The sequence below is a fragment of the Leptodactylus fuscus genome, chromosome 10, assembly GCF_031893055.1.
Source record: "Leptodactylus fuscus isolate aLepFus1 chromosome 10, aLepFus1.hap2, whole genome shotgun sequence".
NCBI classification, from domain to species: Eukaryota; Metazoa; Chordata; class Amphibia; order Anura; family Leptodactylidae; genus Leptodactylus; species Leptodactylus fuscus.
In genome coordinates this window covers 32,619,935-32,746,405 of record NC_134274.1, presented here as the reverse complement: position 1 = coordinate 32,746,405, position 126,471 = coordinate 32,619,935, and the positions used below count along the sequence as shown (strand labels likewise).

Below are 126,471 nucleotides of genomic sequence, written 5' to 3'. Positions count from 1 at the left end.
GAAGGGGAATGTGACTGCAGGGTCAGACTACACGGGATTTCTTTGTACTATGTCAGGGTAGAGACATACTATAGGTACAGTGGAATATTATTAATAAAGACTATATACAAAGTTGCTTTATGTTATATTTTAGATATTTTAACTATTAACGTTGGTGTACATACTTTTGTAACTACGACGGAAATCTATTGTAACCATTGTCACTGTGTCACCATTGCCACCTTGCTATTAAAGGGGCTTGTAAATACGTAAATGAAGGTTGTGAAATATTTCATGTTACTACCACTGTTCATCTAAAGTGCCTTAATTTTACAAGCTGTTGGCTCTCATCTCACCACTACCCATTTAACAACACAACAGAAATAAGCCATGATTTTTCCATTTTTTTTCATTAAAAATTACATTTAAATGATCAAGATGTTTCTTTGTCTTTCTTCCTCTTATAGCCTTATACATACTATATATACTGTAGATGCATGTGTATTCTCAGGAGCAGAATAGTGATTGTGTATGCTTAAGATAGGCCGCCAATATCAGATCAGTGGGGATCGGGCGCTCAGTACCCTACAATTTGCTTGCAATGGTACGCCAACATCATCTACCTCATAGAACAGCGTATTATACCTTCATCCCATTCAGGCTAGGTTCACACCTGCGCCCTGTCTCCATCTGGGGATTCTGTTCCTCATTCTGCTTTAAAAACGTAGAGAGAAAAGTGCCCCAAGCATTGCTTTTCTCTCCACATTTTTCACCCTTTTTGGGCGGAAACCCAGCGGACCTCATCATAGTCTATGGGGTCCATGGGTTTCCGCAGGTAACCGCTTTTTGAGACTTTACACGTGGCAGGACCATATGCATGGAGAAACACATCTTCCAAGGAAGTGCATGAATATTTTTGGGTGGCTAACAAGCAGAGGTCACCAATGACCATGTGTTGTGGTTCATAAAGCACCTGTTACGTGACATTACATTGTGTTGCTGTCTCGCCAGTGTTACATTCCAATATCTTATGCAATATTGGCCACCTGTTTCCCATTGTTCTTCTAGAACAACGCCCTGTTCACATAACACTTGGCAGAACAATCACTTGTCTATTTACCAAGAGCAGACTCATTTGCCTATATTGCTGTAATATGAACAAAAGCTAATACCAGGGTAGAGCAGCCATAAGGGACTTATTTCAGCACCAACAGCATATACATATGTTCACAGGTGCCTACAGGGGTGGGGAAAATTTCAATCCACACCCTTTATCACAAAGCCAACCTCTTTTGGACTCCTTCCCCTTCCCGCATTGCCTTTTGTCACCCAGAGTAGGCCCTAAAGTAAATTATGCTGAATTACTTGTCTTACAATTGTATGTAATAAATTCAAGCTGATGTATAATCATTGCTTTATTATTATTTATTAAATAGTGTATTTCTATTGATATTATATGTTCTCAATACATGTAATGCTCAGGGAGTCAGACTAGAAACAAGGTGCATGGTGTGCTTGCTATGAACAGGTGACTACTTGTAGACTTGACACTACTAAACGCTATTAGGCTGCGTTCACACTGAGTTTTTTGGTCAGGTAAAATCCGCTTCAGCAAAATTCATGAGGCGTTTTTTGAGGAGTTTTTTTAAGCGTTTTTCAGGCATTTCCGCCAAAAAAAAAAAAATCAATGCAAGTCAATGGGAATTGAAAAAAAAATGTAGCCTAGTATATACACTGCCACCCCTCGGCCCACAGCCTAGTATATACACTGCCACCCCTCGGCCCACAGCCTAGTATATACACTGCCACCCCTCGGCCCACAGCCTAGTATATACACTGCCACCCCTCGGCCCACAGCCTAGTATATACACTGCCACCCCTCGGCCCACAGCCTAGTATATACACTGCCACCCCTCGGCCCACAGTCTAGTATATACACTGCCACCCCTCGGCCCACAGTCTAGTATATACACTGCCACCCCTCGGCCCACAGTCTAGTATATACACTGCCACCCCTCGGCCCACAGTCTAGTATATACACTGCCACCCCTCGGCCCACAGTCTAGTATATACACTGCCACCCCTCGGCCCACAGTCTAGTATATACACTGCCACCCCTCGGCCCACAGTCTAGTATATACACTGCCACCCCTCGGCCCACAGTCTAGTATATACACTGCCACCCCTCGGCCCACAGTCTAGTATATACACTGCCACCCCTCGGCCCACAGTCTAGTATATACACTGCCACCCCTCGGCCCACAGTCTAGTATATACACTGCCACCCCTCGGCCCACAGTCTAGTATATACACTGCCACCCCTCGGCCCACAGTCTAGTATATACACTGCCACCCCTCGGCCCACAGTCTAGTATATACACTGCCACCCCTCGGCCCACAGTCTAGTATATACACTGCCACCCCTCGGCCCACAGTCTAGTATATACACTGCCACCCCTCGGCCCACAGTCTAGTATATACACTGCCACCCCTCGGCCCACAGTCTAGTATATACACTGCCACCCCTCGGCCCACAGTCTAGTATATACACTGCCACCCCTCGGCCCACAGTCTAGTATATACACTGCCACCCCTCGGCCCACAGTCTAGTATATACACTGCCACCCCTCGGCCCACAGTCTAGTATATACACTGCCACCCCTCGGCCCACAGTCTAGTATATACACTGCCACCCCTCGGCCCACAGTCTAGTATATACACTGCCACCCCTCGGCCCACAGTCTAGTATATACACTGCCACCCCTCGGCCCACAGTCTAGTATATACACTGCCACCCCTCGGCCCACAGTCTAGTATATACACTGCCACCCCTCGGCCACAGTCTAGTATATACACTGCCACCCCTCGGCCCACAGCCTAGTATAAACACTGCCACCCATCGTCACACATCGCAGTATAAACACTGCCACCCATCGTCACACATCGCAGTATAAACACTGCCACCCATCGGCCCACAGCCTAGTATAAACACTGCCACCCATCGTCACACATAGTAGTATATACACTGCCACCCATCGCAGTATAAACTCTGCCACCCATCAGCCCACAGCCTAGTATAAACTCTGCCACCCATCGGCCCAGAGCCTAGTATAAACACTGTCACCCATCATCCCACATCCCAGTATAAACACTGCCACCCATCGCAGTATAAACACTGTCACCCCTCGGCCCACAGTCTAGTATATACACTGCCACCCCTCGGCCCACAGCCTAGTATATACACTGCCACCCCTCGGCCCACAGTCTAGTATAAACACTGCCACCCATCATCACACATCCCAGTATAAACACTGCCACCCATCGTCACACATCGCAGTATAAACACTGCCACCCATCGTCACACATCGCAGTATAAACACTGCCACCCATCGGCCCACAGCCTAGTATAAACACTGCCACCCATCGTCACACATAGTAGTATATACACTGCCACCCATCGCAGTATAAACTCTGCCACCCATCAGCCCACAGCCTAGTATAAACTCTGCCACCCATCGGCCCAGAGCCTAGTATAAACACTGTCACCCATCATCCCACATCCCAGTATAAACACTGCCACCCATCGCAGTATAAACACTGTCACCCCTCGGCCCACAGTCTAGTATGTACACTGCCACCCCTCGGCCCACAGTCTAGTATATACACTGCCACCCCTCGGCCCACAGTCTAGTATATACACTGCCACCCCTCGGCCCACAGTCTAGTGTGAACCGAGAGCAAGGCAGGTGGTTTGGATTCCAAAACCAGAAATGAACGCAGATGCGGGTATCAAGTTCAAGGAAAAAAACGTATTTACAACAGGTTAATAAATGCAAGTTAAAGGTAAAATGACAAATAGAAGGACAAGCAAAACACACAGTATAGTACAAACAATCCAAGGTAGATTTTGCAATGGTTTCCACTTTTGCTATGTCCGTTTCTGCAGTACGGATAGTGAATGTGAAATATACCCAAACTCTCCCTAACTGGCCCTGACTTCACATTTGGGTGCGCACCCCCCTTTTCCCGGTGGTCCAGGTGGACCGCTTACAGTCTGTAGAGGCGCGGTGGGGCCCAAAGTCGTTCCTTTCTAGTGAAGCATCTTCTCATCACGGTTATCACGATTTGTGAAGTGATGAAATTCTCCTCAGTAGGCCGAGAAACCAAATAGATGCAATGGAGTCCAACAGCAGATATCACTCAGCTCTCTGACAGTCCTGCAGACACATACACTGAGCTGGGGTATAAGACGGGATTTGAAGCTGCTGTCCGGTACTTCAACAGTACTGCGAGCGTCTTTATATGTGGTGGCAATATACTCAGCCACAATGGCAGCTTCACACACTAGCCACTGAGCACAGTTCTGGTAATGTGGCCACTAGATGTAATGTGTCTTTACACTCTCTTCACCTCTGGGCTGATATATCTACAGCTTAGCTGCACAGAGAAATCCTCAGAAATCTCCACACACACTCAATATATCACAGACAGTCTTTCCTCTGCCAATATGGCTGCCGCTCCCTGTCCCGTCACTTCCTGCTTCTCTCCCCACACTGTGTCTGCAGGAACAGGCGGCTGACATCATAGGGGCGTGTCGCTCCAGCATCAGGTCACAACTACAATGGCGGCTGTTTTAAAGGACCAGTATCACAGAAACACATTTAACGTTAACAGCTTAAACACACAAATGAAGCTTCAGATATAATTGGGCTCTCTCTTACACTACTATAAACACTGCCACCCATCGGCCCACATCGTAGTATATACACTGCCACCCATCGGCCCACAGTCTAGTATAAACACTGCCACCCCTCAGCCCACAGCCTAGTATAAACACTGCCACCCATCGGCCCACAGCCTAGTATAAACATTGTCACCCCTCGGCCCACAGTCTAGTATAAACACTGCCACCCATCATCCCACATCGCAGTATAAACACTGCCACCCATCGGCCCACAACCTAGTATAAACATTGCCACCCCTCGGCACACAGCCTAGTATAAACATTGTCACCCCTTGGCCCACAGTCTAGTGTAAACACTGCCACCCCTCGGCCCACAACCTAGTATAAACATTGCCACCCCTCGGCACACAGTCTAGTATAAACACTGCCACCCCTCGGCCCACAACCTAGTATGTACACTGCCACCACTCGGCACACAGTCTAGTATAAACACTGTCACCCCTTGGCCCACAGCCTAGTATAAACATTGTCACCCCTTGGCCCACAGTCTAGTATAAACACTGCCACCCCTCGGCCCACAACCTAGTATAAACATTGCCACCCCTCGGCACACAGTCTAGTATAAACACTGCCACCCATCGGCCCACAACCTAGTATAAACATTGCCACCCCTCGGCACACAGTCTAGTATAAACACTGTCACCCCTTGGCCCACAGCCTAGTATAAACATTGTCACCCCTTGGCCCACAGTCTAGTATAAACACTGCCACCCCTCGGCCCACAACCTAGTATAAACACTGTCACCCCTCGGCCCACAGTGTAGTATAAACACTGCCCCCCCTCGGCCCACAGCCTAGTGTAAACATTGCCACCCCTCGGCCCACAGTGTAGTATAAACACTGCCACCCCTCGGCCCACAGCCTAGTATAAACATTGCCACCCCTCGGCCCACAGTCTAGTATAAACACTGCCACCCAACGGCCCACACTCTAGTATAAACACTGCCACCCCTCGGCCCATAGTCTAAGTACTGCTGCTTGTCTAAACATTTAGACAACACCCACAGGATTAGTCCAAAGCTATACTGAATAGATGGGTCCACATATAGGGCCCCCCTACATAGGAGGGACTTTACCTGCCTGTGTAGCTATTTAGCTGATGTGAAAGGTAATCTGACATGAAATGCAGTGAAGTTTCACTTTATTATTCTCAGTAGAGATGAGCGAACACTGTTCGGATCAGCCGATCCGAACAGCACGCACCCATAGAAATGAATGGAAGCACCTGTGACGCTGACTTTGCCGGCGTCCGGCGTCACAGGTGCTTCCATTAATTTCTATGGGTGCGTGATGTTCGGACCGGCTGATCCGAACAGTGTTCGCTCATCTTTAATTCTCAGTAAACACATACTGCATTATATATTACTAGAATTTTATTTGCAGAAAATATAACTTTATAAAGTCCCATAGGGCAAATGATACAACGGAGACACAATAAAAGACAAAACGGGAATGTGATAACATAATATATTGCATAATATGTGGAGAACTACAAACAATAAGATTATAGAGGTGTATATAATTATAGAGGTGCTATAATGCTTGTAGGCATACAGTAGTACCAGTAGGTGACTTGGTATCTATGGTCGAAGTTGTCGGAGGTCATTTGGCTGCTTAATAATCATACTTATCTATCAGATCTTATCTATTGTCTACATCTTGACTGGTTTAGAACATTAAAGAGAACATCAGTTATACTTCACCCTGATATTCGTCATGGTCAGTTCTATCTTGGGTTGTCCTAGTCATTAATGTTCTCCTGATCATCTTGATGGACAAAGTCCAGCAATTCTAAACCAGCTTTGTCTAATGCGTTCCTAGAAATAATTTCTTTGGCAAGACTCTTGCAGTGCTGCAAGGCGTATCTCCTGAAGACAGTGAGGCATCTTATCTTGATGACTTCCTTGAAGTGTCTGACTGCCTCTGTTTCGCTATTTCTTCTACAGAGTTCATGTTGACCCCAAACCAAATGAAGCTCCTGTTTCTCTTCTTCTGTGACATTGTCCATGTTCAGGACTTTCTGAAATATTTCCTCTGCCTTTAGGTATTGTTTGGCTCTCCCGTACATGCACGCTAGAGCTATGTAAGCAATCACAAAGGTTTTCTTATACTCCACGGCCTTTTCCAGGTGAAATATTGCTCTGGACACTGCATCTGCAATTTCTTCAGTATAATTCTTGGTGGACTCTAAATGTAACTTTGATCTTTTTGCACATTCCTTTAGTGCCATAATTTTTTTCTTGTAACACATGGCAAGTTGGTGATGAAGATGGCTAGAGGTAGGGTTTGTACGAGTGGCTTCACTGAGGACTATAATGGCTTCATTGGTCATACCTTCTCTCCTGTAAAATTTTGCAACATAGCGAAGAAGATATGGAAAATCTGGGGTTTCTCGTAGAGCCTCCTCTATGAGCGCAAGTCCTTTTTTGGATTCGTTCAGATCTTGATATTTTAGACCGAGAAGGACTTTCACCACGGTGTCTTTTGGGTTTAATTTTAAAGCATGTTGCAAGAGAAGAAAAGATTCATCCAATGGTTTTTTAAGACAGTTATAGCCTTCAAGTTTATACACAGAGATGGCATAGCTTGAGTTCAGCTCTACGTTTTCTGGATCTAGCTCTAAAGCTCTTTGAAAACATTCCTTCGCTCTGTCACTATGTCTTCCATGGAAAGTTAAGAGAGAAAATCCTTGCTCACTGTACGTTTCGAAAAGCAGAACATTCAGTTTATCATGGCATTCTAGTGCCTTATATATTTCCCGCACCTTCTTAGCATACCTTAAACCATTGATAATTTGGTTTTTGTGGTAGAAAATCCAAGAATAATTGGCATATATTATGGCGTTTTTAGCTTCTGTGTTATCGGACTCCATTTCGTTGATTTGCTCTTCTGCTTTCCGCAGATACTGAATAGCTTCCTCATAGTTTCCTTTGAGGTGATTTGTGAAGGCCAGGAGGTTGTACATCCGGTATTTGTGTACAGCTGCTAAAAACTGAATCTGGTCATAAAGTCTGTCTTCAACTTTTTCAATGTCCATTTCCGTATCAAACAGATTCCAGGTAAAATGACATTTCATTTTCATCAAACGACTCTTCAGTGAATTCTTTAATACTTCACTAAAAAAATACAGACAAAAAGACTGGATATTACTGAAAATGTGCTGCCAGTGACAATAGATCTATGCTCATAATTTATTGACTTCTACAGGGGGTTCCCCAACTTTTAAAGGGGGATTTTCGCTTCCTCTGGCACAGTACTCCTCAATACCTTTGTACTGTCTCGTGGCGAGGGGGGACCAGTGGAGTAATGATCATGGTCACAGGGAATGCGACCACGATTGGACTTGGCGGGGTGCGGGGCCCAGAGCCCCGGACCACTATGATAGCAGTCGGGGAAAGCCTGTGCCAGAGGACATCAAAGGTCCTCTTTAAAGTAATGTAATTTTGCCAGGATATGCCCTTACTCCATTGGACCCCCACTAATCCTGAGAAGGTTAGTACTGATGTGTCTCCTTCACTACCCCATACACCTGCTGTGTCGGAAACTTCAACACAACACCCTTCAAGTAAATAAGACCCCTGTGACCCCTCTGATCAGGAGAATGGGAGAGTTTAGCTACCCAAAGAACAGTGCTTGTCTATTTCCATCACTACCACTCCATTGAGCAACGTGTGCCAACTCGACCTCCGCATCATTCAGAATGGGGGACTAAACTACCTTGTTCATCTGCTAGTTGAGAAATTGGACCCCCCCCCCCTAATCTGCTGGTTACTAAAGCATGAGGACAGCAAAAAAAAACAAAAAAACTGTCAAAAGACTTCCAAGTAAAAGCGATTTATAATCAGTTAGGTTAAAACTCCAATAGAAAAATGTTAATGTAAAAATGTAAAATTATGGAATCTAGTAATACTAAGCCAAGGTCAGGCAGGCAAAGATGATTTTACATATATATAAAACGAAAAGCGTCTTAAGCTCTCACATAATCTATTGACAGTAGTGGATACAAGGGAGTTGTTATCTTCTATTGTAATCCTGTGTATATTGTTTGTTATGTCAATGTATGCAAAGAAAGCTGCTACAGAATTGTCCGCCCTCTGCATATATACCCTATACAAACACAGAGAGGTAGCAGAGATGAATTTGTTATTTGGGACATAGTAATGCAATGATTTATGATTATAAGACTATAGTTACAATACCGCAACTCAGAAAGCTATCACAATGCACAAAATAAAGAGTTATATAACAGGTTTCATTCTGTACATCTACTATATGAGTCTATTGTATGAAGGCAATAATACATCTGGTGTCTAGAAGAGGATGTTACTGATATACACAATATGTCCTGAGATAAGATAAGTAAAGCAGGGTATACAGTATCTACCTCATCTTGCTTGCTCAGTATCTCGCTGACCAGGCTGCAGGAATCGTCTGGGTTTCAGCAGAGGTTTTATTTATATGGATGTGATGTGACAATGATGATTGCAATGAAACACATAAGACAGATATAGAAACCAAATCTTAGCAAAGAATGAAACCTAGCTCAGTACAGCATCCAAATTACATAAGACTGCTTTCGCTTTCCCCGTTGTGATGTAAGACATTGGGCAGCAGCTGAGGCTTTTACTGCCAGACCAATTTGTTGATCTCTGTTCCTCTGTATCCCCTCTACTGCCACAGCCATAGTGAAATGTACACCATTATTTCCCATGTCATAGCATGTATGGCCATAGCTATATATCTGATAGGCTTACCCTTTATTTTACAGAAATGTTTAACCCATTAGAGAACGACAAAACTCTATGTCAGTCTCTAACGGGCTTTATTCCAATGCATATTACTATCTATATTATGTGCATAAGAACCCTGCAAGATCTACTCCACCATGCTTGGGGCAGCTGGATATGGAAAATCACTAATTCAGGACATTTAACTCTTTAGATGCCATGATTAGTGACCAGGGCACATAAGTGGCTCCAGAGGGAGGATGCTCCTTGGATGAAGCATTGGCACATCTGTGAATATGAGCGCAGGATGCCAGAGATTACTTGGCATCTGGGGTCTAGGGAAGGACCCCAGGACTACCTATAGTATAAGCTGCTTTTCCATAATATAGAGAGTTAGCTAACTCTTAAAGTTATATAGAGCTCTGCAAAGAGTCGCAAACAGATGTACAACAATCATCTTCTACCATAGGAGAAGCTACCAGTACAATGGTTACAGGGGTTGTTACTCAAAGGGTACCGATTATAAACATTGTGGCTGTAGAATCTTCAAGGAGGGCACATTAAAATATATTGCAATTCTTTTCTCTCCTACACATCCATAACGTTTCTCTACAGATTCTCAACCACGATGGAAGGGCAACTGTTAGGTCTATTCTGCCTGGCCTACAGGGTTCACTGTCCAGCCTTTACTTTTCTTCATCTGCTTCACCAGTTCTGCCACATCTACAGGAACTCTACTCTTTTCCCACTTGCTAACCACATCGGGGTTAGGGGAGTAGATAGGAGACAGATCAATCATTCATGAACATGAGTTATTGAGAACAATTTATTCCTAAACCTAAGCTGTTAGTCCAAAAGAAGGCAAAAGACCTGGACACTTTGGGCCAATTTCATGTCACAGGGAAAAAAATTCCTTCTTGACCCCAAGAAAAGGTGATCAGTTAGAGAACCCTGGACCAAAGCTATTACAAGTATAACTAACTAATGTATATTCAATACAAGGAATATGAATGGCAGTTGTTTTCTTCATTTCATCCTGAGAAGAGCACCTCGTCTTCACAGACTGGACTCTGGAGCTTGATTCATGATTGCATTGACCTTCTCTGTTGTGTTCTTCTTCTCCACCATTGACTATGTTTCATCTCCTCGTTGAGTGCCTTCAACGTTCATCTCAACTATTGATAGAGAAAACAAACACTACCCATGGCACAGGTACCTGACAGTTGTATTATGGCCGGTTCCTTAAGTATATATAAGCCAGATGTTTTCTTTTCTTCGCTCTGTCTTGGCAGCACACACCACACCTTTCCTTTACAGTCTGAACTTGGAGCTTGTTTCGTGATTGTATTAATTTCTACCATTAACTTCTTTCCCCATGGTTGATGAATTCCTCTCCACCATTGACCATGTTAATCTACACCATCGACTACATTCATCTCACCGTTACTTATGTTCATTTCCACTGTTGATAGAGAAAACAAACACTATCCCCTATAGCCCCGGCCTAGGCCCATTGTATTATGCTAGGTCACTTATGTAGCATAGAACAACTGGCCAACAGAAGAACTGGGATTTGGCCTATAGCTCTGCAGATCTTGGAGCTAGGTGACATGGATTGAAGATATAGCTCCTCAAGCTTATGTAAAGAGACATCAAGAAATGGCCACCAGTTCTCTGTGGACATTTGTAAAACTTTTGGCTTGTAAATAGACTCTGGAAGATATACATTGGCCAAAAGTTTTTGAGCCACAAATATGGAGTTTCCTTTTGACAAACATTTATTTGCTGAGGCCTAATCACAGGTCTAAGTATTGACTTCATGGCCCAGGACATCACAGATGACGATCAAAGGTTGTGGGGACCATGCAGTGGGATGCTCAGGTGATGTGAGGAAGATGAGAAAGACTGTTCAGTACTCCCCCCTTCCCCTGTTAGGCCTTTTCTTATTAAATACTGGGGTCTAAAGAGAGTATAATAATGATACATATGTGGAGAACCCTAAAATTTCAGTCTCAGCTGATCACAAATTTTTTGGACAATTTGTAAACAAACCCATGTTATCACCCTGCTGTGTCACCCTGCAAGTAAATTTGCAATGAGGCCCTGACATAAAGCCATAACCTTCCCCATTTATCTGTGTCCTTGATCCTGGATCTCCATAGACTTGTACTGTCAGTAATGACGATGTACTGTAAGGCCTGCCATTCTGACAGTGGAGGGATATTGTTGCGAATACTAAACCCACCAATATCTCTGACACCTGGGCGCATACAGGCAAAGCTGACATTGAGCTTTCAGATTTCTAGCGATATATCATACCGCCAATCTGCGAGAACATGAAAGGTCTCCTTTAAACATAGTGTAAAAACAATATAAATAACCTACATGAAATACTAAAAATGGAGAAAAACTGTATCATTAATAATGTTTGCAATAAATGAACCAAGATAGAAATAAGGATAGCAATACTTCCTACAGTTTAAGATCAGCCTAAGGGGGCGGTGCCAAAATCAGATCGCCTCAGGATTATAGTATGACAAGCCTGGGACGTTTGATCTATTGACCAAGCAAACCACACTTTATTGAAACGTGTCCAGGTATCAGATATGATAGTATCTAATGACTGTAGATATTATGAAGCTTGGTGTCCTCATTTTGGATACTGAATTCTGGCAGACATCAGGATATATTGGAGAAATTTATATGGGGCAAATCAGAGGCCGCTTGTTTAAGACCTGGCAGAAAGACGGGCGCCATTAGAGGAACTGATTGGAATAAAAGCTGCTGAGTTATCCTGTGAATGGACAACCAGAAGCAGCTACAAGAGTTGACCAAATATGGAGAATATTTCCGCTATCTTGACAGCTTAGCTGGGACCATATAGTTCCTCTGTAGGACCCTCAAGGATGAATCTAAAAGGGTGACCTGTCAGCTACGTTTGCTAATAAATTTGCAGTCTTGCAATTGAGCCAAGGTCATTGTGGTCTCCAAATCTCTTTCCATGGCTGTCATAAAGTCCAATTTAACAGTGTTTGGTGGCATATTCAACTCACTATATATAGGGGAGGGAGAACCTCGATCTGCAGCCCTGTAGATACACAGTCTTTCAAAGAATAGCTGTCATGTCCAGAAGAACTTGGACAATGGGAGCATTTAGGAGAGTGAAATGGCAGTAGCTCACTTGTCAATGAATCTAGTATGCCTCCACCATACAAAGTTCTCCAGAGAAAGACCAGAAGGGGAAAGGGGATTGTGCAAGAGAGGGAGAAGGGGTGATACATTGTTCTGCAGTTTATATTGGAATCATGTCTTCCGCCATAGCTGTAGTATGTACTGTAGCTAGCGACCTTGGTGGCTGAAGGTACTGGATGGGTAGATAATTGTGGGGACCAACATAGGGCAACACTGACAAAATTGGAGCTTTCCCCCACCTCATTCCAAGCCAGGAGATCTTGCCGCATTACTCAGCCACCCCAGAACACTCCCCTGTGCATAGATTCACTATGTGGTGCTGGAGGGTGTAGGTGTGAGTGGTCTGGGTATATCAGTGGGGAGTGGTGGCAACTGCTTGTGTGGATGTTGGGTTTGCTTCATCTCTTTGTGGCCTAGTGTGATGGATGAGTGTGGAAGCAGAGTCCCCCTTTTAAGCTCACATCCAGGAACACATATGCTTGTGTGGTTGGGGGTTGTTTGGATCCCTGACAGTGACCATGTGCTGACAGCCATAATTTATCTTTTGGTTCATAGAGTTGTGTGAGAGTGCTTTATATGTGGGTTGAGCTGTATTGTACAAAACCTCTGTATCGCATATATATTGTCCTTTAGAAATAGTTTGACATCAGTCTATTTCTCTTCCTACAGTATGAATTCTTCCCTTTCTCCTCCTTCTCCTGAAGAGGGTGTGCGACTTTCTTGGATTGTCTGACTATAAAAGTATGAAGACAAGGTAACAGTACTTCTTGGAAATCTTCCATTCGACGGGACAGAGAAACAGGCAGAATGAGGTAACAGCTACACATTTTATGTCAAAGTCTTTGAGAAACTATTTGACCTTAGAAAGACTTTATGTTCTATTTTACTAGACTGAATATAATGTCATGTTTTAGTTATATTGTATTTATCTGTCTTGTGGTATATACTGCAGATTCAGGTTGGTTGAGAAGAGATTCTTACTGAATAAAGTCAAGATTTCATCGGTCACTTAGAATGGATGGAGTGTCATTGGTTATGATGTGCTTGAGCTTAATATTAAGGCAATGTGGAAAGGAGAGGTTGGGTGAAAATCTGATGACATTTCAGCCATATGCACACAAGGCAGTTCAGTGCTCAGCACCACGTCTAGTTCTGTACATTACACAACACCACTTGCCTTGTTCTGTATACCAAGCAGTACAACTTCCATAGGTGCTGAGTGCTCTGCACAGGAGGGACAAACACATCCAAGTGGGTCCCCAACCCATATATAGCACTATTACCACCATACAGTGACATATATGGGGCTCTGCAGACAGCATACAGTGACCATATACTGATAGATACCAGCTCTGCACAAGGCTCTGCAGACGGTATACAGTGACCATATACTGATAGATACCAGCTCTGCACAAGGCTCTGCAGACGGTATACAGTGACCATATACTGATAGATACCAGCTCTGCAGACGGTATACAGTGACCATTTACTGATAGATATTGGCTGTACACAAGGTTTTTCAGGTGGTATACAGTGACCATATACTGATAGATACTGACTGTGCACAAAGCTCTGCAGATGGTATACAGTGACCATATACTGATAGATATAGGCTCTGCACAAGGCTCTGCAGACATTATACAGTGACCATATACTGATAGATATCGGCTGTACACGAGGTTTTTCGGGTGGTGTATATAGTGACCATATACTGATAGATACTGACTCTGCACAAGGCTCTGCAGAAGGTATACAGTGACCATATACCAACAGATACTGACTGTGCACAAGGCTCTGCAGAAGGTATACAATGACTCTATACTGAAAGATATGGGCTCTGCACAAGACTCTGCAGATGGTATACAGTGACCATATTCTGATAGATATGGGCACTGCACAAGGCTCTGCAGATGGTATACAGTGACCACATACCAACAGATACTGACTCTGCACAAGGCTCTGCAGATGGTATACATACCTCCCAACCATCCCAATTTCCGCGGGACAGTCACGATTCCGGTGACATGTCCCGCGGTCCCAGAGGATGCAGATCTGAGTTGAACACATACGCGGCTGAAGCAAGGAGCTGACATGTCAGCTCCTTGCTTCGCCGCTGAACGCCGCCTACTGGCTTGTAGACGCGATGTGATGACGTCACATCGCATCTACAACTGTGCGCCAGTGAGAGGCAGCGCAGAGTGCAGCGGGGGAACGAGGAGAAGGTAAGTGTAATGTGGACGTGGAACGTGAAACTGGGGGCAGATGAAGGAGAGGACGGCATGACACTGGGGGCAGAGATGGAGGGACATGAATCTGGGGGCAGAGATGGAGGGGACATGAATCTGGGGCAGAGATGGAGGGACATGAATCTGGGGGCAGAGATTGGGACATGAATTTGGGGGCAGAGATGTGAGGACATTGATCTGGGGCAGAGATGTGGAGACATGAATCTGGAGGCAGACATGGGGGACATGAATCTGGGGGCAGAGATGGAGGGACATGAATCTGGCGGCAGAGATGGGGGATATGAATCTGGGGGCAGAGATGGAGGGACATGAATCTGGGGGCAGACATGGGGGACATGAATCTGGGGCAGAGATGGAGGGACATGAATCTGGGGGCAGAGATGGGGGATATGAATCTGGGGCAGAGATGGAGGGACATGAATCTGGGGGCAGGGATGGAGGGACATGAAACTGGGGGCAGAGATGGGGGACATGAATCTGGGGGCAGAGATGTGAGGACATTAATCTGGGGGCAGAGATGTGGAGACATGAATCTGGAGGCAGACATGGGGGGACATGAATCTGGGGGCAGAGATGGAGGGACATGAATCTGGGGGCAGAGATGGGGGGATATGAATCTGGGGGCAGAGATGGAGGGACATGAATCTGGGGGCAGACATGGGGGACATGAATCTGGGGCAAAGATGGAGGGACATGAATCTGGGGGCAGAGATGGGGGGATATGAATCTGGGGGCAGAGATGGAGGGACATGAATCTGGGGGCAGGGATGGAGGGACATGAATCTGGGGGCAGGGATGGAGGGACATGAAACTGGGGGCAGAGATGGGGGACATGAATCTGGGGGCAGAGATGTGAGGACATTAATCTGGGGGCAGAGATGTGGAGACATGAATCTGGAGGCAGACATGGGGGGACATGAATCTGGGGGCAGAGATGGAGGGACATGAATCTGGGGGCAGACATGGGGGACATGAATCTGGGGCAGAGATGGAGGGACATGAATCTGGGGCAGAGATGGGGGGATATGAATCTGGGGCAGAGATGGAGGGACATGAATCTGGGGGAAGAGATGGAGGGACATGAATCTGGGGGCAGGGATGGAGGGACATGAAACTGGGGGCAGAGATGGGGGACATGAATCTGGGGGCAGAGATGTGAGGACATGAATCTGGGGGCAGAGATGGGGGGACATGAATCTGGGGGCAGAGATGGAGGGACATGAATCTGGGGGCAGAGATGGAGGGAACATGAATCTGGGGGCAGAGATGTGGGGACAAGAATCTGGGGGCAGAGATGTGGGGACAAGAATCTGGGGGCAGAGATGTGGGGACATGAATCTGAGGGCAGAGATGGAGGGGACATGAATCTGAGGGCAGAGATGGAGGGGACATGAATCTGGGGGCAGACATGGGGGGACATGAATCTGGGGGCAGACATGGGGGGACATGAATCTGGGGGCAGAGATGGAGGGGACATGAATCTGGGGGCAGACATGGGGGACATGAATCTGGGGGCAAAGATGGAGAGGACATGAATTTGGGGGCAGAGATGGGGGACATGAATCTGGGGCAGAGATGGGGGGACATGAATCTGGGGGCAGAGATGGAGGGGACATGAATCTGGGGGCAGAGATGGAGGGGACATGAATCTGGGGGCAGAGCTGGGGGACATGAATCTGGGGGCAGTGATGGAGGGGACATGAATCTGGGGGCAGAGATGGGGGACATGAATCTGGGGACAGAGATGGAGGGGACATGAAACTGGGGGCAGAGATGGAGGGGGACATGAAACTGGGGGCAGATGAAGGGTGTATATGAAACTGGGGGAGAGATAGAGGGGGGACCTATAATTTACTGGTGACTGTAGGAGGATTATACTGTGTGCGGGCACATGAAAAATTAATGAGAATGGACGTAGTCAACACAAAAGTGGGTGTGGCTAAATTTGCCTGCAGCTTTGCCTGCAGTCTCTTCTTCTCACTTCCTATATTTCTTCCCCCTCCCCCCCATCTGGCTGAACAGGACACAGAACACTTCTGCAGGTCAGATAATATGCAGATGCTTATACAAAAATGAACTCCATTTTATCTTTGTGTTACATAGAGAGATAACAGTCCTGGCTTTATCAACCAACTGCAGTTAGCTGAATTTTCCTGTTGGCAAGAGCACTGAGTAAGTGACATCACTTGTCCTATAGGTCCTTGTCCTATAGGTCCGTGGTTATGGAATAAATTCACATAGCAGGCAAACAAAGCAGCATTTCTAAAGCAATATATTCAGGAAAAGGCTTCAATGGTTTCTAAATGCTGGTGTTTGCGGCGGTTAGTCACTTCCCTTGCACTGTAGGTTTGGACACACATCTCCACCAGAAAACTATTTTTACATATAAATGTATGGACAATACAATACATCTACTGCCATGCCCATTCCATATGTGTGTATCATTTACTTATAATAACTGGAGTTGTTGTGGGAGAGAGTCAATTCACACAGTTGCTGTGGAGCCCCATCATTTCCATTTATGTCACTGACCATGATATGTAGAAACACGTGAACAAGTCAGGGATCCTTTTTTTTTTTTTTTAAAATAGAGGTTAAAAGTATAATAGGCACAAGTTAGCACAACAGTAATCTAGGAATAAAGTAGCAGGTATTTAAAGGAATTTCCAACACTACACATTGGCCTGTTCTTAGTATAGATCATAAATATCGAATTGGAACGATACTCAGCACCAGCACTGAGCAGCTTTTTCCAGTATAGTATATGGAGTCAGAAGCAGATGGCTCCGTACACTGCAGGTCAGCTTCTCCTCACTGTCCAGCTGTTAAATAAATAATAATAACATGAAAAATTAAAAACATCATCAAAAATTCTATAACCCCTTTCCCAACAGTCGCCGTAATAGAATGGCAGATATTAAAATATGGCAGCCACTCAGGAGCTGTGCGCCCGCCATAGCCGCTGGGTCTCTGCTGTTTTATACAGCAGACAACCGGCGCTATTGCACATAATCAGTGCCCACACTGATCGTGGGCATTAAACACCCCCTGGTTGCGGGTTCCAAAGCTGACCAAGGTGCCATTTTGCCTATTGAAGTCTCCCAGGCTTGTCTACCATTATCTTCTATTGCAGGCTGCTCTATTCCTCTGGTAGAAAGGGGTCCAAAATGTTTATAACATAAAAATTGGAATTATTAGGTAATTTCCCAGCGACACTCTCCCTTTAACCATAAAGTTACAGATGCATCAAAAAGTTGTTTCACTATATACTGACTAAGCAGCATACAATACACATTGTAGATATAACTGTATGTAGCAGTACATTCATGTGACTATATATACTAGGTACATTTTGTATATATGTTATTCATTTTTGGATCAATTACTGTTACTGATCACTTCTCCTTTTATTACAGTAAGTTACCAAAGGGGGCGCTGAAGATGCGTTTACTACAACTGAAATGTCACTTCACTTGGAAACTTCTTTTGAAGAACAAAGAACTCGATGAATTAGAAGACAAATTTTCTAACCAGTTGACATTTCTTGTCACCAAGAACAAATACATGGTGTACAATCTATTGGCCTATGTCATGTACCTGAGAAGGAACTACACCCAAGCTAAGGACAATTTAGAGAAAGCAGAAGAAATGATTAAAGAGAACAATCCGGACGGGACTGATCAAAAATATTTGGTGACATATGGGGATTATGCATGGGTGTTCTACAACTTAAACCGGTATGAAGATTGTCAACAATACATAGAAAAAGTAGAGGAGATTTATAAGGAACTAAAAGGTGCACCAGACATAGCTGACATCTATGGAGAGAAGGCCTGGTCGCTGTTACAGTTTTCTGGCCAGTATTATGAAGATGCAAAACAATGCTTTGAGAAGGCTTTGGAGCTAGAGCCAGAAGAACCTGAGTGGATCACTGGATATGCAACAGTGGTCTATAGACTGGAAGGTTTCTGGGGTGGAAATTTCCCTGCTTCAGAATGTAAATCACTGGATCTACTGAAACGTGCCGTAGAGAAGAATCCAAATGATGCCGTGGTGAAGGCTCTTCTGGCGTTAAAGCTGCAAGACCTGGATAGAACTGATGAGGGAAGACCATATATTGAAGAAGCCATAAAACAAGCCCCAAACCTTCCATATTTACTCCGTTACGTTGCGAAGTTTTACAGGAGAGCTGCAATGGTGGATGAGGCCTTGCATGTCCTAAAAACTGCAGTAGATCTCATCCCAAATTCTGGATTTCTACATCACCAAATAGGACTTTGTTACAGACAAAAGTATCTCATGTGCAAAAAGCAGTTTGGAAACTGGAACTTTTATAACAAATACAAGGATTCTGAAGAAGTGAAGGATCTCATCCAAAATACCCTCTTCCATTTTGAAAAGACGATGGAGGTCAAGAAAACATTTGTATATGGTTTCATAGACTTAGCCAATATGTACTCTGAAACCAACGAATATCAAAAGGCCGATGACACATTTAGAACTGTTATGGCATTTACTGATCTCGAGGATGATGAGAAGCAGCAAGTTTTTTACAATTATGGACGTTTCAAGGAATATCACATGAAGTCTGAATCTCAAGCCATCGACTACTATAAAAAATGTATGCAGATTACATTGCCCATTAGAGACAGAGAGCGCTGTGAAGAGTCTCTAAAAAGAATTTCTTCAAAGAAGATTAGGAACAATATTCACGATGCTGAGGGTTTTGCTTTGCTTGGCTTTGTCCATAAGACTAATGGGGAAAGGAATGAAGCAATTGATTGCTATGAAGAAGCCTTGAAATATGACCCTTACAATGAAGAATATGTGAGCGAACTATCTGAGCTGAAACTGATGATATAACATGTGATGTGTAATGTGTCTTCAACATACTGATCTAATGTGAACAATGAAATACTAAATATGAAGTGGGGAGAGGGGGGATATGCAGCTGCAGCTATATCTGTATAAATTATTACAATAATGAGGTGTTAGAGTATACCTAATATATAATAAAGATGTTAGTTCTCCTGCCAGACCTCCAGCTACTGATTTCTCACAAATGGCTTCCACTGCGGCTAGCAAGCCTGCAATAAGTGTGTAGTTGTGTATAAATGTGTATATGTAATGTGTAAATTTGTGTATTCTGTGTGTGTGTGTGTGTGTGATGCATACAATGTATAGTACATGTTTATATACAGGTATACTATATGTACTGTGTATAGATAGATAACTAGATTTAAGTATACAGTATATATTATACCTGTGTAGAAACGTGTACTATGTACAACAGGGAAACTCAACTGATGGACCTCCGCTTTCATCTCCCACCCGCTGTCCTCCAAGCCCTGACCCCTTGCACTAGCCGCAGCAGGGATTGGTAATCATCCTGGCTACCTTCACACTTGATGGCTCTTGCACAGGCGGCAGTGATGACTCCAGACCATAAGATGTAAGCATGTGCCTGTGGCTTGTGTGGTGCTCCTCTCATTCGAATCCAGGACTTTGTTTTATAACTGTGTTAAAACTTTATCTTTATGGAGAAGCAGAGAAGGATAAGTGATATATTATGTAGGCAGTCATAGTATAGCTAGAAATAGGTGGAAGAGGTGTTTGGTTCTTTTATCAGTCTATGACTGTTCAGAATTTACCAGCACTACATTATTACTTGTATTGGGTGATTGATGCTAGTTTTACATAGTTACACAACTAGAAGAGGTCACACTCAAAGTTGCATTGCAATGGATCTCCATAGTATACCTTTCTCCTCCTCGTGTGAATTTTGTAAGCTCTAATTGCTAAACTATATTTATAAATGTGAGGTTCTTGGCGCACAGTTTGGTCAATTGTGCGAGCCCATCTGCCACGTCACGGCGACCTCATTCAGATGGGTCCCTACACTAAACCTTTACTTGAGGAAGAAAAGCTGACCTTCCCCCTATAGAAAGCCCTCTGAAATAAAGTTCTTAGAAACTGTACTGTAACAGTGAGTCTTTAAGAACTTTTCTCCTACCCTATATGTAAAGTGTTAGTGCAGGAACCCATCTTAATAAGGCCACAAAAGCAGCTGATGGGGTCAAACATGTCATGCAAAATTTTTTGCAAAAACATGACTTTGGGTAAAACATAGTAATATACTATAGTGTAATAGTAATGTAATAGTAATAAATCTATCTATTTATTGAATTTATGTTAAATATGTTTAAATATACACCTAACACTTCACTTACCTTACACTTACTTCATACTTATTAAATAAATGGCACAACGTAATGACTGTTCTAAAGATATATGTATATATATACACCTTACATATACGTATTTGAACAAATGTGGTTCATTAAACCATTGTGTATTGCTAATTTAATAATAGTTAGCAACTAGTGTCCACATAAGTTTAACTAAAGATAGACATGTCTTAAATAATTAGCACCCATTACCTATATTGCTTACACATGTTCTTATAGGTATTATAGTATTAAATGGGTTATGCTATAGTAATTATCTTCTATTCATAGACTAGACCACTACCGATCGTAGAGAAGGGAACATTTCACCATTCCTCTACTTCTATCCTTCCTCGCCTCTCCTCCTAACACAACACTCCTTTTACCCTCTCTGCTTCACCTTCTCTAGTTCTTCCTCCTCTTCTCCTCTTTACCCTCCCACTACACAACCCCAGCGCTGCACCCCCCATGAGGTGACCTGAAGTAGCCCTGGGGGGGGGAGACGGAAAGCTGTCAGATCGGGTCCGGCCGTGAGCGCCGGTGAGCATTTTATGCTCTCCGCCGCAAAACCGCTTTTTTAAAACCGGACACAGAGTACTGCATGTCTGCGCCGCTCTCTCCGCAGTCTCAGTCATACACATAGTTGTGGGCGCGATGTGACGTCATCACATCGTGCCTACAAATGCCGGAGCGCAGCGTTAGCAGGACCATTGTGTTAGGTCCGGGCCCCCGAGTGGTTGCCCGGCTCTGGATCCGCCCCTGTTCTGACACATTTCTTGCTCTTTGTCCTGTGTATCACCAAAGATAAGACCATGTAAGTTACAAACAAGTTATAAATCACATACAGGGAGAAAAGCTACAAATGTGCACCATGCGACTAGTGGTAAGGCTCTGTTCACATTACATTTGTGGCATTTGTATGACACACGTCTGGAAATACTTCTAATATAAACATCTAGTGGCTGTCTCTTGCAACTGGGTGTTCCACAAGTGCATATATCACCCCTCAGCCACTCATTGTAAATATCCATATTGCACCGTGTACATACATAGTATCTGCTGCCTGCACTTTACTACACAGTGGAAATAATCCTACTGTCTATAAACTGACTACAAGTATACGGCAGCCATGCTTTCTCTGCCCCCCCTAAACGTATTTAGTGTATGTGCTGAGAGCATTTCATACCACATGGACTAAATGAAGACTATGACTTGTGTTCCTAATGGATGGAAATAGTAAGTAGGACAGATGTCATTGGTTATAATGGTAGAAATATAAGATCAGGACGTCAGGTTCTCACTGTTCTACCTATGTAGTATAGCAGAGCTGACTGCGCTCCTCTGCCTGCCCCATAACATCCCAAACCTGACTGAGCAAAATGGAAATGTTTCTTATCTGTTATATAAATGATAGCGAGAAGCTCATGTGAACAGAGACTAATACTGGTCAGTTACTCACAGTCGCCCCCTAGTGTTATCTGTAATCCAGTCTGTGTAATGATTGGTCATCTTCAGTATTAGGATTAGACCAAACTCCTCCAGAGTCAACGTCCGTCTTCTCATGGTGATATATGCAGCTGAAGATTTAACCCCTTAAATACCAACACCGTTTTAGCACTAAGGCCTATTTCTATTTCTATAGACATTGCTGTATGAGGTCTTGTTTATTGCAGTATAATATACATATTACTAACTCCAATGTGAAATGTGAAACACCAATTTGTCTATTGGTTTTACATTGTAACATTTGCTCTGTTCTCCATGCTTTATAAATAATAGAGATGAGCGAGTAGTATTCGATCGAGTAGGTATTCGATCGAATACTACGGTATTCAAAATACTTGTACTCGATCGAGTACCACTCGCTATTCGAATGGAAAAGTTCGATGCAGAACCAGCATTGATTGGCCGAATGCTATACAGTCGGCCAATCAACGCTGGTTCTTCTCCTACCTTTAGAAGTCTTCTCCTTGCAGCTTCCCCGCGGCGTCTTCCGGCTCTTCATTCACTCTGCCAGGCATCAGGCCTGGGCAGAGCCGACTGCACATGTCTGCTTGTAGTGCGGGCATGCGCAGTCGGCACTGCCCAGGCCCGATGCCTGGCAGAGTGAATTCAGAGCCGGAAGACGCCGCAAGGAGAAGACTGCTCGGAGGATCCAGCCCGACCCTCACTCGTGGACTTGGTAAGTATAATTTGATCAAATGTTGCCTACCCCTGAAACGAGCATTTTCCCCCCATAGACTATAATAGGGTTCAATATTCAATTCGAGTAGTCGAATATTAGGGGCTACTCGAAACGAATATCGAACCTCGAACATTTTACTGTTCGCTCATCTCTAATAATTAAGGCTAAGTTCACACCAGCACTAGAATTCTGTTCGGGGTTTCTGTCCCCGAACCGGCTTAAAAATGCGGAGTAAAAAACGTTTTATCGCTCCCACACATGACCATTGAGGCCCAATCACAGCCTATAGTGGTGACCAGGGGGCCATATATGATGGCGGATGCCCTGAGAAGAAGACCAGAACACCAATGGATACCATGGCAGAGTCCAGAAGAGGAGTTAGGGTATGTTTACACAGAGTTTTTTGCACCTCCCAGCAGCAATTTTTTTCCTGATTTCTTTCAGCTAGAGGAAGAATAACACCGAAATGACCAATCTTTAGGTGGATTCTGCCTTGAAAAACCCAATTAAAACAATGGGAGGAGGAAAAAACGCAATGAGTTTTTTGATGCGATTTTTGCTAAAACCACATAATGAAAAACTGTATCATGTACAAAAAAGCCATGATAATAAAACCAAAAAAGGCCCTCATTTACCTGTATCCTTGATCCTAGATCCTGCTTCTCCTCTTCATCTCTTGAAATGAGCATTTTTCCATGAACACCAGTTTACATAGAGCCACAATCATTCTGACATCATGCTATGAGAAAGCAATGGCCTCCTGCATCATATGATGTCACTGTTGTCATAGAAACAGTGCTCTGGCGGTACTTGACGTTCATTTATTTTTTTACATTGTAAAGATTTTTAAAAGTGTTCCAAATTTTAGTGTACCCCAGGATTCACCTCTGTTATAAGTGATGTACCCCAGGGCTCAGTGCTAGGTCCTTTAATATAAGTGGTGTACCACAGGGCTCAGTGCTGGGTCCGCTGTTACAATGGTGTACCTCAGGGTTCAGCACTTAGTCCTCTGTTATAGTGGTGTACCCCAGGGTTCAGTGCTGGTTCCTCCGTTATAAGTGGTGTACCCCAGGGCTCAGTGCTAGGTCCTTTAATATAAGTGGTGTACCACAGGGCTCAGTGCTAGGTCCTCTAATATAAGTGGTGTACCCCAGGGTTCAATGCTGGTTCCTCGGTTATAAGTGGTGTACCCCAGGGTTCAGTGCTAGGTCCTCTGTTATGAATCATGTACCCCAGGGCTCAGTGCTGGGTCCTCTGTTATAAGTGGTGTACACTAGGGTTCAGTGCTGGGTCCTCTGGTATAAGTGATGTACCCCAGGGTTCAGTGCTGGGTCCTCTGTTATAAGTGGTGTACCCCAGGGTTCAGTGCTGGGTCCTCTGGTATAAGTGATGTACCCCAGGGCTCAGTGTTGGGTTCTCTGTTATAAGTGGTGTACCCCAGGGTTCAGTGCTGGGTCCTCTGGTATAAGTGATGTACCCCAGGGTTCAGTGCTGGATCCTCTGTTATAAGTGGTGTACACTAGGGTTCAGTGCTGGGTCCTCTGGTATAAGTGATGTACCCCAGGGCTCAGTGCTGGTTCCTCCGTTATAAGTGGTGTACCCCAGGGTTCAGTGCTAGGTCCTCTGTTATAGTGGTGTACCCCAGGGTTCAGTGCTGGGACCTCTGTTATAAGTGGCGTACCCCAGGGTTCAGTGCTGGTTCCTCCGTTATAAGTGGTGTACCCCAAGGTTCAGTGCTAGGTCCTCTGTTATGAATTGTGTACCCCAGGGCTCATTGCTGGGTCCTCTGTTATAAGTGGTGTATCCTAGGGTTCAGTGCTAGGTCCTCTATTATGAGTAGTGTACCCCGGGGTTCAGTGTTGGGTCCTTTGTTATAAGTGGTGTACCCCAGGTTTCAGTTCTGGGTCCTTTGTTATTTAACTTATTTATTAATGATGTAGAATATGGGATTATTAGCAATGTCTCTACTTTTGCAGATGACACCAAGCTATGCAGTCCAATAAATTCCATCTAGGTTATAAGCAGCATTCTTCTCCTGCATGTGTGGAAACTGAGCGGAAACTACATGGACCCCATTATAGTGGGGTTTGTGGGTTTTCTAAGGTAACTGATTTGTAATGCACATAGGTTTCCGTTCAGGGGGTCCCCAAGTGGAACGCAGATGTGAACCGGGCCAGAGGGGAAATATGACCAAATACATGTCATTATGATTCTACTTCTGACCTTGTCTTATAAAGAAATTCATTCTTGAATTTTTTTGCCCAATTATCTAATAATATTTTTCTGTCACAAAAAATGTAACTAGTTATTTTTTAAGGGTTGTTCACTTCATTACGTGTATGATCCTTTCTGTACCTCGTAGACAGTTTTATGGTCTCACTTGTCTATATCTTTCCCCCAGGCAGACTGTGCATGGCAGGAGTGATTTGGAAACCTTTTCTTTCAGCCACAAACTGTTGCTCAGACTTTATCTCGAGTGGCTGACTGGTGTAGAAGGTGAAGAAATAAGATGCTTCAAGGCATGGAGATGGGTCAGTCTGAAGAACTGTGGGCAGAGAGGAAACATCTTGCTGCAGTCTCACCATCAAAAACACTGACACCATGGCTAGTAATGGCCATTCTTCATTTGCAGTGGCAGTTCAAAATGGCAACCTGGCAGTAACCCAATACTTAGCCTTGGATTTCTGCTAGAGACTCCACAACAAAAACACATGTCAGATTTTCCTAAATTGTATTAATGTCTGTATAAAATAGCAGCAAAATAGACGCACATTGGGTTTTAGCATCATAGGACCCCCTTAGAAAATACGAACAAATACAGATTCTAGACCAGCTCAGACCCCTAAACAAATAAAGACCCTAGACACTTTATCCCATGAACAATTACAGACTACAGCCCAATGCCATCCAATGCATTGTAATGAGAAAGAATTGTAATCCAAACTACTGGCAGTCTTATAATGTAAAATAGAGATGTCTGCATTCTTGTTTTCCAGCACAGGCAAGGCTTCTTGCCAAGATCCTCTTGGCTTCCAGAACAGAACAATGTTTACATGGTGGTGAAGACTGTGCAGCCGTTACAGGGAAATCGAAACTTAAAGTGTCTGAAACCCAGGAAAACAAAACTGTGGACATGGTGATAGTTATGCTGTGCGTGGTAATGATAAACTGAACATGACCTGTATGACATGGCAAGGGAGGGACACTAGAGAAGAAACACTATCAATTAGAGATGAGCGAACAGTGTTCTATCGAACTCATGTTCGATCGGATATTAGGCTGTTCGGCATGTTCGAATCGAATCGAACACCGCGTGGTAAAGTGCGCCATTACTCGATTCCCCTCCCACCTTCCCTGGCGCCTTTTTTGCTCCAATAACAGCGCAGGGTAGGTGGGACAGGAACTACGACACCGGTGACGTTGAAAAAAGTAGGCAAAACCCATTGGCTGCCGAAAACATGTGACCTCTAATTTAAAAGAACAGCGCCGCCCAGGTTCGCGTCATTCTGAGCTTGCAATTCACCGAGGACGGAGGTTTCCGTCCAGCTAGCTAGGGCTTAGATTCTGGGTAGGCAGGGACAGGCTAGGATAGGAAGGAGAAGACAACCAACAGCTCTTGTAAGAGCTAAATTCCAGGGAGAAGCTTGTCAGTGTAACGTGGCACTGACGGGCTCAATCGCCGCAACCCAGCTTTCCCAGGATCCTGAATGGAATACACTGTCAGTGTATTCCCGTATACCCGATATATACCCCGATACCCGTTCCAACGGTGTGCCCCCCCACCTTCACCCCAGAAATACCCTGCAAGTCCCCTAGCAATAGAATTGGGGCTATATACACCCACAATTTTTACTACTGGTATACAGTGCCATTGTCTGACTGGGAATTCAAAGAATATATTGGGAATACAAATACCCTCATTTCTTGCTACTGCCATATAGTGCCAGTGTCTGACTGGGAATTCAAAGAATATATTGGGGTTACGTGCACCCACAATTTTTACTACTGGTATACAGTGCCATTGTCTGACTGGGAATTCAAAGAATATATTGGGAATACAAATACCCTCATTTCTTGCTACTGCCATATAGTGCCAGTTTCTGACTGGTAATTCAAAGAATATATTGGGGTTACGTGCACCCACAATTTTTACTACTGGTATACAGTGCCATTGTCTGACTGGGAATTCAAAGAATATATTGGGAATACAAATACCCTCATTTCTTGCTACTGCCATATAGTGCCAGTTTCTGACTGGTAATTCAAAGAATATATTGGGGTTACGTGCACCCACAATTTTTACTACTGGTATACAGTGCCATTGTCTGACTGGGAATTCAAAGAATATATTGGGAATACAAATACCCTCATTTCTTGCTAATGCCATATAGTGCCAGTGTCTGACTGGGAATTCAAAGAATATATTGGGGTTACGTGCACCCACAATTTTTACTACTGGTATACAGTGCCATTGTCTGACTGGGAATTCAAAGAATATATTGGGAATACAAATACCCTCATTTCTTGCTACTGCCATATAGTGCCAGTGTCTGACTGGTAATTCAAAGAATATATTGGGGTTACGTGCACCCACAATTTTTACTACTGGTATACAGTGCCATTGTCTGACTGGGAATTCAAAGAATATATTGGGAATACAAATACCCTCATTTCTTGCTACTGCCATATAGTGCCAGTTTCTGACTGGTAATTGAAAGAATATATTGGGGTTACGTGCACCCACAATTTTTACTACTGGTATACAGTGCCATTGTCTGACTGGGAATTCAAAGAATATATTGGGGTTATAAATACCCTCATTTCTTGCTACTGCCATATAGTGCCAGTTTCTGACTGGTAATTCAAAGAATATATTGGGGTTACGTGCACCCACAATTTTTACTACTGGTATACAGTGCCATTGTCTGACTGGGAATTCAAAGAATATATTGGGGTTATAAATACCCTCATTTCTTGCTACTGCCATATAGTGCCAGTTTCTGACTGGTAATTCAAAGAATATATTGGGGTTACGTGCACCCACAATTTTTACTACTGGTATACAGTGCCATTGTTTGACTGGGAATTCAAAGAGTATATTGGGAATACAAATACCCTCATTTCTTGCTACTGCCATATAGTGCCAGTTTCTGACTGGTAATTCAAAGAATATATTGGGGTTACGTGCACCCACAATTTTTACTACTGGTATACAGTGCCATTGTCTGACTGGGAATTCAAAGAATATATTGGGGTTATAAATACCCTCATTTCTTGCTACTGCCATATAGTGCCAGTTTCTGACTGGTAATTCAAAGAATATATTGGGGTTACGTGCACCCACAATTTTTACTACTGGTATACAGTGCCATTGTCTGACTGGGAATTCAAAGAGTATATTGGGAATACAAATACCCTCATTTCTTGCTACTGCCATATAGTGCCAGTTTCTGACTGGGAATTCAAAGAATATATTGGGGTTACGTGCACCCACAATTTTTACTACTGGTATACAGTGCCATTGTCTGACTGGGAATTCAAAGAATATATTGGGGTTATAAATACCCTCATTTCTTGCTACTGCCATATAGTGCCAGTTTCTGACTGGTAATTCAAAGAATATATTGGGGTTACGTGCACCCACAATTTTTACTACTGGTATACAGTGCCATTGTCTGACTGGGAATTCAAAGAGTATATTGGGAATACAAATACCCTCATTTCTTGCTACTGCCATATAGTGCCAGTTTCTGACTGGGAATTCAAAGAATATATTGGGGTTACGTGCACCCACAATTTTTACTACTGGTATACAGTGCCATTGTCTGACTGGGAATTCAAAGAATATATTGGGGTTATAAATACCCTCATTTCTTGCTACTGCCATATAGTGCCAGTTTCTGACTGGTAATTCAAAGAATATATTGGGGTTACGTGCACCCACAATTTTTACTACTGGTATACAGTGCCATTGTCTGACTGGGAATTTAAAGAGTATATTGGGAATACAAATACCCTCATTTCTTGCTACTGCCATATAGTGCCAGTTTCTGACTGGTAATTCAAAGAATATATTGGGGTTACGTGCACCCACAATTTTTACTACTGGTATACAGTGCCATTGTCTGACTGGGAATTCAAAGAATATATTGGGGTTATAAATACCCTCATTTCTTGCTACTGCCATATAGTGCCAGTTTCTGACTGGTAATTCAAAGAATATATTGGGGTTACGTGCACCCACAATTTTTACTACTGGTATACAGTGCCATTGTCTGACTGGGAATTCAAAGAGTATATTGGGAATACAAATACCCTCATTTCTTGCTACTGCCATATAGTGCCAGTTTCTGACTGGGAATTCAAAGAATATATTGGGGTTACGTGCACCCACAATTTTTACTACTGGTATACAGTGCCATTGTCTGACTGGGAATTCAAAGAATATATTGGGGTTATAAATACCCTCATTTCTTGCTACTGCCATATAGTGCCAGTTTCTGACTGGTAATTCAAAGAATATATTGGGGTTACGTGCACCCACAATTTTTACTACTGGTATACAGTGCCATTGTCTGACTGGGAATTCAAAGAGTATATTGGGAATACAAATACCCTCATTTCTTGCTACTGCCATATAGTGCCAGTTTCTGACTGGGAATTCAAAGAATATATTGGGGTTACGTGCACCCACAATTTTTACTACTGGTATACAGTGCCATTGTCTGACTGGGAATTCAAAGAATATATTGGGGTTATAAATACCCTCATTTCTTGCTACTGCCATATAGTGCCAGTTTCTGACTGGTAATTCAAAGAATATATTGGGGTTACGTGCGCCCACAATTTTTACTACTGGTATACAGTGCCATTGTCTGACTGGGAATTCAAAGAGTATATTGGGAATACAAATACCCTCATTTCTTGCTACTGCCATATAGTGCCAGTTTCTGACTGGTAATTCAAAGAATATATTGGGGTTACGTGCACCCACAATTTTTACTACTGGTATACAGTGCCATTGTCTGACTGGGAATTCAAAGAGTATATTGGGAATACAAATACCCTCATTTCTTGCTACTGCCATATAGTGCCAGTGTCTGACTGGGAATTCAAAGAATATATTGGGGTTACGTGCACCCACAATTTTTACTACTGGTATACAGTGCCAATTTCTAACTAGGAATTCAAAATGCGCAAGGCTCCCGGAAAGGGACGTGGACGAGGCCGTGGGCGAGGTCGGGGGAATGGTTCTGGGGAGCAAGGTAGCAGTGAAGCCACAGGGCGTCCCGTGCCTACTCCTGTGGGGCAGCAAGCATTGCGCCACTCCACAGTGCCAGGATTGCTTGCCACATTAACTAAACTGCAGGGTACAAACCTTAGTAGGCCCGAGAACCAGGAACAGGTCTTGCAATGGCTGTCAGAGAACGCTTACAGCACATTGTCCAGCAGCCAGTCAGACTCTGCCTCCTCTCCTCCTATTACCCAACAGTCTTGTCTTCCTTCCTCCCAAAATTCCGAAGCTTTACAGAACAATAACCCAAACTGTCCCTGCTCCCCAGAGCTGTTCTCCGCTCCTTTCATTGTCCCTCAACCTGCCTCTCCACGTCACGATTCCACGAACCTAACAGAGGAGCATCTGTGTCCAGATGCTCAAACACTAGAGTCTCCTCCATCTCCGTTCGATTTGGTGGTGGATGACCAGCAACCCACCCTCATCGACGATGATGTGACGCAGTTGCCGTCAGGGCATCCAGTTGACCGGCGCATTGTGCGGGAGGAGGAGATGAGACAGGAGTTGGAAGAGGAAGTGGTGGATGATGAGGACACTGACCCGACCTGGACAGGGGGGATGTCAAGCGGGGAAAGTAGTGTGGATGTTGAGGCAGGTGCAGCACCAAAAAGGGTAGCTAGAGGCAGAGGCAGAGGTCAGCAGCTTAGGCGAAGCCAGGCCACACCCGGAATCTCCCAAGATGTTCCAGTTCGTACCCAGCCCCGAAAAACTCCCACCTCGAGGGCACGTTTCTCGAAGGTGTGGAGTTTTTTCAAGGAATGCGCCGAGGACAGATATAGTGTTGTCTGCACAATTTGCCTCTCGAAATTGATTAGGGGCTCTGAGAAGAGCAACCTGTCCACCACTTCAATGCGCCGTCATTTGGAATCCAAGCACTGGAATCAGTGGCAGGCAGCAACGGCAGGACAAAGGCCGCCTGCCGTTCACGCCACTGCCACTGCCTCTGCCACTGCCTCTGCCTCTGCCACTGCCACTGCTGACTGTGCTGGCGATGCACTCTAGAGGACGAGCCAGGACACCACTTCATCTGCCTCCGCCACTTTGTTGACTTCTACCTCATCCTCCCCTGGTCCTGTCTTATCTCCTTCTCCTGCACCATCAAAGGCACCATCAGGCGTTTCTTTACAACAACCCACCATCTCTCAGACATTGGAGCGGCGGCAGAAATACACTGCTAACCACCCACACGCGCAAGCCTTGAACGCCAACATCGCTAAACTGCTGGCCCAGGAGATGTTGGCGTTCCGGCTTGTTGAAACTCCCGCCTTCCTGGACCTGATGGCAACTGCGGCACCTCGCTATGCCGTCCCTAGCCGTCACTACTTCTCCCGGTGTGCCGTCCCCGCCTTGCACCAGCACGTGTCACTCAACATCAGGCGGGCCCTTAGTTCCGCGCTTTGCACAAAGGTCCACTTGACCACCGACGCGTGGACAAGTGCATGCGGACAGGGACGCTACATTTCACTGACGGCACACTGGGTGAATGTAGTTGAGGCTGGGACTGCTTCCCAAACTGGCCCGGTGTACCTCGTCTCCCCGCCTAACATTCCTGGCAGGGACACGAGAAGAACACCCCCCTCCTCCTCCTCCTCTACCGCCTCCTCCTCCGCCACCGCCTCCTCCTCCGCCACCGCCTCCTCCTCCGCTGTTAGATTGACCCCAGCTACGAGTTGGAAACGTTGCAGCACTGGCGTTGGTAGACGTCAGCAGGCTGTGCTGAAGCTGATCAGCTTGGGGGACAGACAGCACACTGCCTCCGAGGTGAGGGATGCCCTCCTCGATGAGACCTCAATATGGTTTGAGCCGCTGCACCTGGGCCCAGGCATGGTCGTTTGTGATAACGGCCGGAACCTGGTAGCAGCTCTGGAGCTTGCCGGACTCCAACATGTTCCATGCCTGGCCCACGTCTTCAACCTAGTGGTGCAACGTTTCCTAAAGAGCTACCCCAATGTTCCAGAGCTACTGGTGAAAGTGCGGCGCATGTGCGCCCACTTTCGCAAGTCGACAGTAGCCGCTGCTAGCTTAAAATCTCTCCAGCAACGCCTGCATGTGCCACAACACCGGCTTTTGTGCGACGTCCCCACACGCTGGAACTCAACGTTTCAGATGTTGAATAGAGTGGTTGAGCAGCAGAGACCTTTGATGGAATACCAGCTACAAAACCCTAGGGTGCCACAAAGTCAGCTGCCTCAGTTTCACATCCATGAGTGGCCATGGATGAGAGACCTTTGTGACATCCTACGGGTCTTTGAGGAGTCCACAAGGAGGGTGAGCTCTGAGGATGCGATGGTGAGCCTTACAATCCCGCTCTTGTGTGTTCTGAGAGAATCCCTGATTGACATCAGGGATAACTCAGATCACACAGAGGAGTTAGGGATAGCATCCGATCCGTCACAGCTGGAGAGTAGGTCCACACATCTGTCCGCTTCACTGCGTTTAATGGAGGAGGAGGAGGAGGAGGAGGAGGAGGAAGAAGAGTTGTCCGATGATGTGATGGTGATACAGGAGGCTTCCGGGCAACTTCGAATCGTCCCATTGTTGCAGCGCGGATGGGTAGACATGGAGGATGAGGAGGAAATGGAGATTGAACTTTCCGGTGGGGCCAGAGGAGTCATGCCAACTAACACTGTGGCAGACATGGCTGAGTTCATGTTGGGGTGCTTTACAACCGACAAGCGTATTGTCAAAATCATGGAGGACAACCAGTACTGGATCTTTGCTATCCTTGACCCCCGGTATAAAAACAACATCTCGTCTTTTATTCCGGTAGAGGGGAGGGCCAATCGCATCAATGCTTGCCACAGGCAATTGGTGCAGAATATGATGGAGATGTTTCCAGCATGTGACGTTGGCGGCAGGGAGGGCAGTTCCTCCAGTAGGCAACCAAGTTCTCACCGGTCCACACAAACGAGGGGCACACTGTCTAAGGTCTGGGACACCTTGATGGCACCCCCTCGCCAAAGTGCCGCCACGGAGGGTCCTAGTGTCACCAGGCGTGAGAAGTATAGGCGCATGTTGCGGGAATACCTTTCCGACCACAGCCCTGTCCTCTCCGACCCCTCTGCGCCCTACACGTATTGGGTGTCGAAGTTGGACCTGTGGCTTGAACTTGCCCTATATGCCTTGGAGGTGCTGTCCTGTCCTGCCGCCAGCGTCCTATCTGAGAGGGTGTTCAGTGCAGCCGGTGGCATCATCACTGACAAGCGCACCCGTCTGTCAGCTGAGAGTGCCGACCGGCTCACTTTGATAAAAATGAACCACCACTGGATAGAGCCTTCATTTTTGTGCCCACCTGTGTAAAACACCCCAACATGAAACTCCATGTCTGTACTCAACCTCTCCAATTCCTCCGCATCCTCATACTCATCCACCATAAGCGTTGCACAATTCTGCTAATACTAGGCTCCCTCCAACATGATTTCCCCCAACTCTGCTGGTTAGAGGCTCCCTCCACCCTGATTTCCACCAACTCTGCTGGTTAGAGGCTCCCTCCACCCTGCTTTCCCACAACTCTGCTGGTTAGAGGCTCCTTCCACCATGAATTTGCCCAAACTGGGCTGTTTAGAGGCTCCCTCCACCATGAATTGGTCCAAACTGGGCTGGTTAGAGGCTCCCTCCACCATTAATTGGTCCAAACTGGGCTGGTTAGAGGCTCCCTCCACCATGAATTGGTCCAAACTGGGTTTTTTAGAGGCTCCCTCCACCATGAATTTGCCCAAACTGGGCTGTTTAGAGGCTCCCTCCACCATGAATTGGTCCAAACTGGGCTGGTTAGAGGCTCCCTCCACCATGAATTTCCCAAAACTTGGCTGTTTAGAGGCTCCCTCCACCATTAATTGGTCCAAACTGGGCTGGTTAGAGGCTCCCTCCACCATGAATTGGTCCAAACTGGGGTTTTTAGAGGCTCCCTCCACCATGAATTGGTCCAAACTTGGCTGTTTAGAGGCTCCCTCCACCATGAATTGGTCCAAACTGGGGTGGTTAGAGGCTCCCTCCACCATTAATTGGTCCAAACTGGGCTGGTTAGAGGCTCCCTCCACCATTAATTGGTCCAAACTGGGCTGGTTAGAGGCTCCCTCCACCATGAATTTGCCCAAACTGGGCTGTTTAGAGGCTCCCTCCACCATGAATTTGCCCAAACTGGGCTGGTTAGAGGCTCCCTCCACCATGAATTGGTCCAAACGGGTTTTTAGAGGCTCCCTTCACCATGAATTGGTCCAAACTTGGCTGTTTAGAGGCTCCCTCCACCATGAATTGGTCCAAACTGGGTTTTTTAGAGGCTCCCTCCACCATGAATTTGCCCAAACTGGGCTGTTTAGAGGCTCCCTCCACCATGAATTTGCCCAAACTGGGCTGGTTAGAGGCTCCCTCCACCATGAATTGGTCCAAACTGGGGTTTTTAGAGGCTCCCTCCACCATGAATTGGTCCAAACTTGGCTGTTTAGAGGCTCCCTCCACCATGAATTGGTCCAAACTGGGGTGGTTAGAGGCTCCCTCCACCATTAATTGGTCCAAACTGGGCTGGTTAGAGGCTCCCTCCACCATTAATTGGTCCAAACTGGGCTGGTTAGAGGCTCCCTCCACCATGAATTGGTCCAAACTGGGTTTTTTAGAGGCTCCCTCCACCATGAATTTGCCCAAACTGGGCTGTTTAGAGGCTCCCTCCACCATGAATTGGTCCAAACTGGGCTGGTTAGAGGCTCCCTCCACCATGAATTTCCCAAAACTTGGCTGTTTAGAGGCTCCCTCCACCATTAATTGGTCCAAACTGGGCTGGTTAGAGGCTCCCTCCACCATGAATTGGTCCAAACTGGGGTTTTTAGAGGCTCCCTCCACCATGAATTGGTCCAAACTTGGCTGTTTAGAGGCTCCCTCCATCATGAATTGGTCCAAACTGGGGTGGTTAGAGGCTCCCTCCACCATTAATTGGTCCAAACTGGGCTGGTTAGAGGCTCCCTCCACCATTAATTGGTCCAAACTGGGCTGGTTAGAGGCTCCCTCCACCATGAATTTGCCCAAACTGGGCTGTTTAGAGGCTCCCTCCACCATGAATTTGCCCAAACTGGGCTGGTTAGAGGCTCCCTCCACCATGAATTGGTCCAAACGGGTTTGTAGAGGCTCCCTTCACCATGAATTGGTCCAAACTTGGCTGTTTAGAGGCTCCCTCCACCATGAATTGGTCCAAACTGGGGTGGTTAGAGGCTCCCTCCACCATTAATTGGTCCAAACTGGGCTGGTTAGAGGCTCCCTCCACCATTAATTGGTCCAAACTGGGCTGGTTAGAGGCTCCCTCCACCATGAATTGGTCCAAACTGGGGTTTTTAGAGGCTCCCTCCACCATGAATTGGTCCAAACTTGGCTGTTTAGAGGCTCCCTCCACCATTAATTGGTCCAAACTGGGCTGGTTAGAGGCTCCCTCCACCATGAATTGGTCCAAACTGGGTTTTTTAGAGGCTCCCTCCACCATGAATTTGCCCAAACTGGGCTGTTTAGAGGCTCCCTCCACCATGAATTGGTCCAAACTGGGTTTTTTAGAGGCTCCCTCCACCATGAATTGGTCCAAACTGGGCTGGTTAGAGGCTCCCTCCACCATGAATTGGTCCAAACTGGGGTGGTTAGAGGCTCCCTCCACCATTAATTGGTCCAAACTGGGCTGGTTAGAGGCTCCCTCCACCATTAATTGGTCCAAACTGGGCTGGTTAGAGGCTCCCTCCACCATTAATTGGTCCAAACTGGGCTGGTTAGAGGCTCCCTCCACCATGAATTTGCCCAAACTGGGCTGTTTAGAGGCTCCCTCCACCATGAATTTGCCCAAACTGGGCTGGTTAGAGGCTCCCTCCACCATGAATTGGTCCAAACTGGGGTTTTTAGAGGCTCCCTCCACCATGAATTGGTCCAAACTTGGCTGTTTAGAGGCTCCCTCCACCATTAATTGGTCCAAACTGGGCTGGTTAGAGGCTCCCTCCACCATGAATTGGTCCAAACTGGGTTTTTTAGAGGCTCCCTCCACCATGAATTTGCCCAAACTGGGCTGTTTAGAGGCTCCCTCCACCATGAATTGGTCCAAACTGGGGTGGTTAGAGGCTCCCTCCACCATTAATTGGTCCAAACTGGGCTGGTTAGAGGCTCCCTCCACCATTAATTGGTCCAAACTGGGCTGGTTAGAGGCTCCCTCCACCATGAATTTGCCCAAACTGGGCTGGTTAGAGGCTCCCTCCACCATGAATTGGTCCAAACTGGGGTGGTTAGAGGCTCCCTCCACCATTAATTTGCCCAAACTGGGCTGGTTAGAGGCTCCCTCCACCATGAATTGGTCCAAACTGGGGTTTTTAGAGGCTCCCTCCACCATGAATTTGCCCAAACTCTGCTGGTTAGAGGCTCAATCCACCCTGATTTTCAAAACAAATGTTGGTGCCAACCTCAACTTACTACAAGGGCCAAATTCACTGCTGGTGACAAGCTCTCCTCACTGCAAGTGCCAAATACACATGTTTCAAGGTGTTTTCCTACTGTCAGAGAGGTGGTATTGAGTGTGTAAAGTGTGTAGTTGTTAGGCTGTGATGTTGGGGTAATAGAGGGTCTTTGGTGTGTTAGATGCCCCCAGACATGCTTCCCCTGCTGTCCCAGTGTCATTCCAGAGGTGTTGGCATCATTTCCTGGGGTGTCATAGTGGACTTGGTGACCCTCCAGACACGGATTTGGGTTTCCCCCTTAACGAGTATCTGTTCCCCATAGACTATAATGGGGTTCGAAACCCGTTCGAACACACGAACATTGAGCGGCTGTTCGAATCGAATTTCGAACCTCGAACATTTTAGTGTTCGCTCATCTCTACTATCAATGTCTGCGAGCAACACAGAGAAATAAAAAGTGATTTCTATCATTAACACTTAATGAACTGTAGATTTAGTCAAACATATGTGTTATTTCACTGTATCAATGGATGTAGGATTGGGCTTTGGGGTGCACAATCTGTGCGGATATGGAAACATAACTTGAGACTCTTGAGCCCCGATGTACAATCTATAATGGGGCCTCTATCTACTATGTGTCATTTAGAATAGTGGTATATTTTATGTGGCAGATGCACCTTTGTGGCCTCCTCGGGATCCAGGACCAAATAGGATCTGCTACTGCTGGACCCAACTCCTATAGCTACACCCCTGAAACCATCTATCTGAATATTTACATATTATTAGCAGTATTTTTTAGACATTGCCCATGTCTTTTATTAGACTAGATCACTTTATGTATTGAGCTATTATTTGGTTGTTGTACTGTATGTTGCTAATTATTGAACACTTGATGGAGGTATTACTTAGATTTTACAGAGCATGGTGATGGCAGTGATATAAAAGTTTAACCAACGTGTGGCATTATTACTTAAGCAATAGAGATAGGCGAATTGATTTGTACCTAGCTGGGTTTGACCTGAGTATTCCAAATTGTTTTTTACAAAACCAAATAGATAATAGGTAGAGGCCCAGGAAAGGTGTATAAATAAAAAAAAAAAAACACTCATACTCACTTTCCGTTACCTCCCTTGGTCCTCCTTGCAGCATGGTGATGTTCAGCACTCCTCTGTGATGGACTCATCATTGAGTCCTGTACCTGAGCCTCAGCCATGACTTGGGCATGCTGAGTGTCATGACGCTTTACTCACTCATGTGACTGTTGGTGACCCAATCACAGGCCGTATGCTGTGAGGGGACCAAAAAGCTAATGGGAGGAAATTAAGATTTTTTTTGCTGTTGTTTTTTACACCTTCTTTGGGCCTCCAACTATTATACTCTGGGGTCTGAAAAGACCCAGAGCATAATAATTAGAGATGAGCGAACAGTGTTCTATCGAACTCATGTTCGATCGGATATTAGGCTGTTTGGCATGTTCGAATCGAATCGAACACCGCGTGGTAAAGTGCGCCATTACTCGATTCCCCTCCCACCTTCCCTGGCGCCTTTTTTGCTCCAATAACAGCGCAGGGTAGGTGGGACAGGAACTACGACACCGGTGACGTTGAGAAAAGTAGGCAAAACCCATTGGCTGCCGAAAACATGTGACCTCTAATTTAAAAGAACAGCGCCGCCCAGGTTCGCGTCATTCTGAGCTTGCAATTCACCGAGGACGGAGGTTTCCGTCCAGCTAGCTAGGGCTTAGATTCTGGGTAGGCAGGGACAGGCTAGGATAGGAAGGAGAAGACAACCACAACAGCTCTTGTAAGAGCTAAATTCCAGGGAGAAGCTTGTCAGTGTAACGTGGCACTGACGGGCTCAATCGCCGCAACCCAGCTTTCCCAGGATCCTGAATGGAATACACTGTCAGTGTATTCCCGTATACCCGATATATACCCCGATACCCGTTCCAACGGTGTGCCCCCCCACCTTCACCCCAGAAATACCCTGCAAGTCCCCTAGCAATAGAATTGGGGCTATATACACCCACAATTTTTACTACTGGTATACAGTGCCATTGTCTGACTGGGAATTCAAAGAGTATATTGGGAATACAAATACCCTCATTTCTTGCTACTGCCATATAGTGCCAGTGTCTGACTGGGAATTCAAAGAATATATTGGGGTTACGTGCACCCACAATTTTTACTACTGGTATACAGTGCCATTGTCTGACTGGGAATTCAAAGAATATATTGGGGTTATAAATACCCTCATTTCTTGCTACTGCCATATAGTGCCAGTTTCTGACTGGTAATTCAAAGAATATATTGGGGTTACGTGCACCCACAATTTTTACTACTGGTATACAGTGCCATTGTCTGACTGGGAATTCAAAGAATATATTGGGAATACAAATACCCTCATTTCTTGCTACTGCCATATAGTGCCAGTGTCTGACTGGGAATTCAAAGAATATATTGGGGTTACGTGCACCCACAATTTTTACTACTGGTATACAGTGCCATTGTCTGACTGGGAATTCAAAGAATATATTGGGAATACAAATACCCTCATTTCTTGCTACTGCCATATAGTGCCAGTGTCTGACTGGTAATTCAAAGAATATATTGGGGTTACGTGCACCCACAATTTTTACTACTGGTATACAGTGCCATTGTCTGACTGGGAATTCAAAGAATATATTGGGAATACAAATACCCTCATTTCTTGCTACTGCCATATAGTGCCAGTGTCTGACTGGGAATTCAAAGAATATATTGGGGTTACGTGCACCCACAATTTTTACTACTGGTATACAGTGCCATTGTCTGACTGGGAATTCAAAGAATATATTGGGGTTATAAATACCCTCATTTCTTGCTACTGCCATATAGTGCCAGTTTCTGACTGGTAATTCAAAGAATATATTGGGGTTACGTGCACCCACAATTTTTACTACTGGTATACAGTGCCATTGTCTGACTGGGAATTCAAAGAATATATTGGGAATACAAATACCCTCATTTCTTGCTACTGCCATATAGTGCCAGTGTCTGACTGGGAATTCAAAGAATATATTGGGGTTACGTGCACCCACAATTTTTACTACTGGTATACAGTGCCATTGTCTGACTGGGAATTCAAAGAATATATTGGGAATACAAATACCCTCATTTCTTGCTACTGCCATATAGTGCCAGTGTCTGACTGGGAATTCAAAGAATATATTGGGGTTACGTGCACCCACAATTTTTACTACTGGTATACAGTGCCATTGTCTGACTGGGAATTCAAAGAATATATTGGGGTTATAAATACCCTCATTTCTTGCTACTGCCATATAGTGCCAGTGTCTGACTGGGAATTCAAAGACTATATTGGGGTTACGTGCACCCACAATTTTTACTACTGGTATACAGTGCCATTGTCTGACTGGGAATTCAAAGAATATATTGGGGTTATAAATACCCTCATTTCTTGCTACTGCCATATAGTGCCAGTTTCTGACTGGTAATTCAAAGAATATATTGGGGTTACGTGCACCCACAATTTTTACTACTGGTATACAGTGCCATTGTCTGACTGGGAATTCAAAGAATATATTGGGAATACAAATACCCTCATTTCTTGCTACTGCCATATAGTGCCAGTGTCTGACTGGGAATTCAAAGAATATATTGGGGTTACGTGCACCCACAATTTTTACTACTGGTATACAGTGCCATTGTCTGACTGGGAATTCAAAGAATATATTGGGAATACAAATACCCTCATTTCTTGCTACTGCCATATAGTGCCAGTGTCTGACTGGGAATTCAAAGAATATATTGGGGTTACGTGCACCCACAATTTTTACTACTGGTATACAGTGCCATTGTCTGACTGGGAATTCAAAGAATATATTGGGAATACAAATACCCTCATTTCTTGCTACTGCCATATAGTGCCAGTGTCTGACTGGGAATTCAAAGAATATATTGGGGTTACGTGCACCCACAATTTTTACTACTGGTATACAGTGCCATTGTCTGACTGGGAATTCAAAGAATATATTGGGGTTATAAATACCCTCATTTCTTGCTACTGCCATATAGTGCCAGTTTCTGACTGGTAATTCAAAGAATATATTGGGGTTACGTGCACCCACAATTTTTACTACTGGTATACAGTGCCATTGTCTGACTGGGAATTCAAAGAATATATTGGGAATACAAATACCCTCATTTCTTGCTACTGCCATATAGTGCCAGTGTCTGACTGGGAATTCAAAGAATATATTGGGGTTACGTGCACCCACAATTTTTACTACTGGTATACAGTGCCATTGTCTGACTGGGAATTCAAAGAATATATTGGGAATACAAATACCCTCATTTCTTGCTACTGCCATATAGTGCCAGTGTCTGACTGGTAATTCAAAGAATATATTGGGGTTACGTGCACCCACAATTTTTACTTCTGGTATACAGTGCCATTGTCTGACTGGGAATTCAAAGAATATATTGGGGTTATAAATACCCTCATTTCTTGCTACTGCCATATAGTGCCAGTTTCTGACTGGTAATTCAAAGAATATATTGGGGTTACGTGCACCCACAATTTTTACTACTGGTATACAGTGCCAATTTCTAACTAGGAATTCAAAATGCGCAAGGCTCCCGGAAAGGGACGTGGACGAGGCCGTGGGCGAGGTCGGGGGAATGGTTCTGGGGAGCAAGGTAGCAGTGAAGCCACAGGGCGTCCCGTGCCTACTCCTGTGGGGCAGCAAGCATTGCGCCACTCCACAGTGCCAGGGTTGCTTGCCACATTAACTAAACTGCAGGGTACAAACCTTAGTAGGCCCGAGAACCAGGAACAGGTCTTGCAATGGCTGTCAGAGAACGCTTACAGCACATTGTCCAGCAGCCAGTCAGACTCTGCCTCCTCTCCTCCTATTACCCAACAGTCTTGTCTTCCTTCCTCCCAAAATTCCGAAGCTTTACAGAACAATAACCCAAACTGTCCCTGCTCCCCAGAGCTGTTCTCCGCTCCTTTCATTGTCCCTCAACCTGCCTCTCCACGTCACGATTCCACGAACCTAACAGAGGAGCATCTGTGTCCAGATGCTCAAACACTAGAGTCTCCTCCATCTCCGTTCGATTTGGTGGTGGATGACCAGCAACCCACCCTCATCGACGATGATGTGACGCAGTTGCCGTCAGGGCATCCAGTTGACCGGCGCATTGTGCGGGAGGAGGAGATGAGACAGGAGTTGGAAGAGGAAGTGGTGGATGATGAGGACACTGACCCGACCTGGACAGGGGGGATGTCAAGCGGGGAAAGTAGTGTGGATGTTGAGGCAGGTGCAGCACCAAAAAGGGTAGCTAGAGGCAGAGGCAGAGGTCAGCAGCTTAGGCGAAGCCAGGCCACACCCGGAATCTCCCAAGATGTTCCAGTTCGTACCCAGCCCCGAAAAACTCCCACCTCGAGGGCACGTTTCTCGAAGGTGTGGAGTTTTTTCAAGGAATGCGCCGAGGACAGATATAGTGTTGTCTGCACAATTTGCCTCTCGAAATTGATTAGGGGCTCTGAGAAGAGCAACCTGTCCACCACTTCAATGCGCCGTCATTTGGAATCCAAGCACTGGAATCAGTGGCAGGCAGCAACGGCAGGACAAAGGCCGCCTGCCGTTCACGCCACTGCCACTGCCTCTGCCACTGCCTCTGCCTCTGCCACTGCCACTGCTGACTGTGCTGGCGATGCACTCCAGAGGACGAGCCAGGACACCACTTCATCTGCCTCCGCCACTTTGTTGACTTCTACCTCATCCTCCCCTGGTCCTGTCTTATCTCCTTCTCCTGCACCATCAAAGGCACCATCAGGCGTTTCTTTACAACAACCCACCATCTCTCAGACATTGGAGCGGCGGCAGAAATACACTGCTAACCACCCACACGCGCAAGCCTTGAACGCCAACATCGCTAAACTGCTGGCCCAGGAGATGTTGGCGTTCCGGCTTGTTGAAACTCCCGCCTTCCTGGACCTGATGGCAACTGCGGCACCTCGCTATGCCGTCCCTAGCCGTCACTACTTCTCCCGGTGTGCCGTCCCCGCCTTGCACCAGCACGTGTCACTCAACATCAGGCGGGCCCTTAGTTCCGCGCTTTGCACAAAGGTCCACTTGACCACCGACGCGTGGACAAGTGCATGCGGACAGGGACGCTACATTTCACTGACGGCACACTGGGTGAATGTAGTTGAGGCTGGGACTGCTTCCCAAACTGGCCCGGTGTACCTCGTCTCCCCGCCTAACATTCCTGGCAGGGACACGAGAAGAACACCCCCCTCCTCCTCCTCCTCTACCGCCTCCTCCTCCGCCACCGCCTCCTCCTCTGCCACCGCCTCCTCCTCCGCTGTTAGATTGACCCCGATCCGTCACAGCTGGAGAGTAGGTCCACACATCTGTCCGCTTCACTGCGTTTAATGGAGGAGGAGGAGGAGGAGGAGGAGGAAGAAGAGTTGTCCGATGATGTGATGGTGATACAGGAGGCTTCCGGGCAACTTCGAATCGTCCCATTGTTGCAGCGCGGATGGGTAGACATGGAGGATGAGGAGGAAATGGAGATTGAACTTTCCGGTGGGGCCAGAGGAGTCATGCCAACTAACACTGTGGCAGACATGGCTGAGTTCATGTTGGGGTGCTTTACAACCGACAAGCGTATTGTCAAAATCATGGAGGACAACCAGTACTGGATCTTTGCTATCCTTGACCCCCGGTATAAAAACAACATCTCGTCTTTTATTCCGGTAGAGGGGAGGGCCAATCGCATCAATGCTTGCCACAGGCAATTGGTGCAGAATATGATGGAGATGTTTCCAGCATGTGACGTTGGCGGCAGGGAGGGCAGTTCCTCCAGTAGGCAACCAAGTTCTCACCGGTCCACACAAACGAGGGGCACACTGTCTAAGGTCTGGGACACCTTGATGGCACCCCCTCGCCAAAGTGCCGCCACGGAGGGTCCTAGTGTCACCAGGCGTGAGAAGTATAGGCGCATGTTGCGGGAATACCTTTCCGACCACAGCCCTGTCCTCTCCGACCCCTCTGCGCCCTACACGTATTGGGTGTCGAAGTTGGACCTGTGGCTTGAACTTGCCCTATATGCCTTGGAGGTGCTGTCCTGTCCTGCCGCCAGCGTCCTATCTGAGAGGGTGTTCAGTGCAGCCGGTGGCATCATCACTGACAAGCACACCCGTCTGTCAGCTGAGAGTGCCGACCGGCTCCCTTTGATAAAAATGAACCACCACTGGATAGAGCCTTCATTTTTGTGCCCACCTGTGTAAAGCACCCCAACATGAAACTCCATGTCTGTACTCAACCTCTCCAATTCCTCCGCATCCTCATACTCATCCACCATAAGCGTTGCACAATTCTGCTAATACTAGGCTCCCTCCAACATGATTTCCCCCAACTCTGCTGGTTAGAGGCTCCCTCCACCCTGATTTCCACCAACTCTGCTGGTTAGAGGCTCCCTCCACCCTGCTTTCCCACAACTCTGCTGGTTAGAGGCTCCCTCCACCATGAATTTGCCCAAACTGGGCTGGTTAGAGGCTCCCTCCACCATGAATTGGTCCAAACTGGGTTTTTTAGAGGCTCCCTCCACCATGAATTGGTCCAAACTGGGGTTTTTAGAGGCTCCCTCCACCATGAATTGGTCCAAACTGGGCTGTTTAGCGGCTCCCTCCACCATTAATTGGTCCAAACTGGGCTGGTTAGAGGCTCCCTCCACCATGAATTTGCCCAAACTGGGCTGTTTAGAGGCTCCCTCCACCATGAATTTGCCCAAACTGGGCTGGTTAGAGGCTCCCTCCACCATGAATTGGTCCAAACTGGGCTGTTTAGAGGCTCCCTCCACCATTAATTGGTCCAAACTGGGCTGGTTAGAGGCTCCCTCCACCATGAATTTCCCAAAACTTGGCTGTTTAGAGGCTCCCTCCACCATGAATTGGTCCAAACTGGGCTGGTTAGAGGCTCCCTCCACCATGAATTTGCCCAAACTGGGCTGTTTAGAGGCTCCCTCCACCATGAATTGGTCCAAACTGGGTTTTTTAGAGGCTCCCTCCACCATGAATTGGTCCAAACTGGGCTGTTTAGAGGCTCCCTCCACCATGAATTTGCCCAAACTGGGCTGTTTAGCGGCTCCCTCCACCATTAATTGGTCCAAACTGGGCTGGTTAGAGGCTCCCTCCACCATGAATTTGCCCAAACTGGGCTGTTTAGAGGCTCCCTCCACCATGAATTTGCCCAAACTGGGCTGGTTAGAGGCTCCCTCCACCATGAATTGGTCCAAACTGGGTTTTTTAGAGGCTCCCTCCACCATGAATTTGCCCAAACTGGGCTGTTTAGAGGCTCCCTCCACCATGAATTTGCCCAAACTGGGCTGGTTAGAGGCTCCCTCCACCATGAATTGGTCCAAACTGGGTTTTTAGAGGCTCCCTCCACCATGAATTGGTCCAAACTTGGCTGTTTAGAGGCTCCCTCCACCATGAATTGGTCCAAACTGGGGTGGTTAGAGGCTCCCTCCACCATTAATTTGCCCAAACTGGGCTGTTTAGAGGCTCCCTCCACCATGAATTTGCCCAAACTGGGCTGGTTAGAGGCTCCCTCCACCATGAATTGGTCCAAACTGGGGTTTTTAGAGGCTCCCTCCACCATGAATTGGTCCAAACTTGGCTGTTTAGAGGCTCCCTCCACCATGAATTGGTCCAAACTGGGGTGGTTAGAGGCTCCCTCCACCATTAATTGGTCCAAACTGGGCTGGTTAGAGGCTCCCTCCACCATTAATTGGTCCAAACTGGGCTGGTTAGAGGCTCCCTCCACCATTAATTGGTCCAAACTGGGCTGGTTAGAGGCTCCCTCCACCATGAATTTGCCCAAACTGGGCTGTTTAGAGGCTCCCTCCACCATGAATTGGTCCAAACTGGGTTTTTTAGAGGCTCCCTCCACCATGAATTGGTCCAAACTGGGCTGTTTAGAGGCTCCCTCCACCATGAATTTGCCCAAACTGGGCTGTTTAGCGGCTCCCTCCACCATTAATTGGTCCAAACTGGGCTGGTTAGAGGCTCCCTCCACCATGAATTTGCCCAAACTGGGCTGTTTAGAGGCTCCCTCCACCATGAATTTGCCCAAACTGGGCTGGTTAGAGGCTCCCTCCACCATGAATTGGTCCAAACTGGGGTTTTTAGAGGCTCCCTCCACCATGAATTGGTCCAAACTTGGCTGTTTAGAGGCTCCCTCCACCATGAATTGGTCCAAACTGGGGTGGTTAGAGGCTCCCTCCACCATTAATTGGTCCAAACTGGGCTGGTTAGAGGCTCCCTCCACCATTAATTGGTCCAAACTGGGCTGGTTAGAGGCTCCCTCCACCATTAATTGGTCCAAACTGGGCTGGTTAGAGGCTCCCTCCACCATGAATTTGCCCAAACTGGGCTGTTTAGAGGCTCCCTCCACCATGAATTGGTCCAAACTGGGTTTTTTAGAGGCTCCCTCCACCATGAATTGGTCCAAACTGGGCTGTTTAGAGGCTCCCTCCACCATGAATTTGCCCAAACTGGGCTGTTTAGCGGCTCCCTCTACCATTAATTGGTCCAAACTGGGCTGGTTAGAGGCTCCCTCCACCATGAATTTGCCCAAACTGGGCTGTTTAGAGGCTCCCTCCACCATGAATTTGCCCAAACTGGGCTGGTTAGAGGCTCCCTCCACCATGAATTGGTCCAAACTGGGGTTTTTAGAGGCTCCCTCCACCATGAATTGGTCCAAACTTGGCTGTTTAGAGGCTCCCTCCACCATGAATTGGTCCAAACTGGGGTGGTTAGAGGCTCCCTCCACCATTAATTGGTCCAAACTGGGCTGGTTAGAGGCTCCCTCCACCATTAATTGGTCCAAACTGGGCTGGTTAGAGGCTCCCTCCACCATTAATTGGTCCATACTGGGCTGGTTAGAGGCTCCCTCCACCATTAATTGGTCCAAACTGGGCTGTTTAGAGGCTCCCTCCACCATGAATTTGCCCAAACTGGGCTGGTTAGAGGCTCCCTCCACCATGAATTGGTCCAAACTGGGTTTTTTAGAGGCTCCCTCCACCATGAATTTGCCCAAACTGGGCTGGTTAGAGGCTCCCTCCACCATGAATTTGCCCAAACTGGGCTGGTTAGAGGCTCCCTCCACCATGAATTGGTCCAAACTGGGTTTTTTAGAGGCTCCCTCCACCATGAATTTGCCCACACTGGGCTGGTTAGAGGCTCCCTCCACCATGAATTGGTCCAAACTGGGGTTTTTAGAGGCTCCCTCCACCATGAATTTGCCCAAACTGGGGTGTTTAGAGGCTCCCTCCACCATGAATTTGCCCAAACTCTGCTGGTTAGAGGCTCAATCCACCCTGATTTTCAAAACAAATGTTGGTGCCAACCTCAACTTACTACAAGGGCCAAATTCACTGCTGGTGACAAGCTCTCCTCACTGCAAGTGCCAAATACACATGTTTCAAGGTGTTTTCCTACTGTCAGAGATGTGGTATTGAGTGTGTAAAGTGTGTAGTTGTTAGGCTGTGATGTTGGGGTAATAGAGGGTCTTTGGTGTGTTAGATGCCCCCAGACATGCTTCCCCTGCTGTCCCAGTGTCATTCCAGAGGTGTTGGCATCATTTCCTGGGGTGTCATAGTGGACTTGGTGACCCTCCAGACACGGATTTGGGTTTCCCCCTTAACGAGTATCTGTTCCCCATAGACTATAATGGGGTTCGAAACCCATTCGAACACACGAACATTGAGCGGCTGTTCGAATCGAATTTCGAACCTCGAACATTTTAGTGTTCGCTCATCTCTAATAATAATGCTACTTTTCACGTTGATATAACTTCAGCTGTGTTTGCCTATTTCTAGAGAGCTAGAAATTGGATAGATAGGTTCCTAGGAGCCCTGAGAATGTTCTACACTATGTTTTATAGATAGGTTCCTAGGAGTCCTGAGAGTGTTCTACACTATGTTTTATAGATAGGATCCTAGGAGCCCTGACAATGTTCTACACTATGTTTTAAGCCAATTTAAAGTGTGGTTCATACTTAACTTGTTTGTCCTGAAATAAACCGATTTCCCAAGCTGCTGAACCCGTACATAGATGGCAGACATACTTAGGTATGCGAGATCCGGGGACCGATCGGAGGCATTACCGCTGGCTGTCTACTGTGTAACACAGTAGAAACCCGGAGGCTATGGCGGCCGCCTGACTCCCGGGCAGCCACCATAATTAAACACCCGACATGCGCCATACAATTACAGCGGATGTCAGGAAAGGGATAAAGGCTCAATTCACCCAAAGGGCCACAAACTATGCTGGTTAGAGGCTCAGTTCACTCCAAGGGCCAAATACACTGCTGGTTAAAGGCTTAGTTCACACCAAGGGCCAAAAACTAATCTCTTCTGTTTAAAGGCTCAACTCACCCCAAGGGCCAAAAACTATGCTGGTTAGAGGCTCAGTTCACCCAAAAGGCCAAACCCTATGCTGGTTAGAGGCTCAGTTCACTCCAAGGGCCAAAAATACTGCTGGTTAAAGGCTCAACTCACCCCAAGGGCCAAAAACACTGCTGGTGCAAGGCTCTATTCACCCTAAGGGCCAACAAATAAAACACTGCTGTTTAAAGGCTCAATTCACCCAAAGGGCCAAAAACTATGCTGGCTAGAGGCTCAGTTCACGCCAAGGGCAAAGTACACTGCTGGTTAAAGGCTCAGTTCACACCAAGGGCCAAAAACTAAATCTCTTCTGTTTAAAGGCTCAATTCACCCCAAGGGCCAAAAACACTGCTCGTACAAGGCTCAGTTCACTCCAAGGGCCAAAAACTCCACTGCTGTTTAAAGGCTCAGTTCACTCCAAGGGCCAAAAACACTACTGTTTAAAGGCTCAGTTCACTCCAAGGGCCAAAAACACTGCTGGTTAAAGGCTCAACTCACCCCAAGGGCAAAAAACTCTGCTGGTGCAAGGCTGAACTAACTTAAAGGGCCTAAAACTCTGCAAGTAAAAGGCTCAAGTCACCTCAAAGGCCTCAATCTCTGCTGGTAGCTCAGCTTAAGGGTCTTTGGAAGGGCTCATATGATGGGCCAGAAAAGTAATTCTTGAAGGTCTCACCACATCACACACATAAACTATGACAGTTACGGGTGGAGGCTTTTGAATTTCCAATTGCCTATGCCATCTGTGGTTGTCATGGGCAACGTGATTTAAAGGGGTGCATGCTAATGTTTCTTTAGCTTAAAATTTGGCTCTGTGTCCAAACTATTGTGGAGGAAAGAAGGTTTCCAAGTATTTTTCCACTTTCCATATTGAGTTTGGAGTGTTTAGTTGATAGGCTGTGATATTGGGGTAATACTAGTGTTGGCATCATTTCCTGGGGTGTCATTGTGGACTTGGTGACTCTCCTGAGTTGAATTGTGGTTTCCCCTGAAACTAGCATTTTTTTCCTATAATGGTATTCGATATTCGGTCGAATATTGAGGGGCTACTTGAAACGAATATTGAATATTTCACTACTCGCTCATCTCTAATAATTTTGTATAATTGCTAGCTGAAAATAGGTCATCGATTTTTAAACGGTGGCGGTACAAGTATCAGAACCCCAATGATGGGATGTTTTTCCTGGTGCACATCTCCCGACATTGTTTACATGCTAATGCTAGCTTTCCATTAGTGTTGCCTCTCCATTGTTCTGGTCCATAGTTGGAAGAGCGATAAGTTAACCCACGGAGTCCAATGGACCTCATTAACTATAAACGGGTCCATTGGGTGTCCTTCCTTTCACAACTGAAAACAGTAGTGGGAAAAAATGCTCTGTGCAAATTTTCTGTACTTATAGTACTGCTAAATGTACCAAGGAATATTACAATCAAAAGTAATTTATTTCCACAAATGTAATCATCGTATAGAGTTTATTTTTTAAAAGGGATTACATCATTATTTGAAGATTTCTCTCTATGTGTATATATCAATATCTGAAATATTGGTGCAAATTTGTGACAGAGAGCTCTTGATCTGCGTTAGTTATAAATTTCATGCAATATACATACAGTGATACAATAAAACATGATTATAAAATAATATATTTACAGCTGTGTCTATGTAACTGCTCAGCTAATGTTAAAGATTTGTTCATATAGGCATACAGACATACAGATAATTCATTTTGATATGTTTTCTAGAGTTTCACTACTATATGGAGGGTTGGTGGGTGTTCAATAGCTACAAAATAATGAACTAAATTATTCATAATTATAATTATTCACAAAATCATCCTTAAATGAAAGTTAAAGCTACAAAAGAATTAACTCATTAAGAAGGATGAAATCTACATTAGCTAAATTAGATATCAGCTGGAAATATGGAGTCTAACATATATAGTTTCCAAATTTCTGCTTTCATTACCGTATTTTTCGGACTATAAGACGCACTTTTTTTCCCCAAAATTTTTGGGGAAAAGAAGGGTGCGTCTTATAGTCTGAAGGTGGCGCCTGGCATCCGCTGTAATAGAGAGGCGGAAGCCGGCAAGTGATAGACACCATTACAGGTGCCGGGGCCTGAGACATCGCTGCGCTCCTCTGCCCTGCATGAAGCCAGCAGCAGCGGGAGGAGTGATGCTTAGATCCTCCGTCCCCCCGCCGCTGGCTTCATGCAGGGCAGGGCAGCGATGTCTCAGGCCCCGGCGTCTATCCCTCCCCGGCATCCGCCTCTCTAGTACAGCGGATGCCGGGTCAGTATCCGTGGCCCCTTCTCCCCCGGGGCCGGTCCCCACCGGCCCCGTACCTGTGACGTTGCAGGCCGGCTCCTGCGCGGCGATATCGCAGGAGCCGACCTGTTCAGGTGACAGCCGGGAGCCTAATGAGGCTCCCAGGCCTGTCACTGCTGTATTAGTATTGCGGCTGGTCTCTATGACCAGCCGTAATACTAATAGACAGAATGTCCCATAGATGGCAATACACTTGTATTGCCGTCTATGGGACTTGCGATCAAGTGACCGCAGGTTCAAGCCCCCGGGGGGGATTAAAATAGTTTAAAAAAAAAAAAAAAGCTTTAAAAATTATGAAATAAATAAAAGTTCTAAATCACCTCCTGTTTTTTTTTCAATACAAGGTGATCTAAGCAATAGATATCCCCCAAAATGGTTTAACTAAAAAGTACAGCTGGCCCCGCAAAAAAAACGCCCTATACATCCCCGTACAGCTGCAGGGTCACCTGTCAATGTGGCCTTGCAGCTGTTGCAAAACTACAACTCCCATATATTAAATATTTTACCAGTTTTTGCTTCAAAATTTTTTTTCCCTATTTTCCTCCTCTAAAACCTAGGTGCGTCTTATAGTCCAGTGCGTCTTATAGTCCGAAAAATACGGTAATAGGTGACTAGATTTCTTGAAGACTATTTTTCACCCTTTAACCTCTGTACAGGGATCTAGACTTCACTGCAACTTGGTCTCTACCTCTTGACGTGGAGGGGACAGGTGACCAGAAAGATCAGGAACTATGGTTGAAAAAATTGGTAAAAAATCCAGCGTCAAACCAGACCACAACGAAATCTTCAATAAAACATAGCTTTTATTGCGGGTCCAAATAAAATGTTACATAGTAACACGGAGTAGACAATTGCTGAAACACATAAGTTGGCAAAACATTACAACATTAAGAAGAAATTTATGCAACATTTTTGGTGAGCTGAATTTTTCAATTCTTTTGTACTTAGGAACTATGGGTCTGTGAACCAAAGAATCAGGCAAATGCATAATGTGAATACAAAATATAAGCAGAACAGACAGCATAATGTACAAGCAAAGCGTGAAATCAAGCAAAAGTTCATGGCTGTTAACAAGGATACACAATAAGGAAGAGGCAAGAATATCCAAATGGCTGACACAGAATCCCGACTGCACAATGCACCGCTAAGGGAACAGGGATGGAAGACTATCCCTGACGTTACGGCGGCCACCTGCGGGTGGTGGTCAGCTGTACCCAAGCTAGCCTTGGCCCCAACAACTCCTGTCTCTCTAACACGAAGGCCTAGCCGACAGATAGGGCAAGAGCTACAAGAGAGTTAGGGACTGGGGATACTAAGGTGGTCACCCCTAAAGAAACCAAGGTGCAACTGCAGACAAAACAAACAGAATGGTATGTGCTGGACAACAGACACGCAGCACAACACAATACGCAACAAGAGAATGAGGAAAGGGATAGTGGAAGGGTGAGGAAAGGGTGAGGAAAGAGTTAGCACAGGACTGGGGCAAAACAAACTAGAACCCCAACTTCCTCACAAACACCAAGACAGTGACCGGCAACCAGAACTGAAGGACAGGGCAGAGTAGAAGTGTGGAGGGACAAACCAGACTCACACACAAACAACACTCACACCGCTTCCAAGTCAGCTAAAGTTTCCACAAACAATCCTCCTCCCTGAGAAACAAATTCTTGTTGGTTACAACGAAAACCAGCAACTATTGGAGCCATCCCTCTTCCTTATACAGGCCCCAGAACCGTCCGATAGGATAATGGTAATGACTAACACCTGAGGTTCAATACAAAGAACCTCAAGTGTATTCTGAAGGCCGATACTCAGAAGCACAAACAGAATGGACTAATGGCAAGGAAACCACCAGCAGACCCCAGAACACCGGATCACACACAAACTTTATACAAGTATTCAGGTCATAACAAAACGTCAAACAAAAAATTGAAGCAAACATTACACCTTAAACCACAAGATTCTTCTTTATTTGTCATATCATCATCTTCAGCTCACAGAGTTGGCTCACATATTCTTCATTGTAAGGGTCATATTTCAAGGCTTTTTCGTAACAATCAATTGCTTCAATCCTTTCACCAGTAGTCTTATAAACAAAGCCAAGCAAAGCAAACCCCTCAGCATTGTGAATATTGTTCCTAATCTTCTTTGAAGAAATTCGTTTTAGAGACTTTTCAACATATTCTCTCTCGCTTCTCAATATTGGAAACTGCAGACTCTTTTTATAGTAGTCGATGGCTTCAGCTTCAGACTTCATGTGATATTCTTTGAATTTTCCATAATTGTAATAGATCATCTGCTTCTCCTCTTCTATGAGAGTAGTAAATGCCATAACGGCTCTAAATGTGTCTTCTGCTTTTTGATATTCCTTTGCTTCACCATACATATTGGCCAAGTCTACATAAGCATGCACAAATGTTTTCTTGATCTCCAGCGTTTTTTCAAAATGGAAGATGGCATTCTGGATAAGGTCATTTAATTCTCTTGACTCTGTTTGTCCTCTATAAGGGTTTCCATGTCTTATCTGCTTTTTTGATTCAGATACTTTTGCCTATAACATATTCCAACTTGGTGATGTAGAAATCCAGAATTTGGGATGAGATCTAATGCAGTTTTTAGGACACGCAAGGCCTCATCTATCATCCCAGCTCTCCTGTAAAACATTGAAACATAACGGAGTAAATATGGAAGGTTTGGGGCTTGTTTTATGGCTTCTTCAATATATGGTCTTCCCTCATCAGTTCTATCCAGGACTTGCAGCTTCAATGCCAGAAGAGCCTTCACCACGGCATCATTTGGATTCTTCTCTATGGCGCGTTTCAGTAGATCCAGTGATTTGCATTCTGAAGCAGGACAATATCTGCCATTGAATTTTTCCAATCTATAGACCACTGTTGCATATCCAGTGATCCACTCAGGATCTTCTGGCTCTAGCTCCAAAGCCTTCTCAAAGCATTGTTTTGCATCTTCATAGTATTGTCCACAAAATTTTAACAGTGACCAGGCCTTCTCTCCATAGATTTCAGATACGTCTGGTTTATCTTTTAGTTCTTTATAAATCTTCTCTACTTTTTCTATGTATTGTTGAGCATCTTCATACTGGTTTAAGTAGTAGAACACCCATGCATAGTTCCCATATGTCACCAAATATTTTTGATCAGTCCCATCCGGATTGTTCTCTTTAATCATTTCTTCTGCTTTTTGCAAATTTTCAATAGCCTTTGTGTAGTCTCTTTTCAGATGCATCACATAGGCCAGTAGATTGTACACCATGTATTTGTTCTTGGTCACAAGAAATGTCAACTGGTCATATAATCTTTCTTCTAGTTCTTCGGGGTCTGTGTCCCTTAAAAGAAGTTTCCAAGTAAAGTGACATTTTAGTTGTAGTAAACGCAGCTTGAGTGCCTCCTTTTGTGATCCACTGTGAAAATAAGATCGGAGATTGACAATTAGTATTAGTATTTGATAAAAGGTGATAACATCTACACACAGAAATGTGCTAGGTATTATACAATTATGAAAGTTATAATCATGTAATGTATAAAAATTGATATCCATTGTTATCCATAAAAGCTGAATGCTAGATATAGTTGCTTATGTTTGAAACTGGAATAATGTTATATGACAAGATGGTACCTGCACTTCTGAGTGAGATCCTTTGTGTACAAGTGAGACTTGCTTGGCTTGACTCGCTGCCAGATGACAACTCCCTGGAGATACCACTCAAGACTGAGAGTAGCTGGCTATATATGGAACTGCTTAAACCTTCCTTCTTTGTGTGATTAAGATTTATTACACCAATCATGAAGGAATACAGGACTTACACTGTTGTTATCTCTCTTCCTTTCTCTGCTGCTATTTAACCCCACATTGCCTTAAATAAACTACGTCAATGTCCTTCCTCCTTGGCTGAGAGAGGAACTAATTCCAACATTGTATGTTTGGTGTCATTTCCTTACTACTGGCACTCAGCCTTATTAATTAGGATGACAGTTACCCAGGATTACTGGTCAATTGGTCATCAACATGGCTTCTGACTATTTCACATTGTATGTGTAACCCTATAGACAATAGATAATTAAAGCGTACTGTGCGTTGTTTGTTATATACCACGCATCTCTGAAGACATGAAATGCTCCCTTTAACCATCATCTAGTAAAATAATTTTGGTCTGGATGTGTTAATAAGCAGAACTACAGCATAGTTAGCGCTCTGACAGATTGGAAAGCAGAAACCACCTTGATAATAATGCTGTAGCTTAGATTAAGATAAGAGATAAGATAATCCTTTAATAGTCCCACAATGGGGAAATTTCAGTGATACAGTTTCATAGATGGTACAGTAGTATATAACAAGAGAGAAACACGTACAAGCTCATGGCAGATAGAGAAATCCTAGGAATCATAGCAACTAAAAAAGAAAGAAACACAGACACAATGCAGGATCATTTAGTTCTCTGTGTGAAGTGTGAAATGTTAATAATACAGCTGAATGTGGTTGGAGGACATGAGGAGGGGGTCACAGCATGTAGATATAACAGGCAAAAAATGTTTTTTGCAGAGGTGGGGGACATTTGCAGCTATCATGATAACATGTGGCAGTTCCTTTGGTAGGTAGTGAGATCTCATGTTCACAGCTGATAGTTCAGTATCTTGCATCAGCACTAAATGCCCTACATGTCCTTCATCACAAGCCTTCCTCCTCCTTTCTTCTTACCACTGTGTTCTACTGCCCAGAGAAGTCTGAAGCCATCCAGGTAGACAGGGTGCTGCTCTCTTGCCAAGCTTCCATAAACACATGGGGTAGGTGGGTGATGGTAAGTTCCCAGGCTGTAACAGAATCTCATGTGTCCACAGTAAAAGAAAGAAATACCAGTCAGCTGTAGGCATCTTCCCACATCAGCAATCAACTCCAAAAATCATCTCCTTGAAAGAAGAAGTCTGCACTTTCCTGCAGGTCTCTCGTCCAGCTTTGTCTGCTTCATGGTAACCATGTGGTTCTTAGCTCGTGGTGGGGATGGTAACAGGCACATGTGCACACAGGAAAACTCCAGGTCTTGAGTCATTGTCCATGCTTTAACAATAGAAACTCCACAGGGTCTTCCATTTGATTTATAGTTGCTAATTCATAGTGCTAGTTTGCTTAGTTAGAGGATTCTTGAACATACAGACAAAAAGAGTGAAAAGGAAAGATAAAGATTACCTCAACATATACATCATACAGAGCATGTAACTCACCCAAGCACCCAACTATTTATTTACTTGGTCCCATTGTTATGCCAACTACCCAATGTGGATAAGGGCAGCTAGCGACCCTCTTATACTCTTTACTTCTTGGTGTGTTGTTTCCAAATAGGCACATAATATTACTGGGCAATTTAGTTGAAGTAGCTTCATGTAGAGAAGACCTTCACAGTCGTGCCATCAAACACAAGTAACATCTTTCACAGATTGCATTAGTATTGCAAGGCGCCCCAGAGGCACAGTAGTGTTCTTGTTCACACAAGGGATGCACACCAAGCTTATACAGATCATGATAGTCAAGGCTGTTGCTACAGTCTGCACTTTTGGGAAAAGTACTAGCTTAAGAATAGTCTAACTTCTGGAATTCAGTGTTGTTGCCACCCTGGCATGACAGAAAACATTAACCTGTATCATGCATAAGTTGTACTTTGGTAAGCACAAAGATACTGTGGAGGAAATCCCCATACCAAGTCTATACCAGAACATTCTAAAATAAGAAGTGATGCAGTGACAGTAGCATAATACTATTATACAGTTGTAAGCCGATGGCTGGTCAGATAATGGAGGGGGTGTACATCTCACCCAGTCTACTCAGGTGGGTGAGATGAGAAAACTCCAGAAGGAATGTTTGTTCTCAGCAGACAACTTTCGTCTGCTGAGCATTTTGTTAAATGCTCAGTATTGGGCTGGATTTTTTAGGAATGGCAGGTAGGTTGGCAGTGTCATTCCACCCCCCTCCAGTCCACACTTTGGGGATGTTCCAGCAGAGACTCAGCTGCAGAGAGTCTGCTCATCAAGGGAGCTTATGAAGCCAGCTCCAGGAGAAGACTTTGGGCAGAGCTTGGCTGGAGAGCTAACAGAGAGGTCATATTTTTGGAGCTGTGTCCTGAATGATTCTACTGGCTTTTGGATTTCTGTTATTCCAGGTGAAGTAACCTATTCTATTCTATGTTTAGTTAGAGCCTAGCCGGGCAGGCATTTATTTTTGTATTGTTTCCTTTTGTTGCTGCACTACCTTATTGAGTGAAAATAAACTCTACCTTTGTTTTGGATTAAAGAAACTGGACTTGTGTGTCTATGCCACCTCACCTAGCAACCCAAGGCCCTGACACAGTGTACAATGCAACCACATGAGTCAATATTTACAAAATGGTTCTGGTTTCACAAGAAATCTGAGATTCACTTAGTTACACTTTAAGGAACAACTATGGAAGGAGGTGGCATCCACCATCTCACAAGTACATACCTCCCTACTGTCCTGGATTTAGCAGGACAGTACCGGAATCCTGGTCCTATCCCACTGTCTCGGTCGGCAGGAGCAGGAACCATCTGCAGACAGGCCCTGCCTCACCACTCTTCCCTCTGTGTGCTCCAGCCCTGGGATGTCACTCACATTGCATCTACAGTTTCCTGAAGTCTCCGGGAGAAGAAAACTCATAGAGCAATGAGGGAGTGATGAGATGTGAGTATCAGTGTTGTATATGTTTGTGTGTTTCCAGCAAGATGACCTTAACCTGTGGGGGCTGATAAGGGAGACATTAAACTGGGGAGCCAGATGATGGGAATATTAAACTGAGGGGCCAAATACAGAGGACATTAAACTGGAGGGACCAGATGAGAGGAACGTTAAACTAGGTGGAACAGATGAAGCATACATTAAACTGGAAGGCCAGATAAGGGGGTCATTTAACTGGGGAACTAGGTGAGGGGGGCAGATGAGGGGAGCTTTAAACTGGAGGGGTAGCAGATGAGGGGGACGTTAAGCTAGGGACCAGATGGGGGCATTAAAATGTGGGACCAGATGAGGGGGGCATTCAACTGAGGGCCACATAAGGGGAAATGAAACTGGGGGTCAAATGAGGGAGACATTAAACTGTTGCGCCAGATGAGGGGGACATTAAACTGTGGTGCCAGATGAAGGAGACTTTAAACTTGGGGGTCAGATAAGGGGGAAGTTAAACTTGGAGTCAGATAAGGGGGACAATAAACTAGGGGTAGATGAAGAGGGACATTAAACTGAGGGAAGAGAAAGGGGACATTAAACTGAGAGAAGATAAAGGGGTCATTAGACTGGGGTGGGTCAGATGAGGGAGACATTAAACTGGGGGCCAGTTGAAGGGGAAATTAAACTAGGGGGCCAAATGAGGGTGAATTAAACTGGGGGATCACATGAGGGGGACAATAAACTGGGGAACCAGATGAGAAGGGAATTACACTGAGGGGGCAGGTGAAGAGGATATTAAACTGGGAGGCTAGATGAAGGTAATATTAAACTGGGGGGAAGATGAGGGGGACATTAAACTGGGTAACCAGATAAGGGGACATTAAACTGGAGGAAGATAAAAAGGATATTAAACCATGGAGGATGACAATATAATGTGGGGTGATTGTAGGGGCATTTTACTGTGTAGGGGTATAAGAGAAATGGATGGGAATAGGCAGAGTTAAAGTAGACGTGGGTGGGTTAAATTTGCAGCTTCACAATCTGTTTAGCTTTCTGTTCTTTGAAAGTAGGGAGGTATACAAATACATAACCTACCAGCATCCCTATCTATTCCCCTGCAAAAAACATGCACACTACATTACAAGTGCAAATCTTTTCTAAACCAACCAGATTCTGCAAGCTATTAGTACATCATGAGACTGGAAAGAGATCTACTAGATAAACTGTAGCTAAAAGTTGACATACATACAATATATAGTCTATTAGCATTTCACATAGTTATTGCATCTTGGAGGTTAATATAGTAATGTGGGAGATTATTTACCTCATTCTGTACAGTCTTCTGCCCTTTCAGTCTCCTGGAATGAAGCTTTCAGAGTATAATCCAGTGGTCCTGTGTCCGTGCATTTATAGCCAGGTACAGTAATCCTCAAAGGCACACACTTCAGGAGGAGGAGAAAGAAGTGGAAACTACCTGCCCAATGGTAACAATAACAGGCTAATGTTGTGCGGAAGAGAATAGAAACTAATATCGAATTGTTATGTTAGTAAACAGACATGATGAGAATATTTATGCTTGCAGTGACTTTATATTGTGCTGCTACTTTCGTTATGATCTTAAATTGGCTATATCCATTTTTTTCTAATTATACAAGTAAAATATGGAAATGAGGTGATTTGAATTTTTAATACTTAGATTCATATAATATACTGCAATACGTCTGAAATATATTAGAGGGAGTTTATTAAGACTGGTGTTCTGTATTCTTAATTATGTGCTCAATAATGTAAGATGCCTCTGATCTATTAATAGGCATAACAAAAACCAGATGGGCATTGCAGTGAAATGAATATAAACTGGGTGCACCAAAACAACACTGAACACTATACAGAAAAAGAGACATAATAATTAGAGATGAGCGAACAGTGAAATATTCGAGATTCGATATTCGTTTCGAGAACAGCCTCAATATTCGACTACTCGATTGACTATCGAATCCCATTATAGTCTATGGGAAAAAATGCTTGTTTCATGGGAAACCACTATTCGACTAAAGGAGAGTCACCAAGTCCACGAGTAGCAGGAGGAGAGTGTTTAGGAGGAACGCTGTGCAGTTAAAGCACACGGACCCCATTATAGTCTATGTGGTCCGTGCGCTTTAACTGCACAGCGCTTGCACTTGCGCTGATAAAAAGTAAGCTCCCTCGTAACCACAAGCTGCCAGCTCTCCCGACTAGCAAAGACGAGCCTGCGGCAAATCAACGCTGGTTCTGCAGCAGGCTCGTCCTTGCTAGGAGCTGGCAGCTTGCTGTTACGAGGGAGCTGACTTTTTCTCATAGGAATGCATTGACCAGCGTTGATTGACCAGTGTACAGCATTCGGCCAATCAACGCTGGTTCTGCTGGAGGCTCGCCTGTGAGGTGGCGGAGTCTAAGATCGGACCACAGCAGTCTTCATTGTGGTCCGATCTGAGACTCCGCCTCCTCACAGAGGCCGAGGGGAAGTGAATGAACATAAAAACTCTCCTGGGCTCTGACACACTCCCTATCATCTTTTGACCTTATTAATGATGCCAGCATAACCCAGCAGGGAGTGTGCTGGAGCCCAGAAGAGGTGAGTAACAATGTTTTTTATGTTTGTCACCTCCCCTGGTCTTCTGATCGTTATACTGAAAAACCCCAAATTATAATCGTTTGAGGGTGGTCCACTTTGGCTATTACTGCTGTGTGGACAGGGGCGAACCTGCCCCTTTCGCCGCCCGTGGCGAACTACAGAAAGCTGCCCCCCCCCGCCGGGAGGAGGGGGCGGAGCGGAGGGGGCGTGGCAGAGCTGAGGGGGAGTGGTGAAGTGCAGCGGCGGGGCTTAGCGCCGTTCGCCGGCAAAGAGCAGGCACGGAGACGACCTGCTCTCTGCCTGAGCGTGAGGGGAGGCTGCTGGAGCAGCGCTGCTCCAGTAGCCTCCCCAAACCACTGCTTGGTGCTAAGCCAGTCCAGGACAGCTTGTCCTGGACTGGCTTAGGTAACCAAAAATGCCGCCCTCCCTGAGACCCTGGCATAGCGCCGCCTGAAGCGCTTGCTTCAGGTCACCTCATGGGAGGTGCGGCACTGTGTGTGGAGGGGCCAATATTGGACATAATACTGTGTGAAGGTCATAATATTGTGTGGAGGGGCCACTTTGGGGTAGTATACTTTGTTAAGGGGCTGTTATGTGACATTATACTGTGTGCGTGGGCTGCTATGGGACATTATATTGTATGGAGAGGCCACTATGGGACAATGTTCTGTGCGGAATGGCCGCTATGGAGTATTATATTGTCTGGAGGCCAGTTTGGGACACATATTGTGTGTTAATGAGGCACTGTACTTTCTGGGGGCAAGAAAAGGGGGTGCTATGTTGTGTGTGTGTGTGTGGGGGGGGAATTGAAGGCGCAAGTCAAGAGTTTGCTATTGGACCCAGTCTGCCCCTGAGGACAGGAGACACTGTGTTGAGCACACTGAAGGGCAAGAGGTACTTTGAGGGATAGCATATTGTGAGTCCACATCTCCAAATCGGGCATAGCTTTACTTTGAATCGGAGGTGACTACCTAAAAGTTTTCACAACATGTGTAGTGTGCTGATCTAACCCACTACTCCAACTCTATCCTGAAAATTTGAATCCTACCTTTGAAAATCTCGCTACTTTTCACTTTCTTGAAACCCACCATCTTGCAATCTTACCAAACCACTTGCCAACTCTTCTCTTTTAGCTTCTTATCGCCTTATCCCCAGTACAGATACGTGCACATCAATAGGCATATTCACCACAATGATACATGCACAATTATACAGGAATGCTCTGTATTTGCATCCGTTGGTATAATTAAAAAAAAAAAAAAAAAAAAAAGAGTCCTATGGGCCCTAAGGCAAATTTTGGTAAAGGGCATTAAGTTGTTGACCTATCCAGAAAACCACTGTAGATTACATATTAGGTGACAAGGAAGAAAAAAGCACATGGGCATAGGAAAAGAGGAAAAAAAATATATTAAAACTTTACTTAATAATGTAATGCAATTATTAAAAAGAAATATAACCTCTTCCAGTGTCAGGTATTTTTTGATTTTTGTTTTTGACTCCCCAACTTTCAGAGCCCAACTTTGATATATTTCTGATCACTGAGCTTTTTGAGGGCTTACCGTTTGTTGGACAAATTGTACTTCCCAATGATACCATTGAATATTCTGTATGCCGTAATGAGAAGCTGGAAAAAAATCAGAATGGGAGTGATGGAGGAAAAACTGCATTTGTGTAGCCTTCTTATGAGCCTTGTTTTTACGGTAACCAAAATGACATATCATCTGTATTCTATCGGTTGGTAAGATTCTGAGGATACCAAATATATATATCTAGTTGTTGACTGTCTGGTTGAAGAAAGCCATATGCATAGTTAGGGAATTTGTTGTATATTCATTAGCTCAGACGAGCAGGATTTCTGTTATTTCTGTTATGTTATGCTTATTCTGTTTTGCCATTTTTGCTAAATAAACGTACAGGGTAACACCTGTTTGCACCTGAATTTTTGTGTCTGTCTCTGACTGTCTGCCTGCTACCACTGAGCCTATCCTCACACAATATAAATATATATATATATATATATATATATATATATATATATATATATATACACACACACACACACACATAGTTTTACTGTGGTTAATGTTTATCGTCAATGTTCTTCTTTTTGTGATGGCCATGAGAAATATTGGCCTTTTTGTAGTATAACAGTGCGGGGATAACATACTATGACATGTTATACACACACACACACACAAAGAGATCACCATGTACACTGTGACATCACATCATATACAAGTAGTCATTTCAATTTTCATTTCCGCATCCTCTTCCATCATTCATAGTTTTCACTAACTGCATCCATGGTCTCAGTGGACATGCCCCCTTAGTTGTTGGGCCCCATAGCATCTGCTATGTCTGCTACTTTGGTAGTTACACCCATGCTCAGTAAATGATGACTGCCTTCAAGCTGTAGCTCCCTCAGGGTAGTCCTGGCAGCAGCAAAGATTACTCTCCCCCAACCATAGTCCTGGATTGTGCCCTTCAAAGGCTGCCCTGGCAACTCTGTAGTTGCCCTTCTTGTCAAAGCTTCAACGTTTAGACTTTCACCTCTGTCCCCTCCTGCACTTCCCTTCACTCTTCAGCACTGTCTTCAACAAAAATTCTAAGACAGCATGTGAGAGTGGGGGTAAGCACAAGAAAAGGGAGAGGTGTGTGAGTACTTGAGGAACGTGAGAGATTTTCCTACAATTTTGGAAGTTTGGAACGTCCAGTTGCTATCCACCCCCCACATCTATAATACTGCTAAATAACACCAAGGAATATTACAATCAAAAATAAATCAATTCCAGAAATGAATAATAATAATTGTATAGAGTTTATTAATAAAATAGGATTACACCATTATTTTAACACCTCTCTCCATGTATATAAATATATGAAATGTTTGTGGAATCCAACATCAAAGTTCTCTCAATCTGTGTTAGTTACGCTGCAATATGTTACAAATCTGATGCAATATACATAAAGTAATACAATATAACGTCATAACACAATAATATATTTACATATGTGTCAATGTAACGGCTCAGCTAATGGCAAATATGTGTTCATATATACTTACAGACATATAGGTAATACATTTTGATATACTGTAAAGTGTTCTATAGTTTCACTACTATATGGATGTTTTGTGGGTAAAAAAAATATCGAATAAGATTATTCACAAAATCATCCTTAAATGAAAAAATTTAAAGCTATAAAAAAATTCACTCATTAGGAAGAAGATATATATTAGCTAAAATTCAGCTACGTCTAGCTTACATATTGTATCAATGCTTACCTCCATTAAATGGCAAATGGAGGGGACAGGTGACCAGGAAGATCAGGAACTATGATCAGGCAAATGCATAATGTGAATACAAATATAAGCAGAACAGACAGCATAATGTACATTGAAAGAGTGAAAACAAGCAGGAGTTAATGGCTGGTAACAAGGATACACAATCAGGAAGATGGCCAGAATATCCAGAAGGCTAGCTTTAACACAGGAATCCAAGGAGGACATTAGAACAGCTAACAGGGATACATGGAATAATGGAAGGACATACAAATATGCACAAGAATACATAGCAGGAGGACGTGTATATCTACAGAGTAGCAGTAAGCATACATTTGGAAGGGCCAGCGTGCCCACTCTGGTCTTCATAGCAGAAGGACATGTTAGTAAAGACATTAGTGCAAAGAAAGTCATCATGGCATTCAAAAATGCAGACAAACTAGAGAATTGCTTAGACATACAGACAGAAGGACAGCATGCATCCAAACAGCAGATCACCAAACACAAAACTTAAGCAAAAAGAGCGCTTTACTCAGCATGCTGACAGCAAAATGTAGTGCACACAGGGATGCGGAGCAGAGACTAAAGCATTGCTCAGGTCTGTACACTAATCCTTTAAGAACTAGGAGGGTGCACAGCGGTAACCAGTCAGCTAGATCTGTTGAGAAAAGTACTATGTGAGAAAGCACAGTGTGCCAAGATTACACTTTGAGCCATAGGATTCTTCGTTACTTGTTTGTCATATCATCAGCTTCAGCTCACAGAGTTCGCTCACATATTCTTCATTGTAAGGATCATATTTTAAGGCTTTTTCGTAACAATCAATTGCTTCATTCCTTTCTCCTTTAGTCTTATGGACAAAGCCAAGCAAGGCAAAACCCTCAGCATCGTGAAGATTGTTCCTAATCTTCTTTGAAGAAATTCGTTTTAGAGACTTTTCAACACATTCTCTCTCTCGTCTCAGTATTGGAAACTGCAGACTCTTTTTATAGTAGTCGATGGCTTCAGCTTCAGACTTCATGTGATATTCTTTGAATTTTCCATAATTGTAGTAGATCTGCTGCTTCTCCTCTTCTATGAGAGTAGTAAATGCCATAACGGCTCTAAATGTGTCTTCTGCTTTTTGATATTCCTTTGCTTCACAGTACATATTGGCCAAGTCTACATAAGCATACACAAATGCTTTCTTGAACTTCAGCGTCTTTTCAAAATGGAAGATGGCATTCTGGATAAGGTCATTTAATTCTCTTGCCTCTGTTTGTCCTCTATAAGGGTTTCCATGTCTCTGATTTTCTTGATTGAGATACTTTTGCCTATAACATATTCCAACTTGGTGATGTAGAAATCCAGAATTTGGGATGAGATCTAATGCAGTTTTTAGGACACGCAAGGCCTCATCTATCATCCCAGCTCTCCTGTAAAACATTGAAACATAACGGAGTAAATATGGAAGGTTTGGGGCTTGTTTTATGGCTTCTTCAATATATGGTCTTCCCTCATCAGTTCTATCCAGGTCTTGCAGCTTCAATGCCAGAAGAGCCTTCACCACGGCATCATTTGGATTCTTCTCTACTGCACGTTTCAGTAGATCCAGTGATTTACATTTTGAAGCAGGGCAATATCTGCCATTGAATTTTTCCAGTCTATAGACCACTGTTGCATATCCAGTGATCCACTCAGGATCTTCTGGCTCTAGCTCCAAAGCCTTCTCAAAGCATTGTTTTGCATCTTCATAGTATTGTCCACAAAATTTTAACAGTGACCAGGCCTTCTCTCCATAGATTTCAGATACGTCTGGTTTATCTTTTAGTTCTTTACAAATCTTCTCTACTTTTTCTATGTATTTTTGAGCATCTTCATACTGGTTTAAGTAGTAGAACACCCATGCATAGTTTGCATATGTCACCAAATATTTTTGATCAGTCCCATCTGGATTGTTCTCTTTAATCAATTCTTCTGCTTTTTGCAAATTTTCAATTGCCTTTGTGTAGTCTCTTTTCAGATGCATCACATAGGCCAGTAGATTGTACACCATGTATTTGTTCTTGGTCACAAGAAATGTCAACTGGTCATATAATCTTCCTTCTAGTTCTTCGGGGTCTGTGTCCCTTAAAAGAAGTTTCCAAGTAAAGTGACATTTTAGTTGTAGTAAACGCACCTTGAGTGCCCCCTTTTGTGACCCACTGTGAAAATAAGATAGGGGATTGACAATTAGTACAGAAGAACTTCACAGCCATCCCTTCAATCATGCTACTCAAGGCTGTTGCTACAGTCTGCACCACTGGCTTTTGGGAAAGGTACTAGTCTAAACTAGTCTGACTTCTGGACTTCAGGGTTGTTGCTACCCTGGCATGGTAGAAAACATTAACCTGTATCATGCATAAGTTGTACTTTGGTAGGAACAAAGATACTGCTTGCAGCACAACTATGGAGGAAATCCCCGCACCAAGTCTATACCAGAACATACTAAAATAAGAAGTGATGCAGTGACAGTAGCATAATACTATTATACAGTGTACAATACAATGCAACCACATGAGTCAATATTAACAAAATGTTTCTGGTTTCGCAAGAAATCTGTGATTCATTTAGTTACACTTTAAGGAACAACTATGGAAGAAGGGTTCAGATGAGGGGTACATTAAACTGGGAGGTCAGATGAGGGGGTCATTTAACTGGGGAACCAGATGAGGGGGGCATTAAACTGGGGGGGGCAGATGAAGGGGATATTAAACTGGGGGGGCAGATGAGGGGGGCTTTAAACTGGAGAGGGGGCAGATGAGTAGGACATTAAACTGGGGGCCAGATGAAGGACATTAAATTGTGGGGTTAGATGGGGGGGCATTAAACTGGGGGCCACATAAGGGGACATTAAACTGGGGGTCAGATGAGGGAGGCATTACACTGTGGCGCCAGATGAGGGGAGACATTTAACTTGGAGGTCAGATGAGGGGGACATTAAACTGGGAGTCAGATAAGGGCGCAGATGAAGAGGGACATTAAACTGAGGGAAGATAAAGGGGGACATTAAACTGAGAGAAGATAAAGGGGGTCATTAAACTGAGGTGGGTCAGATGAGGGGAACATTGAACTGGGAGATCAAATGAGGAGGGCATTAAACTGGGGGGACCAGATGATGGGGACATGAAACTGGGGGGCCAAATGGGGGGGCATTCAACTGGGGGGATCAGAGATGAGGGGGACATTAAACTGGGGAATGAGATCAGAGGGGCATTAAACTGGGGGGCCAGATGAAGAGGACATTAAACTGGGGGGCCAAATGAGGGGGGCATTAAACTGGGGGGGTTAGATGAGGGGGGCATTAAACTGAGGAGTCAGATAAGGGGACATTAAACTGTGGGATCATCAGGAGGATGACAATATAATGTGGGGGTGACTGTAGGAACATTATACTGTATAGGGGTACAAGAGAAATGGATGGGAATAAGCAGAGTTAAAGTAGACGTGTGTGGGCTAAATTTGCAGCTTCACAATCTGTTTAGCTTTCTGTTCTTTGAAAGTAGGGAGGTATACAAATACATAACCTACCAGCATCCCTATTTATTCCCCTGCAAAAAACATGCACATTACATTACAAGTGCAAAATCTTTTCTAAACCAACCAGATTCTGCAAGCTATTAGTACATCATGAGATTGAAAAGAGATCTACTAGATAAACTGTAGCTAAAACGTGACATAAAATACAATATATAGTCTATTAGCATTTCACATAGTTATGGCATCTTGGAGGTTAATATAGAAAATGTATAGTAATGTGGGAGATTATTTACCTCATTCTGTAAAGTTTTCTGTCCTTTCAGTCTCCTAGGATGAAGCTTTTGGAGTATAATCCGGTGGTCCTGTGTCCGTGCATTTATAGTCAATCCCACAGTCACACACATCAGGAGGAGGAGAAAGGAGGGGAAATGAAACCATTCAGTGATGGAAAGAACAGGCTGATGCCGTGCAGAAGAGAATGGAAACGAAACTAGAGACTGCTAGTAAACAGTGATGAGGGTATTCATGCATGCGCTAACTTTCACTGGCTATATAGATCAGATAATAATGATTTTTTTTCTTCCTTTTTTCCATTTACAATGTAAAATAATTAGATTAATTTTTAATACTTAGATTTTTTTGATTGCTCAGTTCCTCAGGAGGTGTGCCTGGTGATTCATTACCTCGGTACTTCGGCACTTGGTTGTATTGCACAGCCGGAGCTCAGGACTAGCCACTGCCAGAGTATCATCCAACTCCAGTGGATTAACCCCTTGGATGCCGTGATCAATAGCAAATATGGCATCCAAGGGTCCAGGGCCCTAATAAGATTGTAGGGTCCAAGGGGTTGCCATGCAGCCAGGAGAACAAGCAATTGCCTATGCCAATCACACATGGTGAGTCTACAACACTGTGTATTACAGCACATGTTAGGTTTCCTCATGTGCATATAAGCTCCAACTATCAAATAATAGTGTTATACTGTATATCCCATACGGTGGACACTGTAATAAGAAAATACACCATAATTTGCAAATTAATGTATTTTGGTCACCTTGTCACCATCTCCGTCATGTAAACAATGAATTATTAAAAGTTAAGTTTGACATATATTTGGAGTTTTTCAAGTTGCTGGATACCATTTTTTTTTTTTTTTTTCTCTGTTGCTGCCTAGATCAAGAGGTTTTTTATTCCATGCATTTGAAGGCTCTTGTCTGGTTACCATTCACACTAGGTTATTACCAGGCTGTGAAAATGTGTTTGTTTTTCCTGATAATTGCAGTTTGCTGATAAAGCCCAGTCTGTTATCTCTCTATGTAAACACACAGATAACACTGAGTCCATTCTGTACAAACATTTGCATGTTATCTGATCTGCATAAGTGTTCTGTGTCCTATTCAGCAGGAGGGAGGAGGGGGGGGAAGAAATCCAGGAAGTGAGAAGTGAGACGGCAGGCAGAGTGCTGAGACACTGAGATGGGAGAAATCCCTTTAAATATGAGTGTCATGCAAAGGGTCTGAATACGTATCACCATGTGATATTTCAGTCTTTCCTTTTTAATAAATTTGCAAAAATATCTACATTTCAGTTTTTTCTGTCAAGACGGGGAGCTAAGAGTACATTAATGAGAATTAAAATGAACTTTTTTGCTTTTAGCAAATGGCTGCAATGAAACAGAGTGAAAAATTTAAAGGGGTCAGAATACTTTCTGTACCCCAGCGCCGCACCTCCCATGAGACGACCTGAAGCGACCGCTTCAGGCGGTGCTATGCCGGGGCCCCGGGGGAGGGTGGCATTTTTGCTGACCTAAGCCAGTCAAGGACAAGCTGTCCTGGACTGGCTTAGCATCACCGTCTCGGCAGATCGGCACGGGAAGTGAGCGGTAGATTGGGGTGGCCCTGTGGACGCAGCGCTGCTCCAGTGACCGCCCCTCACACTTAGCAGAGAGCAGGTCCTCTCCCTGCCTGCTCTCTGCCTGCTAACGATGCTCGCTCCGCTCAGCCCCGCCCCCTCTGCTCAGCCCCGCCCCTAAGCTTGGCCCCACCCCCTCTGGGGAAGGGGGGGCGGGTTTCTGACGACTGCCTCAGGCGGCACAAACCCTAGGTTTACCCCTGCTGTACCCACTGTATATTTATGTAAACCAAGACTATATATATATATATATATATATATATATATATATATATATATATATATACACTCACCGGCCACTTTATTAGGTACAGCATGCTAGTAACGGGTTGGACCCCCTTTTGCCTTCAGAACTGCCTCAATTCTTCGTGGCATAGATTCAACAAGGTGCTGGAAGCATTCCAGAGATTTTGGTCCATATTGACATGATGGCATCACACAGTTGCCGCAGATTTGTCGGCTGCACATCCATGATGCGAATCTCCCGTTCCACCACATCCCAAAGATGCTCTATTGGATTGAGATCTGGTGACTGTGGAGGCCATTGGAGTACAGTGAACTCATTGTCATGTTCAAGAAACCAGTCTGAGGTGATTCCAGCTTTATGACATGGCGCATTATCCTGCTGAAAGTAGCCATCAGATGTTGGGTACATTGTGGTCATAAAGGGATGGACATGGTCAGCAACAATACTCAGGTAGGCTTTGGCGTTGCAACGATGCTCAATTGGTACCAAGGGGCCCAAAGAGTGCCAAGAAAATATTCCCCACACCATGACACCACCACCACCAGCCTGAACCGTTACCGATACAAGGCAGGATGGATCCATGCTTTCATGTTGTTGACGCCAAATTCTGACCCTACCATCCGAATGTCGCAGCAGAAATCGAGACTCATCAGACCAGGCAACGTTTTTCCAATCTTCAATTGTCCAATTTCGATGAGCTTGTGCAAATTGTAGCCTCAGTTTCCTGTTCTTAGCTGAAAGGAGTGGCACCCGGTGTGGTCTTCTGCTGCTGTAGCCCATCTGCCTCAAAGTTCGACGTACTGTGCGTTCAGAGATGCTCTTCTGGCTACCTTGGTTGTAACGGGTGGCTATTTGAGTCACTGTTGCCTTTCTATCAGCTCGAACCAGTCTGGCCATTCTCCTCTGACCTCTGGCATCAACAACGCATTTCCGCCCACAGAACTGCCGCTCACTGGATGTTTTTTCTTTTTCGGACCATTCTCTGTAAACCCTAGAGATGGTTGTGCGTGAAAACCCCAGTAGATCAGCAGTTTCTGAAATACTCAGACCAGCCCTTCTGGCACCAACAACCATGCCACGTTCAAAGGCACTCAAATCACCTTTCTTCCCCATACTGATGCTCGGTTTGAACTGCAGGAGATTGTCTTGACCATGTCTACATGCCTAAATGCACTTAGTTGCCGCCATGTGATTGGCTGATTAGAAATTAAGTGTTAACGAGCAGTTGGACAGGTGTACCTAATAAAGTGGCCGGTGAGTGTATATATGTAATACCAGACATATATTGGTACTTGATCAATGTTATCTTGGAGGTGACATTGTACAAGAAAAATAAAATCTAATGCAAAGGTTCGACTGATTTATTAAAGTGGATTAAATAGGGCAAACCAACATGGATAGACGAAGCAAATGATAGGAGCATGCATATTATCCATGAATATGCACTGAATAGTCTAGTCGGACTTTGCACTATATCCTTAGTCTTCAAGAAACCTATAGGAAAAGCACAAATACATATATCACTATTAGCTTGCAGAATTATGCATCTTGTTTTCCCATTGGATGCTTAAATAGGTCAACTATATTATCTATATCTGTCTGTGTATGTATATACTGTAATACATGTGATGGTTTGGTGGATGTCTAATAGCTATAATATATTGAACAAGATTATTTATAAAATTAACCTGAAAGAATATTTAACATTACAAAAAGTGTAAGATGTGGAAGATGTATATTTCATAACATTCAACCGCAGAAGACTAAAAAAGGGGGATTTTTTTAATACACAAAGAGGGAATTCATCAAATCTCCTACACAAGTTTTGTGGTAGAAATAGAAACAAACTGGTGATTTGTGACTCAAATAGATGCAAGTGGTGTTTCTCTCCTGGCCTTAATACTTTTCTGAAAATGGCCAGGGCGGGGACAGGACATGAGCAGCGCTATCACCCTCGCCATATTCTTTATCATTTGTTACACAAAATTGGCACATATGACACCAGGATATTCGGCAGTATCCGCCTAGGTGTAGCCTCGTCATGAATTAAGAGCGCGCTCCATTGGCAGAAGGAACATTAACCCCTTCCCGACATGCGCCGTAATAGCAGTAGACAACCGGCTCTAATGCCTCCGATCGGTCCCCAGACCGATCGGAGGCATTAGCCCCTCCGGCGCTGCCGTCAAAGGCGCCGGAGGCGCCATTTTCCCGGCGGCGCATGGGCGCCGCCATTTTGGCAAGGATCGCCGGCTCCTGGAGCATGCTCCAGGGCTGACGTCCCGTTGCCATGACAGCCGGGAGCCTTGTACAGGCTCCCAGGCTTGTCTGCAAATCCTTTCTATTGCAGGCTGGTCTATGCAGCCTGCAAAAGAAAGGATGCTTTTTTGCAATGCATTGCAATGCATTAGCATTGTAATGCATTGCATTAGTGATCAGACCCCCTGGGGTTCAACACCCCTAGGGGGTCTAATAAATGCAAAAAAAAAAAGTTAAAAAAAATATAAAAAAATATAAAAAGAATTAAAAGTTCAAATCACCCCCCTTTCCCTAGAACACATATAAAAGTAGTTAAAAACTGTGAAACATATACATGTTAGGTATCCCCGCGTCCGAAATCGCCAGCTCTACAAATCTATAAAAATATTTTTCCTGTTCGGTAAACGCCGTAGCAGGAAAAATAGTCGAAATTGCCAAACCGCCGTTTTTTCACTGTTTTGATTCTGATAAAAATTTGAATAAAAAGTGATCAAAGCAATAACATTTCCCGAAAATGGTAGAATTAAAAAGTACACCCTATTAAAAAGACGCCCTATGCATCCCCGTACACTTACGTATAAAAAAGTTACGGCCATCGGAATATGGTGACTTTTAGAAAAAAAATTTTTTAACACAGTTTTGGAATTTTTTTTAGGGGTCAAAATGTAAATAAAACCATATAAATTTGGTATCCCTGGAACCGTACCGAAACACAGAATATAGGGGACATGTCATTTTGGCTGCACAGTGAACGCCGTAAAACCAAAGCCCATAAGAAAGTCACAGAAATGCATTTTTTCTTCAAATCCACCCCATTCTGAATTTTGTCCCTGCTTCCCAGTACATTATATAGAATAATTAATGGCGGCATCATGAAGAAAAATTTGTCCCGCAAAAATTAAGACCTCATATGGCTCTGGGAGCAGAGGAATAAAAAAGTTATGGGGTTTAGAAGGAGGGGAGTCAAAAATGAAAAACGAAAATCAAAAAATGCCATCGGCGGGAAGGGGTTAAGATTAACATAAAATTTGTTGGTTTTATCGAATTCCCCCCAAGATCTGTCTTCTTCTTTACTTGTTTGTCATATCATCATCTTCAGCTCACAGAATTGGCTCACATATTCTTCATTGTAAGGGTCATATTTCAAGGCTTTTTCGTAACAATCAATTGCTTCATTCCTTTCCCCATTAGTCTTATAGACAAAGCCAAGCAAGGCAAAACCCTAAGCATCACGAATATTGTTCCTAATCTTCTTCGAAGAAATTCGTTTTAGAGACTTTTCACTTGATTCTCTGTCTTTCCTAGGCAATGTAATCTGCATACACTTCTTATAGTAGTCGATGGCTTCAGACTCAGAATGCATATGGTATTCTTTGAATTGTCCATAATTGTAGTAGATCTGCTGCTTCTCCTCATCCACGAGATTGGTAAATGCCATAACGGTTCTAAATGTGTCTTCTGCTTTTTGATATTCCTTTACTTCACAATACATATTGGCCAAGTCTACATGAGCATGCACAAATGTTTTCTTGATCTCCAGTGTCTTTTCTAGATGGAAAAGGGTATTTTGGATGAGATCCTTTAACTCTCCTGAGTCCGCATGCCTGCTATAAGTGTTCCTGTTTCCAAATCGTTTTTTGTACCTGAAATACTTTTGTCTGTAACACAGTCCTATTTGGTGATGCAGTGATGCAGAATTTGGGATGAGATCTACTGCAGTTTTTAGGACACGCAAGGCCTCATCCACCATCCCAGCTCTCTTATAAAACTTTGCAGCATGATGGAGTAAATATGGAAGGTTTGGGGCTTGTTTTATGGCTTCTTCAATATATGGTCTTCCCTCATCAGTTCTCTTCAGGTCTTGCAGCTTTAACGCCAGAAGAGCCTTCACCACGGCATCATTTGGATTCTTCTCTACGGCGCGTTTCAGTAGATCCAGTGATTTACATTCTGAAGCAGGACATTTTCTATCACTGAAACCTTCCAGTCTATAGACCACTGTTGCATATCCAGTGATCCACTCAGGATCTTCTGGCTCTAGCTCCAAAGCCTTCTCAAAGCATTGTTTTGCTTCCACATAATATTTTCCACTAAATTTTAACAGCGACCAGGCCTTCTCTCCATAGATGTCAGCTACCTCTGGCATATCCTTTAGTTCCTTACAAATATTCTCTACTTTTTCTATGTATTTTTGACAATCTTCATACTGGTTTAAGTAGTAGAACACCCATGCATAATCCCCATATGTCACCAAATATTTTTGATCAGTCCCATCCGGATTGTTCTCTTTAATCATTTCTTCTGCTTTCTGTAAATAGTCAATAGCCTTTGTGCAGTCTCCTTTCAGATGCATCACATAGGCCAGCAGATTATAAAACTTTTCTTTTTTGACGACATGAAATGTCAACTGGTTGGACAACCTGTTTTCTAACTCATCGGGATCCGTGTCCTCTAAAAGAAGTTTCCAAGTAAAGTGACATTTAAGTTGTTCTAACTGCTGCTTCAGTTCCCCCTTCAGTAGCTCACTGTGAAAATAAGATCGGGGATTATAATGAGTACTAGTAATTGGTAATATGCAGACAATAATGTGCTATATATCATATATTCTATGGGTCACTTATTTTTACCCCTACATACAACTTTGGCATTAATGTATCTATAACTTTAAGGCTACTGTAAGCCGATACGTGCAACAAACTGTGCTACAGTATATTTGCTGCAGATTGACTTGTATGTTTGCAAGAGATTTCACCCGATGGATTGACAGAAGAAAATTCACCGTAAAAATCTGCAAATTTTCTACAAGGTTTTTTAAAAATTTGTCTCAAATATTGTATCTTAAAATTGTGCGTTGTTTAGTCCACTCCGTGTTCAAGATAACTAAAGCTTGCCATAGACTTCAGATATCTGTCTGAACAAGTCAGCTATTGCTCCTGACACTCCACTACTCAATATGGAGGTAGCAATGTGCAAAGTATAGGTTATTAGTATGTAACCTGTGGAGTTCTGACACCCAGACACTACTCATATGACATGTCTAGGCATCCTCCAGGCATTGGAAGCTGCTGTAGTGGATGGGGAGTGAGTGCAGTCTGCTCCAGCCCTGTCTACTGTATAGCGGCGGTTCCAGGGATCTCCAGTGCTACTCCTATTACCTGAACCGGAGCAGACTGCACGAGCCTTCACGTCCACTGCAGCAGCTTCTATAACACGGAGACTGCTGGAGAATCTGGAGTGTGCAGGGTCCAGATGTTAGACCCCCTTAGATCACATAATGATAACCTATACAGTGGATAGGGTGTCAGTATGAAAGTCCATTTGGCTGCAGTGTGAGGCACCATGATATTCTTGGTGTAATTTTAAAGAGGCTGTCCAGGATATTTTAGTATTGTGGCAGGAGATTGGAAATAGTGACATTATATATATATATATATATATATATATATATATATATATATATATATAATATATATATATATATATATATATATATATATATATATATATATATATATATATATATACATATATATATGTATATTATCCGTCCCTAGTGTTTTGGTGTTTGGTGCTTCCAACCATAAAAATTGCAACATTTCTTTTTCTGAGATTATTGCTATAATAGGGCCCATTGTACTTTTATATGTATAAAATCCAGGGTCATTAGCTATGCTAATTTTATTGGACAGGTTTACACACTGCAAAATATGATGGAAAATAGTGAATAATGCCAATAAAATCCCATCCAATATAAGTGACCTGTCATTTGTTCGATAAATGCCGGTCTCAATAAATCTTTGCTGCTATGTTTTTGACAATCTTTCCGTAACAGCTGGAAACTACATGCTGTTATTCTATCATGAGACTGAATGGAGATCTTCTAAATACAATATAACTAATACTTGACATGAAATGAAATCAAGGTAAGTACATCACATAGGCCTATTAGCATTTCACAAAGTTACAGCATTTTAAAGGTTAATGAATAGGAAAAATGTGAAGATGTAAACCTCATTCTGCAAAGTTTTCTGCTCCTTCAGTCTCCTTGAATAGAAAATGAAGAATTCTAAGTAGAAGCCAAGGATCCTTTCTCTATGTACTTACAATGACAGAATCCTTGGAGAGTTGCCCATCCTACAGCAAAGAGAACGGAGAAAGGAAACTGCTCAGTGACGGCAAGAACAGAAACGAAACTCAGCTATGTTAGTAAACAGACAAGGATAAGGCTTTTCCTTTTTCACTTTCTCCATGGTTTCTACATTACTTATGATCTTGCGCTTGTCTTAGCACAATGCCATATTACATATCTACAAATTTTCTGCTTTATTTAATGACAGTTTTATTGCTTTATTTTCTGACACCATGCCACAGCTGACAATGTTGAGATCAGGTCTACAGCATGTACAGGTCTAGCAGAGTTAACCCGAACTTCTGCATTGGGTAAATTGTATGTAATGTCCCATAGTGACCTCTACTCAGTATAATGTCCCACAGTGGCCCCTACAATGTTCATTACAAATATTGCAAACATTTTGAGGTTCACTACCTGTGAACTATCATTATACTCAGAGTATAATGATCGGAGAACTGCAGTTGTTGATCAAAGAATAAAAAAGTGATACTTAACTCTCCTGTGCTCTGACACAGGTCTTTGACACTTTTCAATGATATCACAGATGTGGGTTACACTGGAGTCATTATGTGTCATGATGCAAGCCTGACCCGCATGACTTCTTTAAAGAGGTCCAAAGACAGAAGGCAGTCACACCAGAGCCCTGGAGAGGTGAGTAACACTGTTTTTTTTATGTTTGGTCACCTCCACTGGGCCTCCGATCATTATACACTGGATCTGAAGAGACCCCACAGTATAATAATAGTTAGTAGTTCGCTCAACAAATACCACGTCCTTACTTACCTATCCCCACTTCTGCCACAGCCGCTTCTTCTCCTTCAGCCCTCCAGGGGGCCCTGCATATCACATATCATGTTGCTGTCTGGAAGACTGGAATAGACTTAACTTGTCATGTGGGAGGAAGTAATAGGATGAAGCCAGAAGCGTTGCCTTCACCGTTGTCTCTGCCTGGAAATTCTATTCCACCTCTTCAGCCTGATCATCTCTAGGTCAAAAAGCAAAGATGGAGGAATCTTTGCACAAGTAGAACTGGAACATGGAAACAATACTCTCCTCTCCAAAATTAACTCCAGAATGAATTGTTAGCTCTTCTTCCTGCTTTTCTCTCTGTCGTCATTCGGTGTTATAGCAACCAAGTAAACACAAAAAACAGACTGAAACCTAACGGACTAAAATGGACAATAATGGACAAAAATGGACCTTAACTGATGTAACTGATGGTTTTGTGTCTGTTCATCACATATTTTTAATGGATCTGTTTAACGGATCCATTTAACAAAAACGGACATCTAAGCATCTGTTAATGTCCGTTACTGTTTGTTTTTTGTTTTGTTTATTTTTTTCTGTAGATTGTGAGCCCCCATATAGGGATCACAATGTACATTTTTCCCCCTATTAGTATGTCTTTGTAGAATGGGAAGAAATCCACGCAAACACGGGGAGAACATACAAACTCCTTGCAGATGTTGTTCCTGGTGGGATTCGAACCCAGGACTCCAGTTCTGTAAGGCTGCAGTGCCAACCACTGAGCCACCATGTTGCCCCTAGTTTCTGCCTATTTGTGTCCGTTATTATAGGTTTCCTTTATTGATTAAAAAAAAAAAAAAAAACAGACATGGAAAGTGAACGCCCCCTAACTCTTGCAGGAAATCTGGTGCCAGCCTGAAGTATATTTGGAATATTCAGTTAATCCATGCTCGGTATGAGTTGGTTCGCCCACTCTTCTGTACATACAGTTTATACACAATACATACACTTACTTCACTTACAGAGCTGAGAAGACTAGAAAGAAAGAGTCTCCTTCGAGTTTCCCTCTGTTCTTCCATCTCTTCCCTTTCAGTCCCAACAGAGCTGCTGTCTGAATCAAGTTACAACAGCTAGTAATATTTCTGGCTGTTGTAAATTTCTGCACTACAGACACAAAATAAGAGGTGGGTGACAGGTATTTTTGATGTATTGACAATGTTGATGTTACATGTGTACCATCAAGAAAATCTTAAACTATGACCTGTTACAGTATGTACAAGTGTACTTGAGGACCAGAGCTGTGAAACTGCACTATAAGCAATTTTTTTACAGTATCTCTGTGACTACACTAACATGAATGTCTTCATATCACAGTACTATGTGTGTAAATGTACGAATGAATATTACCATAAAATAATTGATTTACACAAATTCATATTAATCATTTTAAGAACTTTATTTTTTAAAATTGGCGATTACATCATCATCTTAGCTGATATATTTATGACAAATGTTATTCGAAACATAGTGCAAATCAAGGATTTAAAGTGCTCTCAATATATAATAGTTATGATCTAATACGTCACAAATGTGATAATATACTGCTGTAACTGCAGCTGCATCCTCCCTCTCCCCACTTCATATCTAGTATTTTGCTGTTCGTAGTAGATGATGGCACCTCATAGTGACAAACTTTTCATATCATCATCTTCAGCTCAGATAGTTCGCTCACATATTCTTCATTGTAAGGGTCATATTTCAAGGCCTTTTCGTAACAATCAATTGCTTCATTCCTTTCCCCATTAGTCTTATGGACAAAGCCGAGCAAAGCAAAACCCTCAGCATCGTGAATATTGTTCCTAATCTTCCTTAAGGAAATTCTTTTTAGAGACTCTTCACATAATTCTCTCTTACTTCCAAGTAATGTAATCTGCAAACTCTTTTTATAGTAGTCGATGGCTTCAGCTTCAGACTTCATGTGATATTCTTTGAAATATCCATAATTGTAATAGATCTGCTGCTTCTCCTCCTCCTCGAGATTGGTAAATGCCATAACGGTTCTAAATGTGTCCTCTGCCTTTCGATATTCCTTTGCTTCAGAGTACATATTGGCCAAGTCTATATATGCAAATATAAATGTCTTCTTCAATTCCAGCGTCTTTTCAAAATGGAAGAGGGTATTTTGGATGAGATCCTTCACTTCTTCAGAATCCTTGTATCTGTTATGAGAGTTTCTGCTTTCAGACTGCTTTTTGTATATGAGATACTTTTGTCTGTAACACAGTCCTATTTGGTGATGCAGTGATGCAGAATTTGGGATGAGACCTAATGCAGTTTTTTGGACACGCAAGGCCTCATCCACCATCCCAGCTCTCCTGTAAAACTTTGCAGCATGACGGAATAAACATGGAAGGTTTGGGGCTTGTTTTATGGCTTCTTCAATATATGGTCTTCCCTCATCAGTTCTATCCAGGTCTTGCAGCTTTAACGCCAGAAGAGCCTTCACCACGGCATCATTTGGATTCTTTTCTACGGCACGTTTCAGTAGATCCAGTGATTTACATTCTGAAGCAGGACAATTTCCACCATAGAAACCTTCCAGTCTATAGACCACTGTTGCATATCCAGTGATCCACTCAGGATCTTCTGGCTCCAGCTCCAAAGCCTTCTCAAAGCATTGTTTTGCATCTTCATAATATTTTCCACAAAATGTTAACAGTGACCAGGCCTTCTCACCATAGATGTCAGCTATGTCTGGTTTATCTTTTAGTTCTTTATAAATCTTCTCTACTTTTTCTATGTATTTTTGAGCATCTTCATACTGGTTTAAGTAGTAGAACACCCATGCATAGTTCCCATATGTCACCAAATATTTTTGATCAGTCCCGTCCGGATTGTTCTCTTTAATCATTTCTTCTGCTTTTTGCAAATTGGCAATAGCCTTTGTGTAGTCTCCTTTCAGATGCATCACATAGGCCAGTAGATTGTACACCATGTATTTGTTCTTGGTCACATAAAATGTCAACTGGTCACACAATCTGTCTTCTAGTTCTTCGAGGTCCGTGTCCTTTAAAAGAAGTTTCCAAGTAAAGTGACATTTAAGTTGTTCTAAATGCTGCTTCGGTTTCCCCTTCAGAGACTCACTATGAAAATAAGATCGGGGATTTATAATTTGCAATAGTAGTTGTTAAAAAAAAAGTGATAACATCTGTTAACATCAAATGCTATATATTCAGTGTACACATTTGTGCACCTTGTCTGAGCCTTCACTTATTATACACTAGGGTATGTAGAGACCCCAGAGTATAGTGATTCGTGAGTGTTGAACCTCAAAAATTTCAGATTGGGGCAACCTCAAAATGTTTGAAAAATGTGTAACAAACCCCATGTTCCATTACTGGTATACATGGCTGGAATCTGGTGGCCAGATGGAATAAGCCAGGAGCACTAAGGTAAAGAGTAGTAGTCCGGGGTGCAGCTTCAAGTTTAGATCACAAGGAGTAGAAATAATCTGGGAAAGACAGTTCTGAGGAGCAGGAGACTGGAGCAAGTCACAAAACTCGAGCAAAGGTACTGTCTCATTGGTATAAATTGGAGGTTTCTAAAATATAGAGCTATAAAATCCCCTTAGAACTGACGCCGTCCCAACCAAATGGTTTGTCAAATTTTTCATAAATTTGGAAAATTGCTGTTAAAATTGTAAGCTTTTTAATATCTAATATAAATTCAAAGACGATTAAAAGAGGATGCCAACATAAACCAGAAATATGGTAGACAAAATTTATTAACTAATTTGTATGGCATCGTCACCAGAGCATTTCATATTTTAAAAATTGTGAATTTTTTAAAACTTTCACCAAATTTCCTATTTTTTATACATAAACACAAAAAATAGTCCCTGTATTCATGGTCATGTCCATTGGCAGCCAATCAATACAAAAGACTTGTACCACTTAGATGGTGAGAGAAAATCTAGAAAACTCTCCAAAATGTTACAAAAATGTTTAATTTCTAATTGTCTAAAAGTATAAATATAGTTATGTTGATGGTAACCCCCTTCAATGTAACATTTAGGGAAGAGTGAAGTTATTTACCTCATTCTGTCAAGCTTTCTGCCCCTTCTGTCTCCTTGAATGGAGATTTCGGAGTGTAATCCATCGATCCTGTTTCCATGCATTTATAGTTAGACGATCCTCAGAGAGTCACACACTCTTATCAGGAAAATAAGAAAGAAGGGTGAAATGATACTGCTTAGTGACGGCAAGAACACAAACAGACTGATGTTATTCGGCAGGTTATGGAAACTTAAACCAGATATGTTAATAAACAGACAATAATAAGGATATTCGTGCTTGCAGTGACTTTATCTTATGTTACATAGTTACATAGTTACAAAGTTAGTATGGTTGAATAAAGACACGTCCATCGAGTTCGACCAAGACATTGTTGCTGCTACTTTGCTTATCATCTTAAGGTGGCTATACACATTAAAGAATTGTCAGCTGAATCTGATAATTTTTATGTGACTAGCCAACCTTTCTAATGTTTATGTGGTTCTCCTGACTCTTCCATAATAGAAGATGATGGAGTAGGTAAAGGTTGGGCAGTTGGTTTGAAAGTGTTAGATCGATTTGTTACTGAGCAGGTAAGCCACTTCCAGAGGAGTCTTTCTTCTGTCATTGTACTTGGCAGCATTGTAGCATGGCTCATAGCCATAACTTTAGGGTTTCTGTGCCTTCAAGTAAAGCACTGTCTGGGTCTGTCAGTGTTCTGAGATGATGAGACAACCAGAGTGTTGCCTCACTGTCCGTCTTGGACCTGAATCAGGTAATTTAAGATCTCCATGGAGGCTTCTCAAGGTCAAGGCTCTGAAGATACCTGTTACTATTTCTACCAGAAATACCCATCCTTTACTCAATCACCATTTTTTTTTTTTGTAGATTGTGAGCCCCACATACAGCTCACAATGCATATTGTTTTTTTCCCCCTATCAGTATGTCTTTGGAATATGGGATGGAAATCCACACAAACACGGGGAGGACATACAAACTCCTTGCAGATGGTTTTTTGCCCTTGGCGGGATTTGAACACCAGGACCCCAGCGCTGCAAGGCTGCAGTGCTAACCACTGAGCCTCCATGTGGCCCCACTCAATCATCATTTCTACCTGAATGTGCTTGAGGAAAGTGCTGAGAAATGATAGGAGAACCCCTTGATATTTTCTTCATGAATATTACGTGGTTTACCAGGAATATTTAATTTGGACAGAGCAAGTGTTAGAAAAAGTTGACTGTAATACTCTGTGGTTTCTTCAGGCCCCAGAGTGTAATATACAGAAGACAGGTAAGGTCTGTATGAATAAAATAAAAATATATTAACCTTTCCCGGTCTCCACACTGTCATCTTTTGGTAATCTGGTCTTCTTTCTAGGCCATCTGCCATCTTATTTGGCCCCCTAGTCACCGCTGTGATCTGTGATTGGGTCTTAGCGATCATGTGAGGGAGCAGATGATGGGGGACGATGGGTTGGGCAATTGGATTTTGACTGAAACAAAATCATATTACATATCTACAAATCTCTGATTGTTTTCTTTAATTTCAGATTTGATATGACAAAGCTAAGTGACAATATTGAAGACCAGTCCACAGCAAACTGCGGTCTAGGCTGTGACCTGAGGAGGCCTCTTCTGAATTATTGCTCCTAACTGTGTCTACTAATAATTTGTTGTTATCTACAATGGAATTACCACATCAAAGGGATGTTTATGTGATATTACATATACACAGGTCTCTCCCACCCAGTATACCATACAACAGGGGTGAACCTGCCCCTTTCGCCGCCTGAGGCGAACTACAGAAAGCCACCCCCCCGCCGGGGAGGGGGCGGAGCGGGGGCGTGGCTGAGCGGAGGGGGTGTAGCGAATCGAAGGGGGCGGGGCTTAGCGCCGTTCGCCGGCAGAGAGCAGGCCCGGAGACTGCCTGCTCTCTGCCTGAGCATGAGGGGAGGCTGTTGGAGCAGCGCTGCTCCAGTGGCCTCCCCAAACCACCGCTCGGTGCTAAGCCAGTCCAGGAAAGCTTGTCCTGGACTGGCTTAGGTTAGCAAAAATGCCGCCCTCCCTGAGGCCCTGGCATAGCGCCACCTGAAGCGCTCGCTTCAGGTCGCCTCATGGGAGGTGCGGCGCTGCCATACAATAACTTCCATACTACCATACAATTACTTTCATAACTTCCAGAGCAAGATGCTACCTTAGGTTGCATGAGACAAGTGTTTGGAGTTCTCTAGTACCACAGGAATTGAAACCTGAAGGTGTCTGGTGTCTGCTGAGATGAGTTCACTGAGGGACTTTGGAACCACGCTCACACTTTGGGCGCATGCGCAGTTAAACAAGGTGAACTGACCTTCGCTTCACTGTATGAGATGTATATGACCCACAGTCCTTCATTTAATCGAACATCGTATATACCTTTAATTCTGCCTTTTTTTTTTTTTTTTTTTTTGCATATTAAAAGAATTTGTCTGCTAAATATAATTATGGAAATATCTAATTTATATAGTTTGGTATACTTCACTATGTGAAAGTTTGCAAAAAGTGTTTTTCTATTTCCATCTACAGAGCTATGTAAGGAAGAGCAGTACTGTATATTGTGATATGGTGTTGTGTATCTTCAGTATAATAAAGTTTATGATGACAAGCCTGGAAGCCTTTAGGATAAAATGTTTAGGTACTGATCATCTCTGGAGTGGAAAGATAATAATTAGGCAAGGAGACGGACACGGAGTACCTCAACCAGTGATATATCTGGAGCATGCATTCGGAGTGGATGGTGCACTGTCTTAGATATGTCTGCCAATTCTTAGAATCACCATCATATTGAAGCAACAAAGATAAATGCAATCCAGTTACCAAAGAAATGTGAACTTGCTGGTAACGAGAAGAACCTTGAAGAGTTGAAGCAGGACCCGGCTGAGTATAGATCGTGCTCATATACTAGAGTAATTGCTCATGCTGGCCTCGCTATATGTGGTGTATAAATACTGTGTATAAAAACCAGGGAAGGTGTGCAAAAAAACCCCAAAACTATAACTCCTCTCTTCTGGGCTCTGCCATGGCATCCATTGGTGCTCTGGTCTTCTTCCCAGGGCAACCTCCATCTTATTTAGACTGCTCAGCATATAAGCTGTGATTGAGCTTCAATGGCCGTATGTCAGGGTGACGTCATGACTAGAGATGAGCGAACACTAAAATGTTCGAGGTTCGAAATTCGATTCGAACAGCCGCTCAATGTTCGTGTGTTCGAACGGGTTTCGAACCCCATTATAGTCTATGGGGAACAGATACTCGTTAAGGGGGAAACCCAAATCCGTGTCTGGAGGGTCACCAAGTCCACTATGACACCCCAGGAAATGATGCCAACACCTCTGGAATGACACTGGGACAGCAGGGGAAGCATGTCTGGGGGCATCTAACACACCAAAGACCCTCTATTACCCCAACATCACAGCCTAACAACTACACACTTTACACACTCAATACCACCTCTCTGACAGTAGGAAAACACCTTGAAACATGTGTATTTGGCACTTGCAGTGAGGAGAGCTTGTCACCAGCAGTGAATTTGGCCCTTGTAGTAAGTTGAGGTTGGCACCAACATTTGTTTTGAAAATCAGGGTGGATTGAGCCTCTAACCAGCAGAGTTTGGGCAAATTCATGGTGGAGGGAGCCTCTAAACACCCCAGTTTGGGCAAATTCATGGTGGAGGGAGCCTCTAAAAACCCCAGTTTGGACCAATTCATGGTGGAGGGAGCCTCTAACCAGCCCAGTTTGGGCAAATTCATGGTGGAGGGAGCCTCTAAAAAACCCAGTTTGGACCAATTCATGGTGGAGGGAGCCTCTAACCAGCCCAGTTTGGGCAAATTCATGGTGGAGGGAGCCTCTAACCAGCCCAGTTTGGACCAATTAATGGTGGAGGGAGCCTCTAACCAGCCCAGTTTGGACCAATTCATGGTGGAGGGAGCCTCTAACCAGCCCAGTTTGGACCAATTCATGGTGGAGGGAGCCTCTAACCAGCCCAGTTTGGACCAATTCATGGTGGAGGGAGCCTCTAAACAGCCCAGTTTGGGCAAATTCATGGTGGAGGGAGCCTCTAAAAAACCCAGTTTGGACCAATTCATGGTGGAGGGAGCCTCTAAACAGCCCAGTTTGGGCAAATTCATGGTGGAGGAAGCCTCTAACCAGCCCAGTTTGGACCAATTAATGGTGGAGGGAGCCTCTAAACAGCCCAGTTTGGGCAAATTCATGGTGGAGGGAGCCTCTAACCAGCCCAGTTTGGACCAATTCATGGTGGAGGGAGCCTCTAACCAGCCCAGTTTGGGCAAATTCATGGTGGAGGGAGCCTCTAAAAAACCCAGCTTGGACCAATTCATGGTGGAGGGAGCCTCTAACCAGCCCAGTTTGGGCAAATTCATGGTGGAGGGAGCCTCTAAAAAACCCAGCTTGGACCAATTCATGGTGGAGGGAGCCTCTAACCAGCCCAGTTTGGGCAAATTCATGGTGGAGGGAGCCTCTAAAAAACCCAGTTTGGACCAATTCATGGTGGAGGGAGCCTCTAAACAGCCCAGTTTGGGCAAATTCATGGTGGAGGGAGCCTCTAACCAGCCCAGTTTGGACCAATTAATGGTGGAGGGAGCCTCTAAACAGCCCAGTTTGGACCAATTAATGGTGGAGGGAGCCTCTAACCAGCCCAGTTTGGACCAATTAATGGTGGAGGGAGCCTCTAACCAGCCCAGTTTGGACCAATTAATGGTGGAGGGAGCCTCTAACCACCCCAGTTTGGACCAATTAATGGTGGAGGGAGCCTCTAACCAGCCCAGTTTGGACCAATTCATGGTGGAGGGAGCCTCTAAAAAACCCAGTTTGGACCAATTCATGGTGGAGGGAGCCTCTAAACAGCCCAGTTTGGGCAAATTCATGGTGGAGGGAGCCTCTAAACAGCCCAGTTTGGGCAAATTCATGGTGGAGGGAGCCTCTAACCAGCCCAGTTTGGACCAATTAATGGTGGAGGGAGCCTCTAACCAGCCCAGTTTGGACCAATTCATGGTGGAGGGAGCCTCTAAACAGCCAAGTTTGGACCAATTCATGGTGGAGGGAGCCTCTAAAAAACCCAGTTTGGACCAATTCATGGTGGAGGGAGCCTCTAACCAGCCCAGTTTGGACCAATTAATGGTGGAGGGAGCCTCTAACCAGCCCAGTTTGGACCAATTAATGGTGGAGGGAGCCTCTAACCAGCCCAGTTTGGACCAATTAATGGTGGAGGGAGCCTCTAACCAGCCCAGTTTGGACCAATTAATGGTGGAGGGAGCCTCTAACCACCCCAGTTTGGACCAATTAATGGTGGAGGGAGCCTCTAACCAGCCCAGTTTGGACCAATTCATGGTGGAGGGAGCCTCTAAAAAACCCAGTTTGGACCAATTCATGGTGGAGGGAGCCTCTAAACAGCCCAGTTTGGGCAAATTCATGGTGGAGGGAGCCTCTAAACAGCCCAGTTTGGGCAAATTCATGGTGGAGGGAGCCTCTAACCAGCCCAGTTTGGACCAATTAATGGTGGAGGGAGCCTCTAACCAGCCCAGTTTGGACCAATTCATGGTGGAGGGAGCCTCTAAACAGCCAAGTTTGGACCAATTCATGGTGGAGGGAGCCTCTAAAAAACCCAGTTTGGACCAATTCATGGTGGAGGGAGCCTCTAACCAGCCCAGTTTGGACCAATTAATGGTGGAGGGAGCCTCTAACCAGCCCAGTTTGGACCAATTCATGGTGGAGGGAGCCTCTAACCAGCCCAGTTTGGACCAATTCATGGTGGAGGGAGCCTCTAACCAGCCCAGTTTGGACCAATTCATGGTGGAGGGAGCCTCTAAACAGCCCAGTTTGGGCAAATTCATGGTGGAGGGAGCCTCTAACCAGCCCAGTTTGGACCAATTCATGGTGGAGGGAGCCTCTAAAAAACCCAGTTTGGACCAATTCATGGTGGAGAGAGCCTCTAAACAGCCCAGTTTGGGCAAATTCATGGTGGAGGGAGCCTCTAAACAGCCCAGTTTGGGCAAATTCATGGTGGAGGGAGCCTCTAACCAGCAGAGTTGGTGGAAATCAGGGTGGAGGGAGCCTCTAACCAGCAGAGTTGGGGGAAATCAGGGTGGAGGGAGCCTAGTATTAGCAGAATTGTGCAACGCTTATGGTGGATGAGTATGAGGATGCGGAGGAATTGGAGAGGTTGAGTACAGACATGGAGTTTCATGTTGGGGTGCTTTACACAGGTGGGCACAAAAATGACGGCTCTACCCAGTGGTGGTTCATTTTTATCAAAGTGAGCCGGTCGGCACTCTCAGCTGACAGACGGGTGCGCTTGTCAGTGATGATGCCACCGGCTGCACTGAACACCCTCTCAGATAGGACGCTGGCGGCAGGACAGGACAGCACCTCCAAGGCATATAGGGCAAGTTCAAGCCACAGGTCCAACTTCGACACCCAATACGTGTAGGGCGCAGAGGGGTCGGAGAGGACAGGGCTGTGGTCGGAAAGGTATTCCCGCAACATGCGCCTATACTTCTCACGCCTGGTGACACTAGGACCCTCCGTGGCGGCACTTTGGCGAGGGGGTGCCATCAAGGTGTCCCAGACCTTAGACAGTGTGCCCCTCGTTTGTGTGGACCGGTGAGAACTTGGTTGCCTACTGGAGGAACTGCCCTCCCTGCCGCCAACGTCACATGCTGGAAACATCTCCATCATATTCTGCACCAATTGCCTGTGGCAAGCATTGATGCGATTGGCCCTCCCCTCTACCGGAATAAAAGACGAGATGTTGTTTTTATACCGGGGGTCAAGGATAGCAAAGATCCAGTACTGGTTGTCCTCCATGATTTTGACAATACGCTTGTCGGTTGTAAAGCACCCCAACATGAACTCAGCCATGTCTGCCACAGTGTTAGTTGGCATGACTCCTCTGGCCCCACCGGAAAGTTCAATCTCCATTTCCTCCTCATCCTCCATGTCTACCCATCCGCGCTGCAACAATGGGACGATTCGAAGTTGCCCGGAAGCCTCCTGTATCACCATCACATCATCGGACAACTCTTCTTCCTCCTCCTCCTCCTCCTCCTCCATTAAACGCAGTGAAGCGGACAGATGTGTGGACCTACTCTCCAGCTGTGACGGATCGGATGCTATCCCTAACTCCTCTGTGTGATCTGAGTTATCCCTGATGTCAATCAGGGATTCTCTCAGAACACACAAGAGCGGGATTGTAAGGCTCACCATCGCATCCTCAGAGCTCACCCTCCTTGTGGACTCCTCAAAGACCCGTAGGATGTCACAAAGGTCTCTCATCCATGGCCACTCATGGATGTGAAACTGAGGCAGCTGACTTTGTGGCACCCTAGGGTTTTGTAGCTGGTATTCCATCAAAGGTCTCTGCTGCTCAACCACTCTATTCAACATCTGAAACGTTGAGTTCCAGCGTGTGGGGACGTCGCACAAAAGCCGGTGTTGTGGCACATGCAGGCGTTGCTGGAGAGATTTTAAGCTAGCAGCGGCTACTGTCGACTTGCGAAAGTGGGCGCACATGCGCCGCACTTTCACCAGTAGCTCTGGAACATTGGGGTAGCTCTTTAGGAAACGTTGCACCACTAGGTTGAAGACGTGGGCCAGGCATGGAACATGTTGGAGTCCGGCAAGCTCCAGAGCTGCTACCAGGTTCCGGCCGTTATCACAAACGACCATGCCTGGGCCCAGGTGCAGCGGCTCAAACCATATTGCCGTCTCATCGAGGAGGGCATCCCTCACCTCGGAGGCAGTGTGCTGTCTGTCCCCCAAGCTGATCAGCTTCAGCACAGCCTGCTGACGTCTACCAACGCCAGTGCTGCAACGTTTCCAACTCGTAGCTGGGGTCAATCTAACAGCGGAGGAGGAGGCGGTGGCGGAGGAGGAGGCGGTGGCGGAGGAGGAGGCGGTAGAGGAGGAGGAGGAGGGGGGTGTTCTTCTCGTGTCCCTGCCAGGAATGTTAGGCGGGGAGACGAGGTACACCGGGCCAGTTTGGGAAGCAGTCCCAGCCTCAACTACATTCACCCAGTGTGCCGTCAGTGAAATGTAGCGTCCCTGTCCGCATGCACTTGTCCACGCGTCGGTGGTCAAGTGGACCTTTGTGCAAAGCGCGGAACTAAGGGCCCGCCTGATGTTGAGTGACACGTGCTGGTGCAAGGCGGGGACGGCACACCGGGAGAAGTAGTGACGGCTAGGGACGGCATAGCGAGGTGCCACAGTTGCCATCAGGTCCAGGAAGGCGGGAGTTTCAACAAGCCGGAACGCCAACATCTCCTGGGCCAGCAGTTTAGCGATGTTGGCGTTCAAGGCTTGCGCGTGTGGATGGTTAGCAGTGTATTTCTGCCGCCGCTCCAATGTCTGAGAGATGGTGGGTTGTTGTAAAGAAACGCCTGATGGTGCCTTTGATGGTGCAGGAGAAGGAGATAAGACAGGACCAGGGGAGGATGAGGTAGAAGTCAACAAAGTGGCGGAGGCAGATGAAGTGGTGTCCTGGCTCGTCCTCTGGAGTGCATCGCCAGCACAGTCAGCAGTGGCAGTGGCAGAGGCAGTGGCAGAGGCAGTGGCAGTGGCGTGAACGGCAGGCGGCCTTTGTCCTGCCGTTGCTGCCTGCCACTGATTCCAGTGCTTGGATTCCAAATGACGGCGCATTGAAGTGGTGGACAGGTTGCTCTTCTCAGAGCCCCTAATCAATTTCGAGAGGCAAATTGTGCAGACAACACTATATCTGTCCTCGGCGCATTCCTTGAAAAAACTCCACACCTTCGAGAAACGTGCCCTCGAGGTGGGAGTTTTTCGGGGCTGGGTACGAACTGGAACATCTTGGGAGATTCCGGGTGTGGCCTGGCTTCGCCTAAGCTGCTGACCTCTGCCTCTGCCTCTAGCTACCCTTTTTGGTGCTGCACCTGCCTCAACATCCACACTACTTTCCCCGCTTGACATCCCCCCTGTCCAGGTCGGGTCAGTGTCCTCATCATCCACCACTTCCTCTTCCAACTCCTGTCTCATCTCCTCCTCCCGCACAATGCGCCGGTCAACTGGATGCCCTGACGGCAACTGCGTCACATCATCGTCGATGAGGGTGGGTTGCTGGTCATCCACCACCAAATCGAACGGAGATGGAGGAGACTCTAGTGTTTGAGCATCTGGACACAGATGCTCCTCTGTTAGGTTCGTGGAATCGTGACGTGGAGAGGCAGGTTGAGGGACAATGAAAGGAGCGGAGAACAGCTCTGGGGAGCAGGGACAGTTTGGGTTATTGTTCTGTAAAGCTTCGGAATTTTGGGAGGAAGGAAGACAAGACTGTTGGGTAATAGGAGGAGAGGAGGCAGAGTCTGACTGGCTGCTGGACAATGTGCTGTAAGCGTTCTCTGACAGCCATTGCAAGACCTGTTCCTGGTTCTCGGGCCTACTAAGGTTTGTACCCTGCAGTTTAGTTAATGTGGCAAGCAACCCTGGCACTGTGGAGTGGCGCAATGCTTGCTGCCCCACAGGAGTAGGCACGGGACTCCCTGTGGCTTCACTGCTACCTTGCTCCCCAGAACCATTCCCCCGACCTCGCCCACGGCCTCGTCCACGTCCCTTTCCGGGAGCCTTGCGCATTTTGAATTCCTAGTTAGAAATTGGCACTGTATACCAGTAGTAAAAATTGTGGGTGCACGTAACCCCAATATATTCTTTGAATTCCCAGTCAGACACTGGCACTATATGGCAGTAGCAAGAAATGAGGGTATTTGTATTCCCAATATACTCTTTGAATTCCCAGTCAGACAATGGCACTGTATACCAGTAGTAAAAATTGTGGGTGCACGTAACCCCAATATATTCTTTGAATTCCCAGTCAGAAACTGGCACTATATGGCAGTAGCAAGAAATGAGGGTATTTGTATTCCCAATATACTCTTTGAATTCCCAGTCAGACAATGGCACTGTATACCAGTAGTAAAAATTGTGGGTGCACGAAACCCCAATATATTCTTTGAATTACCAGTCAGAAACTGGCACTATATGGCAGTAGCAAGAAATGAGGGTATTTGTATTCCCAATATATTCTTTGAATTCCCAGTCAGACAATGGCACTGTATACCAGTAGTAAAAATTGTGGGTGCACGTAACCCCAATATATTCTTTGAATTACCAGTCAGAAACTGGCACTATATGGCAGTAGCAAGAAATGAGGGTATTTATAACCCCAATATATTCTTTGAATTCCCAGTCAGACAATGGCACTGTATACCAGTAGTAAAAATTGTGGGTGCACGTAACCCCAATATATTCTTTGAATTACCAGTCAGACACTGGCACTATATGGCAGTAGCAAGAAATGAGGGTATTTGTATTCCCAATATACTCTTTGAATTCCCAGTCAGACAATGGCACTGTATACCAGTAGTAAAAATTGTGGGTGCACGTAACCCCAATATATTCTTTGAATTCCCAGTCAGACAATGGCACTGTATACCAGTAGTAAAAATTGTGGGTGCACGTAACCCCAATATATTCTTTGAATTCCCAGTCAGAAACTGGCACTATATGGCAGTAGCAAGAAATGAGGGTATTTGTATTCCCAATATACTCTTTGAATTCCCAGTCAGACAATGGCACTGTATACCAGTAGTAAAAATTGTGGGTGCACGTAACCCCAATATATTCTTTGAATTCCCAGTCAGAAACTGGCACTATATGGCAGTAGCAAGAAATGAGGGTATTTGTATTCCCAATATACTCTTTGAATTCCCAGTCAGACAATGGCACTGTATACCAGTAGTAAAAATTGTGGGTGCACGTAACCCCAATATATTCTTTGAATTACCAGTCAGAAACTGGCACTATATGGCAGTAGCAAGAAATGAGGGTATTTATAACCCCAATATATTCTTTGAATTCCCAGTCAGACAATGGCACTGTATACCAGTAGTAAAAATTGTGGGTGCACGTAACCCCAATATATTCTTTGAATTACCAGTCAGAAACTGGCACTATATGGCAGTAGCAAGAAATGAGGGTATTTATAACCCCAATATACTCTTTGAATTCCCAGTCAGACAATGGCACTGTATACCAGTAGTAAAAATTGTGGGTGCACGTAACCCCAATATATTCTTTGAATTACCAGTCAGACACTGGCACTATATGGCAGTAGCAAGAAATGAGGGTATTTGTATTCCCAATATACTCTTTGAATTCCCAGTCAGACAATGGCACTGTATACCAGTAGTAAAAATTGTGGGTGCACGTAACCCCAATATATTCTTTGAATTCCCAGTCAGACAATGGCACTATATGGCAGTAGCAAGAAATGAGGGTATTTATAACCCCAATATATTCTTTGAATTCCCAGTCAGACAATGGCACTGTATACCAGTAGTAAAAATTGTGGGTGCACGTAACCCCAATATATTCTTTGAATTACCAGTCAGAAACTGGCACTATATGGCAGTAGCAAGAAATGAGGGTATTTATAACCCCAATATATTCTTTGAATTCCCAGTCAGACAATGGCACTGTATACCAGTAGTAAAATTTGTGGGTGCACGTAACCCCAATATATTCTTTGAATTCCCAGTCAGACACTGGCACTATATGGCAGTAGCAAGAAATGAGGGTATTTGTATTCCCAATATATTCTTTGAATTCCCAGTCAGACAATGGCACTGTATACCAGTAGTAAAAATTGTGGGTGTATATAGCCCCAATTCTATTGCTAGGGGACTTGCAGGGTATTTCTGGGGTGAAGGTGGGGGGGCACACCGTTGGAACGGGTATCGGGGTATATATCGGGTATACGGGAATACACTGACAGTGTATTCCATTCAGGATCCTGGGAAAGCTGGGTTGCGGCGATTGAGCCCGTCAGTGCCACGTTACACTGACAAGCTTCTCCCTGGAATTTAGCTCTTATAAGAGCTGTTGGTTGTCTTCTCCTTCCTATCCTAGCCTGTCCCTGCCTACCCAGAATCTAAGCCCTAGCTAGCTGGACGGAAACCTCCGTCCTCGGTGAATTGCAAGCTCAGAATGACGCGAAGCTGGGCGTCGCTGTTCTTTTAAATTAGAGGTCACATGTTTTCGGCAGCCAATGGGTTTTGCCTACTTTTCTCAACGTCACCGGTGTCGTAGTTCCTGTCCCACCTACCCTGCGCTGTTATTGGAGCAAAAAAGGCGCCAGGGAAGGTGGGAGGGGAATCGAGTAATGGCGCACTTTACCACGCGGTGTTCGATTCGATTCGAACATGCCGAACAGCCTAATATCCGATCGAACATGAGTTCGATAGAACACTGTTCGCTCATCTCTAGTCATGACAGTTTCATGCTACAGTGTCATTCTCTTTGTTGCAGCATCAAAGCAAGCATGATGACAACGTCACCATCACCATTCCCATGAGGCTGAACAAGATGGCCTGGGAAGAAAACCAGAGTGCCAGAGGATTCCATGGTGGAGTCCAGGAGAGGTGAGCAAACATGTTTTTTTTTTTTATTATTTTTGCACAATTTTGCTTCTTCCTAAAATTGAAAGCAAAATGTCAGCCAGCTGGTCCCAATTTTACTGAATTACTGAGAGGTGAACCCCCAAAACCTGCCTTGTTATGTTTCATCCATCACTACTCTGGATATAGGACATTGAATGTGATTGAGTCAAAGGCTGCATGTAAGGCCTTTATAAAGTCCCCCATTACTGCTATAAACTTGTGTTTAATAACTCCAGGGACCACAACAGATTGGATAGAAAGCATATATTTTGTACATTTTGGCAATGTTATGCAACGTTACATGAATTTAAAACCTATCCAAAAATAAAAGCAAAAAAAAAAAGCAGAGGTGAAGGAAACTCTGAAAACACAACCTGTGCCCATATTATATATTAGTATATAGAGTATAGAGTATATATTATATATATACTGTAATTCTTCAACAGATTGGATAGCATATATACTGGAGTTACAGTATAGTTATAACTAGAAATGAGCGAGTAGTGAAATATTCAATATTTGATGTTCGTTTCGAGTAGAGCCACAATATTCAACCGAATATCAAATCCCATTATAGTCTATGGGAAATAAATGCTCGTTTCAGGGGAAACCCAAATTCGACTAAGGAGAGTCACAATGACACCCCAGGAAATTATGCCAACACCTGTGGAATACAACTAGGACAGCAGGAGAAGCATGTCTGGGGCATCTAACATGTCCAAGTTCCAGGATTACCCCACTATCACAGCCTATCAACTACACACTCCAAACTCAATATAGAAAGTGGAAAAATACCTGGAAACCTTCTTTCCTCCACAACAGTATGGAAGGAAACACAAATTTAAAGCTAAAGAAACATTACCATGCACCCCTTTAAATCACATTGCCCATGACAACCACAGATGGCATAGGCAATGGGAAATCCAACAGCCCCCACCCTTAACTGTCATTGTTTATGTGTGTGTGATGTGGTGAGACCTCCAAAAATTATTTTTCTGGCCCTTCACGTGAGCCCTTCCAAATTAAGTTAGCGTCCCTTAAGCTGAACTACCAGTAGAGATTGAGGCCCTTCAGGTGACTTCAGCCTTCTACCTGCAGAGTCTTAGGCCCTTTAAGTTAGTTCAGCCTTGCACCAGCAGAGTTTTTTGCCCTTTGGGTGAGTTGAGCCTTGCAGCAGCAGAGTAATAGCCCTTTTAAAATTGTTAGCCCCTAAAACGGTGGTTTCATAATAATCACTCTCATTGTGTTGGATTGAACTGTAATAATGGGCAAATACTACTGTTATAGTGCCCTTATTATATACTAAGTAACCTCTAATACTTCATTAATTTAATCATTTATACAGATACAACTGCAGCTGCATATCCCCCCTCTCCCCACTTCATATCTAGTATTTCATTGTTCACATTAGATCAGTATGTTGAAGACACATTACACATCACATGTTATATCATCAGTTTCAGCTCAGATAGTTCGCTCACATATTCTTCATTGTAAGGGTCATATTTCAAGGCTTCTTCATAGCAATCAATTGCTTCATTCCTTTCCCCATTAGTCTTATGGACAAAGCCAAGCAAAGCAAAACCCTCAGCATCGTGAAGATTTTTCCTAAACTTCTTCGAAGAAATTCTTTTTAGAGCCTTTTCACTGCACTCTCTGTCTCTACTGGGCGATGTAATCTGCATACATTTTTTATAGTAGTCGATGGCTTGAGATTCAGACTTCATGTGATATTCCTTGAAACGTCCATAATTGTAAAAAACTTGCTGCTTCTCATCATCCATGAGATTGTGACGTGCCATAACGGTTCTAAATGTGTCCTCGGCCTTTTGATATTCGTTGCTTTCAGAGTACATATTGGCTAAGTCTATGAAACCATATATATATGTTTTCTTCAACTCCAGCGTCTTTTCAAAATGGAAGAGGGTATTTTGGATGAGATCCTTCACTTCTTCAGAATCCTTGTATTTGTTATAAAAGTTCCAGTTTCCAAACTGCTTTTTGCACATGAGATACTTTTGTCTGTAACACAGTCCTATTTGGTGATTTACAAATGAAGAATTTGGGATGAGATCTACTGCAGTTTTTAGGACACGCAAGGCCTCATCTATCATCCCAGCTCTCCTGTAAAACTTAGCAACATAACGGAGTAAATATGGAAGGTTTGGGGCTTGTTTTATGGCTTCTTCAATATATGGTCTTCCCTCATCAGTTCTATCCAGGTCTTGCAGCTTTAACGCCAGAAGAGCCTTCACCACGGCATCATTTGGATTCTTCTCTATTGCACGTTTCAGTAGATCCAGTGATTTACATTCTGTAGCAGGAAAATTTCCACCCCAGAAACCTTCCAGTCTATAGACCACTGTTGCATATCCAGTGATCCACTCAGGATCTTCTGGCTCTAGCTCCAAAGCCTTCTCAAAGCATTGTTTTGCATCTTCATAATACTGGCCAGAAAACTGTAACAGTGACCAGGCCTTCTCTCCATAGATGTCAGCTATGTCTGGTGCACCTTTTAGTTCCTTATAAATCTTCTCTACTTTTTCTATGTATTGTTGACAATCTTCATACTGGTTTAAGTAGTAGAACACCCATGCATAATCCCCATATGTCACCAAATATTTTTGATCAGTCCCGTCTGGATTGTTCTCTTTAATCATTTCTTCTGCTTTTTGCAAATTTTCAATAGCCTTTGTGTAGTCTCCTTTCAGATGCATCACATAGGCCAGTAGATTGTACACCATGTATTTGTTCTTGGTGACAAGAAATGTCAACTGGTTAGAAAATTTGTCTTCTAATTCATCGAGTTCTTTGTTCTTCAAAAGAAGTTTCCAAGTGAAGTGACATTTCAGTTGTAGTAAACGCATCTTCAGCACCCCCTTTGGTAACTTACTGTAATAAAAGGAGAAGTGATCAGTAACAGTAATTGATCCAAAAATGAATAACATATATACAAAATGTACCTAGTATATATAGTCACATGAATGTACTGCTACATACAGTTATATCTACAATGTGTATTGTATGCTTTTTAGCCAGTATATAGTGAAATAACTTTTTGATGCATCTGTAACTTTAAGATTAAAGATAGCTGGCTTTCACCCATGCATCCTAATGCACTGCTGTGGGTTGGCTCTCCCCCCCCCGCCCCCCTCTCCTCCACCGTTCTTGGCCCTATTCACTTTACTAGGTCTGTTTGGTCCACCTGTTGTGCTAGGTGACCCCTGGAATTCTTCTTGCTCCTCATTGATATCCATCTTGTTTAATCCTCTCTGGCCGGATAGTCTGTCCTCTGCTATGGTCAGAGTGTGGTCCAGAGTCGGCCTTTTCTGGATTGCTGATATGGTTGACTCTGTGACCCTGGATCACAGGTCCCTTGATTATCTCACAACTACCATGGGTCTCCACTCCACAGAATGGCTTCACTACTCTCAGGTGGTCCAAATTGTTTGCTCACTCTATGGGTCCCTTACAGTAACTCTCCCCACTGCCTTTGAGAAGATTTTTCGTATGGGCACTTCTACAAGATACCTTGTTTCCTACATTTATCAGCTTCTGTCCTCCTATACTGGGGATGCCCCCTGTGCCACCATTATATGACTAAATGGGAGGAGGCAGTGGGTAGACCTATCTCTCCGGGACAGTGGCAGATTGTATGGTCTCGTGCTCAGAAGTCTTCTCAATGTGTGAGGCTCAGTATAAGCTGTTGATGAACTGGTATCATACCCCTGCTCTTTGAACCAGCGATATCCCCAGGGTGTTGGTGCTGCCAAACTCCAGTGGGTGCCCTTCACCACATTTTCTGGATGTATCCTCTTATTTTGGGCTTCTGGAGGGAGGTTAGGGCTCTGACAGCTGCTCTCTTTTTTCGGGGGGTCCCTCTTTATCTCCTTGTTTACCTCCTTGGCCTCCCCCTAGATGCCTGGGTTGGAGGGTGTCCAGACTTTTCCTATGTCTTTCACAGCAGCTAAGACCCTCAGAGCTAAACATTGGAAGAGTCTAGCCCCCCCCACCCCCACCCCCAACGATCCTGTATTGCTGGCCAGGATGAAGGATGTGTGGAGCCTTGAGTCCCTGACTGCAAGTCTTAATAATACCCTTGATGCCTTTCAGTCTATTTGGGCCCCTTGGGATGCTTATTATATCCTGCAGGATTTTTGATTCCGGTTCCCCCTCGCCCCATTCCTTCCTCCTGTTCCGTTCCTTTGTCTTTTGTCTTGTCTTTGTCCCCCCCCCCCTCTTTTTTTCTTTCTTTTTAGTAGGCCCATGGGCTTTGATTATGTGATTGCATCCTACTGTTTGAAAGTTTGGGGTATTTGCCCCTTCCCTCCCATTTCTGTGTTTCTGTTTTTGGATTGTCTATTGAAAATATCTTTAATAAAAATTACAGATGAAAAAAAAGGTTAAAGGGAGAATGCCACTGGGAAATTACTTAGTAATTCACATTTTTATGTTAAAAACATGTTTTAAGAATTTTTGATGATGTTTTTCATTTTCCATGTTATCTATAATTTTTTTTTTTTAAATCTTGCAATTCCAAGTTTTGCCATTAAGCCTAAAATAGTTTGTGACTTGTCTCCTGGAGAGATACAAACCATAGATACAAAGATCTGGAGAGTTATGTTATAGCTGTGATGGCTGTTGCAAAAAAAATCTCCTACAGAAAACAGAAATTCTCAGCATATTATTTGGTTTTGAGGCCAGAGTCAAAACTAAAAGATTTTAGGAATTTAAATATATAGCTTAAATAAATTGGAAAATTCAGAAAAACCTGACCAAAATTTTTGAAAAATATGTTTACTATGTAAATCGATTTAAAAAGAAAAAAAAAGGTAATTTTCTCTTGACGCATTCCCTTTTGTCTTCATGTAACAAATGGGTAAAGAATCTAAGAGAAATCTATGTGTCACATATGGATTTGGTTACTAGTAGAGTTACAAATTTGCAATATATTTTACTATGACTTTTTCTCATAGGAATGCATTGGCCAGCATTGATTGGCCAGTGTACAGCATTCAACCAATCAATACTGGCCAGGAGGCGGAGTCTAAGATTAGACCACAATGGAGACTGCTGTGGTCTGATCTTAGACTCCACCTCCTCACAGACGAGCCTCCAGCAGAACCAGCGTTGATTGGCCGAATGCTGTACACTATCCAATCAACGCTGGCCAATGCAGTCCTATGAGAAAAAGTCAGCTCCCACATAAACGCAAGCTGCCAGCTCTCCCTGTACAGTACGTGATTTAGTCTGCAGCAGCTCGGAACCGAGGAAGACTGTACTGTACTGTATATGGTACAGTCTTCCTCGGTTCCAAGCCGCTGCACACTAAATCACATTGATCCGTTCCTATGCAGCATCATATGATACAGTTATGTATGTTTCTGACCTACGTCGAAATTCGGTTTACGACGCCGCGTAAGAACGGATCAACGTCATAAGTCGAGGACTACCTGTACTTTGTAATAGCTCCATTCAGTATACTATGCAATGTACTGGGAAGTTTGAAAAAAAATTCTGAATGAGGTGAAATTGGAAGAAAAAAATCTTGTGTTTAATTTTTGGGTTATTAATTTAAGCAAGCACAGAGGAGGTATTATTAATATAAAGATACTTACATGGGGTGGTATAATTCATTCCACAGGGTTTTTATATTAAATATTTTATAATTAGGGGCAGCAGCAGGAGACTTTGTGTAGATGAAGATAATGTGGGTGGGGTGTTGAGAAATGTGAGCGGCTAAAGTACATTTTTCCTGCACTGTATTTACTCAAGCGGTCGGCACAACCTTGTGTAAAGCCAGCATCTATCAGAATAGGGTCACTGTATACTATCTGCAGAGCCTGTATCTATCAGTATAGGCATACCTCCCAACTTTTGAAGAACCGAAAGAGGGACAAAATGTGCGGCGCACATAGTTTAGCCCCGCCCACTTGTGTTGACTCCGCCCATTCTCATAAATTTTTCATGTGCCTGGACACAGCATAATCCTCCTACAGGCACCCATAAATTATATGTCCCCCCTCTATCTCTCCCCCAGTTTCATGTCCCCACTCCATCTCTGCCCCCAGATTCATGTCCCCTCCATCTCTGCCCCCAGATTCATGTCCCCTCCATCTCTGCCCTCAGATTCATGTCCTCTCCTTCATCTGCCCCCAGTTTCATGTTCCACCTCGGTGTACACATTACACTTACCTTCTCCTCACTCCCCCACCACTCTCTCCACGCCTCTCTCTCTCTCTCGCACACAGTTGTAGGCGCAATGTGACGTCATCACATCGCATCTACACAGCCAGTAGCCGGCGTGCATCGGCGAAGCAAGGAGCTGAGCTGTGACAGCTCCTTGCTTTAGCCGCGTATGTGTTCAACTCAGATCTGCGTCCTCTGGGCATACCTCCCTTCAACTGGGACCGCGGGACACGTCACCGGAATCGTGAATGTCCCGCTGAAATCGGGATGGTTGGGAGGTATGGTATAGGGTCACTGTATACCATCTGCAGAGCCTGTATCTATCAGTATAGGGTCACTGTATACCATCTGCAGAGCCTGTATCTATCAGTATAGGGTCACTGTATACCTTCTGCAGAGCCTTGTGTATAGCCGGTATCTATAAATATATGATCACTGTATACGATTTGCAGAGCCTTGTGTATAGCCATTATCTATCAGTATATGGTCACTGACTGCAGAGCCCTATATATGTCACTGTATGGTGGTAATATTGGTATACATTATATAGGTTGCTTTCCCCCCCCCCCCATGTTGAGTGCTTAGCAGCCATGTACGTGGTACTGTATGATATATAGTGTAAGTTCCCCACTGCAGATGCCCATATGGAACTAATCACGCCAAAGCAGTGACTTGTTGGTGCCCCTTCCACCAGCACCCAGCTCATATATACTAAGAGTGCACCTAGCAAGTCCCTAGTATTAGTATGCAAATTGCATAATATTATTTTGCTGGACAAACTAGGCTGCATTAAAGCATAAGGCTAAGCTCCTAAAAACTTTTTAAATAAAACCAGATAAAAACATGAAAAATTAGACAAACAATTGGAAGTTCTTTACTGCACTGAACTGCCTTGTGTGCATATGGTTGAAATGTCATCAGGTTTTCACCCAACCTCTCCTTTCCACATTCTCTTAATATTAAGCTCAAGCACATCATAACCAATGTCACTCCATCCACTCTAAGTGACCGATGAAATCTTGACTTTATTCAGTGAGAATCTTATCTCAACCAACCTGAACCTACAACATATGCCATAAGACAGATGAATACAATATAGCTAAATCCCAACATTACATTCAGTCTAGTAAAATAGAACATAAAGTCTTTATAATTAGATAAGATCTAATAACTTCTCGGAGATGAAAAAAATGATCGTAAAATATGAAGCTGTTACCTCATTCTGCCTGTTTATCTGTCCCGTCTAATGGAAGATTGCCAAGCAGAATACTGTTACCTTGTCTCCATACTTTTATAGTCAGGCGATCCTAGAGAGTCGCACCTTCTTCAGGAGCGGGAGGAGGAGAGAGGGAAGAAATGATACTGTAGGAAGACGAATAGACTGAGGTCATTCAGCAGAGAAAAGAAACTGAAAGTGACTCTTTGGTTGTCAGGAAACAGTCCACGATGAGGGTTGTCATCCTAGCCAGCCTTATCTATTCTTGCTACTTTCCTTATCAAATCTTGACTTGTTACAATGCCATATTACATATATACTCGGCTCATGTGCACAAATTATTTTATTACTTTCACATTTGGTACAACATGACAGCAGAGTGACAACAATGAGAAGAGGTCTATAGCGAGGGATGCTTCAACTACAGTCCTATGAAAAAGTTTGGGCACCCCTATTAATCTTAATCATTTTTAGTTCTAAATATTTTGGTGTTTGCAACAGCCATTTCAGTTTGATATATCTAATAACTGATGGACATAGTAATATTTCAGGATTGTAGTGAGGTTTATTGTACTAACAGAAAATGCGCAATATGCATTAAACCAAAATTTGACCGGTGCAAAAGTATGGGCACCTCAACAGAAAAGTGACATTAATATTTAGTACATCCTCCTTTTGCAAAGATAACGGCCTCTAGTCGCTTCCTGTAGCTTTTAATCAGTTCCTGGATCCTGGATGAAGGTATTTTGGACCATTTCTTTCTACAAAACAATTCAAGTTCAGTTAAGTTTGATGGTCGCCGAGCATGGACAGCCCGCTCTCAAATGATCTGAAAACAAAGATTGTTCAACATAGTTGTTCAGGGGAAGGATACAAAACGTTGTCTCAGAGATTTAACCTGTCAGTTTCCACTGTGAGGAACATAGTAAGGAAATGGAAGACCACAGGGACAGTTCTTGTTAAGCCCAGAAGTGGCAGGCCAAGAAAAATATCAGAAAGGCAGAGAAGAAGAATGGTGAGAACAGTCAAGGACAATCCACAGACCACCTCCAAAGAGCTGCAGCATCATCTTGCTGCAGATGGTGTCACTGTGCATCAGTCAGCAATACAGCGCACTTTGCACAAATAGAAGCTGTATGGGAGAGTGATGAGAAAGAAGCCGTTTCTGCACGTACGCCACAAATAGAGTTGCCTGAGGGATGCAAAAGCACATTTGGAGAAGCCAACTTCATTTTGGAAACAAAAATTGAGTTGTTTGGTTATAAAAAAAGGCGTTATGCATGGCGTCCAAAAAGAAACAGCATTCCAAGAAAAACACATGCTACCCACTGTAAAATTTGGTGGAGGTTCCATCATGCTTTGGGGCTGTGTGGCCAATGCCGGCACCGGGAATCTTGTTAAAGTTGAGGGTCGCATGGATTCCACTCAGTATCAGCAGATTCTTGAGAATAATGTTCAAGAATCAGTGACGAAGTTGAAGTTACGCCGGGGATGGAGATTTCAGCAATACAATGTCCAAACACCGCTCTAAATCGACTCAGGCATTCATGCAGAGGAACAATTACAATGTTCTGGAATGGCCATCCCAGTCCCCAGACCTGAATATCATTGAACATCTGTGGGATGATTTGAAGCGGGCTGTCCATGCTCGGCGACCATCTAACTTAACTGAACTTGAATTGTTTGTCCAAAATACCTTCATCCAGGATCCAGGAACTGATTAAAAGCTACAGGAAGCGACTAGAGGCTGTTATCTTTGCAAAAGGAGGATGTACTAAATATTAATGTCACTTTTCTGTTGAGGTGCCCATACTTTTGCACTGGTCAAATTTTGGTTTAATGCATATTGCACATTCTCTGTTAGTACAATAAACCTCATTTCAATCCTGAAATATTACTGTGTCCATCAGTTATTAGATATATCAAAATGAAATCGCTGCTGCAAACACCAAAATATTTAGAACTAAAAATGATTAAGATTAAGAGGGGTGCCCAAACTTTTTCATAGGACTGTATATGGCAGGCAGTGCACCTACACCAGACCCCATGGCGTGTCCTGGTTCTATCTGTGTCCTCAATATATATTGTTATTTATTTACCATGGCTTCTATGTTGGGGCATTAAGGGGGTATTATACAATGTGAGGGGAATTGAGGGTATTTTACTATGTTGAGGTACTAAGATGGTATTATACTTTGTAGGGGCACTAAGAGGATATTATATTTTGTAGAGGCAATATACTGTGTGGGGGCCTTAAGGGGGCATTATACTGTGTATAGAGCACTATAGGCACTTTGTGGGGGCACCAAGATCCATTATACTGTATGGGGACACTAAGGAGGTATCAAAGAAGGGAATGATTCCTGTATGGGGACACAAAGACTTATTAGTATTAGTAAGTTACGCACTCCCCAGCAGTCTTGCATTGTCTGTTAGTGAGGTGCTTGTAGAACTGAAAGTCCTCAATTTTTTTTATTCAAAGACCGTACAGTGAAAAAAGGTCCAATTTAGAACCGAAACCTCCGTTCGGACATGTTTGTCCACCACTAACTACAACATTAACTACTTGTCATGCTTCTATACTAAGCGTTTTCTTTTGAGAAACTATTGGATTTAACGTTACACTTTTTGCAATGATTGAGAGTGATGTGGAGTTATATAAGAATATTTGGGGACACAAAGAGACTGTGTGTGAGATCATAGAGACATGGGCAATGTTATGGGCGTGTTATGGATGTGTGACACAGTTACATAGTTAGTAGGGCTGAAAAAAGAAACGTCCATCAAGTTCAACCAGGGGATGGGAAAGGGCCTGACATCTATACATTTCCATAAGCATCAATGCTATTTTAATTTTTTTTTAATCTAAAAAGGCATCTAATCCTTTTTTTGAAGCTGTCGCTATTGCTGCTGTGATCAGCTCCTGGGGTAGGCTATTCCACAGATTCACAGTCCTTACAGTAAATAATCAGCTCCTTGGTTAGGCTGTTCCACAGATTCACATTCTTTAAGTGAAGAAGCAGCTCCTGGGGTAGGCTATTCCACAGATTCACAGTCCTTACAGTGAAGAAGCAACTCCTAGGGTAGGCTATTCCACAGATTCACAGTCCTTACAGTAAATAATCAGCTTCTGGGGTAGGCTGTTCCACAGATTCACAGTCTTTACAGTGAAGAAGCAACTCCTGGGGTAGGCTATTCCACAGATTCATAGTCTTTACCGTGAAGAAGCAACTCCTGGGGTAGGCTATTCCACAGATTCACAGTCTTTACCGTGAAGAAGCAACTCCTGGGGTAGGCTATTCCACAGATTCACAGTCTTTACCGTGAAGAAGCAACTCCTGGGGTAGGCTATTCCACAGATTCACAGTCTTTACAGTAAATAAGAAGCTCCTGAGGTAGCCTATTCCACAGATTCACAGCCCACCTCTGGAGATTAAGCCTTTTTTTTCTCCTGAAGGATGGAGTGCTCCCTTGTTTTTTTTAGGGTATTTTAGGATATTTCTTGTATGGGCCACTTATATATTTATAAAGGTTTATCATGTCTCCCATTAAATGCCTCTTCTGTAGACTAAACAGATTTAATTCCTTTAGTCTGTCCTCATAACTGAGGTCCTCCTTGGCATGTATCAGTTTTGTGGCCCTCCGTTGTGCCTTTTCCAACTGTATGACATCCATTCTATGAACTGATACCCGGAATTTAACTGCATATCCCATATGGGGCTGCAATAATGGCTTACATAGAGGTAATATTACACCGCTGTCCTGCGACTCCATACCCCAATATCCTGCTGGACTTAGAAGCAGCTGACTGACACTGCATACAAGTAACTTAATCTATGACCTACAAATACACCCAGATCCTTCTCCACTGGGGACTCTCCCAGCATTACTACCTCTAGGATATATGATGCATGCAGATTATTTTTACCCAGATGCATAGCTTTACATTTATCCACATTGAACCTCATTTGCCATGTCGATGCCCAAACACTCGATTTGAGCAAGGCTTGTGATCTCTGAAAATACATGTAGGTTCATCATAACTTCCAGTGCAAGATGGTACCTTAGGTTGCATGAGACAAGTGTTTGGAGTTCTCTAGTACTACAGGAATTGAAACCTGAAGGTGTCTGATGTCTGCTGAGATGAGTCCACTGAGGGACTTTGGCACTGCGCTTACACTTTGAGCACATGCACAGTTATACTGACCTTGGCTTCAGTATATGAAATTTGTATCTCTTGGAGTCCCTCATCTTGGCAAACACAGGAAAACTTCAAGTTTCAATTTCTGAGGATACCCCATTCAATTTTCCATATAATGTATAGCAAAATGGATCTCTTCAGGCCTCTGAGTATAAAATCCAGGAAAGATGTGTAAGAAACAAACAAACAAAAACAAACTATAACTCCTCTCTTCTGGGCACCCACTGGTGCTCTGGTCTTCTTGCCAAGACAATCGCCATCTTATTTAGGCCCCTGCTCATCACTATAGCCTGTGATTACCTCAATGGTCATATGTCAGGGCGATGTCAGCACAGTTTCATGCTACATTGTACGTTTCAGCATCAAAGCAAGCATGGTGACATTGTCACCCTCGCCCCCTTCCCCCCTCCATGATTGTTGGGGCTTCCATGGGGCTGAATAAGACAGTCTTGGGAAAAGACCAGACTGCCAGAGGATTCCATGGTGGAGTATAGGAAAGGTGAGTGAAATTTATTTATTTTTTTACTATTTTTGCATAGTTTTACTGCTCCCTAAAGTGGACTGCAAAATGTCAGCCAACAGGTCACTATTTTACTGGATTACTGCGAGAAGGACCCCCAAAACCTTCCTTATGAATGGCCGATCACTACTCTGGATATAGGACATTGAATGTGATTGAGTCAAAGGCTGCATGTAAGGCCCTTATAAAATCCCCCGTTCCTGCTATAAACTTGTGTTTAATAACTCCAGGGACCACACCAGATTGGATAGAACGCATATATTTTGTACATTTTGGCAATGTTATGCAACGTTACATGAATTTAAAACCTATCCAAAAATCAAAACAAAAAAAACAAACAAAACAAAGGTGAAGGAAACTCTGAAAACACGACCTGTGCCCATATTATATATTAGTATATAGAGTATAGAGTATATATTATATATATATATATATATATATATATATATATATATACTGTAATTCTTCATTCATATAGATGTAGCTGTAGCTGCATACCCCTCCTATCCCCACCTCATGTCTAGTATTTCATCATTCACAACAGATCAGTCTCTTGAAGACACATCACACGTCACATGTTATATCATCAGTTTCAGCTCAGATAGTTCGCTCACATATTCTTCATTGTAAGGGTCATATTTCAAGGCTTCTTCATAGCAATCAATTGCTTCATTCCTTTCCCCATTAGTCTTATGGACAAAGCCAAGCAAAGCAAAACCCTCAGCATCGTGAGGATTTTTCCTAAACTTCTTCGAAGAAATTCTTTTTAGAGCCTTTTCACAGCGCTCTCTGTCTCTACTGGGCAATGTAATCTGCATACATGTTTTATAGTAGCCGATGGCTTCAGATTCAGACTTCATGTGATATTCCTTGAAACATCCATAATTGTAAAAAACTTGCTGCTTCTCATCATCTATGAGATCAGTAAATGCCATAACGGTTCTAAATGTGTCCTCGGCCTTTTGATATTCGTTGGTTTCCGAGTACATATTGGCTAAGTTTTTATAACCATATACAAATGTTTTGTTGATCTCCAGCGTCTTTTCAAAATGGAAGAGGGTATTTTGGATGAGATCCTTCACTTCTTCAGAATCCTTGTATTTGTTATAAAAGTTCCAGTTTCCAAACTGCTTTTTGCACATGAGATACTTTTGTTTGTAACAAAGTCCTATTTGGTGATGTAGAAATCCCGAATTTGGGATGAGATCTACTGCAGTTTTTAGGACATGCAAGGCCTCATCCACCATCCCAGCTCTCCTGTAAAACTTAGCAACGTAACAGAGTAAATATGGAAGGTTTGGGGCTTGTTTTATGGCTTCTTCAATATATGGTCTTCCCTCATCAGTTCTATCCAGGTCTTGCAGCTTCAACGCCAGAAGAGCCTTCACCACGGCATCATTTGGATTCTTCTCTATTGCACGTTTCAGTAGATCCAGTGATTTACATTCTGTAGCAGGACAATTTCCACCAAAGTTACTTTCCAGTCTATAGACCACTGTTGCATATCCAGTGATCCACTCAGGATCTTCTGGCTCCAGCTCCAAAGCCTTCTCAAAGCATTGCTTTGCATCTTCATAATACCGGCCAGAAAACTGTAACAGCGACCAGGCCTTCTCTCCATAGATGTCAGCTATGTCTGGTGCACCTTTTAGTTCCTTATAAATCTTCTCTACTTTTTCTATGTATTGTTGAGCATCTTCATACTGGTTTAAGTAGTAGAACACCCATGCATAATCCCCATATGTCACCAAATATTTTTGATCAGTCCCGTCTGGATTGTTCTCTTTAATCATTTCTTCTGCTTTTTGCAAATTTTCAATAGCCTTTGTGTAGTCTCCTTTCAGATGCATCACATAGGCCAGTAGATTGTACACCATGTATTTGTTCTTGGTGACAAGAAATGTCAACTGGTTAGAAAATTTGTCTTCTAATTCATCGAGTTCTTTGTTCTTCAAAAGAAGTTTCCAAGTGAAGTGACATTTAAGTTGTAGTAAACGCATCTTCAGCGCCCCCTTTGGTAACTTACTGTAATAAAAGGAGAAGTGATCAGTAACAGTAATTGATCAAAAAATTAATAACTAGAGATGAGCGAACGCCGTTTGATCGAATAGGTATTCGATCGAATATCATGGCGTTCAATGTATTCGTTCACAAGCGAATACAAGGCCGCAAACGCATTAAAAATCCCCTCCCACCTTCCCTGGTGCGTTTTTTGCACCAATAACTGTGCAGGGCAGGTGGGACAGGAACTACGACAACGGAGGCAGTGAAAAAAATTGAAAAAACAAATTGGCTGCCGAAAACATGTGACCTCCCATTCATAAGAACGGCCGCCGCCATATTCGTGTCATTTCAGTGTTGGAGTGATTTGGAGAGTTTGTTCTCAGGGCGATACAGTGCTTTCTAGCTTTGGTTAGGCAGTAAATAACAGCTCTTTTCAGAGCTTAATACATCATGCAGCGTAGCAGCAGGGGACGTGGGCGAGGACGTGGACATGGATATTCAGCTGGGTATCCACACCACAGTCCAGGTACTGGAGAGGGGCTGCCAGCAGAAGCAGGGGACATCGGTGAGGACGTGGATATTCAGCTGGGTATCCACTCCATAGTCCAGGTACTGGAGAGAAGCTGCCATCTCCCAATTTACTCTTCTTCCTTATACTCCTCATCCTCCTCCTCCTCCTACAACCCCAGCCCCTGCTTCTGAATGTGAATTTTTTTTTCTTATATATATTAAAAAAAAAATAATTCCATTATCTCAGCTTAAGGGCCTGTAACTTAATTTGGAAGGGCTCATGTTAAGGGCTAGAAAAGTGAATTTTGGAAGGTCTTTCCCACTTTGATAGAGGTTTTTTTGAATGTGGAAAGTGTGTAGTTGTTAGGCTGTGATAGTGGGGTAATAGAGGGTCTTTGGTGTGTTAGATGCCCCCAGGCATGCTTCCCCTGCTGTCCCAGTTGCATTTCAGAGGTGTTGGCACCATTTGCTGAGGTGTCAAAGTGGACTTGGTGACCCTCCTGAGTCGAATGGTGGGATCCCCTGAAACTAAGCGTTTTCTCCCATAGACTATAATGGGGTTCGATATTCGTTCGAATAGTCGAATATTGAGATGCTATTCGGAAGGAATACCGAACATCAAATATTTTACTGTTCGCTCATCTCTATTAATAACATATATACAAAATGTACCTAGTATATATAGTCACATGAATGTACTGCTACATACAGTTCCATCTACAATGTGTTTTGTATGCTGTCTAGCCAGTGTACAGTTAAATAACTTTTTGATGCATTCGTAACTTTAACCCCATTTCCTCGGAGGAGTTTTTCGATTTTAGTTGTATGTTTTTACTCCCCCCTTTCAAAAACCCATAACTTTTTTTATTTTTCCATTCTCAGAGTTATATCACGGTATAATGTTTGCAGAAAAAAAATGTTCGTCATGATGCTACCATGTATTATTCTGTAGAATGTAATGGAAAGCTGGAAAAGAGCAGCCCGCAATAGAAAGGAATTACAGACAGACCTGGGAGCCGTCACAAAGCCATGGTAAATGGGCCGGTAATACCCGGCAAAATTGTGGCGCCCAATTGGCGCCGGCAAATGGTGTCTCAGTCAGCTTTGACCGAGGCACAGAGGGGGTTAATGCCTGCGGTTAATTCTGGTGTTTATTAATATAAAGATTCTTACATTTGATAATATCTAATAGATTCTCGGACACTAAATAAAAACAAACATAAAAAGCGAAGTTACTTACCTCATTTTGGTTGTTTTTCTGTCCTGTCAAATGAAAGATTCCTCAGCAGAATACTGTTACCTTGTCTCCATACTTTTATAGTCACACAATCCAATAGAGTCTCATACCCTCCTCAAGAGCAGAAGGAGAGAGGGAAGAAATGATAGACTGATGTTATTCAGCAGAAAATGGAAACTGGAAGCAGCTATGGGTTGTCAGGAAACAGTCAATGATGAGGTTGTCAGGAAACAGCAAGGACTTTATCTATTCTTGCTACTTTCCAGTGACTCTCGCCGCTGTTCTCTTACTACATCACATATGTTACAGGCAGATTACTTTTTTATCAAGTTGCATAACTTTATATTTACTCATATTTAACCCCATTGGCCCTGTGGATGTCCAAACACAAAGTCTATCCAAATATGCTTGTAACCTGCAAAGACTGTACTGCATAGCTAGGTGTCATCTGCAAAAATAGAGACAGTGCTATTAATCCCATCTTCTATATTATTAATAAATAAATTAACAAAGGACCCAACACTGAACCCGGGGTACTCCACTGATAACCGAGGACCCAGCACTGAACCCTGGGGTACACCACTAATAACAGAGGATCCAGCACTGAACCTTGGGGTACACCACTAATAACAGAAGACCCAGCACTGAACCCTGGGGTACATCACTTATAACAGAGGACCCAGCCCTGAACCCCAGGGTACACCACTAATAACAGAGGACCCAGCCCAGAACCCCAGGGTACTCCACTAATAACAGAGGATCTGGCACTGAACCCTGGGGTACACCACTAATAACAGAGGACCCAGCCCTGAACCCCAGGGTACACCACTAATAACAGAGGATCCAGCACTGAACCTTGGGGTACACCACTTATAACAGCAGACCCAGCCCTGAACCCCAGGGTACACCACTAATAACAGAGGATCCAGCACTGAACCTTGGGGTACACCACTTATAACAGCAGACCCAGCACTGAACCCTCGAGTACACCACTAATAACAGAGGACCCAGCACTGAACCTTGAGGTACACCACTTATAACAAAGGATCAGACTGAGCTGCAGGCTTTGACCACAATTCTCTGGATACAATCTTTAACCAGTTTTAAATCCAATTACAAAATAGATTTTCCAAGACATTTGACCTGTTTTAACCTATTAAATATCACATTTGCAAAGTCTAGAAACACAATATCCACAACTTCTCCCTGTCCACTATATCCACAGCCACTCCATGTGCACTATATCCACAGCCTCCCTTCTGTACACTATATCCACAGCTTTCTCCCTGTCTTCTATATCCACAGCCTTACCTCTTCCCACTATATAAAAAGCCTCCACTCTATCCACTATATCCACAGCCTCCTCTCTGTACAATATATCCATAGCCTCCCTTCTGTACACTATATCCACAGCTTCTCCCTGTCTTCTATATCCACAGCCTTACCTCTTCCCACTATATAAAAAAGCCTCCACTCTATCCACTATATCCACAGCCTCCTCTCTGTACAATATATCCATAGCCTCCCTTCTGTACACTATATCCACAGCTTCTCCCTGTCTTCTATATCCACAGCCTTACCTTTTTCCACTATATTCAAAGCCTCAACCCTGTCCACTATATCCAAAGCATCTTCCTGTCCACTATATCCATAGACTCACCTCTGTCCAGACTTCTACTCACCTCTTCGAAAAAAGAAACCACATTTGTCTGACAACATCTGTCTTCAGTAGATCTACGCTGTCTGTAAAAAAATTGTATACTTGGAAAACTTAAAAAAAAAAACCCTATATAATTCTAAAAAAAATGTTTAACATGAAACTTAGTTTTTACTTAAGGGATCATCCATGAAAGTGAATCTGTCAGCACCAGAAATGTTATTAACCCCTTCCCACCGCAGGCATTTTTTCGAATTTTGTTTTTGACTCCTTGTCTTCCAAACCCCATAACTTTTTTATTTTTCCTTTCACAGAGTCTTAAGAAGGCTTAATGTTTGCGGGACAAATAGTACCTTGTAATAATATCATGTATTATTTCATACTGGGAAGCTGGAAAATAATTAAGAATGAGATGGAATTGAAGAAAAACTGTGTTTATGCAACTTTCTTACAAGTTTTGTATTTATGGCATTCACAGTGCAGCCAAAATGATAAGTCACTTGTATTCTATAGGTCAGCTGCTGCCCGTCTCCATACTTCTATAATCAGACGATCCCAGAGAGTCGCACCTTCTTCAGGAGAGGGAGGAGAGAGGGAAGAAATGATACTGTAGGAAGACGATTAGACTGATGTCATTCACCAGAGAATAGAAACTGAAAGCAGCTCTTAGTTGTCAGGAAACAGTCCATGATAAGGTTTGCCATCCTAGCCAGGCCTTTATCTATTCTTGCTACTTTCCATATGAATAGTGATGAGCACAGTTTGGGTCCATACCGAACATCGTGGGTTCTTGTACCCGAACCCGAACTTCAGCACTGAAATTTGGGTTCGGGTCATCCCTAAAGCTGGTCAATTGATTGCTGAGCTTTAAAGAGGACCTTTTACCTCCTGGGGCACATGCGGTATTATATACTGCTAGAAATCCAACAATGTGCTGAATTCAGTGCTCTATTGGCTTTCACGTTCTGTGCCCCCGGTGAAGAGCCATCGGTGCCGGTACTGTAGCTCTTCACAGTCAGTCAGGAATGCCCTTCCTCACAGCAGCGTCTATAGCGCTGTACTGTAAGAGCGGTGCGGGATGCTTCCTCTTCTCCTGATAGTACTCGTCCATAGATTAATAGATGAGTACTGGGGGGGGGGGGGTCCTCACCACTCAGCGTCATGGCTGGTCAGTAAGCAACCACCTCTCACAGAACAGCGCAATAGACGCTGCTGTGAGGAAGGGCATTCCTGACTGTCAGAAACGCCCTTCTGACAGTGAAGAGCTACGGTACTTGCACCGATCGCTCTTCACCGGGGGCACAGAACGGGAAAGCCAGCAGCAGAACTGGGAGCCGGCTGTAATTACCTTTGCTGCCTTCTTGATCACTGTGTATACAGTGCTCCATAAGCACTGTATACACAGCTATGGACACCGCCATGATGCGGCCGCCTCGTGGTCACGAGATCCTCACTATAGGAGCCAGATCAGCTCTATAACATGCAATGCATATTCTACCATGCAGGAAGCTGCATTCCTCCGGCAATTGGGTCTAAATGTATCAGCCCCAGTTACAGGGGAAATCAGTCTCCAATACAAAAAAAAAGTGATCAGATGTCCCCAAAGGTCTATTATGACCACACATAGAAAAAAAACCCTAAAATATGTCTGGTTCTGGACAAGAAATTGACTCGGTACTGAAGTGGTTAATGCCTTTAGTCTCTTCACATAACTGAGGTCCTTTATCAGTTTTGTGGCCTACCATTGAACCTTTTCCAACTCTTGGACATCTTTTCTATGAACTGGTGCCCAGAACTGAACCGCATATTCCAGATGGGGCCATTGATTTATAAAGTAGTGATAAGACATCCCTGTGTCTTCAGTCCGTACCCTTCTAATATATGAAAATATCCTGCTGGCCTTAGAAGCAGCTGACTGATATTGATGCTGTTATTTAATCTATGATCTACATGTACGCCCATGTCCTTCTGTACCAGTGACTCGCAAAGTTTTACTCCCACTAGGACATATGTTGTATGCAGATTATTTATACCCAGATGCATAACTTTACTTGAATCTCATTTGCAATGTGGATGCCCAAACACTGAGTCTGTTCAAATCTGCTTTTAACCTACGTACATCCTCCACAGACTGCACTGTATTGCACAGCTTGGTGTCATCTGCAAAAATAGAGACATTGCTATTAATCCTATGTTCTATATTATTAATATATAAATTAAATAACAGAGGACCCCGCACTGAACCCTGGGGTACACCACTTATATTAGAGGACCCAGCACTGAAACCTGGGGTACACCACTTATATTAGAGGACCCAGCATCGAACCCTGGGGTACATCACTTATATTAGAGGACCCAGCACTGAACCCTGGGGTACACCACTTATATTAGAGGACCCAGCACTGAACCCTGGGGTACACCACTTTTATTAGCGGACCCAGCACTGAACCCTGGGGTACACCACTTATATTAGAGGACCCAGCATTGAACCCTGGGGTGCATCACTTATATTAGAGGATCTAGCACTGAACCCTGGGGTACACCACTTATAACAGAGCACCCAGCGCTGAACCCAGGGGTACACCACTTATATTAGAGGACCCAGCACTGAACCCTGGGATACACCACTTATAACAGAGAACCTAGCACTGAGCCCTGGGGTACGCCACTTATATTTCAGGACCCAGCACTGAACCCTGGGGTACACCACTTATAACAGAGAACCTAGCACTGAGCCCTGGGGTACGCCACTTATATTTCAGGACCCAGCACTGAACCCTGGGGTACACCACTTATATTAGAGCACCCAGCACTGAACCCTGGGATACACCACTTATAACAGAGGACCTAGCACTGAACCCTGGGATACACCACTTATAACAGAGGACCTAGCACTGAACCCTGGGGTACACTACTTATATTACAGGACCCAGCACTGAACCCTGGGGTACACCACTAATAAAAGAGCACCCAGCAGGGAACCCTGGAGTACACCACTCATAACAGAGGAGCCGGCACTGAGCCCTGGGGTATGCCGGGGGGTTGGGGGCACTGTATACAGGAGACCGGTCCTAGCTCCATGGAAAAGGAGAGCGGGAGATTTTTTTAAGTTTATGGCCACCTCAGCAGCCCTATTAAACAAAAATAACAATAAGTCAGACAACCACTTTATCTGTACTAAGCTTTCACATGATTTACTCGCAATTCATCACAAAATGTCATTTAACAGCATATCCACTAGATGGCAACCCTATAAAGCAGAATATACTATATACTACATACGGGAATTTGGTAAAATGTACTATAGAAGATTCCATTGATCTGTCTGTAATAATATTTCTGTATTCATTGCATCTAATGCTATAAAGCACTGTTTGTATACTGATAATATGTTGTGCTACCTTGGAGATTCTCATTTTTAGCCAGTGAGATTGATCTCTTCCATACATGCACAATTCTACCACTAGAAGGCATGCTATTTAGTCAGTTGTGATGTGCTGTAAGGAGGCCTATGTACTGGCATTGGGGAGCAGTGTAGCTTGCATGTTACTTTGGATTGCAGGTTTACAAGGGGGCATTGCTGCTGATAATGGGGTGTAACACGGAGTTCTGCAGTGGCTCCCTTTTCAAGGATGACAATTGCAGACCAGTTTCAGTTCAGTTTTACTCTTCTCCTCCAGCAGACAGCGCTATTCTCTGTTTTGTGGCTTACCTGAGTTACTGCAGCTTAGGTTCCTAAGTAAATGGGAGCTTATCTGCAATACCTAATGTGGCCACTGCACAGGGAACGGAGCTGTCTGCTTCCTGCTCCATGCTCTGTGCATCAGTTGCCGAGAAGAGCTGATATATTTAGGACCCTCACCAATCTCATATTTTTAACCCTTTTAAGGCACTCCGTCTGCAAAATCATGTGTTTATATGGTGACATAACTTCTTATAAACTTCTAATATTCTTAGAGTAGGGGATCAATTATTCCATTTACATCTATACACAGTATATTACACAGGTATATTGAGAATCTAGTCTGTTTTTTTTTATTTTTTTTTAAAAAAAAACATCCTTTGATGGGGAAGAATGGTGTCCATTATCCCTCTTCTATAGTAATGAATGTGCTAATCCTGGCTTATGCTAGACTGACTCACATCTTGAAGGACAGACTGCCTAAAACTGGCCATACACATTCATCTTGAAGGAAACGGTGAGCGATACGAGGGTGGGAGAGATTGCGCTTTATTCCATGTGATTATTTCATGACTGTTTTCTAAGAAATAAGAGATGCCATAAAGCTTACATTGGGAAACCCCAATCCTTATTCCTTCCAAGGGTCATGATAACCTTGACCCACCTTCTTGTAAACTGAATCTGCAATCGCACATCTTCAGATGTTGCAAAGCTTAACTTCCCCCATAACGCATTAACAACACTGTGGTACAGAGTGATAAGTCAACTCCTTCAATGGATTGTGTTGTCTTCTGAGATAGGATATCATGGGACGGAAGATTATCACGCTACAGAAAGTCAAGTTAAACTTGACTTTGCATTCCGCGGTTCCAGGTTCGGAATGAGTTAGTTCACCCATCTCTTGTCCTGACATCTTCTAAAGAAAAGGAAGAAACAACATTAATACGAGGGAGAGGTTGTGACGCTGCTGGAACAATGAAGTTGTCAGAACCTTGATTTACTTGCTGTTAGATGTATAATAGATACATTGCAAGAATAAGATAAGTTTCCTAGTTCTTTATCTCAAGTATATTAAGATATTTCTGGACTGAGTGGGTTCGTGTTATAGATTTTTATTAATATTATAGAGAAGTACTCTCTGAGATTGTAAAGATACATTTCCTTATCATTCATAAATCCTCTATTACAAAGAACCGGGTGACGATAAATCTTTAGTATAAATATAAATGGTCAACAAACTTGTCATAATTCAATAGTAAAAGTGAATATAAGAAACCTTGTAATATATCTTAACAGGTAAAAATGTTCCAGGCTCTATTTTTTCCTTCTAAAGTGACATTCACTCTGAAATCTCTGCTGAATCAATTTTATTCTATCAGGACAAACCGTCAAGCCACCTAGGGATCAGATTATATGTGCCAATGGAAGTCTATGGAAGGAAAGGGGGAAAGAGTGAACTGTATCAGCCTGCATTTACCACCAGGAGGCGCCTATTGTATATAGAGTCATACATCTAGCATTGAACTCACTAATACATCTACGGTCAGTAATCTTGAGTAATGCTCGCTTGCAGTCACATTCACACTACTAATTAATTTTCTGCCTAAAAGAATGTGCACGCCATTTCCATACCCTGAGTGTGTGTCGCACCTTTTGAATATCTTTTTACAAGATAGCATCTAGATATTTGCCTGCTAACCATATGACTCTTACGCAATATGTTTGATGCATAAAAAAATGATAGGGGATAGAACATATACTTCTTATGTAGTCCATAATCCTCATGTAAATGGAGCCGTACTCTATGACTGTCACATGATCTATTCTTTAGCTTTTTTTTTTTTTTTTTTATGTTAAAGGCATTTTTCAGGCTTATATCCTTTGAATAGTTAATCAAAGATCAGCGGGGTCTGACACCCAGCACCCTCAAAGATCAGCTGGAAACAGAAAATGATTATTTTAGTGGTTTAGTTTAGTGGTCAGAGTAAGAACTCCAGAATTTTTTCAATTATTTTTAACTGTAGATGAATAACATGGCAAAAGTCAATTTTCAAGGGGGGATGAGAATGATAGTTATTGTAGGTCTATAGGTATTCATACTATACTTGTGTGTGCTGTATACACTTCATATAATCCCCTGCAAGGACCACTTCTGTCAGCAAGTTTAAAATTTTACTGCAGCGCCACCACAGGAAAAATGAAGTATTACACAATGCACATTAAAATAAATAAGGAAGGAGAAAGCAGATGGGCATAGGAAATGAGGTAGAAATTACATAAAAACCTCAATTTTCTTAGTAATGCATTAAAATCTATACCATGTAACAGAACAGAAAAGGTAAAGATGGGATAGGTAGGGAGGTGTATTGGAGCCCCCAAATATATATATTAGACACATACACCCCTTGCTAAACAGAGCAAGGGAAGGGGGGGGGGGTCTCTGGGAGTAAGAGACCAGGAGGAGAACCTTCTTCTGAAGCTTACAAAGCTGCTTGGTTCACAGCTGTGTTTGGGTTTCCATTCCTCTTGGGGACTCCCCGAACGCAAACCTAATCCACTTAAAGTAGCGGTTACCTTCAGAAACCCATGGGCCCCATAGAATATAAAGGAGAACGCCTGGTTAATGCCCGAATATAGAGATGTAAATGCCACGAAAAAATAAAATCCTGCTTGTCTGAGCAACTAACTAAACAGAAATGTTAACCTAACTATACATGTGGCTTCCTATCAGCCACATGAAAAAAAATAAGCACAACTTTGTCTCACCCGACTCAGGGTTACAGGACAGACCTATACATCTCCCCTCACTCCTTGGATCTGGACCACACATAAAATATATATAGATAGATAGATAGATAGATAGATAGATAGATAGATAGATAGATATAGATTATATATAAAGGAAAAATTACAGGGCTAAATGATCCAGTGATTGTATGTTAATATTTTAATGACCAGAATGATGCCTTTGTTGCAGGTCTGTTACATAAATCCTCAGATGACAAATATCTAGCGTATTTCTGCAATACACAGCACTATACCCCCAGCTATAACTGGAGTGTTTCATGTAGGATAATGTTACCTGCTCTGCCTTAAAGTCACTATATCTATTACATCTGATAAATCAATAAAACACGGCTGTGACATAGGCAGGTAAGTATGTGGGTCACAGCTAGTACCAGCGGGTAGTGAACGTGTCCACTATAAGCAGTGAGTCGTCTATTGGTTACTATGTGATGAGACCGCGACAGGTGAGTATGGATATTATATATCGGTGGCGTTGGAGGTGGCTGTGAGCAGGAGCGGGGATCGGTAAATAACCCCAAGAAATACTGCTATTATTATATATATATATATATATATATATATATATATATATATATATATATATGTATATATATATATATATATATATATTTTATTTTTTTTGTATTAATAATTCAGACAGATTCCCATACACCAGAGTGAAAATGTCAATGTTCTGAAATGGTAATCAGAAGGAATAATGTGATGTATCTTGGGAGCCGAATAATCTCCATCAGCCTTACTTTGGTCCTATATCCGGGCGACCATTTCACAACATGTAGATAATTACAGTGAATGTAAATGGCCATAGAAAGTTCTTTCTGCTATACATTGCCAAACTGGCCTGTCTAGTATCTTTCCACTCAGATACCTGTGTAATCTCCACCATAAACAGCGAGGGTGTAAATATGTGAGCGTACAATAGTAAGATATAGTCCGGGGGTGCAGGGAGGGCGAGTAACTATTCTTCTACTATGGCTTGTCATTTGTTCTAAAGTTACGTAACTAATTCTAAATCAAGGCTGGAAGAAGTGAAGGATGTAAAGAACAACTGAGATTTGGAAATTCCACTAAGCTTTTAGAAATGGAAGGTGAGAGGTGTGACCAAGGGATCTTAGACTTCTAAAATTAAATGTGTTACGCCATATCTACACGTCTATCTATCTATCCTTATATCTATATCTATCTATCTATCTATCTATCTATCTATCTATCTATCTATCTATCCTTATATCTATATCTATCTATCTATCTATCCTTATATCTATATCTATCTATCTATCTATCTATCTATCTATCTATCTATCTATCTATCTACCTACCTACCTATCTAACTATCTATCCTTATATCTATATCTATCTATGTATCTCATATATATCATATATATCTTACACCTATCTATCTATCTATCTATCTATCTATCTATCTATCTATCCTTATATCTCTATCTATCTATCTATCTATCTATCTATCTATCCTTATATCTATATCTATCTATCTATCTATCTATCTATCTATCTACCTATCTATCTAACTATCTATCCTTATATCTATATCTATCTATGTATCTCATATATATCATATATATCTTACATCTATCTATCTATCTATCTATCTATCTATCTATCTATCTAATCTCTCTCATATCTATCTATCTATCTATCTATCTATCTATCTATCTATCTATCTATCTATTATCTATCTATCCTTATCTATCTATTCCCTATCTATCTATCTATTTATCTATCCACATTGCTTGCCCTTATTGTCAGCCACAATGACCCCTCCTGTTACTGACAATGCCCCCCTCCCCCCATACTGCTGCACTAAATGCAAATACTGTGACATATGGGTGTATCATAGGACAAGAGGATTCTGTTTAGTGTTGAATATCAAAATATCATTCAGAGTCTGATGGAAGTGAAGTGCCAAGATGATTAATAATAAATAATATGTGATATTAGTGCTTATCACCCGGCGAATATGACCTGTATAAGATAATACGTCCCATGTGGACATAGCCGTACAGTTTCCGTGTTTGCTGCAGAAATCTCTTCGCTCGTATGAATATACAGTAATGTATAAGTAGAATGGAATATTCTGCAGCCAGTCTGTACCGCCACTGACATCTTGGAAAGCAGGATGGGGACATTAGTTCTGCAAGAGAAAAGGAATCTTGTGTAGACAAATGTCAGTCTTACATATTTTATATTATTATAAAAACCAACTCTCATCTACAGTAAGAACCTTACACACAGATAAGAAAATCTCCTGGAATCTGGCGCACAAGGTGTCTGATAAATGATTCCGGTCACTTTTGCTGCCTCATCTAAAAAAGTTTTTGCTTCTACAACGTCACTGCGTTCCTTCCAAGTGGAAAGTGAGACGGGATTTCCCTGAAGCAATGTGTAGCTGATAGGCGGCCGGGAGGAAGTAGGAGGGTTATATATACTCCACAGTGTATATACTCCACATGCAGACCAGTGAGAGCACAACAATCACAATGAACTACAGCCTGCAAGTAACCCTTCTAGACCGCTCCGCCGGGAGGGGAACAAATACATCAGGCTCTGTCCTACTGCAGCCAATATGGGACTTGGTCTTATCAAAAGAACATGTGGTTAGCTCTCCTTACTATCCAGTTATATTCTCCTTCACAGTCTACATGTTCTTCTGTCTTCCATACCTGGTACTGGATGTTCTCTGCCACAGAATTCCTGCATTGAAGAAGTATCAAGTACAGCCAAAGTCCAGACCTACCTTGGCTATGGTGCTCCACTGCCTGGCACACACCATATACAGCCACTTGGTATATATATTGCCACTGACTGTTGCTTACGTGTATTGGAGACCAGTACGGTTACAAGCTGAGGCACCAGAACTGCATCGATTCTTAGTGGACATCATTGCCTGTCTGCTTCTGTTTGACTTCCAGTATTTTGCTTGGCACTTGCTGCATCACAAGGTTCCTTGGCTGTATAAAACATTTCACAAGATGCATCACAAGTACACTGCCACCTTTGTCTTGGCGACCCAGTATTCCAGCGCCTGGGAAATGCTGTCTCTTGGATTCTTTGCCAACGTCAGTCCCATCTTGCTGGGATGTCACCCAATGACTGAAATGGCCATCTTCATCATCCATATCTACCTGTCAGTAGAAGATCATTGTGGCTATGATATGCCATGGTCTACACACAGGTTAATACCGTTCGGCATATTCGGTGGACCAAATCATCACGACCTCCATCATGAAAAGTTTGTGTCGAATTATGCTCCTTATTTCACTCACTGGGACAAGCTGTTTAATACACTATCACAGAAGACGACGAAGAAAGATTAAGAACCGTGCCAGGACTATATGAAAGGTCAGAAGACTTTGACCTTAACTTTCAGGACTATGTGGGTAGGTGCACCATGGGTTACAGAAACCATACCTTGTAGCACCTACGGTACCTGCAACTTGTCCATCAAGAATGAAGGGTCTAAACCGTACTTTGGACCACCTACCTACAATGATCTACCGGAAAGTCCATCAAGGCAGCATGGTCAGAACTGTACCTTGTACTAATATCTACCTGCAACTTGTCCATCAAGAATGAAGGGTTGAAACCATGCTATGGACCACCTACCTGTTCCTTGTCCATCAAGGCAGTATGGTCAGTGAAGGCAACTGTTCCCTGCACTTCAACATTGCCTAGCCATGACCCTTACCTGTATTGTATGTACATGCATCTTACCTGTGCATTGTCTATGCAGCAATGAATTGTACCTATAGTGACTTATAGTCTTAACCTTAATATTTATTTATTCCTAATGGGAAATGAATTTGATCTCATGCAGTTTTATGCATACATTTATTTTAGAAGGATTATTTATAAATATGGAAAAATATTAATTTCTGTTAATTTATATCATTCTATAGAACTATGAAATAACACGTACTGTATATTACATGTATAAAGCTACTGAAAGTAAGTTATTGCAAGTGAAGAGTTGGCTAGAGAATGTGCTTCCAAAGGGTAAAGTAGGTGTATAGATGGTCTGTGTATGTGCCATAGGGATCGGCAGTATTATAAGTGCAGGTGCAGCAGAGCTGAGTATGACAAACTCATCACTGCTACATCAGTATATACTGAGTGCTGAAGAAGGCCGATTATGTGAATGTGAAGGGTCTGGAAAGTGTCATTACAAGGAATGTATTAAGAAAACGTTATAAGATTTGGGTATGTTGGGATAAGTCAGACAGTAAGAGATAAGTGATTTCAATAAGAAGGAGAATAATTTGCTGGTTAAATTATTTTCCCGGATTTCATGTAATAAAACTTTTGCACTGAGCGCAGCTGGCTGCGTGTCCTCACAATACTGGAGAAATATTGTATTTTATATATTTGATATATTTGTACTGGAAATGTATAAATGTGATATATTTGTGCTATCCGTGATCAGCTATGAATACAATTTTTTAAAATCTATTTTTGGTGTCATTGTCTTTACTATCTGGTTGGGTGAACTTATGAGCAAAAAAATTGGGGCTTCTATCCATAAAAAAGATAATACATTAGTGTAAATGATTTAATAAGCGAACGCCAGGTAGCAATAGGAAATACATGAAATTGGAGGTATTGGTGGACAGTATATGTAGAACCGGTGTCAGGCAGCTGCTGCCAAGGCAGATAAGATCATGTGATGCATAAAGGAGGGCACCGTGACACACAATAAGACTCATATGGGGCCCATACATACCACTCGCCACTCCTATACCTGGGACAAGCACCATAGAGGACCCTAGGGGGAGGCGACACCGTTGCACAAGAACATAGTTTTGCCTCCATATTGACACTAGTGAGACCACACATGGAATATTGAGTGAGATTTCGGGTACTTGTGTATAATAAGGACATACTTCTAACTCTAGGTTCACACTAGTGACAGCAGAACGGATAACTGGACTGCTAAGATATTGGACACCATTAGAGCCCAAGGTACCCCACTGACTATTATGGGGTCCGTCTGGTATCAGTCAGATGTCATTCTTTTTAACTAAAACCGCTACACGAAACACTTAGGCTTGCTGGCGATTTTAGATGGATGCTCAATGGAAATGTGAACCTAGTATAACGCAGGTGCAAAGGGTGACCAAGGTATATAACCCCTTCTCGACATCTGCCGTAATAGTACAGTGGATGTTGGGTATTTAAATATGGAGGCTGCTCAGCTTTTGGCTGTCAGGTCTCTGCATACAGTAGAGAGCCGGCGCTAATGCCAGTGATCAGCGGCCACACTGATCACGGGTATTGAGGTGCCTCAGGCTAAGGCCCCACAGGCCGTATCTGCAGCGGAAAGAGAACCGCTGCGTGATTGCATTGCGGTTCTTTCCGCAGCGCTTTGAAGAGAAAGTTCACGGAGTTTTCCTCTGCGGACTTTCTCTTCCCATTATATCTACGGGAAAGCCACTGGCATTTCCGTATATATAATTGACATGCTGCAATCTGACGGCTTTGCAAATCGCATTGTGTCTGCTCTGTGTTTTTTTCCGCAAAGTGGGCATGGGATTCGCACGAATCCATCCTCTTTGCTTACACTGTAAAACGCTGCGATGTTTCCCGTAGCGTCTCCGCTGCGGGAAAATCGTGGCGTTTCCGTCCCCTGAGGCCCCGGCCTCAGTCAGATTTTTGTATGATCGCTGTCACCTGCCGGAAGCCTATGGAAGGCTTCTAGGCTTGTCTGGAATTCATTTGTATGAGTCACCGGTTCAAGCCTGTCATACAAATCAAATCAAATCAAATCAAAAAATGCTTTATTGGCACGTCCGAATAGGTATTTGGCATTGCCAAAGCTAGTAAGGTGGGCGGGGGGGGGGGGCCTTGGGTTGGGTGGGTGGTGGGTATGGGGGGGGGTTGGGTTATAACAGTCCATGGAGTCTCATCTTCCTCTTCGTTGGTGACTGCTATATGGGGGGGGGGTTGGAGGTGGGGTGGGGCGGGGCGGTTGGTTTGGGGTATAACAGTCCGTGGAGTCTCGTCTTCCTCTTCGTTGGTGACTGCTATATGGGGGGGGGGGGTGATACAAATGATGTATACAAATGATGTGATACAAATGATACAAATGATGGTATTTTGCAATGCATTGCAAAGGATTAGCATTGTAGACCCTAGGGGGTCTATTAAATAAAATTTGTAATTTTTTATTTATTTATTTTTTTAAGTTAAAACATTTTTAAGTTCAAATCACTCCCTTTCTGTTGAATACATATAAAAGTAACAAATTAATGAAATGACCCTTTAAAACCAAATGGCCGCAAACCAAGTGTTATTTAAAGGGACTTGCGCAGGCTTAGAAAACTTGGCTGCTTTCTTCTTGTAAGGAGGTGACATTATCTGTGGTGGTCACATGACCATACTGCAGGTCAACTCCAACCATTTCAATGTTACTGAGCTGTAGCATTGCCATGTGACCAGCGGACGGCTTATTATACTGTGAGGGGCCAATGTGGAGCATTATACTGGGGGGGCGGACTATGGGGAGCCTATTAGACTGTATGGGGCTGCTGGGGAGCATATTACACTGTGAAGCATATTACTGTGGTGGGGCCAGGCTCTGAGGAGCATATTATATTGTGTGGGACCACTATGGGGACATTATACTATGTGGGGGCTCTAGGTAGCCTATTATACTGTGTGAGGTCCCTATGAGGCATTATAATGTGTGGGGGCCCTGGGTAGCATATTAAACTGTGTAGGTCCACTATGGGGCATTATAGTGCATGGGGAATCTGGGGAGCATACTATACTGTGGAGGGCTCTGCGGAGCTTTATACTGTGGATGAGGCTCAAAATTACTGCTGGTAGCCCTGTATGCTATGACTGCATCACAAAATTTTGTACATAGGTATAGTGCTCCATGGCCGTGTCTTTCCTCATACAGTACTGTACATGCACTGGCCATGGAGTTACTGGGGCATGTACAGTACTATAGGGAATGACCATACTGGGAAAATACTTGTATATGCAAGATTGTACTGAAGCTGTGGTGTATGCTGTTAGCAGGATCTGTTGGGTGGACCCTCAGAACAAGTTCTATGGTGGGTCCTAGACCCTTCAGTCCGACACTGCTTCCAAGATCTGCCATACTACAGTCTTAAACACAACAGCCTGTTCCCATTTGCTAATGGGGATATATCGTAGTATGTTCCCATATTGTACCCTTTGATACTAGTAACTAGTAACTCCCATAGATTGCCTAAGATTGCTGATCGCTGAATGTATCATTATTATTATTATTATTATTATTATTATACACTAGGTCCATGTGGCACAATGTTGTATAATACATGCCACAGCTGCTGAAGAACCTCTTTAAAGCCATTCCTTTCACTCCCATTTGCAGATCTCCTTCCGTGCTGTGGCTATCCTACATATCTCACTACTTCAGGCCATTCCACATATTCCTAACATTTACAATTTGAATCGCTCTCTGAAGGTTGCTGACATAACTTTCAGCTACTAGTATGTGGTCTCCACAGCCAGATCTGTAGAGCGCTTATTGCATCACTATCTACTTTGCATATATAATGACTCATTTGCTGGCTGGGTGTTAGGCTCATATCAATTTACTGCCTACACTTCCTTATTGTCAGTACAAAGGGCTGATCCCCGGAATAAAGTTGGCATCTTGTTCTTATTGTACCACTCCTCTTATTCCATTTAGATTGTAACCTCTCGAGGACAACTGTTGCATTTTTTGTTCAGAACTGCAGAATAAGCTGCAACTAGATTTTCTTGTTTAACCTCAGACTCTTTCTCTAAGGGATAGTTGACTCATTGTTGGTGCTTCTGATTTTGCAAAAAATCTCCTGTATTGTGCACTAAACAAATGTTCTAGGATTAGGCACGTGTGAAGAATAGGACTCGGAAACTCCGATTATGATGCCATCCTTAATTAGGCTTAAACGAAAGTAGAAACAGGACTGGAAAGTCCACTGGTGATGTCATCCTTGTAGTGCGGTGAATGTGAATATCATATGTAGTATAGAGGAGATTCAGATATACAGTATATAGGTCTGAGTTACAGAGAGTCTGTCAGCAGTAGATTGTTATAAAGCTAATTCCAGTACCTCGCAGTGGCGACCAAATATGCCTCCATCATTCACATGCGAATTAAGGGAAAAGCGTTTTCTCTACGATTAGGTTTGTAAGGTATTTACTGCTGATAGACTCCATTTAAAAAAAAATTTCAACCCCTTCTTGGAGTGCGCTGTAAATATATGGTGCTTGGGGATAACACGTACCTCTCAACACCATAAAGTTATAGCAATTTGATCATCTGGCACGGTTGTTGTATACAGGTGTATACCCCAATGGTCTCCTGAGCCAGTGTGGTCCCTACCCCCCCACCATCTGCATGGATGGTGCACAGTACAATCACCATTGCTTGCACAGTTATCAGCAATAGTGACCTAACAATATACACAATGCCATACGTATTATTACAATGTAGAGAATAGACATGTGCAACCAACGGTGTAAGCCTTTGGGTTTTAAGACTGACCGCCGGGGCACCGTCCCCTAGGCAGTTTCTCCGGGGAATAGGATCGAGACTCAGCGGGTGGACACGGGCGCAAGTGTGAACGCCCCCTAAGCTGGTTGCTCTGATAGCATTTTATTTAGATGTGGTCAATGGGGGCCACTGTAATGAATACAGAGACGTATTATGGTTGTCACTGGTAAAGCATTTGTAGATTGTGGTTAACTCAAACTTCTCCGTCCATCTCTGTCATGTATCTCCATCATGCCCACTCTGAATTATTAATATAATAGGAAGTCTAGCAATGTTATCTACATTAAGAAGATACATACTTTGTGTTTTATATCTATCCAAATGCAATAAATCATTTTTTATTGAGTAAATTTAGCACATAAAGAGCAGTAAGCGGTGAAAGGTCCTGCCCAGAACAATGGCCGCTCTGTTCCTTTACTGGAAGAAAGCACAAGTGCAGCATGCTTCAGAAAGTGCGAAGCTAATAACAGAATGATAGATCTGTTGTCTCAGATATGGCTATACTGGCCTTACATGTAAGATAGCTGTCAGCGGCTTAAGGGAAGTCTAATAAAATGTCACTGTCCATTGCAAATTCCAGACCTGACAGTAAAAAAACATCCTTGTCTTGTGTGAAGAGCCTATGAAGGTGGTTATAGATCTCCAATGTTTGTAGGCTGAATGCTTTTCCGGTTGACTGCTAATACTCATGACCTCCGCGCTTGCGCCAGGTTTACGTGTACATGTGTTCTCAGTAGGGAGAGGGGAGTGTTACAGCCATACACATCTGGTGATGGTATATCTTCCTTGAGAACAGAAGGATTGCACATATTAAAATCCAGATGTCAGGAGAGAGTCCTTCACATTATACCCTATCATCCACGCAAGACAAAGGTTACGTTTTATGGCTCTCCTCCAACTGCGAAAATCAAAACTTTACCATCATACCCAGGCAGTAACAGAGGCCACACAGAGCTGATGTATTATATTCCTATTATTGTATGATCATACATATAGTAGAGGCAATCCTATGCAATATCCTCTACAATAGCAGGCCTCATCACTGATGGTGACTTAAACCGGGATTTTGTTGAATGGTGCCAGCAGAACCACCTCAGGATTAATGCTGGGAAGACCATGGAGATGGTGGTGGACTTTAGTAAACGGAGAGGTGCTCCGACCCCGGTGGAGATCC

General features: G+C 43.7%; 7 protein-coding genes and 2 pseudogenes across 7 annotated transcripts; 2 read left to right on the top strand and 7 right to left on the bottom strand.

Moving 5' to 3' along the window:
* Positions 1-6,464: 6,464 nt before the first annotated feature.
* Positions 6,465-9,147, bottom strand: LOC142183152 (interferon-induced protein with tetratricopeptide repeats 5-like). The gene is made up of 2 exons (XM_075258097.1): positions 9,108-9,147; positions 6,465-7,839 (listed from the first exon to the last, which is right to left on the bottom strand). The coding sequence occupies exons 1-2, from the start codon at positions 9,110-9,112 to the stop codon at positions 6,465-6,467; spliced, it is 1,380 nt and encodes a 459-aa protein (XP_075114198.1). The 5' UTR covers positions 9,113-9,147.
* Positions 9,148-11,269: 2,122 nt separating this feature from the next.
* Positions 11,270-19,751, top strand: LOC142183151 (interferon-induced protein with tetratricopeptide repeats 5-like). Its single transcript, XM_075258096.1, has 2 exons — positions 11,270-11,331; positions 18,305-19,751. Exons 1-2 carry the CDS (start codon positions 11,270-11,272, stop codon positions 19,749-19,751), a joined length of 1,509 nt encoding a protein of 502 aa, XP_075114197.1.
* Positions 19,752-49,962: 30,211 nt separating this feature from the next.
* On the bottom strand, positions 49,963-67,216 carry LOC142183601 (interferon-induced protein with tetratricopeptide repeats 5-like). The gene is made up of 3 exons (XM_075258742.1): positions 67,166-67,216; positions 62,951-65,557; positions 49,963-49,980 (listed from the first exon to the last, which is right to left on the bottom strand). Exons 1-2 carry the CDS (start codon positions 67,168-67,170, stop codon positions 64,114-64,116), a joined length of 1,449 nt encoding a protein of 482 aa, XP_075114843.1. The 5' UTR covers positions 67,171-67,216; the 3' UTR covers positions 49,963-49,980; positions 62,951-64,113.
* LOC142183603 (interferon-induced protein with tetratricopeptide repeats 5-like) lies at positions 52,769-58,876 on the bottom strand (annotated as a pseudogene).
* A 5,107-nt stretch (positions 67,217-72,323) lies between the features above and the next one.
* On the bottom strand, positions 72,324-75,419 carry LOC142183150 (interferon-induced protein with tetratricopeptide repeats 5-like; annotated as a pseudogene).
* A 2,442-nt stretch (positions 75,420-77,861) lies between these two features.
* On the bottom strand, positions 77,862-80,264 carry LOC142183149 (interferon-induced protein with tetratricopeptide repeats 5-like). Its single transcript, XM_075258095.1, has 2 exons — positions 80,260-80,264; positions 77,862-79,308 (listed from the first exon to the last, which is right to left on the bottom strand). Exons 1-2 carry the CDS (start codon positions 80,262-80,264, stop codon positions 77,862-77,864), a joined length of 1,452 nt encoding a protein of 483 aa, XP_075114196.1.
* A 13,826-nt stretch (positions 80,265-94,090) lies between these two features.
* On the bottom strand, positions 94,091-99,883 carry LOC142183148 (interferon-induced protein with tetratricopeptide repeats 5-like). Its single transcript, XM_075258094.1, has 3 exons — positions 99,770-99,883; positions 96,446-96,633; positions 94,091-95,611 (listed from the first exon to the last, which is right to left on the bottom strand). Exons 1-3 carry the CDS (start codon positions 99,881-99,883, stop codon positions 94,165-94,167), a joined length of 1,749 nt encoding a protein of 582 aa, XP_075114195.1. The 3' UTR covers positions 94,091-94,164.
* Positions 99,884-105,359: 5,476 nt separating this feature from the next.
* On the bottom strand, positions 105,360-108,746 carry LOC142183560 (interferon-induced protein with tetratricopeptide repeats 5-like). The gene is made up of 2 exons (XM_075258688.1): positions 108,600-108,746; positions 105,360-106,870 (listed from the first exon to the last, which is right to left on the bottom strand). Exons 1-2 carry the CDS (start codon positions 108,602-108,604, stop codon positions 105,424-105,426), a joined length of 1,452 nt encoding a protein of 483 aa, XP_075114789.1. The 5' UTR covers positions 108,605-108,746; the 3' UTR covers positions 105,360-105,423.
* Positions 108,747-119,236: 10,490 nt separating this feature from the next.
* CH25H (cholesterol 25-hydroxylase) lies at positions 119,237-121,178 on the top strand. Its single transcript, XM_075288261.1, has one exon. The coding sequence runs from the start codon at positions 119,245-119,247 to the stop codon at positions 120,079-120,081; it is 837 nt and encodes a 278-aa protein (XP_075144362.1). The 5' UTR covers positions 119,237-119,244; the 3' UTR covers positions 120,082-121,178.
* Positions 121,179-126,471: the final 5,293 nt, after the last annotated feature.

Excerpts from the sequence above, each read along its gene's own strand:
- LOC142183148 (XM_075258094.1), bottom strand. The coding sequence starts at position 99,883 with ATGTGCTTGAGCTTAATATTAAGAGAATGTGGAAAGGAGAGGTTGGGT. Across the intron at positions 96,634-99,769 it reads GCAGTAAAGAACTTCCAATT|GGGGAGGCCAAGGAGGTAAA; the intron begins GTTTGTCTAATT and ends CCAGGCATCTAG. Across the intron at positions 95,612-96,445 it reads CGCTGGTTCAAAGAGCAGGG|TAAGTTACCAAAGGGGGTGC; the intron begins GTATGATACCAG and ends CTTTTATTACAG.
- CH25H (XM_075288261.1), top strand. The coding sequence starts at position 119,245 with ATGAACTACAGCCTGCAAGTAACCCTTCTAGACCGCTCCGCCGGGAGG.
- LOC142183151 (XM_075258096.1), top strand. The coding sequence starts at position 11,270 with ATGGCCCAGGACATCACAGATGACGATCAAAGGTTGTGGGGACCATGC. Across the intron at positions 11,332-18,304 it reads CCATGCAGTGGGATGCTCAG|TAAGTTACCAAAGGGGGCGC; the intron begins GTGATGTGAGGA and ends CTTTTATTACAG.